Here is a 131887-nt window from a genome sequence, read left to right on the forward strand (position 1 = left end):
AGTTTGAGTAGCAACAAAAATTATGGAACAAACGCCGGTGTAGACAAAAATCCTGCCGTTAAATGCATCGCTAACCTTGTTACCCATTCGTATCACATAGTGTCGCTCAGTAGTATTACTACTTCGTCAGAGATCTGACAGGCTTGCGGGAAGTACAAATTCCAAGGTTTAGCGCCACAAGTAGCAGAGAGATAACATCCTGTTTGTCCGCGGCTTCAGTTATCACCGAAGAATGTGGCCGCCGATTGCACATCTCGGTAGAGCTCTCTCAAGATCACGGCTAGGATTTCGAGTATCTGCAGCGTCACTTCCGTTTGACGACATAAATAGCTGACTTACGCTGAGGTAGCGCCTCCTAACATCGCGTCGGACCTCATTTTGTCTCGCGTAGTGCAGCGATTCTAGGTGGCATGGACTCCACAAGTAGCTGGAAGTCCACCGCAGAAATGTTGAGCCACGCTGTCTCTGTAGCCGTCCACATTTGCGAAAGTGGTGCTAGAACAGAATTTTTTGCAAGAACAGACCTCTGTATTATGTTCCATAAATCTTCGATTGGTTTCATTTCGGGCGATTTGGGTGGCCAAATCATTCACGCGAACTGTCCAGAATGTTCAGCAAACCAATCGCAAAAAATGTTGGTCTGATGACATGGTGTATTGCCATCAATATAATTTCCATCTTAGTTCCAGTTAACAAAACGAGTTAACAGGAAACTGTAGTCAATTTTTCCCCCATTATACCTATTCGTGTTTTTACTTATTGAGCTTCTGAAGCGGTAAAGTTTTGTTTTTATATACAAAGTCAATCATTTTACCTGCGTTCGAGTGTTCTATGAAACGACTGTACAATGAAATGCTAGGCGTAATGACGTAAAAAAAATTGTACTTTTTATTTATTTATTTATAGTTACTTGTCTGCAGATTTGGTACGGATCGAAATCGCACCACGCAGTAGCGCAGCATGCCACTATAATCTAAAAGAAACTGGCAAAGCCCATTGAGAAAGTGAAGTACCGTATGGTAATTCCTAGTGTTTGTTGAAAAGATAGTCCTCATCCCTCCAAAGATTCCCCCTTAAGGTCACGGAGAATTTCCGTAACACTCTAATATTGAGCAACCGAGCAGTAACAAATCTAGGAGTGCAGCGCTCAGTTGTTTTGACGTATCTGTGTTCTGTATAAGCCTCCCTGACGGAGACTCTAAACGCCCGGCCAGCTTTGAAGATACTGCTGGATAATCTAGGAACGCACATCCATCTCTTACTTAATTTCTTGTTTCCTCAAGTGTTCACGCCTCCCCGCCCCCCCCCCCTTTTTTTGTGAAATACTGCCACACTCATCTGGAGCTTAATTAGAAGACTGACAAACTCAAAGTAATTGTCCACGAGGTCTGGCAGTTTACAGACGAGGCACTGGACTGTAGACTACATTTACTTTTGCCATGTAAGAAATAACTTCACGGTGTTACATATACGGTATAATTAATAAAATGGGTATATTTCCTTAATGTCTTTTTATTCTCTTGTACTAAAATTTACCTTGATGATCAGCATCGTATTTTCCGTTTGTGTGGCGTTATTTTCTTGTCAATAACCATAGAATGATGAAAGATGTGCTTGTATAGTGAAAGGTGCAGAGCACAAACTTGTAAGTCGCTGAGGTGAACCTGACATGGATCGAATACGAGCGCTGGATTAAATATTGTATGCCAGATATATCGGCAAGTTTGAGTGTGGCTTTTAGCAGGTTTTCCACGCTCGTTTTGGCAAATGCTGGACTGCCCCCCACTTTCGGCATCAGGAAATGCGATACGCAAACTATTAAAGTACTATCACGAGCAGGACAAAGTTTATACGATTAATACAAAGGTTTTGCCCACGAATTTCGTCCCTAAGGCCATCTTGACGACTGTGGCTACAAGAAGGACACCTGGTCACAAAAAAATCATGAAACCAGCGGGTCGAGAAGGAAGACATAGTTACTACAAAAGAGGCTTATGGCTGCTGAGAAGTTTAATGTCAGCTGGTTGATAAATTTAACCCCAGGATTTTATTTTTGTGAGTGCCACTCTCATGTTTTTGAAGAATGTACTGTGATTTGTTCATCTTTCCTACGTTACTGCCAGAGACCAGCAATGAATGCATTTGTTTCTATCATAAAGTTTATTTTAGTCAAAGTCTCACATAAAATATAGCAGTGAATAAATCAGTTAAGGCTTGTCTCTGATTTTCACTAGTTAGTCTGTTTGTCCCCTAGCAGACTAGGCGTATAGCAGCTGAGGTCATTAGGTTATCAAGGTAGTCTGGTACAGCCTTTCTCCAAGAATAATTCCATGAGCTAATCAGGACGACTGATAATGCGGAACTGATTACGCAGTGAAATATTTTAAGCGACTCTTACCTGTAATAAAATTTATTAACTTGTTGCATCTTCAAGTGATTTCATTTCAGAGTATCTGAATTTGACTGATTGGGATACCATTAAAACAGTTAATGGAATGGCTGTTTTATTTTCATTTATACTCGTTCATCATTTGATAGCAACGTCCGCTCGCAACAACTCCTAGTTTACCACTGCACGTTATGAACGAACTATATTTAGAGAATTCCACCTTTTATTCGACTGGTGTGTGAATGTTTGGAAATGTAGCGTTTCGTTTGAGCAAAACTAACCACCCACTGCGATGGAAGGGTTCACTTAAGACTTCGTGTTCACTGTTCCAAAACAATAATATGTCAAATATTTTGTCATGTAATGGGATGAAAGCAAGCATGCTCACTGCCACCAGCTATTCAACATACGTGGAGAAAAATTTGTAGGTAAGGTCATAGAGAATATAAGAGGCACTGAAATTGGAAGAGAAAGGATAATGACTAAAATACGCGAATGATGAAGGAGTTCTGGCGGAACTACAGAAGATATGAATAGTATTCCAAGAAGGAGCGAGACGTCTGGAATGAACACAAATATAGGGAATACCAATATGATGAGGATAAGCATAAGGAAGCTCCAGTTACCTTATTCTGAGACGGAAGAAATGTAGAACAATTGAAATTCTTTCTGTAACCGGGGATTTTCATGACATGTATGGGAAAGAGGGAATTTGAAAATATGAAGTAGTTACTATCATGTACTGTAGAAGAACTTCAATAGAGTTGAGGAAAATATTGCTGAATGTTGTGTCTGGAGCGCATAGTAACACAGCAGTGAATCAAGCGTAGCTAAAAAGAAAGAAGAAAGATATTTAGCAAGTTTCGAAATTCGGCTATGGAGAAGAAGGCTTAAGGTGAAGTGGACTGACAGCCTTAAGAACGAAGGAGCACTGAAGAAAATACGGGAAGAAATAAGGCTATCGGAAGCTATCAGAAAGAGGACCAAATCTTGGCTGAGACATATTCTGCATACGAATTGTCTGCAACAAAGAATTATGGACGGTAAAGTGGAAAGAATGAGAGGAAAAGATAGGAAGAGGGTTTGAATGATCGATGACATTAGAACAAACTAACAGATGAACGAAAATGCTCACAATTGGACACGATAGAGAGCTTCCAGTTTGAACCGGTCATAAAGAACAAGAAGGGCAGAAGTAGACTGCACAGTTAGCCAGAGCCTGGCTATTACGGATGGACTCCAAGCTACATGCAGCTGAGACCATATACACTCTATCTGATAAAAAGTATCAGAACATCTTACTGGTGCGTAATAAACCACTAGGTGTTACGAGAGGGGAACACGCAACTATAAAAGAAGACAGGAAGCATTATGTTGTCAACAGAGAAACAGCAACATCAGGATGCGTCAGTCAGTGCAGCTCAGTTACTTCGATTGTGGGCTAGTCATTGGATATCAGCTGAGCAACAAACCCGTCCGGGACATTTCAGCACTTCTAAAGCTGCCCAAGTCGAGTGTTAGTGATATAATTGTGAAGTGGAAACGTGAGGGAACAACAACAGCTAAATCAAGACCAGACAGACTTCATGTACTAATTAATTAGAGACGTCGAGCATTTCTGTGGAGAACCTCCACATTCCTCATCTTATAGTACACGAAATTTTCAACATTCCTTGCCGCAGTGGATACACCGGTTACCGTGAGATCACCGAAGTTAGGCGCTGTTGGGCGTGGCCGGCGCTTGGATGGGTGACCATCCAGCCGCCATGCGCTTTTGCCATTTTTCGGGGTGCACTCAGCCTCGTGATGCCAATTGAGGAGCTACTCGACCCAATAGTAGCGGCTTCGGTCAAGAATACCATCATAACGACCGGGAGAGCGGTGTGCTACCCCATGACCCTCCTATCCGCATCCTCCACTGAGGATGACACGGCGGTGGGATGGTCCCGGTAGACCACTCGTGGCCTGAAGACGGAGTGCTTTCTTTCCTGTAGCACCACATCTCAATCGATAATGGTTTGGTTTAAATAAGCTATTTTAAACCATACATGGGGCTGGTTGACGTTTAAATTAAAACCCGTATGATTGTACTAAGCCATTTCTCTCTGTTAGTCTATTTTTTACAAGGTAGCGTAAGTTAATGTTGTGCCTAGACAAGACAGTCTAGACACAATGAGAGGAAGCCGAAAGGCACGCGCTTAAACTCACGCAGGCTGGCGTGAGGTCTGAAACAGGATACGTAATGAATGCTATAAAGAAAAGTACGTAGCTTCTGGAATACTTAACTTTAATCCACATTTGTAGAACATCGCTCTTGATGATACATTAATAGAATCTCAATATCAATTGAATACGGCGCCTTGCTAGGTCGTAACAAATGTAGCTGAAGGCTATGCTAACTATCGTCTCGGCAAATGAGAGCGTATTTGTCAGTAATCCATCTCAGGCAACGTCGGCTGCAAAACTGGCGCGAGTGCCAGGACGTCTCTCTAGACCTGCCGTGTGGTGGCGCTCGGTCTGCAATTACTGACTGTGGCGACACGCGGGTCCGGCGTATACTAATGGACCGCGGCCGATTTAAAGGCTACCACCTAGCAAGTGTGGTGTCTGGCGGTGACACCACATTCCTCCCCCGCAAATCGGCGCACAGTTGTGGCATAAGGCTTCCGCCCGCCGTGAGAAGGACCCCATGTTGACGTATGCGCCGAGGTGGGGAGCCTAACAACAGGCGAGGCTGTGCCACCCGCACCCTGCCATTCGGACCGCGGGGAGCTAGGAAACGCCTGAAAACCTACTCCAGGGTGCACACCAACATGCGGTGTATGCGCCCGTAGAGAGACAGGAGGGGCCGAAGGGTCGACCTCCATCGGGCCGGGGCACCCGCCGGGCGAAGACGACATATGGTCCGGAGCGGGCAAGAGTTCCAGGTCGGAGGACAACTGGTCATGGGAAGCGATCGGCGGCACGTGACCCAGGGAGGCGCCCGGCGGTTGCAGCGACGCGTCCACTGCGGGCGTCGCCGTCGGGAGAACAGGCGGCGGCGGCGGCGGCGGCGGCGGCGCGTCGCCATGGGGCAAAATGGAAGGCAGCGTCGGTAACACCTGGGGATGAGGCGAGCCAGTAGATGGGTCCCCAGGGCGCTGACCGGACGGCACCGTCGCTGAAAGCAGACGGGGAGCGGCAGAACCCGGGCGACGACAGAGGCGCAGCTGATTCAGATGCCGACCTACCTCACCAGAGGCCCCCAAAACCAGATACATAGCGCGGCCGAGGCAGCGAAGAATGCGCCCTGCGAGCCAACGCCGTGAACCTCGATAGTGGCGATTGTATACAACGTCGCCTGGAGCAAAAGCAGGTGGCTGCCACTGCACAGGAACCTGATGGGCGGATGCAGCAAAGACATCAAGGTTCGATGAGGACGACCGTGGAGCAACTCAGCCGGCGAGCGACCATCTCGGGGCTGAGAGCGATACGAAGATAAAAAGAGCAATAACGCGTCCTCCCGAGAATGCGACTCTTTTAACTTCAACATCTGTGACTTGAAAGTCCGGACCAATCGTTCAGCGGCACCGTTTGACTGAGGCGAAAACAGCGCGGATGTCAGATGTTGAATACCATTGGCCTTGCAGAATGACTGAAATTCTGCGGACATGAATTTTGGGCCATTGTCGGAAACAATAGTCTGCGGAAGACCTTCAATGCAAATGCTTGGATGGTGGCAGATGACGTCGTGGAAGACATCCTGACAACAAAAGGAAAATTACTGAAGGAATCTACAACAACCAACCATCGAGCATTCCAAAATGGACCAGAAAAATCTATGTGCAAGCGTTGCCAAGGGGAAGTGGCTGTCGGCCATGCAAAGAATTTCCGCGGTGGTGCGGATTGTTGTTCGGCACACGCCATGCAAGAAGAGCACATATTCGTAATCGCAGCATCGATTCGAACCAAGTACAGTGCTGACGAGCAAGTTGTTTCGTGCGCACTATACCCCAATGTCCTTGGTGGAGAAGCCGTAAGACAGAGAACTGTAACGAACGTGGGACCACTACCCTGGACTGATCATTATCAGAACGCAACAGCAAAGCACCACGTCCAACAAAAAGTCTGTCCTTGTGAGCAAAAAATCGGCGTACCAGCGGATCCTCGATCCGTGACTTTGACAAGGGCCATTGCGTAGCAACAAAACGCAAAACGGTAGCAAGGACAGGGTCAGCAGCTGTGGCTGTAGCTACACGACGAAAAGCAATCGGAAACGATTCGACCACGTCATCCGTTTCCGAATCAATGAACATGCAAGCAAGTTCGGAAGAATCGAATGCTCGATACTCAGCAACAGGCAAACGGGACAACGCATCGGCGTTTCCGTGCTTAGCAGTGGACCGATACAAGATATCGTAGCGGTACTGCGAGAGGAATATAGACCAGCGAATGAATTTCTGCGCTGTACGTGGAGCTACAGGCTTGTTCGGATGAAAAAGCGATGTCAAAGGTTTGTGGTCTGTGATGATGGTAAAGTGACGACCATACAAGAAATCGTGAAACTTAGTAACACCAAATACGAGAGCCACGGCTTCTTTCTCTATCTGTGAATAATTTCTTTGCGCAGACGAGAGCAATTTGGACGCAAAGGCAATAGGGCGATCATGCGATCCATCTTTGTGCGCAAGCACAGCCCCGATCCCGAAATCCGATGCATCTACCATCAACAAAAGGGGTTTCTGGGGATGAATTGGCGTAAGGCAAGTATTTGAAAGCAACGCCGATTTCAACCGGCGAAAGGCGCGTTCGCATTCCGTCGTCCAGACGAACGGAACACCGTTACGGCGTAAGCGATGAAGCGGTGCTGAAATGGAAGAGGCATGTGGGATATATTTGTGGTAATAATTAATTTTTCCCAGCACACTCTGTAGCTGCTTCAAATTCTGCGGCGAAGGCAAGTCTTGTATGGCACGGAGGTGATCGGGACTGGGATGTATGCCTTGGGGATTGATTACATGTCCCATATAGGGTAATTCACGAGCAAAAAACACACATTTGTCCTTCCGCAAGCGAAGACCATTTTGTCGCAAGACCTGAAATAATGTTCGGAGATTGGCTAAACGTTCTTCTTCTGTCTTTCCAGAGATCACAATATCGTCCAGATAGTTTGCGGCAGTAGGGAGCGAGGCACAAACAGTTTGCAGATATTGCTGAAACAATGCAGGGGCGGATGCACACCCGAATGGAAGTCTTTTGAATCGGTACAAACCAAGATGCGTGTTAACCACCAAGACGCGCTGGGATTCGTCGTCCACTGGTATTTGCAAGTACGCATCTGCTAGGTCCAACTTCGAAAAATATTTACCCGGGCACAGTTTGTCAAAAAGATCTTCCGGGCGGGGTAAAGGAAAAGTTGCAATCACTAGTCGTGGATTCACTGTAGCTTTGAAGTCCACACAAAGTCTCAATTTTCCGGAAGGATTTGGCAAAATTACTAAGGGTGATGCCCAGAGAGAAGCCTGCACACGTTCAATCACACCTTGCGATTCCAAATCGTGTAATGTTCTTGCGACTTCATCACGCAATGCGTGGGGAACATTGCGCGCTCTGAAAAATGTCGGTTGCGCGTTTACTTTCAGTTCCAAATGTGCTTTATAGTTCGTAGCGCAACCAAGGCCCGGTGCAAAAATGTCTGCAAATTCTTCACATAGACTAGAAACACTGGCTGAAGGCACAGTCTGGTTCACTGATAGGATCTTATTTAGACAAGTTAAACAACTGAAATAAATCTAAACCAAACAAGTTCACTGCAGAAGAAGAACGAAGAACGTAAAATAACACAAGTTTTGTTTGTCCCTTGTATGTTGCAAGAAGGCTGCACTGTCCTAACACAGGGATATTCTGACCTGAATAACTATTTAACATTTTTAACAGTTGTGTGTAGGTGTCTTTATTGATCAATGAAACCGCAGCTCCGGTATCGAGCTGGAATGGGATCACGTTGCCATGAATGTCCAAATCTACAAAAAGTTTATTGTCCTGCTGACGACAAGAGCGACTGTCTCGTGCAACGTGAACAGACACTGGTACAGAATCACTTGCTAATTGACGTGATTTCCGGCGGCGTCGACGCACACTTTTTGTGGGATGCACACAGTCACTTTTAGAGAGAGTGGCACTGGGCGGAGTGGAATTAACTACATGAACGTCCATGGGCGAAGGTTCACGAGCCTGAGTATTCTTTGTTCGATTCCGATTCCGGCGTGAAGCAAAGGGCCTGGAATGGTTGTTAGTGTCCGATCTGAGCTTTTTCTGGCAAACACTCTGAACATGTCCTATTTTATTACAGAAAAAGCAAATAGTGTGGCGTGACGGGCAATTTTCACGCGAATGTCTAGTAGCACACCGCGGGCATGATTTCACTGCATGTTGTGGCTGCGATAGCGGTGGAGCGGCGGCTGCCGCATCGTTTTGCATTGCACGTTGACCCTGGACGAGCTGTCCAAGGGCATCCAATAAGGCCTGCGTCTGCTGATTCTGCAAGCGATAAAATTCGGACAGTACATCTGGAGATCGTGGAGGAGACCGTTTGTATCCGAGTCGCCAAATATGTTGTGTCTAGAAAAGACAGCCTAGACACAATGAGAGGAAGCCGAAAGGAACGCGCTTAAACTCACGCAGGCTGGCGTGAGGTCTGAAACAGGATACGTAATGAATGCTATAAAGAAAAGTACGTAGCTTCTGGAATACTTAACTTTAATCCACATTTTTAGAACATCGCTCTTGATGATACATTAATAGAATCTCAATATCAATTGAATACGGCGCCTTGCTAGGTCGTAGCAAATGTAGCTGAAGGCTATGCTAACTATCGTCTCGGCAAATGAGAGCGTATTTGTCAGTAATCCATCTCAGGCAACGTCGGCTGTACAACTGGGGCGAGTGCCAGGACGTCTCTCTAGACCTGCCGTGTGGTGGCGCTCGGTCTGCAATTACTGACAGTGGCGACACGCGGGTCCGGCGTATACTAATGGACCGCGGCCGATTTAAAGGCTACCACCTAGCAAGTGTGGTGTCTGGCGGTGACACCACAGTTATGTCAGATTTTCATATATGTGTAATTCAGTATGCAAATAGCATTAAGCATTAATAAAAGATATGTGAAGACAGAACATGGCTCATGGAATAATGGATACAGTTAACCTGAGTGCTTTCTTTGGATTGTATACTGCAGTATAATGTGGTCGGTCCAAGAAACAAGTGATAGCTACGAAAATGAAAATAGATGCACGTGTAACGCTCGTCGTCAAGACTTGGTTATTAGACAACAAAATCTGTTGCAAAGACAAAGGCGACGGATCAGTTGAGACGCCGTCGTCATGGTAGGAACATAATTCCCCGTACTCTTCAGTTTAATAATGCATTCATGAACACTTTTTCGGTTGCAAGATGTTACGAAATTTACGGTCATAAATTGTCCTCATATCCATGTCTCCGAAACTGCTGGGACGCAATCAGTTTCCGAAGAAAGGTTCCGTTGGTCACCAACCAAGAACTAGCGGCATCCACATAAACGAAGTTAGTGGGATAGATCTGGTATGCTGACAAGGTTTTTTCGACTACGCTGTAGAAGTATCACTCGAAAACCCTTACACATCCTCCATACATTCCCTTGAAAAAAGACATTCGTGGCCCTTCCATGAAGGCACTGATCGTGTATGATATCACACCAAAGCACAGTGGCAATGTGCATAAATATTCCCTGATACATGATTGTATGTGCTTTTCTTTGACTCTTGATTTAGGCACTCTGCCAGGCACGTTATAGTGTAATCACTTAGATGTAGATGCAGTTTTAGTGTTCTATGCGCCATGTGTTAGAGAAAATAACGTATTCGTAAGTACCAGTATTAATGGAGCATATGCGATAGTCAATGGTTAATTGTTAATAGATGACCATCTACCTGGTAACCACCGACGTAGCACTACGTGAATAGAACCGCGCCGGCTGCATAGCAACAAACACAGGCTAGTACATTCCGCGCCAGCCGCGTCGCGCTTATTTTCACGTTGGACGTGATAGAGACACTAGTAACCGTAGAATAGAGCTATTATTTTTAAACATAATCATGCATAGCCAAGTAACCACAAATAAGCCCGCCCTGCTAGTCGTGCTGTCTAACGCACTGCTTTCCGGGCGCTAAGGCGTGCGAGTTCGCAGCACGAATCCGCCCGGCGGATTAGTCGAGGTCCGTTGTGCCGGGCAGTGTGTGGATGGTTTTTAAGGCGGTTTTCCATCTGCCCCGGCGAGTGCGGGCTGGTTCCTTTCATTCCGCCTCAGTTACACTATGTCGCAAACACTTTCTCCTCGTAATTATTCTACCACGTAAACGTTGGGGTTACTCTCGTCTGGTGTGAGATGTTCTCGGGGGGTGGGGGTGGGTTAGGGGGGGGGGGGCGGCGGGCAGTCCACCCCTACCATTCTGGCAACATAACCCAGTGGTATGGTTTACACAATTGTAAAGCCAGTTCGTGTTAGCACAAGAATCGTCCGACGAAACGAAATACAGCTATGTCGTCGCAGCACTAAATGCAGATTTAGCTGCAGAAGCGCAAGACATCCTGGCCGCACAGCCGAACGCCGAGCGATATGCATCTATCAAAAAGTCTTTAGTGACTCGCACATCCTAATCCGAGACGAAGCGATTGGAAAGACTTTTACGAACGGAGTAACTCGGTGATCGCACCCTATTGTAGCTTCTACGACATCTAAGGACGTTGGCGAGATGTACTGCGAAACATCTGGTTGTCTCACCTGGCTTCCGGTACGCATAAAATTTCAACGATTTATCCGGTGAAATGAACATTCTAGCACAGATAACAGACATAGCTGTGCAAACGTACCCATCCGTTAATGTGTCAACATTCGTTTCACAACAAGATAACGCAACCACAGTGACTCTCTCCGCCCTACAGTCGCAATTAGCTGAGCTGTGTACAAATCACTTCATTGCGAATGACGCACACTCGTCGACAGCAATATCGTCGATCATCGCGAAGCCGCAGACGATCACCTACTAAGCTGAAAATCTGCTGGTATCATAAGAAGTTCGCCAACGTGAAAGCGCATGCATGACACAGAGTACCTGTCACCAAAAGCTGCTTCTGGCAATAGCATACGCTGCCTTTGCGTCATGGACCGTGACACCGAAATACACTATTTAGTAGATTCAGAGCGGAACTATCAGTGTACCCGTCAATCCGACTACCTCGCCGCAGCTGTGATGATTACTATTTATTCGCCGCCAGCGACTCCAAGATCAGGACATATGGGCGCGTGACCCTATTACGCAATTTCGGGCTACGTCACCGACTGCAGCGTCAGTTCACGGTGGTAGACGTGCCACAGCCCATTCTAGGAGTTGATTTCTTATCTTTTTACAGCCTGGTCCCCGATCTACGACATCAGCCCCGGATAAATTCTACCACTAACCTCGATAGCCGAGGAAAGGCGTGTTGTACCATCCCGATGACAGAGCGCATGATTTTGGGCGATACTCCGTAACTGTTGTGGAAGTTTCCCGAGGTCATAAAACAATCACACTCTCTGACAACAGTGAAGCAAACCACATTACGTCGTATTCCTACCACACCTGGACCGCCAATCTACGCATGTCTTAGAAAAATGAAAAGTTGCGAAGAAGAAATTCTGTGGCATTCTGACACAAGCTATCTGTCGAGACTCCAGTAGCAGTTCAGGAGCTCCGTAGTGCCAAAGAAGAATAATGGATGGCGCCCATGAGGCGATTACGACCTACTCCACACGAAGACCATACGTGCTCAGTATCCAGTGCCACACATAGAAAACGCTCCATTCAACATAAACGGTAAGAAAATATTCTTTACTATTGACTTAGAGGGAGTGGACTACCAAATTCCTGTCGCACCAGCAAACATACACAAGACGGTTGTAACAACACCCTTCAGTCTTTTTGAATTTGCGAGAGTGCCTTTCGGACTCTGTGATGCAAGGCAGACGTTTAAACGCTTTATGGACGAAAGAGATATGGGTTTCTGTTATGTCATCATAAACTACATTTTTGTGATGTTGGCGTCAGAAGCGGAGTATCTACAACATTTAACCAAGATATTTGATCGTTTGCGCGTGCAAGGCCCATTAATTAACCCTGCAAAATGCACCTTCGGGGCAACAAAGCTCCAGTTTCTCGGATATACAATCGATGCCCATGGCATACGACCTCCTAAAGATAAGGTGTAAGCCATAGTCAAGTACTCACACCCCGTTACAGTTAGGGAGCTATGTCGTTTTCTTGGAATTATTAATTTTTATCATCGATTCATACACAGTCATGCGCTCATAACAGCCCCACTGAACTACTTTTGAAGGGCCTGCTGAAGCCAAGTAACAGGGTGCAGTTGACAAGCGAAACAGTCGCTTTCAAAAAATGGTTCAAATGGCTCTAAGCACTGAGGTCATCAGTCCCCTAGACTTCGAACTACTTAAACCTGACTAACCTAAGGACATCACACACATCCATGCCCGAGGCAGGATTCGAACCTGCGACCGTAGCGGTCGCGCGGTTCCAAACTGAAGCGCCTAGAATCGCTCGTCCACACCGGCCGGCGAAGTCGCTTTCCAAGCTGTAAAAACAATAGCAGAGGCTTCACAATTAGCTCACTCATTATCACAGGGTCAACTTGCGCTCATGGTGAATGCTTCAGCTAACGCTATAATCGCCATAAGTTTCGTATTTTATTCATAACAGATTCTCAAAACACCCTGTGAAACAATAAGCTAAAATTACGGTTTGTTACCTGAAGTACCAAACAGTCAATGCGTCTCACAAAATGCAATGTCTAACGTATCAAAATACATACGACTCAATCAGAGTAAATATTACTCCACACAGCAAAATTCATGACGTTATCCAAAGCAGTACATCGTATTAATCAACATATTTTTCCACCATACGTCGGATTATATTTATTTACTTGTTAACTCTGCACCATGGTCTCTTCGGAAGAAACATATAGGAGGGAGCAATATACTGCTTGACTCCTCGGTGAAGGTATGTTCTCGAAACTTCAACAAAAGCCTCTACCGAGTTACTGAGCGCCTCTCTTGCAGATTCTTCCACTGGAGTTTATCTATCATCTCCGTAACACTTTCGAGATTACTAAATGATCCTGTAACGAAGTGCGCTGCTCTCCGTTGGATCTTCTCTCTCTCAACCGTATCTGGTACGGATCCCACACCGGTGAGCAGTATTCAAGCAGTGGGCGAACAAGTGTACTGTATCCTATTTCCTTTGTTTCCGGACTGCATTTCCTTAGGATTATTCCAATGAATCTCACTCTGGCATCAGCTTTACCGACGATTAATTTTATATGGTCATTCCATTTTAAATCACTCCTGATGCCTACTCCCAGATAATTTATGGAATTAACTGCTTCCAGTTGCTAACGTGCTATATTGTAGCTAAATGGTAAAGGATCTTTCTTTCTATGTGTTCGCAGCACATTACACTTGTCTACATTGAGGTTCAATTGCCAGTCCCTCCCTGCACCATACGTCAATTCGTTGCAGATCTTCCTACATTTCAGTACAATTTTCCATTGTTACAACCTCTCGATATACTACAGCATCATTCGCAAAAAGCCTCAGTAAACTTCCGATGTTATCCACAAGGTCATTTATATATATTGCGAATAGCAACGGTCCTACGACACTCCCCTGTGGCACACCTGAAATCACCGGAAGACTTCTTTCCATTGAGAATGACATGCTGCTTTCTGTTATCTAGGACCTCTTCAATCCAATCACACAATTGGTCTGACAGTCCATACGCTCTTACTTTGTTCGTTAAACGACTGTGGGGAACTGTATCAAACGCCTTGCGGAAGCCAAGAAACACGGCATCTACCTGGGAACCCGTGTCTAAGGCCATCTGAGTCTCGTGGACGAATAGCACGACCTGGGTTTCACATGGTCGTCTGTTTAGAAACCCATGCTGATTCCTACAGAGTAGCTTTCTAGTCTCCAGAAAAGGCATTACAGTCTAACATAATACGTGTTCCAAAATTCTACAACTGATCGACGTTAGAGATATAGGCCTATAGTTCTGCACAGCTGTTCGACGTCTCTTCCTGAAAACGGTGATGACCTGTGCCCTTTTCCAATCTTTTGGAACGCTAGGCTCTTCTAGAGACCTACGGTACACCGCTGCAAGAAGGGGGGCTAGTTCCTTCGTACTCTGTGTAAAATCGAACTGGTATGCCATCAGGTCCATCGGCCTTTCCTCTTTTGGGCGATTTTAATTGTTTTTCTGTCATCTATTTCGATATTTACCATTTTGTCATCTGTGCGACAATCTAGAAAAGGAATTACAGTGCAGTCTTCCTCTGTGAAACAGCTCTGGAAGAAGACATTTAGTATTTCGGCCTTTAGTCTGTCATCCTCTGTTTCAGTATCATGTTGGTTACAGAGTGTCTGGACATTTTGTTTTGATCCACCTCCCGCTTTGACATAAAACCAGAATTTCTTAGGATTTTCTGCCAAGTCAGTACATAGAACTTTACTTTCGAATTCATTGAACGCCTCTCGCGTAGCCCTCCTCATACTACATTTCGCTTCGCGTAATTTTTGTTTGTCTGCAAGGCTTTGGCTATGTTTATGTTTGCTATGAAGTTCCCTTTGCTTCCGTAGCAGTTTTCTAACACGGTTGTTGTACCATCGTGGCTCTTTTCCATCTCTTACGATCTTGCTTGGCAAGTACTCATCTAACGCATATTGTACGATGGTTTTGAATTTTGTCCACTGATCCTTAACACTATCTGTACTAGAGACAAAACTTTTGTTTTGAGCCGTCAGGTACTCTGAAATCTGCTTTCTGTCACTTCTGCTAAACAGAAAAATTTTCCTACCTTTTTTAATATTTCTATTTACGGCTGAAATCACCGATGCTGTAACCGCTTTATGATCGTTGATTCCCTGTTCTCCCTTAACTGTTTCAAATAGTTCGGGTCTGTTTGTCACCAGAAGGTCTAATATGTTATCGCCACGAGTCGAGGTAGTTTTCAGATAACGCACTTAAAAAAATTTTCACTGGGTTCTTTATCCCTACCAACCGTTATAAACGTTTGAGTCTGCCAGTCTATATCTGGTAAATTAAAATCTCCACCCAAAACTATAACATGGTGGGGAAATCTACTAAAAATATTTTCCAAATTTTCCTTCAGGTGTTCTGCCACAACAGCTACTGAGCCAGGAGGCCTATAGAGACATCCAATGTTTCAGCCTGCTTTAACCGTGACCTTCAGCCAAATTATCTCACGTTTCGGATCTCCTTCGATACTACTGCACTTTTTATCGCTATAAACACCTTCCCCTTCAGTATCCAGCCTCTTTCTGCAGTATACATTCCAGTCTGAGTTTAGAATTTCATTAATGTCTTCAGCCATTTTTCCGTCCCTAGTACTATTTGGGCATTGTGACCGTTTATTAATGGGAGCAGTTGTGGGACCTTTCTATAGATGCTCCTGCAGTTTACTGTTACCACATTAAAATTGTCATTCCCTGCTGCGTTTTGCCTGTTGCTACCTTGTCGCGTCTCAGGAGGCATTTTGTCGGACCTAGGGACGGAATTCTCTAACCTACAAAAACTCACATGTGCACTCCACACGTACTCCGCTACCCTTGTAGCCGCTTCCTGCGTGTAGTGCACACCTGACCTATTCAAGGGGACCCTACATTTCTCCACCCGATAGCGGAGGTGGAGAAATTAGCACCCCAGATCTCTGCAGAATCGTCTGAGCCTCTGGTTTAAGCCTTCCACTCGGCTCCAAACCAGAGGACCGCGATCGGTTCTGGAAACGCCACTACAAATAGTTAGCTCAGATTCCACCCCGCGAGCGAGGCTTTTCACCTTCACAAACTCCGCCAACCGCCTGTAGGAACTGAGGATGACCTCTGAACCCAGACGGCAGGAGTCATTGGTGCCGACATAAGCAACAATTTGCTGTCGGGTGCACCCAGCGCTCTCTATAGCCGCCGGCAGGGCCCCCTCCACATCTCGGATGAGACCCCCCGGCAAGCGTGAACACTGGCCTTCTTCCCCGACCTTTCTGCTATTTCCCTAAGGGGCTCCATTACCCGCCTAACACTGCAGCTCCTAATCACTAATAAACACTGTCGGTCACAACTTTTATGCTCCGGCCATACTTCACCTTGTGTGTCACAGTGTGTATATTTTTGTGTATGCTACTTTTTTAAGCTTTTGTCTGCCTGCTCGGACCTTGCTGAAGGAGCGGCCACATGTCCACTCACAGGCAGAGCACGCGATGCCACACGGCCAGCCCCCACATTGATCCTCCGCCTAGTGCGACGCGTACGCCGTTGAACCCGCCACTCCTCTTGGTACCCGCGAAGATGACAACAGGGACCGTGGGTGAAGCTGTAACACCTGGGGTGTAGCATGCGACGCACCAGACTCCCCACTGCCGCTACACTCCGAGGCAGCAGCCTGAAGACGGCTGATCATGGCCATAAACACGTCCAGCTTTTCGGGAACAGTGGCTACCTCCTCCTGCGTCTGTACACAGCAGTCACACATCCTATTCATCCTAAGAAATCAACGATTTACTGTAGAGAGTTAAGTACTCAACTTTTAGCTAGACTGCTAATTCACTAAGGGCGGCTGATAGCTGAGTAAACTGTGGTTACTAGACACTTCTTGTTGGAAACAATGAAAATAAGCACTAACTGTCTCCGAACTGTATTCAAAACAAACACGAAATCTGTGGACCACTATTACTAGTACTCGAAAATTAAAGCTTACTAAAAGCAAAAACACACGAAAAAAGAAGTGACAAGTAAGAAAAACATAGTTAATACTTAAGTTTACGTAGCTTGCTGCACAGGAGACGTGAAGCAGACGGCAGCTACGACGACACTATCCGATATCCGATTAGTAGCGCTGGTAGTTAATGTAATTTACTTGTAAATACTGTATCACAGACACGAGTGAACCAAAAAAAAAACCTGAAACCATCCTCCTACTCAGAATTAAATTTAATTTACGTCTGCTAATTAGAGTCGAGAGCAACAACCAGTTACCCCAGCAAATCATACATATACAGTGGAAGAGTTACAATCCCTCAAAATTGCTTCCCATCCAGGAACCTTTACTATAAAATAACCCAACCACAAATCAGAAACATAGTTAAAAGAATGGCAATAGGGGCTGATAATTTGGGGTGCGACTGGTTGGGTGGAGGAAGGTGGGATTTTCTACTGTTCTTTCTTGAATACATCCCAAGGAGCCTATCCTCCAGGATGTTCACACATAGAATCGTATAATGCCAACCTCAGTTCCTTCAAAGACCTGCAGCTTAAGACCGCCAGGAGTGTGGTCAGGGGAGAAAAGAGAAACAAGGAGAAAGGGAGGTTACGTCTGTCAATCATCAGATAAAGGAACGATGAGGGAAGGAGCAGGCAATGGCCGATATGAGGTAATCGTGGAGGAGCACCTACCAGACAGAAGAAAATAGACAGATGAAGGGGGGAGAGGAGGGGAGGAACTTGAGGCATGGGGAGGGGGAGGGTATGGAAGCGAGGATGGGAGAGGAAAAGGTGAATCAGGAACAAACGTGTTGTTGTTGTTCTTTGTTGTCTTCAGCCCCAACACTGGTTTAATGCAGCTCTCCATGCAACTCCGTTCCGTGTGAGTCTCTCCATTTGTGAATAACTACAGCAAGGCCGCAATAGTCAAAAGAATGGCAATGATTACTGTATTCATCTCTTAGTCTTCCTCTACGACTTTTACCCACACATTTCCCTCTAATGCTAAACTGGTGATCCCTTGATGTCTCATAATATGTTCTATCAACTGATCCCTTCTTTTGGTCAAGTTGTGCCACAGATTTCCTGTCTTCCCTATTCTGTTCACTAATTCCTCATTAGTTACGTGATCTACCCATCTAATCTTCAACATTCTTTGGTAGCACCACATTCCATAAGCTTCTATTTTCTTTTTTAATAAACAATTTATCGTCCATATTTTACTTCCATACACATCCACACTCCGGACTAACACTTTTAGAAAAAACTTCCTAACACTTAAATCTATATTAGATGTTAACAAAGGCTTTTCTTGCCGTTGCCAGTCTACATCTTATATCCTCATTACTTCAGCTATCACCAGTTCTTTTGCTACCCAAATAGCAACGCTCATACCACTTTAAGTGCCTCGTCTCCTAATCTAATTCCCTTAGATCTTGATCCAGTTTGACTGGATTCCATTATCCTTGTTTTGCTTTCTTTGGTGTTCATCTCATATAAGGGTTTAAGGTACAAACATATGACGTAGCATTAGAAATTGTTCTGAAACAGGACAAAAAATCGTTTGTAACGAAACTCGACCTGTTCATTCAGAATCTTATCCGGTTCTTTCATATTACTTTTGAAAATCTCCAATTCCCTCATCCAGGTGCATACCCTTCGTCGCATGATGGAAAATCTTCAAAATGGCTCTGAGCACTATGGGACTCAACTGCTGTGGTCATAAGTCCCCTAGAACTTAGAACTACTTAAACCTAACTAACCTAAAGCCGCCACACACATCCATGCCCGAGGCAGGATTCGGACCTGTGACCGTAGCGGTCGCGCGGTTCCAGACTGGAGCGCCCAGAACCGCTCGGCCACTCCGGCCGGCGGAAAATCTTCATAGATGTATGTATACTACGGACTCGGTGGCCCTTTTCCCTCAAATGCTGCCCGAACGTGGTTCTATTATCGGGATCCACACTCTCTTTGAAGCGTTTAACAAAAGTAGTGCCTTTCTGTCCTATGTAAAAAGACTTACACGAACCACAGTTTATCTTATACACACCTGAAGACGCATATCTTCCACTCCCATCGTCTCCATTCCGTTGTTCCAGCCTATGCCTAAGTTTATATCTAACCTGCCCACTCGATCGAAAATCTACCCTGAATCTCTTTGGGAACACACAAGCCAGCCTAACTGAAACAGGCCCCCTTTATTGCAATATTAGAGACTTTTTGTGCATCTTTTCTGGATCAGCTGCTGCATTTCTAACACATTATGGCGGGGGGGGGGGGGATGGATGTGCCGTATCTTCGAGATATCCGTAGTGTTAACTTTCAAAAAGATAACACAAGACCGCATGTTACCCTTCCTGTCCTGAACTACGTCGAAAAACAGTATGTTTTACTGTAGTCCACTGAAGCCATTGTACTTGTGCGAAAGATAAGCTCTTTCACTCTGCAGATATTCCCTTCTTGCCAATAAAAATTTCTTATTATAAGTTCACGCACTGTTGTGCGCAACAAAGTTTGACATATAAGTGTTGAAGACAGATCAGGTTCTTTTAAAAGACGGCTTGTGCGAATATTCTGTGTTACAAGGTCGCTAACATCAATCTCTATTCCCAAGGTAAGTGAACAACTTATCCAATGTGCTGTGTAATACGGGAATGCTAATGTTATGCAATCGCTGCAGACACTGTGTTCTGTCTGCTCGTTCTTCATTTTACAGTTCTAATCCTTGGGTGACAGAAGAAATATTGAATTTAATTGACGAAAGGAGGAAACATAAAAATGCAGTAAATGAAGCAGGCAAAAAGGAATACAAACGTCTCTAAAATGAGATCGACAGGAAGTGCAAAATGGCTAAGCAGGGATAGCTAGAGGACAAATGTAAGGATGTAGAGGCTTATCTCACTAGGGGTAAGATAGATACTGACTACAGGAAAATTAAAGAGACATTTGAAGAAAAGAGAACCACTTGTATGAATATCAAGAGCTCAGATGGAAACCCAGTTCTAAGTAAAGAAGGGAAAGCAGAAAGGTTGAAGGAGTATATAGAGTGTCTATACAGGGGCGACGTTGCTTGAGGACAATATTATGGAAATGGAAGAAGAGGTAGATGAAGATTAAATGGGAGATATGATACTGCGTGAAGAGTTTGACAGAGCACTGAAAGACCTGAGTCGAAACAAGGCCCCGGGAGTAGACAACATTTCATTAGAACTACTGACGGCCTTGGGAGAGCCAGGCCTAACAAAACTCTACCATTTGGTGAGCAAGATGTATGAGACAGGTGAAATTCCTTCAGACTTCAAGAAGAATATAATAATTCCAATCCCAAAGAAAGCAGGTGTTGACAGATGTGAAAATTACCGAACTATCAGTTTAATAAGTCACAGCTGCAAAATACTAACGCGAATTCTTTACAGACGAATGGAAAAGCTGGTAGAAGCCGACCTCGGGGAAGATCAGTTTGGATTCCGTAGAAATATTGGAACATGTGAGGCAATACTGACCTTACGACTTATCTTAGAAAAAAGGTTAAGGAAAGGCAAACCTACGTTTCTAGCATTTGTAGACAGATTTTTTGATTTGATCCATTATAAATGGTTTCTGAAAGCCTGCGACTGTAGATACAATAGGTTTGTTTATAAATAAATAAATCTTCTGCTACCAGTCACGATTTTTCTTTATTTTACTATTCGCACGACGCGTTTCGAGAAATAATTCTCATTTTCAAGTGCGTTTTTTTTATTTTTTGATGTGTGTTAAGCCATTTCTTTTGATGTTGTCAGTGTGTGTGAGTCTGCTTCATTTTGTTGACTTTTACTGTAATACATAAGAAACGCAATTTTTAGTTGGGTATCAATTCTTTCTGTGAGGTTAGTGGCTAAAGTTTGAGAACAATTTGTACTTACGGTTTTCTAATGGTCCATTTGTGTAGAGTCTCACACACACTTAACATCACACACAACTTGTACACTTTACACATCGAAAATATCTTATATTTAAGGGACATAAAATGGATTTGCTTAAAGAACTGGAGATATATTCACATTACAGAAAATATGAAGATAAAATATTAAATGAAAAACTTGAAAGTGAATCAGTGAATTTCTTCAGATGTTTCGATAATATACTTAAATAAAAATAGTAAAACATATAAATAAACACAATTGTAAAATCAAACTGTTAAGATAAATAACCTCTGTACAAAAGCATATCATAATCTGCGGAAGACCTATAATGTTATCTCTGTGAACTACCTGTAAGAAGATCTCTGTAACTGTTTTGTTTATATAAGATATTTTCGATGTGTAAAGTGTACAAGTTGTGTGTGATGTTAAGTGTGTGTGAGACTCTACACAAATGGACCATTAGAAAACTGTAAGTACAAATTGTTCTCAAACTTTAGCCACTAACCTCACAGAAAGAATTGATACCCAACTAAAAATCGCGTTTCTTATGTATTACAGTAAAAGTCAACAAAATGAAGCAGACTCACACACACTGACAACATCAAAAGAAATGGCTTAACACACATTAAAAAAACGCACTTGAAAATGAGAATTATTTCTCGAAACGCGTCGTGCGAATAGTAAAACAAAGAAAAATCGTGACTGGTAGCAGAAGATTTATTTATTTATAAACAAACCTATTGTAGACTTAGAGAAAGCTTTTGACAATGTTGACTGGAATACTCTCTTTCAAATTCTAAAGGTGGCAGGGGTAAAATACAGGGAGCGAAAGGCTATTTACAATTTGTACAGAAACCAGATGACAGTTATAAGAGTCGGGGGGCATGAAAGGGAAGCAGTGGTTGGGAAGGGAGTGAGACAGGGGTGTAGCCTCTCCCAATGTTATTCAACCCGTATATTGAGCAAGCAGTAAAGGAAACAAAAGAAAAATTCAGAGTAGGTATTAAAATCCATGGAGAAGAAATTAAAAACTTTGAGGTTCGCCGATGACATCGTAATTCTGTCAGAGACAGCAAAGGACTTGGAAGAGCATTTGACGGAATGGACAGTGTCTTGAAAGGAGAGTATAAGGTGAACTTCAACAAAAGCAAAACGAGGATAATGGAATGTAATCGAATTAAGTTACGTGATGCTGAGGGAATTAGAATAGGAAATGAGACACTTAAAGTAGTAAAGGAGTTTTGCTATTTGGGGAGCAAAATAACTCATGATGGTCGAAGTAGAGAAGATATAAAATGTAGACTGGCAATGGCAAGGAAAGCCTTTCTGAACAAGAGAAATTTGTTAACATCGAGTATAGATTTAAATGTCAGGAAGTCGTTTCTGAAAGTATTTGTATGGGGTGTAGCCATGTATGGAAGTGAAACAGGGAAGATAAATATCTTAGACAAGAAGAGAATAGAAGCTTTCGAAATGTGGTGCTACAGAAGAATGCTGAAGATTTGATGGGTAGATCACATAACTAATGAGGAGGTATTGAATAGAATTGGGGAGAAGAGGAGTTTGTGGCACAACTTGACGAGAAGAAGGGACCGGTTGGTAGGACATGTTCTGAGGCATCAAGGGATCACAAATTTAGCATTGGAGGGCAGCGTGGAGGGTAAAAATCGTAGAGGGAGACCAAGAGATGAATACACTAAGCAGATTCAGAAGAATGTAGGTTGCAGTAGGTACTGGGAGATGAAGAAACTTGCACAGGGTAGGGTAGCATGGAGAGCTGCATCAAACCAGTCTCAAGACTGAAGACCTCAATAACAACAAATGGGGGAGGGTAATGCATGGTCACAATCTGGCGACCTATCTTCTCTCATGCTTCTAACGTCCACCCCCACCCTTGTAAGACGAGTAATTTCTTTTATGGCTCTACTGTACTTTGATGTCTTACAAGCATTTAATATTTGTTCTTAGCACACGTTATTTTTTAACAATGCATATTAATTTTATAATCTTACAACACTATTTTTAATACTTTGCGATTTTTCCATACTCTGCTACGTAGAAACTATAACAGAGAAGAGATTATAGGACCTTTTTTGTAGAAAATTTAATGTACTTTAATTTTCTATGGTAATCATTTTCGCAAGAAACTGCGGTTTTGACATAGTACAGAAAAACTTAAAAAAGTTACCTTCAACATTATTTTTAATATATTATTCATTACACACCCTCTAATAACAGTCCAAAAATTTGCGAATACATAAATTTTTCCACCTAATTTTTATTCTTTGACTGGCCTGTATTTCAGATATTTGACTTTAATTAGAAGAAGAGCAGCGATATAACAATCTTGTCGTTTACAAGGAAGCATCAAGTTTTCTGATGTTACGAAACATAATCACTTACTGGAATAGGAAATTATATACATTACAAGTGATAATTTGTCTTTGTAGCACAATATTGGAGTCTAAGCATCTGAGAATATACATTGTGGAGAAAAATTCGCTGATGCGGAATTCACAGCGCGATTCCTCACCTACTAACAATACAAAAATGACTGTCAAAAAATTTCGTCCTACGCATATTTCCGGCTGTGAATGGACGTTAACGATTGGCAATCTGGCAACACTGTAATCACATGTACGATAACTACCTGTGTCAGTATACAGAAGCAGTACTGTGCAGTTAGTGCTGTCTACAGAGTTTTGGATAAACATGCAGGAAGTCGAGGCGTAATTGTTTTTATTTGCCAGTTTCATTCTGTCATGTAATACTGTAGTATACATCGTTACTTAAGTCACATGTATTTAACGTAGATGATATATGTTTCGAAATTGTTTACAAAGCACGTTGCTAGCCATACTGGCGACGTGAAGTTCAAATGGCTCTGAGCACTATGGGACTTAACTTCTGAGGTCATCAGTCACGACGTAAAGCCATAACGAAATGTAATGGACCTGAACATGGAAAGAATAATAATTGCTACTAATCGATGAGACCACTGGACGAGAGTACACAGTAAACAGGTTTGTAGCCTAATAGATACAGTGGTATGAAGCATTTCGCATCCACTGTTTACAGTGAGTACGTAAAATTTGCATTCTCATATTGTACTACCCCTAGCTACACATTTTATGCAACTCACAACGCCTTCTAATACCACGCAGGAAATTCTCATATTTTCTAGAGCGCTACATGCGAACTATTAGTCATACAAAATAAAGAACAGATCTTTTTGAAGGAAATATAATGTAGTTAAATTTTGTACTGGTATACGATTTCGCTAAAGGTCGTGGTTTTAGAGCTATTCAAGAAAAACATATAAAAGTGATCTTAAACGCACTACCATCCCGTTTTTCTTCAATAACTAAGAAACTGTGATTTCCCAGGAAAACGTATCCCAGTATAATATTTCACAACATTAAATTTCCTACGAAAATTTCCTGTCCATTTTTCTGTAGGATTGATAGTTTGCCCGTGCTGAGTGAGAAAATGTGAAAATCGTGTGTAGTTTTTAAATACGTTGCAGTTTGAATAAACTCCATTGGTAGAAGCAGCTGAATCACATGTTGTAAATGTAAATAATAGATAAATTGTTTGCCTAGCTTGGAAGTAAAATCTGGTATTATTGATCCTATATAAGTGAATATCCGTACAGACAACCATGTAAAAGAACATGGAATAGCTTCAATATCTGTAAGTCAGGTGACGTTTCACACAAGACTGAACTTAAATAAAAGAAAATTTTGTACTGACAAGGAAAGAAATGTTGGCAAGAAGAATAGGGCTTATTTTTCGTAACAGTGCAGTGGCTTCCGTGGGGAACTAATACACCGTGTGGGCCGGCCGGAGTGGCCGAGCGGTTCTAGGCGCTACAGTCAAAAACAGTGCGACTGCTACGGTCGCAGGTTCGAATCCTGCCTCGAGCATGAATGTGTGTGATGTCCTTAGGTTAGTTAGCTTTAAGTAGTTCTAGGGGACTGATGACCTCAGAAGTTAAGTCCCATAGTACTCATAGCCATTTCAGCCATTTCAGCCATTTAAAACACTGTGTTTACCGACATAGGTCAAGACAGGAAGGGTAGAACGCGTTTCTGTTTTATCTAGTTGAAAGATAACGCCAAGGAGATCTCTAAGATAGTGCACACCCTAATGTGCCAGAAATGAAACAGCTGTTCCATATTACAGGCTTTGTGAACCAGTGGAGAGACTGCTGTGTGCCCAGTGGCAGCCTATGCCTTCACGACAGCTAGTTGACCTGAATGATGGTAAACGCAGCCTCCTACTGTTCGTTGTCCCTGAATCGACACGTATTACATGTATCGTGATGCTGCACATGGAACCAGCACTCGTCTCAAAACGTTTGTTGCCACTCTAGTGCACTCGTTGGGCAGACCACTTTCAACACGTTTCTCTGTTCTAGCGCAGGAATATTCATTCCCGTGTTGATGATATTGGGCTGTCCCTTTAGATACATGTCTTGCTTAGAACTAGCCCATTTCCTACTTCTTTCTAAATCTTTCAGCTACCCAGGCTCGACTCAGCACTGGACATCACAGCTACACTTCCTCACTTCATCTCATACTTTACAAACACAGAAGTTCTCCTGCATACCTTGCGCGACTAAAACTCTCGGTAGAAAAGATATTGCGCAGAAATAGCTCAGTCAGAGGTTAGGCTAATATTTCCAGAACGAATTTTTCACTCTGACAGACAGGAAGCTGCAGAGGTGTATTAAAAGTCCTACTTGGAAAGCTGTGTCTGCAAGACACTTGCCCGCGGAACGAAGAGATCCCAGGTTCAGGTCCCACTCCGGGACACAGTTTTAATGTGCGAAGAAGTTCCAGGTCAATGCACATTGCGTAGCAGATCTAAAAACTCATTCTCAAAGTAGCTCGTTACTTTCTTTTAAAGTTAATAAAGGGGAACTTGAATATTAATTTGAATTGTTGTTTCTCACCTTCCATAAGTAGTTCACGGTTTAAAACCGACCTTCAAATGAAACACTGTTCAATATATTTATAATAGCTTTTAATTTTGTAAATTTTATGTATGTTCTTCTTCCTATGCCCTGTAGTTTAATCTTAATTTTCTTCATTTTATAATTTGTTGTATGGCCCATTGCTGGAAGATGTGTGCTGTTTTGAAACATTACGCCAAATTATGTGCTGGATCTAAAATTGAACCCAGAACCTCTGGCTCCGGTTTCAAGTCCCACGTTGACTAGCCTGGAAGGACTAGTGCGGACAGAAGCCCCAAAACAAAACAAAAAATTAAGCTCCTTCTTTGTTGTAAGTCCTGCATTACATTGATACATCTTTTTGTCTCACATATGTACTTAATTTAAAGTAGAAATATATTTCGACAATGTTACCTTTACCTGTTTGTCTCACACCATTCTTGTAAACCTCAATTTACAGTATCCAATTCGTCTTGAACATCTTTGCTGTTTGCAGTTCCTTTTTTATTGTCGGGTGAGCGGTGGGCGGTGGGGGTGGGGGTGGTGGTGGGGGGGGGGGGGGGAGAGTCATTACTCCTGACTGTTTTTATGCGGCTGGCAACGAATTCAGCTCCTGTGCCAACCTCTTCATCTCAGAGTATCACTTGCAACCTGTCCTCAATTATTAGCTGGATGTATTCCAGTTTTTGTCTTCCTCTACAATTCTTGCCTCTACAGATTCTTCTAGTACCATGGAAGTCACTCCCTGATGTCTTAACAGACGTCCTATCATCCTGTCCCTTCTCCTTGTCAGTGTTTTCTACATACTTCTTTCCCCTCCGATTCTTCGCAGAGCCTTCTCATTCCTTACCTATCAGTTCATCTAATTTTCAACATTCATCTGTAGCACCACATCTCAAATGCTTCGATTCTCTTCTGTTCCGCTTTTCCCACAGTCCATGTTTCGCTACCATACAATGCTGTACTCCAGACGTACACTCTCAGAAATTCCTTCCTCAAATTAAAGCCATTGTTTAACACTAGTAGACCTTTCTTGGTCAGGAATGCCCTCTTTGCCAGTGCTAGTCTGTTTTTGATGTCCTCATTGCTCGTCCATCATTTGTTATTTTTTTGCCTAGGTATCAGCATTCCTTAACTTCATCTACTTCGTGACCGCCAATCCTTATGTTAAGTTTCTCTCTGTCCTCATATCTGCTACTTCTCATTACTTTCGACTTTCTTCGATTTACTCTCAGTCCACATTCTGTACTCGTTACATTATACATTTCATTCAGCAGATCATGTAATCCGTCTTCACCTTCACTGGGAGTAACAATGTCATCAGCGAATAGTATCATTCCAACCTTGAACCTTTTATTTCCATCATTCCTTCTTCGATGTACAGATTGAATAGTAGGGGCGAAAGACTACATCCCTTCTTAATTCGAGCACTTCGTTCTTGGCCGTGCACTCTTAGTCATTACGAAAGCGTTCTTAAATGCGATCTGTGTGGCTAGGGACTGGAGACTGCCCAGAGGCGAAGGTAAATAATTCATTTAATAAATAAAATAATTTAACAGCAATAGCGCCTGTTACTGCAATATCTACATACTTTATTCTGATAAAATATAGTTGTGATATTAACATACTGTTGTTTGCTTTTTTCAAATAGAAACCCAAATGTAGAATTCGTAAATGACCTTTGCCATTAGTGTAGCGCGGCAGATTACAGCTTGAACCGATAAAATTATTAGATACACAGTTGTGGATCAAACAGGTTAAAAATAGAAAATTTAAGGCGCTTTTGACGAAATTCCAATCATATCACACACAAATGCAAATAGACATTAAAAATACGTAGCTATCAAACAAGTAATAACCGTTACAACTAAGTTAAAAACTGGATAGGATTGATTGTCGAGGATATAAGGAACAAGTTAACCAGAGAGTGCCTTCCACGAAAAGAAATTTCCAAGATACGAAATTTAGTATTATTCAGTTTAATTTCCATTAACAGATATTGAATGTAACAAATACTATGCATTAAAGGAACTTTGCAGAAAATACTTATGGTAGTTACAGCGTACAACGTAATTAACAATATCAAATTTTCTGTTGTTGAACTCCAGTTTTAATAATTTACTTGCAACTTTATTTTATCCACTTGGGTGAAGTATCTGTGCTAATAGACTAGGAACTCTTCAACGTAATTAGTCGAGTTAACGTCAGTCAAAAGTAATATTTCTACTGACTGTTAGTACACTGGTGATTGTCAATAAGTGTCATAGAAGCATGCTATTCGTACTGTAATAACACGCATTACAGAGAGTATTTTCAATGAAGTTATCAACTGGTTTGTGATAGCTCATGTAGTAAACTAATTCACCTAGTTTAATTTCGTATAGTAGTACGTTCTGACTCAATTAATTTCGTTTCAGTGATGATGTTTACTTTGATTGCATCTCTTGTTCAAAGCCGTCGGAACCAGAGGTAGTAGCATTATTCAGCCCTATATAGTTCATGTTCCACTTTCACCACAGCGAGCCTGAGTATACACAGTATGATAATGTTATTGCACTCCTATAGCCTTGTTCAAATGTCCTTGTAATTTTTTTAGTTTACGTTAGACTAAACGTTCACACTCGATTAACATTATCGAGTACTTATTATTTGATGACTATTCGACATCACGCACATTTTTAGTCTAGCGTCTATGTTGCATCAGTTGTTCTGGCTCTCAGGTGAAACAGTTGTGTACGCGTCTGTGTCATTGCAGATGTCGAGCACAGTGAATTACAATGGATAAACGAAGATAGCTCCGTCGATGAAGGACCGAAGCTGTACGCCGCTCATTAATGTTCAGTTCTTCCTTTCAGACGTTTAGGCACTAATCTTCGAGTAGACCACCTCACTTGCCGATTAGCATTCTTAGTGTAACACATAACAACAAAAGACGTTGAGATGCAATCACATTGCACAGATCACACTGACTTTGTGAGCCAATCACACCACGCCACGTCATAGTAGCCGTGTTGGAGGACTCAGGTCTGCTGCTTTTAAAACTTAAAATGTCTTCAAGAAAATTCAATTTCAAGAGGTTCTTGAGATTGTAGTAACTGGATGTCACTTATTCACAGCGAGGTATTCTCGCCTTGCGACGATATCCTTGAGGGTGAGAGTCTGAAAAAAAAATAGAAAATCAGCCATTAGTTGTACGCCTGTCACGTTAAAAGTAGGAAAGTGGAACTAAAGCAGTAAAAAATGAATTCTTGACTTTATAGTAAATACATGTCTACATAATCACTGCTTCTAGCCTTGTCACTATAAGGAAACGCATACTTTATGTCAACCTCAATCCAGAACTCTGCACCACCTATCACATGTGTATCAGATGTGGGAAGAACTTCCCCAAGATGATATTCGAAGGATGTCTACCTCCACGCCGTAAAGAATACCAAAGTGTATTCGTGCCTGTGTGGCTACACCTCATACTATGATTACGATGGACATTAGTTTCGAATGTATTGAAAGTTTAATTAATTGATACCAGTCTTATAATGAACATCTCCAACCAGTTTGATTAATAGCGGACTAATGCTCAGTGATAAAATACCCTCCCCTACCCTCCCGTTTATGTGTAAGAAATGTACTTCCAGATTATGGTGCTTCGTTTGGCTAGGAATCGTTTCAGCTGAAGCTACCTTTATTTTGCAAACGTCTCGTTTGTGGTTTTCCATTCCGCATTGACGAATCGCTGCACAGCTAGCACATTTGACACGTGATACTTGACGGTGCGTGATATCCACTAGAATAGTTCGGATCTGCTAACGTTCCTTTACAAGACCGAACCAATGTTCCTTTTGTCATTTACTGAGAAGATTCAAATATGGATAATGCAAGAGTAAGTCTAACAATGAAGAAGAGAACAACAACGTCAGTTACCCACTACTATCAACACAGTGAAAGCACAATCTTAGCCAAGACATACACGAAGCCAACACACGTCACAACACTACAAGTTTATATGCAAACTATCTCTGCATATCGTGAAGAGATTGAAAGAGTATATGATGTGTTGAAACAAATTACTCATATAATTACGGGAGACAAAAATTTAATTGTGATCAGAGACTGGAATTTGATTGCAGAAAAAAATAGAGAAGGAAAATGAGTGGGGGGGAAACGGAAAGTGAAAAAGTAATCTACTGGAAGCCACCTAGCAGCATTTTGCATAGAACATAGTTTAATCATTGACAACATTTTGTTTAAAAATCTTGATAGATGGTTGTACACGTGGAAGAGAACGGAAGGTTTTACCTTGACTATACATTTGAAAGACACTGACTTCAAACAAATATATTAAACTTCAGATCGTTTCCAAGGATTGAGGTCGACACTGACCAAGCTTTATTAGTTATGAACTGCAGACTGAAACTGAATAGATTTGCAGGAAGGCAAGAAACTAAGGAGAAGGGGCCTGGATAAATTTAAAGAACCAGAGGTTGTTGGGCGATTCAAAGGGAATATCAGATGGAGATTGACGGAAACGGGAAACAAATACAACCGACTGCAAATGAGTAGCTTTGTGAGATAAAATACTGAATACAGCAGAGAATCAGTTCCAGTTCCAGTAGAAGTCGTTAGATATCGCGAAACATTAAACTTAATTGAAAGAAGTAGAAATTATAAAGAAGTGGCAGACGAATCTGCCGAATGGGGATCCATTTTTTTTCTTTTAATTGACAGACATGTAAAATGTGGAACCAGGAATGGTTACTGATAAATGCAGTGAATGGATAGGAAAAAGATGTATGCCACACTAGGAAACTTAGACCATGGGACAGAAAAGAAGCACTTGTGTAAGTGTTAAGAGATCACATGACAATCCATTATTGAGCAAAGATGGAAAGGCTGAGAGATAGAAGGTATATATACTGGGTGTGTTCCCTACGGGACGTCAGTGAATTTTCTCTGGTGTTTTGGCAGGCATGAGCAATTTTGAACTGTATTGTGTAACTGGAGTCAGCCGAAACAGTTAGTGTTCATCAAGTCTCTCCTGCGACGCGCAGTGTCGACGGAAAGCGTCGGTTTGCTTCCCGTTACAAACAAAATTATTTTTAAAGCCGAATTTTACCTGTCCATTCGATATATCTGGACCAGATTGGTCTATCGATATATTCATTTTATCGATATGTATTGACAGGAATGGCAAATTACGAAGAATAATCAGTACTCCAGTAACGACACCGCTGCCCTGGTCCGCGCTGACTTCTACCGCCAAGCATGCAGCTCTGTCGTGTCACTGCTGGAGTGCTGGTCATTCACGTGTTCCACTGTCCCTGCTAATTCATACCGACAAAACGAATATCGCGCGACACTAATTTTGGACCACGCTATCGAATAGATCCGTAAAGTTCCGCTGTGAAAGTCATTTTGTTTGTAACCGGAAACAAACCGACGCCTTCTGTCAACAACGAGCGTCCTATGAAATACGTGATGAGCAGTATTACTTTGGGCCGACTGCGCCTACACATTTCACAAATTGCATTTTAAATATATATGCCTCAGCACCAGAGAAAATGCGCCTGATGACTCTTAGAGGAGATACCCAGTAGTAGGGCTATACGTACGAAGCGAACTTGAAAATACTGTAATATTACAGAAAAGGGAGATGAAGTAGGTGAAGAAGAGATGGGAGGTACAATACGAAGACGAGAACCTGACAGAACACTGAGCGAGCTAATCGTAAACAAGGCGCCTGGAGTAGACGACATTCCCTCAGAAGTATTGAGAAACTTGAGAGAAACACAGTGGTAAAACTATTATACCGGGTGTCCAAGATATGTGCGACAGGCGAAAGACACTCAGATTTCAAGAAGATGTAATAATTGTAATTACAAAAGGACTGGTGCTGAGAAGTGTGGGTGTTATCGAACTATCACTTTAGTGAGGCCTACTCCCGAAATGTTGACTCGAATTATTCACAAAAGAATGGAATAACTGCTAGAGGCCAACCTCACGAAAGATTAGTTTATGTTCCGAAGTTGTGTGGGAATACAATACAGTTCGTTCGACTTGTCTTGGAAAATAGACAGAAGAAAGGCAAAACTACGACCACACCATTTATAGATTTAGAGAAAGCCCATTGCATTGTTACTGACCTGTTCTCTTTGGAATTCCGAATGAAGCAGACATTACATACAGAGTGCTAAAGATTATTTGACATTTGTACTGAAACCTGGCTACTGTTATAACAGTAGAAGGACATGAAAGGGAAGCAGTGGCTGAGCAGGGTGTGAGGCAGGTTTGTTGTCTCTCTCTGATGTTTTTCAGTCTGTAAAGTTCAGGAAGATACAATAAACTTTGAGGTTTGCTGATGACATTGTAATTCTGCCCGAGACAGTAAAAGGAAAGGAAGGTGAGCGAAACGAATACAATCTTGAAAAGAGGTTATGAAATGAATATCAACAAGAATAAAACACGAGTAAAATAACACAATCAAATAAATCACACCATGCTAAAGAAATTAAATTAAGAAATAATGCATTAAAACTGTTGTAAGTGTTTCACCATTCAGGCGGGAATATAACAGTTAACAGCTGAAGTATAGAGGATATAAAATGCCGACAGGCAATACTAAGAAAAGCATTTCTGAGAAAGACGACTTTGTTAACGCCTAACTTAAGTTTAATTGTTAGGGGGTCACTTGCGAAAGTTTTAATCTGGGGAGTAGCTTGTGCGGAAGTGAAATGTGGACGATTAGAGGTTCGATATAGAACAGACTAGAAACATTTGAAAAGTGGTGCCAGAGAAGAGTGCTGAAGATTACCTGGCTACATTCAAGTAAGTAATGAGGAGGTACTGAAAGCCTTTGGGGTAAAAGAAATTTATGGAAAACATTGATTAAGTGATGGAATCTGTTGATAGGACACATCCTGAGTCATCAAATAATAGTGAATTTAGCACTGGAGGCAAGCGTGGAGGGTAAGAAATGTAGTGGAAAAGTTAGGCATGAATATTGTGAGCATATTTTGTAATTATTCGGAGATGAAATAACTTTTACAAGATAGACTATCATAGAGACCTGCATCAAACCAGTCTTCAAGTTGAAGATACGCAACATCAATAACAACTACAACATTAAGTTATAATGGACATTGGATTTTCCGCAAGTCCAGAAGGAATTTAAGTAGCGCTGGTGACAAACTGTGCCACAGTTACTCTCCTTATTCATCTGGATACTTCAATATCGCTCTAATGGAATACTGAGGTCTTCAGTGATTTCCAGTGTATGCTGTGAGAATTCTCTGGCTACAGGACAGGATAGTGGATAAATATGGCTACCGCAGGCATTAATGTTCGACGGTGCCGACGGGGGAAAAGCTTTACGAGGTTGTGTCATTTCTCTTTCGCGGTCTCATACATTAGTAAAGTGCACGGGAAGTTCGCCTCCTAGATTTCAGTAAAATTCGGTCATTGAGTACTTGGTCTGCTGAATATGCAGCTTCAGCTACAGATCGATGACAACTGCTATGATAATGAGCTTACTGATGTTTATATAGAGGACAGAATCTATTTCGACAACCACAAGAAAAGAAATGAGGACGTGATTGACCCACGAATTGACTTTAGAAAGCGAAATGACTGTGACTCACTTTATCACCCAACTTGTGAATAGCAACGTTCACTTAACTTCTTTATCAGAAAACACGTACCTGTAGTGAAAGCTTACGTGCCGGACAACAGAGTATGTTTCATATTACGATACGAAGCGTGAGTAATTCTCCGTATCATTATCTCAGCAAATGAAACACGTGAGCTCTACTTCGAACCGAGAACGAACTGATAGCAGATAAAATATCAGAATAATGACTCATATGGGGAAATGAAAAACAAATGAATAATATTTTAGGGATGAAGTGAACAATTCTGAGAAATAGAGAAATAAGAAGATTATTAGAAGCAAACGATATCAAAGATTCGGAAATAATAGGGAAAAATTTTAAGAACAAAACACTAAATTTAAAAGATTTTGTAAGTACAAAAAAGTAACAAATCATGGAAAACATGGACGGAAGGAAGGGGAAAACAACTCGGGGAGAAGATGAAGGAGTGTGGGAAAAATAGTAAATATTTAAAAGAGAAGAGGAATTGAACTTGTTACGTGGCCCTTACACTGCACTTTTTAAACTTTTTAATAATTTTTCTTGTTTTATTCTCTAGTTGGATTCCATCCCATTTAACAATCAACTAAGTTAAATTTCGGTGCAGTAGGATAAAGGGAAAGAGTGGGCCTTACAAATCCTTAAAAAACAATTCATTTTCTTCGTAAAATATTACTTCTGCATAAAGTTTCGTATATTACTTAATGCAGACAAGTTGGTTACTTCAAGTTTTCTTAACTGAAGGCTTTCTCGTTTCAGAGATTACATTGGTCGGATAACTTAAAGTCAATGAGGCAAGGAGAGGAAGAGAATGGGTGGAGCGAGGTGAGCGGGTCAGAGGGCAGACAGCAGTCCTTATATTTGTGTATTCTGTGCCCCATCTGACGCCAAAGCATCATATTTGGATTACTGGAAAATGAGGCACGACAGTCAGATGCAAATATTTAAAGGTTTGATGAATGAATCTATCAAATTTCAAAAATTACCTATAATTGGAATGAACAGTTTGTTTCTAATCAAATATGACGGTTGAGTGCTTAGTTCCTTAAGACACGCACTTCGCATTAGAGTGAAAATGAAGACAATTAGTTGCCAAATTGAAAGTGGTAAACTATGGTAAATTATTTGAAAATAAATAAAAATGTAAGAAGAGAGAGATAAGCAAAAGCAGTATCTGATTCAGTTAGTAACCAAACACATAGCGTCCCCGAGAATAAAAAGTGATTTTATCAATGGAAAAGAATTTTTAAAATGAAATTTCATTTGCTCAACGTATTTTCCTCACTGGTGCAGCACTCGGTAGCTTAATATTTTACATTCCCGACGTTAATACAGCAATATTTATAATTAGGTTGAAGATAATAAAGTGACTGGTTAATCAGCTACATCTGTACAATATTTTTTGTGTTTAAAAGTAAATCAAGATTTTATGCCCTTTTTTCATTTTTCTCCGAGCATAAGGACCGAGGACACACCTTCCCCGGATCCGAAATTGCACACAGTTCGTTTTTTCTGTGCAATGAAACCGAACTGGAGGGGAGTACTAACAAATAATCGGTCATGAAAAATAAGAGACGATGTGAGGATGAAGAAATTAAATAGTAAGCAAGATACTTAACATTTTCAACAACAGGGTAAAACTCAAAACCAGGATGCTGCGATTACGAATATGTGCTCCTCTTGCATGGCGTGTGCCGAACAACAATCCGCACCACCGCGGAAATTCTTTGCATGGCCAACAGCCACTTCCCCTTGGCAACGCTTACACATCGATTTTGCTGGTCCATTCTGGAATGCTCGATGGTTGGTTCTGGTCGATTCATTCAGTAATTTTCCTTTTGTTGTCCGGATGTCTTCCACGACGTCATCTGCCACCATCCAAGCGTTATCTGCTATCTTTTGCATTGAAGGTCTTCCACAGACTATTGTTTCCGACAATGGCCCACAATTCATGTCCGCAGAATTTCAGTCATTCTGCAAGGCCAATGGTATTCAACATCTGACGTCCGCGCCGTTCTCGCCACAGTCAAACGGTGCCGCTGAACCATTGGTCCGGACTTTCAAGTCACAGATGTTGAAGAGTCGCAGTCTCGGGAGGACGCGTTATTGCTCTTTTTGTCCTCGTATCGCTCTCAGCCCCGAGATGGTCGCTCGCCGGCTGAGTTGCTCCACGGTCGTCCTCATCGAACCTTGATGTCTTTGCTACATCCGCCGCATCAGGTTCCTGTGCACGGCAGACACCTGCTTTTGCTCCAGGCGACGTTCTCTACTACCGCAACTATCGAGGTTCACAGCGTTGGCTCGCAGGGCGCATTCTTCGCTGCCTCGGCCGCGCGATGTATTTGGTTTTGGGGGCCTCTGGTGAGGTGCGTCGGCATCTCAATCAGCTGCTCCTCTGTCGGCGCACGGGTTCTGCCGCTCCCCGTCTGCTTTCAGCGACGGTGCCGTCCGGTCAGCGCCCTGGGGACCCATCTACTGGCTCGCCTCAGCCCCAGGTGTTACCGACGCTGCCTTCCATTTTGCCTCATGGCGACGCGCCGCCGCCGCCCCCGCCGCCTGTTCTCCCGCCGGCGACGCCCGCAGTGGACGCTTCGCTGCAACCGCCGGGCGGCTCCCTTGGTCACGCGCCGCCGATCGCTTCCCGTGACCCGTTGTCCTCCGCCATGGAACTCTTGCCAGCTGCGGACCATATGTCGTCTTCGCCCGTCGGGTGCCCCGACCCAATGGAGGTCGACCCATCGGCCCCTCCTGTCTCTCTACGGGCGCATACACCGCATGTTGGCGTGCACCCTGGAGTAGGTTTTCAGGAGTTTCCTAGCTCCCCTCGGACCGAATGGCAGGGTGCGGGTGGCACAGCCTCGCCTGTTGTTAGGCTCCCCACCTCGTCACATACGTCAACATGGGGTCCTCCCCACGGCGGGCGGAAGCCTTATAACACCACCGTACGCCGATTTTCGGGGGAAGAATGTGGTGTCACCGCCAGACACCACACTTGCTAGGTAGTAGCCTTTAAATCGGCCGCGGTCCGTTAGTATACGTCGGACCCGGGTGTCGCCACTATTTGTGATTGCAGACCGAGCGCCGCCACACGGCAGGTCTAGAGAGACTTCCTAGCACTCGCCCCAGTTGTACAGCCGACTTTGCTAGCGATGGTTCACTGACAAATACGCTCTCATTTGCCGAGACGATAGTTAGCATAGCTTTCAGCTACGTCATTTGTTACGACCTAGCAAGGCGCCATTACCAGTTACTATTGATTGTAATACATGTACCGTCAAGAGCGATGTTCACCAATTATGGATTAAAGTTAAGTATTCCAGAAGCAACGTACCTTTTTTGCTAGTCTCAAGACCTTGTCCTGTTCCAGACCTCACGCCAGCCTGCGTGAGCTTAAACGCGTGCCTTTCGGCTTCCTGTCATATTGGATTGGCTGCCTTGCCAGTCCACAACACAGGAAAAATCACCTTTCTAAAATTTACCGAGGAAACACTAAAGATCAGTCAGTCGCTGTGTAAGAGACAAGCAGGTCTGCAAAAGCAACATGAGTTTTACGATTTCAGTTTTGTAGTCTTTGCTGTGGTCTTCAAATACCCCGCTAGTCTGTCCTGTGCAAGTCCCTTCTTCGCTGCATAGCTACTGCAACATAGAACCACATGAATGTGCTAATTCTAGTCAAACTTTGATCTCCCTTTACAATTTCGATCATCCATATTTCCCTTCATTATCAAAGTAACTAACGCTTGATGCCTCACGATGTCTTCTGTTAAGCTATCCCTTATTCTGATTAAGTTTGCTTCTAATTTATTGTCTCCATGATTCAATTCAGCATTTCTTCATCGGTTATCGGAAGTACACATATAACTTTCAGTATTTTTCAGTAACAGCCCAGTTCAAAAGCTTCAGCTCCCTTCTGGAATGCATAGTTTCCATCTTCCACTTCCGTATAGGGCTACGCTGTGGACAATTTTTTTTTTTTTTTTTGTCATCAGTCTACTGACTGGTTGGATGCGGCCCTCCACGAATTCCTTTCCTGTGCTAACCTCTTCATCTCAGAGTAGCGCTTGCAACCTACATCCTCAATTATTTGCTTGACGTATTCCACTCTCTGTCTTCCTCTACAGTTTTTGCCCTCTACAGCTCCCTCTAGTACCATGGAAGTCATCCCCTCATGTCTTAGCAGATAACCTACCATCCTGTCCCTTCTCCTTATCAGTGTTTTCCACATATTCCTTTCCTCTCCGATTCTGCGTAGAACCTCCTCATTCCTTACCTTATCAGCCCACCTAATTTTCAACATTCGTCTATAGCACCACATCTCAAATGCTTCGATTCTCTTCTGTTCCGGTTTTCCCACAGTCCATGTTTCACTACCATACAATGCTGTACTCCAGACGTACATCCTCAGAAATTTCTTCCTCAAATTAAGGCCAGTATTTTATATTAATAGACTTCTCTTGGCCAGAAATGCCTTTTTTGCCATAGCGAGTCCGCTTTTGATGTCCTCCTTGCTCTGTCCGTCATAGGTTATTTTACTGCCTAGGTAGCAGAATTCCTTAACTTCACTGACTTCGTGACCATCAATCCTGATGTTAAGTTTCTCACTGTTCTCATTTCTACTATTTCTCATTACCTTCGTCTTTCTCCGATTTACTCTCAAACCATACTGTGTACTCATTAGACTGTTCATTCCGTTCAGCAGATCATTTAATTCTTCTTCACTTTCACTCAGGATAGCAATGTCATCATTGAATCGTATCATTGATATCCTTTCACCTTGTATTTTAATTCCACTCTTTTATTTCCATCATTGCTTCCTCGATGTACAGATTGAAGAGTGGGGCGAAAGGCTACAGCCTTGTCTTACACCCTTCTTAATACGAGCACTTCGTTCTTGATCGTCCACTCTTATTATTCCCTCTTGGTTGTTGTACATATTGTATATGACACGTCTCTCCCAGCTTACCCCTACTTTTTTCAGAATCTCGAACAGCTTGCACCATTTTATATTGTCGAACGCTTTTTCCAGGTCGCGTATGAAAGTGTCTTGATTTTTCTTTAGCCTTGCTTCCATTATTAGCCGTAACGTCAGAATTGCCCCTCTCGTCCCTTTACTTTTCCTAAAGCCAAACTGATCGTCACCTAGTGCATTCTCAATTTTCTTTTCCATTCTTCTGTATATTATTATTGTAAGTAGCTTCGATGCATGAGCTGTTAAGCTGATTGTGCGATAATTCTCGCACTTGTCAGCTCTTGCCGTCTTCGGAATTGTGTGGATGATGCTTTTCCGAAAGTCAGATGGTATGTCGCCAGACTCATATATTCTACACACCAACGTGAATAGTCGTTTTGTTGCCATTTCCCCCAGTGATTTTAGAAATTCTGATGGAATGTTATCTATCCTTTCTGCTTTATTTGACCGTAAGTCCTCCAAAGTTCTTTTAAATTCCGATTCTAATACTGGATCCCCTATCTCTTCTAAATCGACTCCTTTTTCTTCTTCTATCACATCAGACAAATCTTCACCCTCATGGAGGCTTATTCTTTCCACCTATCTGCTCTCTCCTCTGCATTTAACAGTGGAATTCCCGTTGCACTCTTAATGTTACCACCGTTGCTTTTAATGTCACCAAAGGTTGTTTTGGCTTTCCTGTATGCTGAGATTGTCCTTCCGACAATCATATCTTTTTCGATATCTTCACATTTTTCCTGCAGCCATTTCGTCTTAGCTTCCCTGCACTTCCTATTTATTTCATTCCTCAGCGACTTGTGTTTCTGTATTCCTGATTTTCCCGGAACATGTTTGTACTTCCTCCTTTCATCAATCAACTGAAGTATTTCTTCTGTTACCCATGGTTTCTTCGCAGCTACCTTCTTTGTACCTATGTTTTCCATCCCAACTTCTGTGATGGCCCTTTTTAGAGATGTCCATTCCTCTTCAAATGTACTGCCTACTGCGCTATTCCTTATTGCTGAATCTATAGCGTTAGAGAACTTCAAACTTATCTCGTCATTCCTTAGTACTTCCGTATCCCACTTCTTTGCGTATTGATTCTTCCTGACTAATGTCTTGAACTTCAGCCTACTCTTCATCACTATTATATTGTGATCTGAGTCTATATCTGCTCCTGGATACGCCTTACAATCCAGTATCTGATTTCGGAATCGCTGTCTGACCATGATGTAATCTAATTGAAATCTTCCCGTATCTCCCGGCCTTTTCCAAGTATACCTCCCCCTCTTGTGATTCTTGAACAGGGTATTCGCTATTACTAGCTGAAACACAGAACTCAATTAGTCTTTCTCCTCTTTCATTCCTTGTCCCAAGCCCATATTCTCCTGTAACCTTTTCTTCTACTCCTTCCCCTACAACTGCATTCCAGTCGCCCATGACTATTAGATTTTCGTTCCCCTTTACATACTGCATTACCCTTTCAATATCCTCATACACTTTCTCTATCTCTTCATCTTCAGCTTGCGATGTCTGCATGTATACCTGAACAATCGTTGTCGGTGTTGTTCTGCTGTCGATTCTGATTATAACAACCCGGTCACTGAACTGTTCACAGTAACACACCCTCTGCCCTACCTTCCTATTCATAACGAATCCTACACCTGTTATACCATTTTCTGCTGCTGTTGATATTACCCGATACTCATCTGACCAGAAATCCTTGTCTTCTTTCCACTTCACTTCACTAACCCCTACTATATCTAGATTGAGCCTTTGCATTTCCCTTTTCAGATTTTCTAGTCTCCCTACCACGTTCAAGCTTCTGACATTCCACGCCCCGACTCGTAGAACGTTATCCTTCTGTTGATTATTAAATCTTTTTCTCATGGTAACCTCCCCCTTGGCAGTCCCCTCCCAGAGATCCGAATGGGGGACTATTCCGGAATCTTTTGCCAATGGAGAGATCATCATGACACTTCTTCAATTACAGGCCACATGTCCTGTGGATACACGTTACGTGTCTTTAATGCAGTGGCTTACATTGCCTTCTGCATCCTCATGTCGTTGATCATTGCTGATTCTTCCGCCTTTAGGGGCAATTTCCCACCCCTAGGACAAGAGAGTGCCCTGAACCTCTATCCGCTCCTCCGCCCTCTTTGACAAGGCCGTTGGCAGAATGAGGCTGACTTCTTATGCCGAAAGTCTTCGGCCGCCAATGCTGATTATTTATCAAAATTTAGGCAGTGGCGGGGATCGAACCCGGGACCGAAGACGTTTTTGATTATGAATCAAAGACGCTACCCCTAGACTATTAAGTCAAAATATTCAGTAATAAACATTGTAACACATAAATTTGTATTCTTGGTGACAATTTTCCTTTTTTCAGAAACGATTTTATTTCTTTTCCTAATCTGATTTCTATAATTTGTTTACTGCTGCGGTCGTCTGGTATTTTGCTGTGCAGATAGAAGAACTGGTGAACTATTTCCCTTTCGTTATCTCATTTCCTCATTCCCACTGTGTGCCTAATTTAATTCAGTTACACTCCATTACTGTTACTTTTTAAGCTTGTTGATGTACATCTTAGAAACAATTTTCAAGAAACTGTTTTTTTTTTCTGTTTACCTACCAAGCCCTTGCATTATCTGGAAATTACAATGTCAACAGCAAACCTAAATATTTTCGTCTGTAAGCAGTGAGTCTAAGACAGTTCGCTCTCGGCCAAGTAACAAGCCAAGGTTTTATAAGAGTTATATATTTTTGACTCCGAAGATTTCAACATGTAATATTCGCTGAAGATGATCATATGATTGAAACCAGTTTCGAGAAATTAATTAGAAGATACAGCAGCTTTTGGAGGAATATAATAACATTTCTTTTAAAAAAATAGTTTTTAATTCTTTTCCCTGCAAATGGCTTGCCTTTCTAAATTTTTTCTTGATTTCCTTCACACTTTGTTGAACATACAGGTCGAACATGGGAGACAGGCTAGTCCCTATCCCACTCCTACTGCAAGTCCATTCCATGTCCTTCATCTCTCATGCCTGCAATCTGGTTTCCGTACAAGTTGTAGACAGCTTTCGTCTCAATGTATTTTATGAGTGATAGCTTTAGTATTTCAATGAGTATAGTCCCTTTAATTTTGTCAACAGTTTTTCTAAATCTACAAATGTAACAAATGGTCATCTTTCTCCAAACCATCTTTCCAGATACATCATACGGTCAGTATTGCCTCTCCTGCACCTACATTTCTCCTGATGCACCTCCATTTCAACTGATCTCCCCGGGATCGGCTTCTATCAGTCGTCCCAATCTATACTCCATATGGCAACTTATTAAATTTTAGTGAAATACGACAGGCGTATTTCAAATACTTGGAGAAATACATGATACACACTGTGCTGTCTTACAAAACATCTGTTCAATACTGGTTTCGATCATGGTCCACGATCAAAACAGGTACTGAATAAATAGACAGCACAGTGTGTACCATGCATTTCTCCAAGTGCATCGCTGCTGTTGACAGTTGCCTGAAAAAAATAAATGGACACACAAATGAAGAATCAATGTGAGTATATGTTGTTTTACTAATTGCATTTTAGGTGGAAGAGTGCCAGAGCTGTAACCGGTCCCCTGTGTTATTCAATGGCGTAAATATTGAACAAGCGGTAAAATAAAGCAAGGAGAAATTTGGCAAAAACAAGTTAATGTTCAGGGAGAAGTAACGACACTTTAAGGTTATTTGATGGCATTGTGCTTGTGGCAAAGACGGGACAGGACTTGGAAGAACATTTGCTTGGAATTGATTATGTCTTGAGAATATGTTGCTATTGCTGCTATAGTCTTCAGTTGCGGCTGTCCAGAACTGCATCCTACATCAATTTGAACCTTCTTACTTTTATAATGTGATGCCGTCCCAGGACTGTTTAGCCGCTGCAGTTTATTCCATTACTAAGTTGACAGTGTTTCAAGAATTGTCTTACCAACTTATCCTTTCATTTACTCAAGTTTTGCCAAAAATTAATTTTTCCCCACTCATTAGTTGTCCGATCCACCTATATAATCCTCAACACTCACTCATAGCACCACATCTCAGAAGCTGCTATTCTGTTGTTGTCTGACCTCTTTATATTACAGTATGAATAATTAAAAAATTAAAACAAGTTGACGTAATGTAGATGAAATAAATCAGACGATGCTGATTAGGAAAGTAGACATTAACAGTCGTTATTTGCGCGAATAAAATAAATGTAGATGGGTGACGTGGAGAGGATATAAAATGCAGACAAAGTATCAAGAAAACAGCGTTTCTGGGAAAGAGAAATATGAGAGATCTAACAAAAAAATGGCTCTGAGCACTATGGGACTCAACATCTATGGTCATCAGTACCCTAGAACTTAGAACTACTTAAATCTAACTAACCTAAGGATATCACACAACACCCAGTCATCACAGGAGATCTAACATGTATTTCAGACTTAGGGTGTAGTTTCAGATACCATGGATGAGAAACAGTATAGATCTGAGGAGAATAGATCTCTTGAAATGTGTTGCTACAGAAGAATATGAAGTTAGGTGGGTAGATCAAGTAAATAATGAAGAGATACTGAATCGATTTATGCAAAAAAAATTTTTTTTTGGTGCAACTTGACGAAAAGGATAGTTCTGTTGGGAGAACACATCCTGATACTTCATGGAAAGCTCATCTCAGTAACTGAGTAAAGTGTGGAGTGCAGGAATTGTAGAGGGAAATCAAGAGTCGTGTACAGTAAGTTCAAGCGGATGTAGGCTGCAGCAGTAATCTAGGGAAGAAGAGACCAGCACAGGAAATACGAGTGTGGTGAGGTTCATCACACTCCGGACGGGAGACCACAAGAAGGACTACGGTGTTTTACTGGATGCTCGAGGAAGCTTACGCACCAGGACGAGCTTCTCGGGGCTGAAGCACTTCTCTATTCTCATCTGCAAGCCGTCCTCGTAGTCCTGGACGTGGCAGTGCGTCGTAGGGCCCAGTGCCGTGATGACGCTGCGGATCTTGACACCGTTGTACGCCACCTGGTCGAAGGGCTCGCCCAGCCGGTACGAGAAGGACTCCTTCCAGTCGCCCGTCTGCGAGGTCTGCGTGAAGCGGTCGCCCTCCACCGTCAGCATGAACGTCGAGTCCAGCGTCACCGCGTTCCGGATCACCTCCAGGTTGTGGATGCCTGCAACAGCCGGACCACTCAAACTCACAACCACAGCAGACTGTCAGATTACACGGCGTAGCGCAGGTACTAGGTAGGCGGAATACGTAAAACTGACTTGGAAAGTGTTTCATGCGCCCTACCCTAGGGAACCCCTCTTACATCATTAGTGTCACAGGCAAGTTGCCTGCCTTAAGATGCCAGTTGAGGGCCAGATAGATAAAGTAACGTAACATATTAAGTACTCGGTGGAAATGATGGAAAGTGCAAGAGTATGTAGCCAGAAATCTCCCAGTCCTACACAAACAGTTGGACATCACATGATGTGTGATTAGCGTGAGTATAGCGCCATATGGACCAGGTCCCACAATACGAGGTGACTGCATGAACGGAAAAGATAGTATGTGTCAATCAGCGAACTGTTACGGAGCATTGTCGTGATGTTTTTCATTATAAAATGGCGCATAGACAACATTTGTATGAAACTCCCGGATCGAGACTCAAACACGGGTACTTTGCCTTTCGCGGGCAAGTGCTCTACCAACTGAGCTACCCAAGCACGACTCACGCCCCGTCCTCACAGCTTTAATTCCGCCAGTACTTCGTCTCCCACCTTCCAAACGTCACAGAAGCTCTCCTGCGAACCTAGCACAACTAGCACTCCTGGAAGAAAGGTTACTGCGGAGACACGGCTTAGCTACAACCTGGGGGATGTTTCTAGAATGAAATTTTCACTCTACAGCGGAGTGAGCGTTGATATGAAACTTCCTGGCAGATTAAAACTGTGTGCCGGACCGAGACTTGAACTCGGGACCTAGGGCGTGAGTTGTGCTTGGGTAGCTCAGTTGGTAAAGCACTTGCCCGCGAAAGGCAAAGGTCCCGAGTTCGAGTCTCGTTCCGGATACAGTTTTAATCTGCCAGTAAGTTTCATGTCAGCGGATACTCCGCTGTAGAGTGAAAATGTCACTCTAGAAACATTTCTGTGATTTGTTACAGGGAAGAAGAACGAAATGGGACGGTTGCAAGTCAGGTGTTTGTTGTTGCTCACAGCATTGTTTCACGTGCGTGAGGTGAGGGGGAGGGGGGTGACATCCGAACCACAGACATTGCTGCCGGAAGGAGAGGAAGTGGTCGGCCACAGTCATCTACACCAGCATATGGCCGCTACTTGTTGCAACAGGCAAGAAGACACCGACTTCCAACAGTGGGAGCAATTGGAACCATTTTAACATAACTGCAAGGCACACAGTCTCACGCTGTGCACGGTTGCGACTCGCACATCGGAGACACCGTCTGCCATAGTACTAAGAGCATAGGTGCTGCACCGACGAGGAGTGCGGTGGGGTGCTCTTCGCGTGTGAGAGCGTACTCAGTCTGAATGGTATTTCTGAAAGTACCTTCATATTTCGAGATATGGGAAGAAATAATTCATCCAGGAACATTGTCGAGCTTCACAAGGACATACTGACTTCCAAATCTTTGAACATGATAATTCACCTGTCAACGTTATTGTGACACACCACTCCTTCCCAAAGTGCGCCTTTTTAGGGCTAAATTCAGTACTGACCTCATTTTTGTGGATGACATTGCGTTACGATCGAATAGTGCAGATGGAGGAATTCTTCGAACGAGAGGATATTCGGCGAATGGCCTGGCATTCGAGTTCCCCCAACTTAAATGTCATGTGTGATAAAGTGAGGGGAAGTCTTACAGCACTCTCACATGCAACAAAGATCATCCATCAGTTGTCAATCCAGCATGGGAGCTCACTGCAAAACATGCACTGCTCTTCGTGGTGAGCACACACCCTCTCAAGAACCGTGTCCCACCGTTTGTAACGCCTATGGGATGATCATAAATCGCGGCGACTTCACTTTGATTACAGTCTATGAAAAGAGTATCACTTCTGTTCCTTTCATTACTTGTTTCTTTCATTTGCCTTCTCTACTGCACTCTCACAGTTCCTCTTCCACTAGCTGCGCTTTACCGAAAGTTTCCTCTCCTCAGCGCTGCCGTTGTATCGCTGGCAAGAGACGGCTACAAGGTGCTAACAGCCGCGACAGTCAAGAATTACAGACAAAACGATAGCAATGGCATGGATAAGAGTCAAAAATTTAAGATCTCAAATTGCAATTAACATTGAGACAAAAGGAAATTAAGTTGTTTTAACTATTTTGGAAACCAAACTAGTTATGTACAACATTAGGGGGTAGATAAAAAGCTATCAAATTTGCTCTGTAAGTTTCATAATGTAAGCTGAACTTTACAAAATAAGATAAGGATGAATTAATCTTACATTTTATAAAACTATGGCAGTTCCTGTACTATACTGCAGTTAAATATGGTCACTTGCGCAACGACATAGAAGTAAGATTCAAGCCAATGACTTTATATTCCTAGGAACTGGGGAATAATGTGCAATAACATAAAATAAAAAAATAGAGGTCTTAGGAATCAAGTAAAGCTTGAACCAATAACTGGTATAATGAATGAACAAAGGTAAATTGAAGGTCAGTATAGAAGGACCAGAGTGGTCTTCGTTACAACATGCCATGACCTATGTACCATATGGAATAAAATGTCTTGGAAGACCCACGATGACTGACAAGATGTTAAGCCTACTTTTCCGAAATGAACATGATACTGATGATTCTCGATCTAGAAAAACATTTCGCAACTGAAACTGGTCGAAGGTGTATGAAATCCTTCTGAAAGTGCGTGTACGCTGTAGGGAAAAGAGAAGGTAAAGAATATTTCGCATGTGTGTTCCCATATTCTTATGGGAATTCCATTTTCATTCTCTGTTTCCTGCATATAGATGTCTGTATGAGACTCGGCCCGCTATAGAACTTCGTCTCTTTTCAGCCGAATATCAGGCGAACTAGTGTGGGGCCGTAGTCTCCAGGTGGAAATAAACTGAAGGGAATTAGCAGTTCCTTCATTCGCACCACAAACAGAAGTTGAAAAAGTTTTTAGGTTGCTATTTGTATAACTTAGTCTATTAGATTTTTAGAATACTCATTGTTTAACAACTTATTTTTAAACAATTTATCAATTTAAAGAGTGAATTATCTTGTTCCATTAGTATCGTTTGTTTACATTTGATGCTATCTAAATTCTTTACTATAGTCCACAACGTCGCTCCTCGGCATGAACTGGGAGACTGAATTTGTAATAAGAATTACATACCCAATTTACCACATTAGGCGTCCAATTACGAAAAGTGCTTTCTCAAAAGATGGTTAACTAATATAACAAAACCCTCCTCCAAATTTTGTGTTTCGAAGAGGCTGACCGTTGATTCTTAGATTTTATCATGTTACTGCCCCAAAACAACATTGATACCTATTTCAGCCTCTTCGAGATTGAATTTTATTTAATTATTAAATGACAATAATAATAATAATAATAATAATAATAATAATAATAATAATAATAATAAGAATAGGCCTCCGGTATGTTCTGCCAGTCGTAAAAGGCGACGAAAAGAACAAACCACTAATAGGGCTAACCCCGCTTTTAGTGTGATTAGTTGGTTCAGGACAGAACTAAAGAAGCCTCGGACAAGCGCCGTCATGGTCGGGGACGACGCTTGAACCCTATGCCCGCCCACAATGGTAACGACACTGCTAGCCAACTGGAAAATGATTTAAATCCAAATAGAGGTGTTTTGCAGGATATGCTTCCTGCAACCACCCTAGAAGGAAAACAAAGACAGAGGATGAGATGGTCAGATGAAGTTAATCGACACCTCATGTTCTGTTATTACCAAGCAACAAACCTAGGAACCAACACAACTGGATACAGATCACAAGTATACACAACATTTATTACCAGATACCCAGAATTAAAATTTTTAACAGAACAACGACTAGCTGATCAGATCCGTGTAATAATCAAAAATAACAGGATACCCCAGTCAGAATTAGAAAACATCAAACAAGAAGTACAACAAATACTGGAACAAAATAATGTGCAATCAGAAGAAGAAGAAAATACAGTAATGGACTCAAACATCCCAGAGCAAACAAACAAAGAACAACACGCACCAATTAAACAATCAGAGGAAAACGAAATCTTAAGACAGCCACCAGAACAAGCACAAATAGAACACGAAGTGACACAGATGCTAGATATAGAAGAAAAATTTCAGCTAACATATATAGAATACAAAGACACAAATACAGACATTAGACCATTCTTGCATAGACCACCAAATAACCCACAAGTCGAAACAACAATAAAAACTATCAACACAATCATACACAACAAAATAAATGAAAACACAACTATGGAAGAGTTACAACTACTGGTTTATATAGGAGCACTCACTACACTAAATATACACACTAGACAGAGATCAGAACCAACCAACACACAGAAGAAACCCACAAAACCAGCATGGCAACACAGGCTACAGATCAGAATAGAAAAACTGAGAAAAGACATCGGACAGCTAACACAATTTATAAGAAATGAAATCTCGGAAAAAAAACGAAAAAGGTTAGGTAAAATCTCACAACAAGAAGCGACAGAGCAATTAGACGAAAAGAAGCAGAAATTACAAGCATTAGCCAAACGACTCAGAAGATACAAAAAAAGTGAAAATAGAAGGAAACAAAACCAAACATTCAACACAAACCAAAAGAAATTTTACCAGACAATAGATAACACACACATTAAAATAAACAATCCACCAAACATAACAGACATGGAACACTTCTGGAGCAACATATGGTCAAACCTGGTACAACATAACAGGCATGCACGGTGGATACAAGCAGAAACAGACACATACAAGATGATACCACAAATGCCTGAAGTGATAATTTTGCAACATGAAGTCACCCAAGCAATTAATTCTACTCACAATTGGAAAGCCCCTGGAAATGATAAAATAGCAAATTTCTGGTTAAAGAAGTTCACCTCAACACATTCACATCTAACTAAATTATCTAACAGTTACATTGCAGACCCATACACATTCCCTGACACACTTACACATGGAATAACTTATCTGAAACCTAAAGATCAAGCAGACACAGCGAACCCAGCTAAATATCGCCCCATAACATGCCTATCAACAATATACAAAATATTAACTTCAATCATTAAACAGAAATTAATTACACATACAACACAGAACAAAATTATAAATGAAGAGCAAAAAGGCTGTTGCAAAGGAGCACGAGGATGTAAAGAGCAACTGATAATAGATGCAGAGGTGACATATCAAGCTAAAACTAAACAAAGGTCGCTACACTACGCATACATTGATTACCAAAAAGCTTTTGATAGTGTACCCCACTCATGGTTACTACAAATATTGGAAATATACAAAATAGATCCTAAATTGATACAGTTCCTAAACATAGTAATGAAAAATTGGAAAACCACACTTAATATCCAAACAAATTCAAATAATATCACATCACAGCCAATACAGATTAAGTGTGGAATATACCAAGGAGACTCATTAAGTCCTTTCTGGTTCTGCCTTGCTCTGAACCCACTATCCAACATGCTAAATAATACAAATTATGGATACAATATTACTGGAACATACCCACACAAAATCACACATTTGCTATACATGGATGATCTAAAACTACTGGCAGCAACAAATCAACAACTCAACCAATTACTAAAGATAACAGAAGTATTCAGCAATGATATAAGTATGGCTTTTGGAACAGACAAATGTAAGAAAAATAGCATAGTCAAGGGAAAACACACTAAACAAGAAGATTACATATTGGATAACCACAGCGACTGCATAGAAGCGATGGAAAAAACGGATGCCTATAAATATCTAGGATACAGACAAAAAATAGGAATAGATAATACAAATATTAAAGAAGAACTAAAAGAAAAATATAGACAAAGACTAACAAAAATACTGAAAACAGAATTGACAGCAAGAAACAAGACAAAAGCTATAAATCCTTATGCCATACCAATATTGACCTACTCATTTGGAGTAGTGAAATGGAGTAACACAGACCTAGAAGCACTCAATACACTTACACGATCACAATGCCACAAATATAGAATACATCACATACATTCAGCAACAGAAAGATTCACATTAAGCAGAAAGGAAGGAGGAAGGGGATTTATCGATATAAAAAACCTACATTATGGACAGGTAGACAATTTAAGAAAATTCTTTATAGAACGAGCAGAAACTAGCAAAATACACAAAGCAATCACTCATATAAATACATCGGCTACACCACTACAATTTCATAACCACCTCTACAACCCTTTAGACCACATAACATCAACAGATACGAAGAAAGTAAATTGGAAAAAGAAAACACTTCATGGCAAGCACCCGTATCATCTAACACAGCCACACATCGATCAAGACGCATCCAACACATGGCTAAGAAAAGGCAATATATACAGTGAGACAGAAGGATTCATGATTGCAATACAGGATCAAACAATAAACACCAGGTATTACAGCAAGCATATTATTAAAGATCCCAATACCACAACAGATAAATGCAGACTTTGTAAACAACAAATAGAAACAGTAGATCACATCACAAGCGGATGTACGATACTAGCAAATACAGAATACCCCAGAAGACATGACAATGTCGCAAAAATAATACATCAACAGCTTGCCTTACAACATAAACTTTTAAAACAACAAGTTCCTACATACAAGTATGCACCACAAAATGTACTGGAGAATGATGAATACAAATTATACTGGAACAGAACCATTATAACAGATAAAACAACGCCACATAACAAACCTGACATCATACTCACCAATAAAAAGAAGAAATTAACACAACTAATCGAAATATCCATACCCAATACAACAAATATACAAAAGAAAACAGGAGAAAAAATTGAAAAATACATCCAACTGGCTGAGGAAGTCAAAGACATGTGGCATCAGGATAAAGTTGACATCATACCAATTATAGTATCAACTACAGGAGTCATACCACACAATATCCACCAGTACATCAATGCAATACAGCTACATCCAAACATATATATATGCAACTACAGAAATCCGTTATTATTGATACATGTTCAATTACCCGAAAGTTCCTAAATGCAATATAACACATACCGTACAGTTAATAGGAAGTGACGCTTGATCAAGGTCCGCGTCACTTTCCATTCTCAACCAGACTTAACGTCTGAGAAAGTAAAGAAATAATAATAATAATCTATACTACTACACATAGTCAAATCGTTCTTTAATATTGCTAGCAAAACCCTTGAAAAGTTATTGACCGATTTTCTAAATGTATTTGGTATATAAATACATATACATTGCATAAAGGGGAAAGGTTGTTATCAAAATTCTCGAAAAGTTCTTGACTGATATACTTCAAATTTTTACATGATACTCCAGTGAACGTTCATACATACATATGCTACACATTTTTTCGAAACTATTAAACGTTGTTACTTCAAATACCGAAACCTTCTTGCCTTATTTAGTTCAGATTTTTACACAAGCATCATTGCGAATGACGCGATACGTAACATAGATTATTTATCAAACAGTCGCCACCCTATTCCACCCTATTCTATTACACAGGAATTATTCTTGATGAGGAGCAACAAAAGGTGATGTATGGAATCACAGTAAAAGTTGTGGAAGTTGAATTTAGTTATCACACAATGCTCAAATAATAAATGGAGTCCAATACTATCATTTTAGAATCTCGTGAAAGCATAGGACACTGTTCTCTTCACTGAGCAAACACAGTTTCCATAGTCACTGACACTTACACGTTATAAGTTGCTTGGTTTGATCATTTTCTCTCCATTATATCAGATGGTATCGTATATAGGAGTTTTTCTGAATTTAAAAAGAGTGGTTCAAATGGTTCAAATGGCTCTGAGCACTATGGGACTTAACATCTGTGGTCATCAGTCCCCTAGAACTACTTAAACCTAACTAACCTAAGGACATCACACACATTCATACCCGAGGCAGGATTCGAACCTGCGACTCTAGCGGTCACGCGGTTCCAGACTGAAGCTCCTAGAACCGCACGGCCACATCGGCCGGCTTAAAAAGAGTGTTTTAGCTAAGAAGGAAATGAATCGAAGGTCTGTTATTGGTATGGAATTCTTGCTCTGGTGTCCATGTATATTCACTTTTGTGAATATAGATCGTTTCAAATATAGATCGTTTCAAATGCTATAAAATGTAAACTGTCGACATAATAACGATTTAATGCCATGCAACTGTGTCTGTAATAGGCTTCGAACAGAACTGTAAGTTTTAAACGAAAAATCCGAAGTTGAAAAGCTAATTTTTGGCATGCTCCTATTAGTGTGTAGTGGAATTCCTCCTAATGGTTCCGGTCCTTTCGATGTATCCCGTTACTCATTTCTATACAAGATCTCATATCTTTAGTTTTCGTACCTATCCTACTGTTTACATCAACTTTGTGTCAGTTACCTGTGTTTTATAAATAGCCGAAAGTTTACTTTACGTATTTTATTGATATGGCCGTTTCGGCCAAAATAGGCTATCTTCAGTCACTGCCCGTAGTCAAAACAGAGTTCAATTCGGTTTTGACGACATACATCAGGTGTTGTTAGTGGGAAATATCACATTCTGAGTTCAACTAGATTTTGTCGACGCACAACAATTGATATTAATGACAAATTTCCCACCATACGTACTTTAGATCTGAAGATGGCCCAGTTAGGTTAGAACCAGAGTCGATAATGGGGAAAAACGCGATACTCCTCCACCACTAACTGAATTGTAGAGATGAAAATAGGGTCCGCAGCTCGTGGTCGTGCGGTAGCGTTCTCGCTTCCCACGCCCGGATTCCCGGGGTCGATTCCCGACGGGGTCGGGGATTTTCTCTGCCTCGTGATGACTGGGTGTTGTGTGCTGTCCTTAGGTTAGTTAGGTTCTAGGGGACTGATGACCATAACTGTTGTCCCATAGTGCTCAGAGCCATTTGAACCATTTTTAGATGAAAATTTCTTCCGAAGGAAAGATATGCTGAGTGGATCGTTGCTGTACTATTATACGCCAAGGACTCAGCTTCAGAGGTGGGTAAGGACAATAATGTAGAGTAATCCTGGTCTGTGTCTTGGCATTAGCACAACTATAACGAATGACAATATAAAAAAAGGAAACAGTAACAGATAGAGGTGAGATTAAAAACAGTATTGTGCCTCATTCTTTTCCATTCTCAGAACAACGAACAGTCGATGACTTTTGTAAAATGGGCATGTTTTGGCCACAAGAATAAGGATAGCACTATATGTGAATAGTCCACTACAGTTCGTTTGGTGTGCGTGTGTGTGTGTGTGTGTGTGTGTGTGTGTGTGTGTGTGTGTGTGTGTGTGCGAGTCAGATTCAGCAGTTCACAACAGGACGCACGTATCTGCCTCTGAGCACTCTTACAGTAACTGATAAGGGGATATCAAAGTCCCAGGAAGTGTATCAGCACTTTCAGATTGCGATACCGATATGATAAGGGTCTCATAGTCGACAAGTGACACGGCACAGTTTAAAGCCACGCCTTTACGTCACATTTCCGTAAATGATAGTGCAGTCTTGCTTACAATACGAAACTGTAATGCCTGTGTTGTCGAAAACTACGATGCAATGTTCCTTCGGACATCCATGCATGTCCAAAGGAACATTACTTTCGACTTCTTCGTAACACATGCACTGCAATTCCATATTTATCGGCCGATATCGGACCTGCTACTTAAAATGTCCCTCCTGTATGAGGGTAACATTAATGGGGTTTACGAGTACAGGTAATGAACGACGACGTAAGTACGTTTGGGTCTGACCGTAGTCGTGATCGGACAACAGCTCGTGTAAATCTACGAATCCGTGTTCGAATGCCGGTCTGGTGCAAATTTTCATTGTCGTTATTCCATCATATAGCTGGAGGTGCTTCATATTCGCAACTGCCAATACATTTCATGTCTTGCTCACAATAGTTTACTATAGTCTTGAGCAACAATATCACTTGACATGAGTTCCTTATTCTACGCTAATTGAGCTAATACAAACCTCTACACCGAGCGAGGTGGCGCAGTGGTTAGCACACTGGACTCGCATTCGGGAGGACGACGGTTCAATCCCGTCTCCGGCCATCCTGATTTAGGTTTTCCGTGATTTCCCTAAATCGTTTCAGGCAAATGCCGGGATGGTTCCTTTGAAAGGGCACGGCCGATTTCCTTCCCAATCCTTCCCTAACCCGAGCTTGCGCTCCGTCTCTAATGACCTCGTTGTCGACGGGACGTTAACCACTAACCACCACCACCACAAACCTCTACGCAGGTCATTATTTTCATCAAGGCAGCGGCAACAGGAACCGTTACGAAATTGTCACGAATGAAAAACAGCCCATAGTTGCACTAAATTATGTTTATTGTAAACAGTATAACAGAGGTAGTGGCGGAGGACGTACTGTGCCATATGTAATTTTACTCATGTTCTAAACAGGATTATGTCTGTTGAAGGTATTTTATTGGTCTTGATGCAGCCGCTGGGCTAAGACCTTTTTCATTTATTAGTGTGTATGACTTCTGAAGAAGGATACATTATTATAGCAGAAACCATGCTAAAGGTTTAAAATAAACATAATTTAGTGCAACTGTGGGCTGTTTTTCATTTGTGAATCTACGAAGGTCACCTTCCTCTGCAAACAGCGTCTTCGACCTGTAATCTAACCATCCAGGGTCCCTGATTCGATCCCCATTGCTGATTAAATTTTGAAAAGAAGAAAAAGTATCATAAGCAATGGCGACCCAGGAATTTCAGTATAGGTAGTTGTCAAAGAGCGGTCTCTATCCCTTGGGGTGGGAGACTGCCCCTAACTGCAGAAGGATTAGCAATGATCAACGGTATAAAGATGCAGAAACCAATAGAAATCTCTGCTTTAGGGACTCATGAACCGTATCCACAGGATATCTGTCCTGTAAATAAAACAGTGTCATCATGAGCTCTGCATTGATGAAAGATTCAGGATTATTATCCGATTCGGATCTCCTGGAATAAGAAAGCTAAGCAGTGGAAAAAGAAACGGTTATAGGAAGGACTGATGCAGCTTACGGAGACGTACAATGAAATTAAAAGGAAATGCGTCAACACTAAGAGTGCAAAGGGAATTTCACTATTAAATGCAGAAGAGAGAGTGGATAGTTGAAATGAGTACACTGAAAGCTTCTACACGTCGATAGGAACTGATGACGTGATAAAAGGAGATATGAGAATCGTTAGTGGAGCACAAGAGGAGCCATTGTTTGAGTCACAATTCAACAGAGCTTGCGGAGATCTACGACTATGACGGAATGCGCAGATAACATTCCTTCGGAATTTCTAAAATCATTGGGAGGAGCGGCATCCAAATGACTATTGAAGTAGCTTTGTGGAATCTATGAGTCCGGTGACTAATAGAATTTCAAAAATATGTTACACCGTGCACACAATCCCGAACATAGCAAGTGCAGGTAAGTACGAGAAATATCACACAATCATCTTAACATCTGAAGCATCCAAGTTGCAGACAAGAATTAGGTACAGAAGAACGAGAAAGAAAATGAGGGTATGGTCTGTTAGGTGACAGTCAATTTGTATGAAAAACGACAGAGGTACCAGAGAGCCACTTCGGGTATTGCCCATGATAATGAAAGAATTACTTAAGAACTGTCGAGACACATTCTTAGAATTTGCCAATCTACAAAAAACGTTAGACAATATAAGGTGGTGCAAGATTTTCGATATTCTCATGAAAATAGGTGTAACCTGTAGGGAAAGGCTAAGATGAAGGGTGAACAATAAGACTGGAAGACCAAGGACGAAGTACTCGGACTTGAAAGAGTATGAGACAGGGATGTAATGTTTCCCCTCCACTGCTCAGACTATAAATCGAAGAGACAATTAAGCAAACTTAAAAAACGAGTTTTGAAGTGAGCATAAAATTCAGCTTGAAAGAACATCGATGATAAGATTCGCTGGTAACATTACTATCTTCATTGAAAGGGAACAAGATAAGTCGGACATACTGAATGCAACGAACATTCCAATGAGCACACGCTGTGGATTGACAGTGGAGTAGGAACAATGACATTAACGTCCAAGTTGGTGACCACTAAGTAAACGAAATTACGAAACTATGCTCCCTACTGAGCAAAAGATACGTAATGAACGAAACATGGAGAACATTAGATAACACAGTGGCAAAGGAAAAGAGGAAATTTCTGGCCCAAAGAAGTGTACTAGTATCTAAAATTGTCGTTAATTTGAGGAAGAAATATATTACAATGTATATCTGGAGCCCAGGATTGTATGGGGAGAATTATGGATTAGGTGAAGAGGTGAACCGAAACGTTTATGGTGTAGTACTATAGAACAATGCTAAAATTCTGTCGACTGATAAAATAAGAAATGCGAATATTCTCCACGGTTTCGCAGAGGAGAGGACCGTATAGAAAACACTGGCAGAAAGAAGGGTTACATTGCTACGACATGTATAAAGACCTCGGGGAATAAATGCCATGGTACTAGAGGAAGATGTAGATGGTAAAATACTTAAGTATAGTTGGACTACATCCAACAGGTAACTGAAGTTGTAGAGTGAAAGTGCTGCTCTGACACGAAGAGGTGGGTACAAAAGAGGAAGTAGTGGTGGGTTCCAATAAATCAGTCAGACAACTGATGGACCAAGTTCTTTACCTTGGGTGGAAATCTTGTCTGATAATATTCGGTGATTACACAGGAGTAATAGCAAGAAGTGAATAAGAATACACTGAGGTTACGGAAGTCGTGGGACACATCATTATATGGTGTCAGATCTCCTTTTGTCTGGCGTAGTGAATCAACTCAACAAGTCGTTGCAAGACCCCTGCTGAAATTATTAGCAACGCTGCCTCTGAAACCGTCCATGATGGCGAAAGTATTGCTACCGCAGGAGTTTGTGAACGAACTGACCTCTCGATTAGGCTCCCTAACTGACCTAGAGGGGATCAGATCAATAGCTCGAACTGCCCACAATGTTCTTCAAACCTATCACGAACAATTGTGGCCCGGTGACATGGCTCATTGTCACCCATAAATATTCCACTGACGTTCTGGACCACGAAGTCCATGAATGGCTGAAAATGGCCTCCTAGTAGTCATGCGTCCAGACTACACAGTCCATCTCATGTTAACACAGCTCTCACGGTTATGGAGCCACCACTAACCTGCACAGTATCTTATTGACAACTTGGGTCGATGGGTTTATGCGCTCTTTGCCACACGCTAAACCAACATCAGCTCTTACCAACTGCAATCGAGAGTCAGCTGACCAGACCACTGTTTTCCGGTCGTCTAGGGTTCCAACCCATATGGTCACGATGGATGTCGCACTGTTAGCAAAGGCACTCGCGTCTGTCCTCTGCTGACGCTATATTTCACCACTCTATTCTAACATCTACGTTCGTCGTCCGTTCAACACTGATTTTTGGGTTGTTTCAAGCAGTGTTGCTTGTCTGTTAGCACTGACAATTCTGTGCAAACGCCGCTGCTCTCGGTCAAGTGAAGGCTATCGACCGCTGCGCTGTCGGTGATAAGACGTAATGCCTGAAATTTGGTACTCTCGGCATACTCTTGACACTTTGGATTTCGGAATATTGAATTCCCTCTCATTTCTGAAATGGAATGTCCCATACATCTAGCTCTAACCACCATTCCGCTTTCAAAGTCTGTTAATTCCCGTCGTGCGCCATTAATGACGTCATAAATCACGTGTACAAACGACAGCACTGCCAATGGACTGCGCTTTTATATGTTGTGTACGCGATACTACTGTCTTCTGTATATGTGCATATCGCCATCTCGTGACTTTTTTCGCCTCAGTGTAGATTGGCTGTTAAAAGAAATTGAACGGGGGCCAGCTGACTGATGTCGTATGTATAAAAACACTGAGAAAACAGACAGTGATTTGTTATGTACTTGAACACTCTACACGGCTAACTGCTACTCTCAAAGAAGAGAGAGACGAAATTGTGTTAGCCTGGCAGAGGATTAGATAAAGAAGGAAGGTGCAAGAATGTAGAGATTTCAGACAGCAGGAGAGCTTTTCGTTTAGAATGAAACAGCTATCAACGTCCCAAAATACAAGCTTTGAGACCATATAAATATTCATAGATTGTTGTATTTTGAATACAATAAGGATGCGAAAGATAAACTATGGGAAAGGCAGACAAGACGCGATTGTAAGTTATTAAAATACGGTGTTACAGTAAACTGCTGACGACCAGTTAAAATGGTGAAGTGTAGAATCAAGAATTGCTGCAACAAGTCAACGAGCCATAATATGCAATGAAGGGCAGACAGAATGGTTAGGCAGAGATAAACATAAAAGTTGTTGCTGGAAGCTTTAACTGAAAGGATGATGTGAGTCAAGAATCGTAGGAGTAGACCTAAATATAAGTATATTAAGTGTATGAAGCAAATAATAATTGCCTTTTGATGCAGAAGTGATGCTGAAATGAAGATGATAGCTGGAGAGAGACAGGACTGGTAAACTACATCATATCAGCCTTATGTTTCATTACCGGAACATTAACAGCTATTTTGTGAGTGTTAAAAAATTGAAGCGCTTATCTCGAAACGCTACTACTCTGTAAGGAATAGAAGTTTTCATGTAACAGAAATTTTAATTGTCTACTTAATGTTCGTTCCAAAAAGCTATTTTTGGGGCAAGAATTTATGATCTAAATACGAACATAAAGGACAGAGAATCCTGAGTCTTTGTAAGTAGATTCACGAGTTAAGTCACTTTACAGCGCAATCAATAAATTTTCTATATACTGTCGTTTTCTATATAGTGTCTGTTTATTGTAAAAAAAAAAGAAACAAATACTACTTACACCTCAAGTAGTGTTTAAATTTCCGTGCTTAGGAAAAAATATTTACATTGGGCTGAAAATATCGAAGTAAATACTATTATTTAATACATCTTTGGAAAAAAATCACTTTTTGTCGTTGCGATAATAACTGGCTTTGTGCAATTTTGTCATATGATGATATGGTTGGAGAAAGTGGCTGTTATTTGAAGACAAATATTGATGGTGTTGGGACAGCAACTGGCATTTTAATTGTAAGTTACACTTCATAGTTTCTTAGGCACAAACTCAGAATTTTTTTGGCTTTTTTGTTTACCGGCTACTATATGTCATCATCAGCACAAGTGATGGCTAAATGGAGCCACTACCTGTTAAAAACATAAAGCACGTTCTGAGATTGTGTCCAAAGAAGTGTTAAATGTGCTGTTTCCAGAAACGTTTATGACTCTGGAGGATGGAGGAATATCGTGGATGTTTATCCCCCGCCCTCCTCAGAAATACAACACACAAACACTGAAACACAGCAAAAAGTGATTACAGTGTGAGAAAAGGAGTGTTTACGACCCCAGAAACGAGTGATACATCGTCAGTGAGGGGAAAAAATCGTAGGTTGCAGCGAGTAAATACTTGATAATGAGATAGAACTTACAGGAACGATCACCTTCAGTTATCAGCTGGGGGACGGTGTCTGATGTATCACGCTGTCAGCTAGATAATCCTCAGACATTCTGTCGGATGACACGTTGAGCCTCATTCAATATTCCACCAGAAAGCTTAACAGCTGGGCAACCATTCAAATGTTTCATCTTCCCTGGTTTGGGTGTGAGCGGGAGATTTCGCTTCTAATATACAAGGAGTGCCTGCTTCACGTAAGTGTGTGCACGTAAGTGCGTGCACTAAATCGTGCAGTCATTGTCCTATTATTCACCACATCATTGAGAGAAACGTGGTGGGATGCCGTGTCTTGCAAGAATGTTGTATGCTCTCAAAAACCAGCACCTTTTTTTGTCCCTTTCTGGATAAACATGTCCAAGACGTTCCTTCACGTATGACAGTTTTGGGCCTTCCATATCTTAGAATGTGGTATGTGTTCCTTGATCTTGTCTGTTCTTTTTGGTTCATGTCTACTTGGTTCATGATGGCGAGTGAAGCAAAGAAGAAAATCTTTAATATGGCTTTAGTCACTTTGTCTGGGCACGGCCGTAGGGATGCGACGGTGGTTCTGGTCGGTCTATACGCAGTGGTGGGAAATTGTGTGAAGTTGCATGGCTGTTAATAGTCCTAATTTTTATCTCCCAGCCTAAATACAAGTCAGGCTCCAACTCAAAAAAACAATATCGATATCGACACAGCACAGTCACCCAACCGTACAACTGTGAGAGTCAAGTCGGCGCTTTCGGGACGTGGAGGTGCGTTAGCCTCTGTGAGAGTGGAATGCCAGCCATACTGGATGGGCCTTTAGGTGGTTTTACACATCCCACTAGATGACTATTGCTCTTGTACCCACGTTCTGCCTGAGATACATGGCTGCACAAATATTTAGAAATCTTTCGCAAAGTTGCACATTGAATTTACTCTAGACATATACAAATGGAGTGCAATGATTCTCCCCCCCACCCCCCCCCCCCACCCCCTCCTACCATCCATGGGGAGTGAATAGGAGACTAATGACCTTAGTTGTTTACTCTCCTTAAACACAACCACCAACTGCAGCAGCAACAGCAAGAGATCACAACCGTTGACGTACACCACCGCCTGCGATAACAGGCGCACAGCGTCCACGGGGCTCATCAAAGGCACATCGGAACATCAGGCTGCTACTGACATCGCCTGAACTGAGTGTCGAAACCTGCCATTCCTCATGGACTCGGATGCGTATCCGATTACTATTTCTAAGATCGTTGCTATTGTCATGACCAACTGTCATTGGACACTTTGACAGTCTGCTTAAATTGTCTTGCTCTATTTTTGGGCCCTGGTGGCGCAGGCAATGTACAACACTTGTAAGTTTTCGTCAGTGTCAGCGTCGAATAACTCAGTAATTTGTAACATACCCTTTTATTTATCCGCTCGTTCGGGATCTGAATAGCAGCCCAAAATTAGATAATTAATTCATGTGACCGTGTACCTAATGGGCTGGCAATCGGATTGGACTGCTCAGGGGATGTTACATTCCGTATTGTCCTTCGCAAATACTGTAATAAGTACTGTTTGGTGGTAAGAAGGACACAACACAGTTTCACAAACAAGATCTATATTCTTAGCAAAAGCACAAAATATGGAGACAGCCACTGCCTTCGTCAATACACTGTAAATGACGGCTAATCTCAGCACAGGTTTCTCTAGTTACTCTTAATCGTCACACGCAACATCCAATCACTGTAATCCAAGTAATGCCGGCGCGGTAGACGCGGAAGTTCAATAGCGGCACTTAATATCACTGAAATCACTCTGTAATTAAGCTTTCTCACTTTCCCGTATAATACTAACACAAAGGGGTTAAACCGCGGCGATGGCCACTCCCTTTGTCGATAATTTACATTAATTCAACTGCTGGCTTCTGCACAGCTCTGCCCGCCTCGCGGGAACCTACCACACCCTTACTTCAGCACATCTCAACTCTAACTAACTGCTCTCCGCCCAGTTCTTCCCGCCTCGCGGGAATCTACCCAAGCAGTACTCGGCACTCCGGTGAACCCCCTTTCGCGCTCGCAACCTGACACACACTAATCGATAGTTACCCTGTCAACCTGTGTGAGTGCAAACTTAATAGTAAGGGCCTGCGGACCCCTTACATCCCCGCCCTCAAAAACTTCTTTTGAACCGCAGGTGAAAAAGAATCGGCAAGGGATTTAAAAACATAGTTACATTGAACAAAACATGCAATACAAATAATTAATGAATTTACAATTTGTCAAAATAATCCTGGACTCCGGTAGTGGGCTGCCTCCACAACAATTTCTACAAAAGGTTATTACATCACATAAATGGCATTGTCCAAATTTACAATTTTTCATTTCAACCAGCAATAGTCCTCTCTAATCCAATATCAAAATGAAAACACACAACATATACACTCAAAAATTATTATCTAAATACAGAATATATGAACACTACACTACCATTTAGCTATTACAGTTTTTATATTCATTCTGAGATAGTCTTTGACATGAAATATGCAACTCTAACTGTAATACATCACAAAATCCAATGTAAATAAAAACTTCCCTCTTTCAAAAGTCCATTTTACAGCTAAATGTCCTAACCATGTCTTAGCAGGTTTACTCGGGTCTTTTTAGCCCTCACTCTTGGCCGGACCTCACCTGGAGTGTCCTTCGGTTTTTCGATTCCTCCGCCTCTTCCTCGGAAATCAGACGAATGATTAATATGAATCCTTGGGTCATTATATCCTTCTCTGTTTCGATCATTAGCTTGCTTGTATTTCTGTGATCTAATAGACTCCAATTGGTCCAGTATCTTCATTAAGGCCTCTCTACCTTTAATTAGGCTCCTGGATACGGTTCCTTGCCTTTTCTGATTCAATCTTCTTTTTATCGCAGATACCATGACGTTATCACTCAGGGGTTGTTCCAAGGTCTCGTTCAATTCCCACAAGTGTTCGGCAAACTCTCTCAACGTTCCCCTCCATGTACTAAGTGATTTGCGATGGAGTAGGTCTTCAATTGCTGCACATTGATCACTTGTGGACCAGTATTTCTTCAAGAATTCCTCTTCAAACTGGTCATAACTAGTAGTTCCTTCCTTCTTCCGGACCCCCCAAGTGAATGCCTCACCTTCCATTCTATCTATTGCAAATTGAATCTTGTCTGAGTCCTTAAGATGTGCTGGGAAAACTCCTTTTAGCCATTTCATAAATATCATTGGGTGCAACCCTCCTTTCGGTCTAAATTTCTGCCCTGTATTACTTTGGATGCACCGATTATCCCTGCTCATTAGTGTAACGACCTTACCTTCCCCAACGGCTAAGGCGGCATTGCTAATTCGTCTATCAATTTCTTCTGTTTTGCTTTCCAATTGCTGCACTCCCTGGTGTAACTGCTTGACCTCCATTTCAACCCTCTTGTTATCCTCTTCTCGTTGCACGGCTATAGCATTTCTCAGATTGACAGCTAGTTGGTTTTACCTATCTCCTATCCCCTTAACCGCCTCGTTGCATTGTTTTTGCATCTGCATCACCTCGGCGATTCGATGATTGCAATTTGTTTCCACTTCGTTGATTCTTTCTCCCAACTCGACTTTCGTTTCTTCAATATCGTCTTCTATCTTTTTTGTTAATTTTCCTTCCACCTTCTCCACATCTCCCTGGACTTGGTCTATACTCTTCTGCAGCTTATTCTCTCTCTCGTTGATATCCATCTTCCACTGTTCTTGTAGCTCCTGTATTTCCTTTTTCAGATTACATTCCATCTTCATCTGTGATGTTTTGATCTCTTGTGCTATAGTCTCTTGCAAATCTTCCTTTAATGATTTGCGAAATATTTCTTCCCTTTCTCTTGTTTCTTGTGAATTCTTTTCTAACGATGCGTTAGTTTCTTGTAAACGCTTTTCTAACGATTCTCTTGTTTCTTGTGAACTCTTCTTTATCAAGTCTACCAACATTGACCACCTATCAGCGTCCTCTGAAACTGGCCTGGCTCTCGTCGCTTGTCCCGGTGTTTCAGGGTAGTTAGTTGAATGTGCTGATGGGCTTCCTAATGACAGTCCACAATCACTGATTCCTGAATCATCTCTGTCTTCCTGTCCTATCCCTTTCCTTTCAACTACTGCCTCACAGACCTGCTTATCTTCAGAAGACATTTTTGGTTTATATTTAATGCCCAGGCAAGTATTACAAAAAAATAACCTCCAATAACCCAAAACACTCCTAATTATCATGAAACTAATCAAACAGTACCTGCAATTCTTTCAGTTAACTCCCAAAATGATACTACATACATGAGTACCGAACATCACAACTCTCAAAAACCTAATAACTTCCAATAACAATTTCCACATATACAATTTATGTAAAAATGTTTCAAACAAGATAATCATAACACTCACAAAATCTATAAATGCAAATTCATCAAAACAATTATCATTTATCCAGTGCAGTGTGCATAAATAAGCATGCTAGACTTCCGAGTATGTTTCGCAACTTTTCTGAATTTACTGCCATTGAGCACTTTTCCTAATGTAAATACCAGTTAAAAACTGTTTATTTATCGCAAATACTGCACACTGCAATTTACTGTTATGTTAACCCGTCGTCTTCACTCACCAACCGACGTTACCGTGAGTCGCGATGTTTTGACGTTTGAGATGGGCGTGGCTGTGCCGCCGCTGGAGCTCGCGTGAAGTTGAAGATCAGCTGCAAGGCGACGTAGTTCCCCGTCGGCCGCTCCGTGGCGCTGTAGTCGGCGTAGTTCGTAGTTCGGCCGCTAGATGCCGGAACTGCGCTCGTTGTCTCGAAGTTGCGTCGCTCCGTGGCGCTGTAGGCGGGCGTAGTTTGTAGTTCGGCCGCTAGATGTCGGGACTGCGCTCGGTATCTCGGAGTCGCGTCGCTCGCCATGGTGTCGTCTGAAATCACCTCGCAGACCGAAGCTCTTTGGTGCAACTGCTACGTGGCTCTGCGTGACGTCACTCACTAATTGCGTCGCCACAATACCTTGTCGTCAGCATAACAGTTTTCGGGTCCACACTAAACCGTCCGATTTTCACCGTTCAAAAAATAATTTCCGTCAACATGTTATCACTAAACACCTTTCTAACAACTTTTGTGACGAAATCTTGGCTCGTCTCACTATTTTACTGTTCACACGTGTCTCCCTTTAGTGTCCACTTTTCACAGTTTTTCGCGCGGATTTTCGCATTTGCACTTTACAACACAGTTTATTGATGCTATTGTTCTATTTAATATAGCAAGAAAAACAGTTTAGTCACAATCGTAAGATATTATTACTTCGTATTGTTCAAAAAATGCACTGTTCCTTGTCGCGATTTTAACGTTCATGCACTGTCCCGATTCCACATCGAAAAATTAGTACGACTCGTCCGAAAATTGCACTTGTCCTTTCACGGTAAGCCAAGGGTGTAACATACCCTTTATTTATCCGCTCGTTCGGGATCTGAATAGCAGCCCAAAATTAGATAATTGATTAATGTGACCGTGTACCTAATGGGCTGGCAATCGGATTGGACTGCTCAGGGGATGTTACATTCCGTATTGTCCTTCGCAAATACTGTAATAAGTACTGTTTGTTGGTAAGAAGGACACAACACAGTTTCACAAACAAGATCTATATTCTTAGCAAAAGCACAAAATAAGGAGACAGCCACTGCCTTCGTCAATACACTGTTAATGACGGCTAATCTCAGCACAGGTTTCTTTAGTTATTCTTAATCGTCACACGCAACATCCAATCACTGTAATCCAAGTAATGCCGACGCGGTAGACGCGGAAGTTCAATAGCGGCACTTAATATCACTGAAATCACTCTGTAATTAAACTTTCTCACTTTCCCGTATAATATTAACACAAAGGGGTTAAACCGCGGCGATGGCCACTCCCTTTGTCGATAATTTGCATTAATACAACTGCTGGCTTCTGCACAGCTCTGCCCGCCTCGCGGGAACCTACCACACCCTGACTTCAGCACATCTCAACTCTAACTCTCCGCACAACTTTTCCCGCCTCGCGGGAATCTACCCGAGCAGCACTCGGCACTCCGGTGAATCCCCTCTAGCTCTCGCGCCCTGTACACACTACTCGATAGTTGCCCTGTCGACCTGTGGTGCAAAATATTTTTGTTTTAATAAAAATCGACAGGGACCAAAACTGGATAGAGAAGTTTTCATTGGTCTGAAATGAGATGTCAAAGCCGAATAGTGCTTAATGAATGAATTTAATTGCCTTCGTGTGAGAAGAGTATATTCGGCACGTTCTTGAAACACAGTTTAGGTTATTTTTGAAGAAAGCGGCCGACTAAGCCGTATCATCAGGTAAAAAGACAGATGCGTTAAGACGTTTGGGAATTTCGAGGAGATAAAAATTTTCAATGAACGTAATACATAGCCACCTTTCGTAGGAGAATAAAATTTCTCATGCTGAAATCAGATTCGTTGACTTACAAAAACAGTGACGTACCCATAAGACATGGTCCGACACCATATAACATCACGCACATACACACTGTCGGCACATATGTAAGTAGTTAGAGTTGGAATTCTCTGTCACTGGTAGAATGGGATGACCACCAGAGTGCATTAGTGTTGTCCATGTTTAGCGTTGTTACCAGGCGTGGTAGAGGTGAGAACAACGCCAGATGTTGACTATTCGTTGTAAATGATAAGCAAATAACGTGTACTAGTTTGGAACAGTGATTCCAGCATCTGACCGAGATTGAAAAGGGTCTCACTGTGTGACTCGACAGTGTTGCACTGCCCAGGAAGCTGAGAGCGGCCACACCCGGTGTCAAGTTCAAGCAGGCGACGTCTGATCAGTGCAGGGAAGGTTCACCGTATTGTGCATCAAGCGTATCGTAACCGCTTCACACCTGAGCCTATCATCCGCGAACAAGTACTTGAGTCCCTGCAACATTCTTTGTCCCCGCAACAATGATTGGAGCCTCGCTGCAGCTGAATTAGGTAATTACCATCTCATGTGTGGACTGCGTTTAACGCCACAACACAAACGGCTCCGTATGGGAAGAATGGACTGCTCGTGAAAGCTGTGGAATTGTGTTCAGCGATGAATCCCAGTCCTGCATTACCCCATATGAACATAGCGATTATGGCGGCGATCTGGTACAATGTTTTGGAAAGGCACAGCGGTGTTACTCCTGGAATCATGGTGTGTGGAGCCATAGAGTATGACTTCAGTTCACGGCTAGTAATGATTGAGGGAATTCTGACGGTACAACGGTACGTCACGGACGCCCTGCCTCCTCACGTGTTACTTCTCATCCGACAGTATCATGGTGCTATTTTTAAAGAGAACTTTGCTAGCTGACACGTGACACGTCTCTATCTGTCTGCATAATGCTGAGGTACTCCCATGGCCAGCAACACCCTCAGGCCTGTGCTATATAGAACATGTGAACTGGGACCTGAACCCCGTCCCAGGATATCAAGGACAAGTTACAACAGTTGTGGGCCAGCTTCTTCAGTAGAGGATTCAAGTAATTTATGACATCCTTCCCAACACGATCTGTGCATCCATTGAGGTCATAGAGGGTGAAACGCCATACTGATAAGTGGACTGGTACTGTCAAGTTCTTTGTAAATTTGACGCGATTTTGTAATCAATGAAATAGCGTAACATACGCTCTCAGCCAATGAAGTTTCATTTCGTTTCCTGCTCCTCTTCTAAGCTCTTAGAATTATTTTTTTTTTTTACCAGACTGTTTAATTTGCACGCGAATATTCCTTTTCAAATTTTTCACATGTGCATCGGTTCAGTCAATAAACATTAAAAATATTTGGTTATACGAACGACCTTCGGAAACTACCTGTGGCCCTAAAGGGCATCCGTAATCAGATATCAGTAAAGGCATGTGCAAGGGGCTCTAGTCGCAAGGTATGATGTTGTTATGTTTCCTTACAGTGTGCGTGTGTGTTCGTTGATTGCATTGCGACTTGCTTGTCAGTTAGTGCACGACAGTCCATGCAGTTGGTCGTGAGTGGACTGTGGGATTTACCAATGAAGAAAAGCCGACACGTTCATGGTGTGTGACGAGTCTAGGAAGAATGCAAAAAATGGCTCTGATCACTATGGGACTCAACTTCTAAGGTCATCAGTCCCCTAGAACTTAGAACTACTTAACCCTAACTAATCTAAGGACGTCACACACATCCATGCCCGAGGCAGGATTCGAACCTGCGACCGTAGCGGTCGCGCGGTTCCAGACTGTAGCGCCTAGAACCGCTCGGCCACCCCACCCGACTAGGAAGAATGCAGTTCGTTCCTGTACTGTATGCGGCAATACATCCCAACAGACGTCATCCATCTGGGTAATTATTTGTCAGGCTCTTGAACCAGTTACATGAAAGTAAGAGGAGGAAACAAGTGACGAGAGAAAAACTAATATTCTTGCTGCAGACGATCCGCACCTTATCGCACGAGGAAGAGGCATGTCATGCAAGTGTCCCAATCATTATCCATCCACATTGGTTCTACCCCTATTACATGTCTCTCCATCATGAGCTCCGTGGAGACGATTATCACAATCGTGCTAACTTCCGTACATGGGCATTAAGACAAGATACTTTAGACGCATCACGTCTCTTGTTTACTAATGAAGCAACATTTATCAATCATGGACGTGTAAACATGCATTTTTTACTATTCCCGCTGGCTTCAGCAGGTGGAACGTCAGCGTCGATGGAGCGTAAGCGTGTGGTGGTGGACAGAGAACCATTAGCACATAGGTCAGTTTTTAGTAATACGACTCCTTATTACCAATCGATTCTGTGCAAAATGCGCACAAATGTTACTTTTTATTTCTGCAATATTTAAGGTGCTACTTTTAGGTGATTCACCCTGTATAAGGGGCAGTCAAATGGAAACGAGACGGGAAAAAATAAATAAACTGTTTATTATTCAACAGCAATCGCCGTAACTGTCAGTACATTTATCTCACTGAGACCCTCATGGAAAAATGTTTTCGGTAGTCCACGGAACTACGATTATACCCAGTTGTGTATCTCTCATCCGAAGCAGACGGACAGCCACGCATTTCTTTCTTCAGGGTCCAAAAATTTTGAAATCGCTGGAAGGTATGGAGAACGTTTAGGGATTTCCAGCGAAACAGCTTTGGCAACATGTGAGCGGGCATTCTCCTGCAAACAGAATGATACCGTCCGTCAACATTCCTGGGAGTTTGGACTTGATAGTTTCCTTCCATTGACTGCATAGTGTCCACGAACTGCTATCCGTTAATTGTTGAGCAGTTTTTCAGAAAGTCAATGACCAGCGGGCTGTCGCAGTCAAAAGAGAAAGGGCATCATGACTTTTCGGACCTGGCATGACTGTTGTTTCGACTACACCGCAGAAGCTTCGTTGGAAAGTCCTTACATATACTACATACAGTGCCGTTCTCAGCCCATGTGATTTCCGTATTTTTGGAGTCCTGAATGAAGACATTCGTGGATGTCGACTCACTTCGGACGAAAAAGTGCACACCCGGGGACAATCACGATTCTATAGGTAACAGTAAACATTTTTCCATCCAGACACTGGCTGTTAATAGACAGTTTCCTTGCCTTTTTTCCATCTGTCTCGGTTTCATTTGACTGCCCCATGTATTTAGATGGACAATACGTCAAATTCGCTCATAGACACATCTTCGAGTATCTCCCCGCGCTAAAGCTGGAGTCAGCAAGTCGTTTCTCAAGTCATGACTCTCTTTCGTCGGTTCGTCCCTCAAATTATTCGTGCATTTTTCGATCAACGAGCATCATTTAAATGAAGGAGCTCAATGAAACATTTGAGATTTCATTTTAGATACGAATTACACTGAAGAGCCAAAGAAACTGGTACACCTGCCTAATATTGTGTAGGGCCCCCGCGAGCACGCAGAAGTGCCGTAACACGACGTGACATGGACTGAACTAATGTCTGAACCAGCGCTGGAGGGAACTGACACCATGAATCCTGTAAGACTGTCCGTAAATCCGTAAGAGTACGTGGGGATGGAGTTCTCTTCTGAACAGCACGTTGCAGATATGCTCAATAATGCTCATGTTTCGCAGTTTGGTGGCCAGAGGAAGTGTTTAAACTCAGAGGAGTGTTCTTGGAGTCACTAGCAATTCTGGACGCGTGGGGGTGTCACATTGCTCTGCTTGAATTGCCCAAGTCTGTCTGAGTGCACAATGGACATGAATGGATGCGGGTGATCAGACAGGATGCTTACAAAGAGTCATGTGTCAGAGTCGTATCTAGACGTACTAGTGGTCTCATATCACTCCCACTGCACACGCCCCACACCATTACAGAGCCTCCATCATCTTGCTGACATGTAGGGTCCGTGGACTCAAGAGGTTGTCTCCAAACCAGTACACGTCCATCCGTTCGATACAATTCGAAACGAGACCCGTCCAACCAGGCAATATGTTTCCAGTCATCAACAGTCCAATGTCAGTGTCGACGGGTCCAGGCGAGGGGTAAAGCTTTGTGTTATTCAGTCGTCAAGGGTACGCGAGTGGGCCTTCAGCTCCAAAAGCGCATATCGATGATGTTTCGTTGAATGGTTTGCATGCTGACACTTGATCACGCAGCATTGACATCTGCAGCTTTTGCGGAAGGGTTGCACTTTTGTCACGTTGAACGGTTCTCTTCAGTCGTCGATGGTCCCTTTCTTGTAGGATCTTTCTCCGGCCGCAGAGATGGTGGAGATTTGATGTTTTATCGGATTCATGATATTCGCGGTACACTCATTAAATGGTCGTACGGGAAAAATTCCCACTTCATCGCTACCTCAGAGATGCTGTGTCCCAACGCTCGTGCGCCGCCTATAACACCACTTCTGAAAGTGTTCACTTAAATCTTGTTAACTTGCCATTGTAACAGCAGTGACCAATCTAACAACTACACCAGACACTTGTTGTCTCATATATACGTTGCCGATTGCAACGTCGTATTCTACCTTTTTATATACCTCTGAATACTGTGACGGTACAAACCCCCGTTACTAGATGAATATTTTTAGTATGCAAGGATTGCTTTGTGGAGAGCTAGCGCGCTACATGGTGCGCGATTCGCGCAGACGTGTCGCGCGCCCGCGCGAGATTTACAACGGTCTGTGGGATGGTCTCCGCCGCTGGGCGGCCACGTGGCCCGCAGCTTGGTTTCTGGCACATTATGCGAAAACTATGTAACTTACGGTGAAGAGCTATTGTGGTCAGCAATATGCACCTCCTGAAAGATCGATCTTTATTTCAAGTCACGAGACGCAAAAGTTATAGTAACCTCAAAATAGGTTAAGATCAGGGATACTGAAAGATTAATAAAAAATAGTAAAGAACAACTTAGAGGGATGAGCGAGCACTCATTAAAAACGTTTCGTCATAGCGGATCGAGTGCCGCTGTCATACGTTAAGATTCATAAATAATTAAGCCCGTAAAGAACAATAAACAAAGTTTGAGGGAAAATTGTTTATAAAATTCAATAGAAATTTCATGACGTAAAGAACGGCACTATATAATATTTTGGGTGGCATCATACGTATTTTAAACTAGTTAAGTTATACTATATACTTAACTTGCAATAGTTTTCATTATTTGCAAATTATTATTAAGATTTATCTCGCATAATTAATTAATTATTATAGATATGGAGATTTTGAGAAGCGCAATGTGTAGATCGCTATAGATTACGTCTAAAAACGTTTCTATATGCAGTCCTATGTTAAAACTTTGCAGCAGAGATGTCAACAAACAAATTTGCGCTAAGTTGCGAAATTTTGCAAAAAACTAAAACTTGATTTACGGACGATAGAATAATCCTATAAATTAATGTAACATAGTAAATAGTATGTACTTTTTAGAGCGGTTCCGATGGTGTACTTCTATCGAGGGATGAATGTATCAAAATTTGTGACCTTAACTGGTAAGACTGCATAACCAGGGGGCAGACATCCGAACCTATATAAGCGAGCGGCCATCTTGGCCAGAGGTCAGTCGTTGGTGAGTCGTCTTGGAGGGTGGATGGCGAGCGAGCCCCACTTGAGGGTGGCCAATGTGGTCGTTTGAGAACTTTTTCTAGCGCCGATTTATTTCTACAAAGAGTATTGTTTAATAGTGCAAGTGTGCAAGCACATATTTGGTGAACTGGAAGTGATACGATTATTTGTGTGAGTGCGAATTACGAGGTATACATCGGCGTAAGTGAACAAGTGGCGATCTGTGATTTCGCGCCAAAACTGCTAGAACAAAGAGGACAGTGGGACTTGTGGTTCTGTTCGAATTAATAGAGTAATTTTCGTTTATAGCAGCCTACATTACTGCTACTGGGGGCTCGGACTCAAATTATTATTAAAGTAAAACTGTAAACCGTCTCACCAGTGCTAATTTCATTGTGTGAAAGAAAAGGACAACGCCAATAAATAGTGATTGAACTGTGTCGTGAAAAACTGATTTTGCTATAATAATTGCTTAATTTTTGTTCCCTAGTATAAACTGTACTCACGAATATTAATTGAAAAACTATAACTAATGAGCGGGTGTGGAATAGTGTACTAACGCACCAAGTGTAGAAATCATCCCCTGAGACTTACGTGAGAGCCAAATTTGCAATAACAATTTTCAACCAACATTTGTATATGCACATTCGTGAGAACGCTTCAACCGCAGTTCTTTATTTACCGCACCGTCGCAATACGCATGCCTGTATCTGTTTCTTTGGCGCCCCAGTGTACTTAATTTTATGTTAATCCAGCTTCTTGTTGGTAAGCTTTAGAAAAGTATCAATAACTCCATACATATTGGTTTGCATAAAAAAATGATATAAAACTTTTCGATTCCTTTGAGGTTTATCTCTGCATCGTTTGATTTTTTGTACATTTTGAAAAGTCTTACTGTCACAAGTGCTTCTCCCCCCTCCCCCAGGACGGAATTCGTGCAACCCACCTGCTGCTTCTTATGTCGTTACATGTAAATGTGTGAGACCGTTTCAGAGTGTTTGCTCAGCTCGCAAATGAGACGGAACACGGGTACACCCTCATTCTTTCATGTCCATTGTGCATTCCGACGGAGTTGGGCTATTCCACCACGACAATGTGACAGCCCACATGTCCAGAATTGCTAGAGAGTGACTCCAGGAACACGCCTCTGAGTTTAAACACTTCTGCTGACCACTAAACTCACCAACATGAACATTATCGAGGTGGGCGCGATGGCCGAGCGGTTCTAGGCACCAAGTCCGAAACCGCGCGACTCCTACGGTCGCACATTCGAATTCTGCCTCTGGCATGGATGTGTGTGATGTCCTTAGGTTAGTTACGTTTAAGTGGTTCTAAGTTCTATGGAACTGATGATCTCAGATGTTAAGTCCCATAGTGCTCAGAGTCATTTGAGACATTTGAACATTATTGAGCATATCTGCAACGTGCTCTTCGGAAGAGAACTCCACCCCCTCTTACGGATTTACGACAAGCCCACTCTTGTACCCTTGAAGACTGCGCGACACAAAGCTTTACGCCTCGTCTCGGCCTGTCGACACCGACATTGGACTGTTGATGTCTGGAAGTATACTACCTGGTTGTAAGAGTCTCGTTTCAAATTGTATCGAACGGATGGACCTGTACTGGTATGGAGGAAACCTCGTGAGTCCACCGACCCTGCATGTCAGCAACCTGGTGGAGGCTCTGTAATGGGGCGTGTGCAGTTGAAGTGATATGGGACCCCTGATGATACGACACTGACAGTGACTCGTACGTAAGCCTCCCGTCTGATCCCCTGCATCCATTCATGTCCTTTGTGCGTTCCGACGGACTTGAGCAATTCCAGCAGGACAATATGGTGTCATTATTAAGTCATAAACTAACCTTGTTGGTTTTTATCGTCCATTCCTCCCCACCGCCGCAACCCCCCCCCCCCCCAATCAGAAAATTTAATTTTACTCTTCTGGCGATTGGGACAATAAATATTTACCGAATATTTTTGAAGGAAGAAGGATGTTTGTAACCACGAAACCGTCTTAGGAACCAATGATTTAATGGTGAACTGTTATGTCTTTACGTTCTATCAAGATATGCATAGACCGTAGAAACTTTGTAGGAACAACAGTTAATAAGAAGTTAAGCCAATGATTCAGTAATTGATAGCATAGCATGATATCCAGCATTCACAAACAGATTTTCTGAAACTTATTGCCGTCCCTCTCAAGACACTTGAAGTCTCATACGTTGGTCAGTATTGTTCTGCTTCCGCTATCCTGTCTGGCCTCTGCGGTATTTCAGATGATCATAGTCCATTTCATCAGTGACTCTAAGCACTACAGATTCGAAAGTTCAATAACATAGCAACTGCAATTTACCATTCATAAAATCACTCAGTTCAATGCAAATTTATGAGTGTTTTACGCAGAACCTTCAAAATCTTTAATGTTCGGAAGGTACCTGAGAAAACGGGACATTCGCAGTTAAAAACGCACCAAATTGAGCAAAATGTGTTACAATTATTAAGTTAACTTATTTTTATTGTTGCATGAAGTTAATTAAAACTAGCTGCTCCATATTGTGAGCTACCTCCCTCATCTGCGTTAACGTTTAACAGTTGTCTTCATCTTTTTCTATCTTGTTTGATTAAATTTTTTGCTGCAACCTCAATTTTCTGCTACCAAGTGCGCATTGTGATGTCCTTCCACAGTACGCTTCCTCAAAAACACACCTACCTTCTTAACAACTCTGTATAATACTAGAGGCGTTATTTGTGGTAATTACAACATCACAGGTCTCTGATTTCCTTATCCAAACAAGTACTCATTTTGGTAAGAAATGACAATATATAAATTTTTACACTTTTCATTTCCTTGCCGATACACCTTCAATGTTACTGCACCACCACAACGGAAACAGTTTACTGCTTCAATCAAAATACATGCCAAAATGCTTAGTTCCATAATTGTGCTGGCTTTCACGTCATTTTCTACACTGAGTTCCTCGTAAACGCTGCAGTGTACTATTTTTTTCTCATGCTATAGGGAACGGGAGGAGTGGCGGTAGTGTGCTAGGGGTGGATGTGGAGCTCCGATTACGCTTGTTTTGTTTCAGCCATCACTCACACTCTCTTGTATTGTACACTGACAGCCGTGCTTAATTCCAAAAATACATCTGCGGTACAACTTTTACACATTTGTTTTCACGTTTCTTAACATTTAGTTTTCGGGCGGAGGGGGGATGTCTGCTTTATATACTAATCCATAACTCTAAACCGAAGGTACTTTATGGAAAACACCGCGTAAATCAAACAAAGCTCTTCGAGAACAAATCACTACTTAGAGCAAGCTGGCCATAACAAAATAACGAACATCACAGGCTTCCAGAGTAAACAGTTTAGAAAACGTGAGCAGTCAAGTGTAATTCTCGAGGAGGCAAACTGACTATTCGGGTGTAAAGACGAGAAGATAAGACCAACAAGAAACTGTTTCTTCCCAGAAATAATATATGAAACCGTTCAGGACTTCCGACTCTTTTTAATGAAAAAAGAAACATTCATCCCCGTTTTAAAATTATCTGCACTTGTTCCTCTATGAAATCGTAGTAGAAATAGTCATAAGTTAGATGTGGGTCAGTTTCCGAAGCAGAGGCAGAGGTCACTGCATGAAACATCCATGTTGCCCCCTGAACCGTCACCCGGCGAAGCAGTTGTGTCGGTGAGGGAGAGGAAAGGACTGCGCTGCCCCAGCTGTTACTCACCGTAGGCGTACAGAAGGTCCTCCATGTTTTCCTGGCTGTCAACATCCAGCTTGTACGTGATGCCAGAAATCTTCTCCATTGCGGCTTGCTGTGATATCAATTCGCGATTCTCGACTCTTTCATACCACGAAACTCGGCAGTTCAAAAATGGTTCAAATGGTTCTGAGCACTATGGGACTCAACTGCTGAGGTCATTAGTCCCCTAGAACTTAGAACTAGTTAAACCTAACTAACCTAAGGACATCACAAACATCCATGCCCGAGGCAGGATTCGAACCTGCGACCGTAGCGGTCTTGCGGTTCCAGACTGCAGCGCCTTTAACCGCACGGCCACTTCGGCCGGCTCGGCAGTTTTCGACTCAAATTCAAGTGAAACGACTTTTTTCTTTAATGTTACGGTACGTGTGGCCAAATGAACCGGCCACGAAACGTTCACTGCTGTAGATGGCCGGCCTTCACAATCTCGCGACTCCGGGCCTCGATTAGATAAGGGCGACGTTTAATGTGATAAAGCCGCTCTTGTAACAAGACCGCCAGAAAACACTGCGATTTTGCCACAGATGAGGGGATATCGCTCCTTGGAATCGGACTAGTTTCACCGATCATGAATTCCGGCGAAATCGATTCGCTTTGTGATAGCTTGCAAGTAGTCGCAAGGCGCAGTTCAGCGAGTATGTAAGAAATTTTACCTTTGGGAGCTTCCTTGGATGATTCTGCGCATCATATGCTTGATAGTAGGTGTACGATTGGAGTATTTGAGCATCTCCTGGAGAGTAAGATATTTTTTTTTTGTTTTTTTTTTCACATCTTCTACTCTATATGCTCGAGATGCAACGAGAGAGAGAGCTGTGTAAAGATACTCAAACACTCGGCAGGAGGAGTACGCCAACCATGAATCGTAATACGTCATGTGAAGAAAGATAACACACCAACAACAACTAGCGCCACCATACAAACGAAAATGACCACGCCAGAAGTTGTCCATTTGTCCGTAGTGAATGAAACCGACAACGGGCGAGCAAGTAGCGTTAACTTTCGCGTTCTTTGTTTTGGCCAAGGAGAGAGCATGATTCCAAGTCAAATTTAAGGGAAAGTCTCCGTCTCTGAAAAGATCATTTGCTCGTTTAATCTCAACTTTACTTAATGAAATTATCGCAATAGCTCGAAATGCACGCCAGAATCTCTATGCTGTCATATTTCATAACATGAATGGTAGCAACGAATTGTTCTAGAAAAAAATAAAAAAAAAGCACTCCGTCTTCAGGTCACGAGTGGCCTACCGGGGACCATCCGACCGCCGTGTCATCCTCAGTGGAGGATGCGGATAGGAGGGGCGTGGGGTCAGCACACTGCTCATCGTTATGATGGTATTCTTGACCGAAGCCGCTACTAGTCGGTCGAATAGATCCTCAGTTGGCATCACGAGGCTGAGTGCACCCCGAGAAATGGCAACAGGGCATGGCGGCTGAATGGTCACCCATCCAGGTGCCGGCCACGCCCAAGGGCGTTTAACTTCGGTGATCTCACGGGAACCGGTGTATGGACTGCGGCAAGGCCGTTGCCAACGAATTGTTCTGCAGTAGTAAATTTGTTTGCCTGTTGTAAGGTGTCTGACGCTTACCGTCTCTACACTGTACACCGGTCCGCGAAGGTCTTGATGGTCTGAACAATGAATGACATACCATAACTGTACGGATCACAGTAGACTCCTGTCTTACGCAAACCAAGATCATCGTTTACGGACGCGAAAATCGCTCTAATCTTAGATGTTGGCAGAGAAAATCTCTCTACGTCCTGTTCCCACAGAATGTGACTTCCTCTGATGGAAATGGCACTTGAGTGACGCAAAGAAGCCGTAGGTTTAGGTACCACCTCTCTATTTTCGTCATTACTCGATTCACGGTTTCTCGACAGTGAAATACGCTTTTTATCTCTCTTTCATTGTAACGAATCTGGCAAAAGGTGATACCGAGGTGGAATAACTCAGCAGAGAAACTTTCAGGGTCTGAGATGACTTAGGCTCTGTGAAGCCGGGTATGAAGTATACCCCTTCACGCAGGTCACAACCATGAGCCTGAAACTACTAACCAGAGTGAATTAGGTTCCTGCAAAAGGCTTGTCCCAGCGTACCTTCAACCTTGGTCAGGAGGAATGTTAGTATCACGTTCTGTTTAGAGTCTATAATTCAAGCGTGATGGTGGTCACCTTAAATTTTGCGAACCTCACCCCAGCATGAATGAGAAGTGTACTTGGAACAACAGTAGCATTATACAAGTTTAAGTTCCCAAAAGTGGAAACAAGAATGTTTCTTGTGGTTAAATTTTTGAAGCGGCTGAAATATACGAGGTTTTTCTTATGTACCCTCCCAGTTGTAGAAGATGACTACGTGAAAACCAGAATACATTCAGAAAATGGACATATCAATTGAAACAGCATCTCTCCAAAATTTTAACTCACTTTACGGGTGCCCATGCGGGCACCGTTTGTGATGCAGAAAACGCCAATACGTGAGGACAGACCATAGACATTACTGTAGCAGTCGCTTCTTGCGTAGCCACTGCGAAAGAATATTTCTTTGTAAATCTGTTCATTGGCATTTCTGGCTATAGATGTGAACTAATTCGATGCGGCAATATGTCTGCCCTCTAGTAGTGCTCTTTGCAACCACTCCATAGATTTTTATTAGTCACTTATCGAAATTTGGAGAGATGCTGTATCCAGTGACATGTGTCTGTTTACTATATGGCTTGTAGTTCTCATGCAGTCGTCTTCTAACCCCCAGAGGTATTCACCAACAGCGCTGTATAGAAAGACGTAAGGTGACTTCGGGGTTAAGTTCCAGACTAGAGATCCAAAGATCTGGAGATCGATGCTCGGTCAGTTTCCTGACTTTTATCAATCACTTATCAGCCATTTCATTTCCCGCAATGTTTGTAAATGTGAAAAACGCCGACTTGCTACTTGGTTCGGAGTCCATGTTAATCTGTAAGTCCCCCCTTTAACTGGCTGGGTAAGTAAGTAGAAAGGTCGGATGACGACGTGAGGATCACTGCTACTATCATGCATAGGAGAGAACTGTGGTTTTTAAACCCTACACCAATGGGGAAATTAAAAGCCACCGTATTTAGAAAGACAACACATACACTAGACAACTAGCTCCAACACACAACCAAAGATGACCAAGGTCAGACGTTATCGACAGTGAAAAATTAAGAAACAACAGGTCAGAAAATAACATGTTTTGAGTTAGATGGTAGCTTTCGACTAGAATACGCAACTGCACTCTGAACCTTTAACAGAGATTCATTTGAATTCGATTTCAGTTTCCTGGCACGAATTTTTAACCTGCTTTCTCCAAAACCCTAAACATAGTCAATAACCATGGTGACATACAATGATTTATATTTTGTACATAGTTATAAGTTAACAGCAACCGTTTGTAATAGTAATGTAAAAATAAAATGGAAAATAAGAATAATTTTAAAAAACATAAAATAAAAGAAATTAATCCACGTTCCAAGAGAATAACTTCCAGCTTACATTCTTCTGATTCTATGAGAAAACCGCTTTTGTCTCTTGCATTGTGATTACGAAGATTACAGTTCAGCTTATACTGACATCTGTTGTCAGCCACAAAAACCACTACGGAGTAAATGTATTGTGACTGACAAAAGCAAGCCGCCATTGGTGGCTCTCTGATGCAATCGAAACATGGCATGGTGGTAGAGGGGTGCCAACACTCCATAGTTTTCGAGAAAACGACGGTCAGACTTTCGACTCGACATCATGAGTTGACTCACACATAGTAAAATTAAGGGAGTTAGAACAGCGGCGAAGAGCGTAGTTTCGAAATCCTATTTTACGGTTTGTCTTTCTTTTGTCATAACGAAAGTATGTGACATCAATACATTTTGTGACATCAAAAAATACAATGGAATTATTGACAAAAGACATAACCATTTCAAATCTTATCATCAAAAAATTAATAACTGACAATCAAAAACATTTCAAGGTTTGCTTTGTATTTTATTTTTATGCTTAAAGAGAACCATTGCAAGGCATACATGTCACAGTTCTCATTTTTTGTGTAAGTATCTTTAGGAAAACAACATCGCGTTATAGGGATAATTCCATGGTAAATCACACATATCGAATCATTTTCTCGAAAACTGGACCATGCCGCTGATTACTGATCAAAATGTGTATTTTAATTTCAACTCTTCCACTTTTGATTTTCCTTTACTGTGCGATGAGACTAAGGCACTTCCGCCGGCCGTCGTGGCCGAGTGGTTCTAGGCGCTTCAGTCTGGAACCGCGCGACCGCTACGGTCGCAGGTTCGAATAATGCTTCGAGCATGGATGTGTTGATGTCCTTACGTTAGTTACGTTTAAGTAGTTCTAAGTCTATGGGACATGACCTCAGATATTAAGTCCCATAGCGCTTACGGCCATTTGAACTACTTCCGTATCTGGGAAAGTAATTGTTCATCTGTCAGTAAAAGTATACGTCGCAGGCTTTACGTAACGGCATACGCTTTGATGGCATTACTTTTAATGGACATATCTATATTCCGATTTAGTCGACAAACAGCTCTTCGTATAAGGAGGAATCGTTTTGCCCATCTCACGAGTAAATAATGTGCAGAACCGGGTCTATTTTTAGACAACGTTGCGAAGTATCTACGGAAGCTGATTATAGGTTTCTTTTGTCACTTTTCCAAATCAAAAAATGGTTCAAATGGCTCTGAGCACTATGGGACTCAACTGCTGTGGTCATTAGTCCCCTAGAACTTAGAACTACTTAAACCTAACTAACCTAAGGACATCACACACATCCATGCCCGAGGCAGGATTCGAACCTGCGACCGTAGCATCACTTTTCCAATGCTGCGGTTACTACGTGCACATTCTAATGTCTTTCCTTTATGTGGTTTACGTTGTGATGGACTCTAGGACCAAACAGGTAACCAGTTTTTTGGAGACAAACGAAATCTGTCGGTAGCAATTTTTTGGAAGGCGTTAATCCCTGCCAGTTATGTGATACAATCTATTTTTAAAAAGATTTGAAATCTTTGTTTTTTTTGCCATTAATTCCATGATGTATCACGATGTCACACAAATATTAATGTCACTTAGTTTTACGAACAGAAACATAAGATTGGTTTTGAACACGGGGTGCAAAATTTCGGATATCTGCTATTTAGCTACTGTACTACCATCGCACTGGAGTCAAAGCCGCGCGAGTAGCCTGATGAAGTAACTTCGAAACTTTGATCATCATTTTTTTGGAAGCTACTGCGCGTTGGCACCTAAGCCAAAATACGTGTCACTTTATTTTCATCCTTCTATAAACCAGCCAAGTGTCCACCGCATCAGTGAGATATGTATGGCGGGTTTCCCTGGTTAGTGTAAGAATTCCAAGAGACCTAAAATGTTTTCTGCGAGGCATTTGGTTATGTGTTTTACATAGTCTTCTTACAGCTTGCTACTGCTAATAAACACTCGGTTTACGCTAGGTGTACAGCGTACAAAGATAATTCCACAAGGCAACGAAGAGTGGGAATATGCAAAAAAATATATTTCTCTTCACTATAGGTGTCCATTATGATAAGTGCTTTTAAGAACAAAACGTGTTTAACTTAACTTCTTGATTAGTTCAGCTATTTCTTCATTATGTTTCAGCTTGTTGTCCCACTGGACCGCAAGGAATTTTATACATTGCGTTTCATTAAATGTTGGGCGATCAAAGTTCACTTCTTGATGTCTCATAGTTTACATACATGTCGCCGCGAACCAAACAAAATATATTCTGTAAACTAACGTCTGTTCTTTTTATACCTGTCTTGTCTGTCTGTCTGTCTGTCTGTCTCTCTCTCTCTCTCTCTCTCTCTATGTGTGTGTATGTGTGTGCGTGTATGTGTGTGTGTGTGTGTGTGTGTGTACACGTGTGTTATGAGTTGTTGTGTTATGTGTGTGTGCGTCTGCGTGTGCAGTGTGTTTGTGTGTGTGTGTGTGTGTGTGTGTGTGTGTGTGTGTGTAAGAGAGAGAGAAAGAGAGAGAGAGAGAGAGATCGGGAGAGTGTACGTGTATGATTTTGTGTTTGTGTAGGTGTGGGTGGGGCGTTCGTGGTTGTGTCAGTGGTTATTCAGGGCGAGTCGTAGAAAGTTAAATATGAATGTAATAGCTGTCAGACAGTGGTTGAATGATCTGGTGCTTAGCTGATGTAAGTTTTGGTTCAAATGTTTTGTGGAGGGGTTTATCGCTGAGTGAGTGGAAAAATGTAGGGGGGTATTTTTACGATAATAATGCACTGTTGGAGTGTTTATTATTTTAGCTGTTAATTAAACAGTGAGGTGGCTGTCACATATATTTGATCATTCAGCACGATTTTCTTTTCTGTTTCGGCTTTTTGTGTGTGATAATTTTCTTGCAGAGTTAGGAGATTTTTTTGTTGTTGATTCTGGTTGTTGTCATGTCTTCTGCTCTAGAGGTTGGTTTGTGATTGTGTTCTCTTAGGTGTTCTGTAAATGTGAAGTGGTTTGTCCCATACTTCCAGGCCCTCATATGGACATTGTGTCTGCCATCAAATGTATTGTCTATTTGTCCATATACTGCTTTTTCACTCGTATCACAAGTGTTACATTTCCATCACAGATTTTGTATTGTCACTGATATACACCTGTCCTTTGCCACTTTAGTGGTATATTTTTGGACAGAATTGCTTGTTGTGTATTTTGTTTTTACGCCCAGTCTTTCGAAAATCTTGGTGATTTTATCTGTGAGTTTGTGTCTGTGTATCATTGCGTACCATCTTCTGTGTTCTCTTATATTTTCCTGATTATTTTGTGTAGTTCTTATGGTACTGAGTATTTGTGATCGTGTTTGGTTCTGTTGTGTTTTTGCATGTGGTTTTCTGTTTTTATTTCTCTTTCAATTTCGTTGTTGTTCTTTTTGACATGTTACTATTGAAACCATTGTTTTTGGCTATCTGCATTATTATGTCAAGTTCTTTTTCGTAGTTTTCTTTGTTGAGTGACATTCTGTTCAGTCTATGTATCATGTGTCGGAGTGCTGCTTGCTTTATAGAGTGTGGGTCGTTCGAGGATTGGGGAATGATAATGTCAGTTGCTGTTGGTTTACAGTAAATTTCAATCAGATGTTTACTGTTTTTTATACTGTTCTCCTTCAATTGTGAATATCATATTTTTGTGTATCTTTTTGACAGCAGCATGTGGTTTTTTCAATTTTTATTTGTGGTTCTTTTGAAGAAGAGGATGTCATCCATATACTTGAAAGAATACAATTTTTTGCTACTATTTTTGCGAAAATGATGTTTTCAATGTGGTTTACAAAAATATTTGCTAAGGCTCCGGAGACTGGGGCTCCATTGGTAATCCACCTTCTTGTAAATAAAGTTCATTATTGAAATGGAAGTATTTTTGTTCTATTATGAGCTTTATTAATGTATTTCATTAATCTAGTAATCAGTTAACTATGTGTTTTCAAGTTTTTGTCTATGATGTGTATTGGTTCTGCTACTAGTACATTGGAATACATGCTTTATGAATGAAAAGAGAGAATTCTTCTTATGTATGGGATTTTTATACCTTATTTGTTGTATTAGCTGAGAAGTTTTTTTAATGGTTCTGTCTTCTTACAGAATGAAGTTTTCAGACTGTAATTGTATCCTACAAACCTGTAAGTGGAGCATTTTCTGAATTCTGGCGTCGTCTTCATAGGGATATTCGGTTTATGGATTTTTGGTTGGCTTCGGAGGACAGGTGAAGTGGGACTATTCTCTGTCACTTTTCTTTTATCCGTGTTATTCTGTAACATGTGAATAATCTTCAGAGAGTTTTTCACTTTTGTCTGTAATCAGTTGGTGGGGCATTATTTTACTCTTGTGAAGTTCTTTTGTGTGATGAATTCCTGTATTTTTTCAGTTTATTGTTCTTTATCTATAAGTACAACTGTGTTACCCTCGTCAGCTTTTGAAATGATGACATTTTCATATTGAAGTTTTTTTCCTATGTTTTCTGAGTGTTTCAGATTCTGTGTTTGTGTTGCTGTGTTTTCATGTTGGTTGTTATGTTATGTATTCCTTTTTTATCAGTTCTGTATTTAATCCAATGTTGACACTGTTGTTTCCTCTTATATCTAGATGAGGATTACATATAAAATCTAATTATAGAAGTAGAAAGCTTATGGAGAAGGGAAGATATGAGAGAAAACGGCAGTGTCAGCACTGGATTAACGAGAGAATTGGTAAGAAAAAACACTAGTTTACAGCATGTACTTCGTTAGGTTGGCAATATACATGTAAACAAACTGAACAGAAAGAGACCTGCAGTGAAACCACAGTAGTTACGACTTTAAATCACAGTTTTCGGTAAAATATCTACAACTAGTGCCAGTAGACTAATAATGCTCCACACAAATTAGCACAAAGAACATGAAAATTGTGAAGGAAAAAGTTAGTGACATGAAAATGGGCTTATGTGTCGTAAGCGTAGTCATAGTGCAACCTCCAGCATGGGACCAGGTGAGTGGAAACGCAGATGCCAGCCAAAATTCAAATAATTGTAAGTAACCACTGATTTATGTATAAAAATGTGAACTCTTTTATAATCTCCAAATATTGCATATCAAAAGAATATTGTATCATTTTAGATTTCATTGAAGATGCCGTAAAGAAAAAGGGGAAACGCTTCTGGAACAAATAAAATACAGTGGAATGAAAAAAGACGGCTTTTATTTACAAAAGATTTCTGATCGAGAAAACAAATACCAATTTTCGTGGTTCTGTCTTCAAAATTGACTTAATAGCGACATATTTCCAAAAACCGTTAGGGGTGGAATTCCGAAAAATCCATTCTTAGCGACGCCTACAATGTACGATCAAAACTCTGTCCAGATTTCAGGTTTTTATCCTCAGCGCTTTGATCTGGGTGATGATAGTCAAGACATTGCCTTTTATAACCATATATTGCGTGAATATGGAGTATCGTCTCAATTGTGCAACTGGATTCGACATTTCCTGTCGAGAAGATCACAGTTCGTAGTTATTGACAGAGAGTCATCGAATAAAACGTGATATTTGGCGTTCCCGAAGGAAGTGATACAGGCTGTTTGCTCTTCCTAATCTATATAAACCATTTAGGAGAAAAACCTTCTTAGATTGTTTTCAGATGGAGCTGTCATTTACTGTCTGGAAAGCCATCAGAAATTTAAAACCATTTGGAAAATTATATAGACAAAATATCTATATGGTTCGAAAAGTGGTAGATGACCCTAAATAATGAAAAGTGTGAGTGCATCCACATAGTAACAAAAGAAGTTGTTAAATTTCGGTTATGTGATAAACCATATAAACTTAAAGGCTGCAGATTCAACTAAATAAGTCGGAACTATTCGGATCGACGGAGAAAATTGGAGAAGTTCAAAGGAGGGCAGTCCGTTCTGTACTATGGCGAAACAGGGCAGAGAGTACCACGTATATGATAAGCGAACCGGGATGTCATTCATTAAAATAAAGGCGTTTATCGTTGTACTAAGGTATATTGCCATAATTTCAATCTGCAACGTTTTCCTCAAAATGAGGAAAAATTTTGTTAACACCCACCTACTTACAGAGAAATGATCATTGTAATAAAATAAGAGTAAAAAAACTTCCTAGCAGATTAAAACTGTGTGCCGGACCGATGCTCGAACTCGGGACCTCTGCCTTTCGCGGGCAAGTGCTCTACCGACTGAGCTACCCAAGCACGACTCACACCCCCTCCTCATAGCTTTAATTTCGCCATTACCTCGTCTCCTACCTTCCAAACTTCACAGAAGCTCTCCTGCGAACCTTGCAGAACTAGCACTCCTGGAAGAAAGGATATTGCGGAGACATGGCTTAGCCACAGCCTGGGGGATGTTTCTAGAATGAAATTTTCAATCTACAGCGGAATTAAAGCTGTGAGGACGGCGCGTGAGTCGTGCTTGGGTAGCTCAGTCGGTAGAGCATTTGCCCGCGAAAGGCAAAGGTCCCGAGTTCGAGTCTCGGTCCGGCACACAGTTTTAATCTGCCAGGAAGATTCATATCAGCGCACATTCCGCTGTAGAGTGAAAATTTCATTCTAAAATAAGAGTAATCAGCCCTCACATGAAAGATTTAAGTGTTTCTTTTTCCCACGATTTGTTATGGAGTGGAACGGTAGAGAAATAATGAGAAAGAGGTTTCTATAAGCGCTCTGCCAGGCACTTAAGTGTAAACAGCAGAGTAGTTACGTAGGTATAGATATAGATTTACAGCCATTTGACTGACGTTTATGGTTGAATATACGGTCTCATTCTGAGTCTCTACAATTACTGTCATTCAAACCATTTCTCTCTGTTCTCTAGTAATTTTAAAATAATAGTGCAGCTGCAAGAATAACTTCGGCGGACTGCTTTGCTGACCACCGTATGTTGCACGTGGATCAAGGGAAGTGAGAACGTATCGAACTTTAAAAGTCGGGGGCTTTCGGCATAACATAAGTGGTTGTAAGAGCCAATAGTCTAAATAGCACCAAGGCACGTAAGTTGTTTGATGATTGAACATTGACGTGATGTGAATTCCAGTTTCAAGAAGTCATAGTGGTTGCTAATAAACTACATCGTCCTGTCATATTAACGTGGCATTGCCCATGTTCGACGTCAACGTGCGATACGTTCATAGACGGCAAGTGGCAGCATTGCCGAGGCAACTGTGGTGAACTATGGGCTGCAGATGACAGGGGTGAACGACTGCTACGGACACGTGTACGGGCGGATACGCGTGTCACCGTTGAGCGACTGACTGTCCAGATGAACCAAAGGGCTGCCAACAGTCTCTCCTCAACGGCCGTTCAGCTAACCTTGTTGCGCATGGGCTTCAGCAGCTAGCGCCTGGTTCATCGACGACGAAGGCTGGAATTTGCACGCAAATACCGCATCTGGGCGTTCACTGAGTGGCAATAGGTGGTCTTTTCAAATGAATAGAGTCTTATGCTCCACCAGACAGATGTGCGTTGGCGTGTTCGGTGTGAATCGTCTAAAACCAAACTCCCTGAAAGCAGGAGGGAGTGTTATGGCGAGGGGAATGTTTTGGTGACATTTCCTGGGTGATCTCGTCATGATTGACTGCTTCCTTCAAACGTTTGCACCACACTGAGGCTTCTGGCTGTGGGTGTCACCTATTAAAGGGTAGACACAGATGGCGCTCTGTTAGTTATGACACTATCCTAATGTTGGCGAACGGCGTTGATACTATTATCTGTACCTCCACTACCCCTCAGGTGGCATATGCCGTCATTCGAATAAAATCGACGTCGTCTTTCCATATATACTAATCTTTTTTTTTTCCGCACTGTATAAGTTGCCGCTGATGGGTATGTACTTCCTACACTAATACGACAATAAATTAAGTAAAGGTGTAATAACATGACATATTTTCCATATCTGCAAGCTATAGGTAATCACAAACACAAGAATTTATCATTTAAGTTTGCTCAGCCTCTGTGATACTTTTTCGTTCTCAGAGATCTATATATACAGGGTGTTTGAAAAAGAACTCTGTAGTTTTAAGTATAAATTTAATAGGGAAATTAACGAAAAATTATATCAAAGAGTACATATCATGAAAGAGAATTCCTTCAAGTTTTGTTTAATGTAAATAGACTTCAGCGTGGACGCCATTTGTTGCCCTGCACACATCGAGAGGATATTCCACTTCTCGCCACGTATTCACAAACATTTCAAATGTAACTGTCCCAACCGCCACGACAATTCATTCTCATAAATGATTGATGTCTCTGATCACCAATTCTGTGTAGAAAGCCAACAGCAAACTCATGCCTTTCGATTTTATCAATAGGTTTTATTTCATGTAACAGCTACAATTTGTAGCCGTACAACTTAAGTTTTTTACGCACATCATACACAGTACATATAGGCACTCCTAATTGTAGACTACGTCTGGCAAATGATTTCTTCGGGCTCCTAACACACGAAACACGGATCTGTTCAACAATGTCTTCAGAAATTCTCGGTCTACCTGGTGATTTTACTTTTAAAACACTACCGTTTTCCTTGAAAGACTTTAGCCACTGACGGATAGTTTTTGCTGTAGGTGGTTCACCACCATACTGACGTCTAAAATTACACTGCACTGTTATAACTGAGTCAGTTTTCACAAGCCAAATAACACACTGCGCTTTCTGTTGCGGAGCACACATGGTTGCTCAGTTGCTCTGCCTTGCATTGCACGCACGCCAGGACTGAACTGAAAGAACAGGGGGCAAGAAGAGCACTGGTGCCGCCTCAAGGTCAAGCAGACCAGCCAACTACAGGGGAGCCAAATTTGGGGAGTTGCTGAATCAAACACCACAAACTAGAATAGTGTATGTCATCTTGTACAGATTCTAGGGCACATTAAAACTAGTTACAAATTCATGTATCGCCGATTTTGGAAACCCTTCTAAAAAATATCAAGTCTCCTCTATTATTAAACTTCCATTGTTCTCTTTTCCTACTGCTTCGTAGCATTTTACACGTGGTTATCAAAATAAAAATTGTGTGACGTGAATGTGTGGGTGTCTGTACAACATTAAATGCAAGTTCAACAACATAACAGACACAATTTTTTCTAGGGGGTGGTAATTCCGAGATCAGAAGAATATAATTTGGAAAGATAACAGTTCGGTTTATATCTATCCTCCCGACAATTTGACAATAAGCGCCTTAGGCGAAACTAAGAAGCATTATGTAGATTTCCAGTAAATGTTCGTAGACAGCAGAAGTGGCAGAGGATTCTCCGATATAACAGAAATACAAAACGTGGGGCCTCATATGAACGCCACACAGCTGTCAGTGGAGAGGAATCGGAAACACTGGAAGTTTATTCATGAAGTGAATTACACTGCAACACTTCGGCCTGCAGTTGTCAGCAATCGTAGTTTATGCAAAGGCGTGTCACTCACCCATTTCGTAGAGTAAGTCCTCCAGGTTCTCTTGAGTGTCAACGTCAAGTTTATATATTATTCCAGAGAACTGTTTCATCGATTCACGGTTGGAGACGGCGTCGCTGGAAGATTCTACGGCTGAACCAAGAGTCATGATGGACACGTGACCAATGGATGTTAACAAGTTGCGCGGAGCTGCACCTGAATATATAGCTGTGTAGCTGCCTTACTTCTCTGCAAAACAGGAAGTACGATTAGATAACTGTGTTATCAGATGGCTAAAACACAGTGCGCTGGAACCTGAAATTTGAGTGATATCAACGTGTAACGACGTACATCCTCCCGCGGTAAGAAGAGTACCTCAGGCATATTCTGTTCACGTTACTAACTGCGTATTGAAGGAAGCGCCTCGCGGATTAGCCGAGCGGTCTTAGGCGCTGCAGTCATAGACTGTGCGGCTGGTCCCGGCGGAGGCTCGAGTCCTCCCTCGGACATGGGTGTGTTTGTTCTTAGGATAATTTAGGTTAAGTAGTGTGTAAGCTTCGGGACTAATGACCTTAGCAGTTAAGTCCCATAAGATTTTACACACACACACATTTTTTGAAGGAAGCAGTTCACAGCCAAATATGTGTTTTAGGGACTAACGACGTAATTGAGCTCATACGAAGCTTTGGGCTTAATTACGCTCATCACTGCCTAGTCCGCCAGTCAACATCATGAATGTCTTAAAGCGAGCATCACACATATCACTCCCAGTATTACAAAGGAAGTGTTATGTAGTGTTACTAGCTTGGGAGACCACAAAAGTTGGTTCAGTCCCCTAAATGGAAAATACTTCAGACATTGACATGTTTCCTTCTCGATATGAGAACGTTACCTCCCATGTACAACATACAGGATGGGCACAAAAATATGGAAACACAAAAAAAGAACACATTACCGTGCGTAATACGATGCAGGGAAAGCGTTGACGTTCAAAACAGCTTCCATTCGATCGGAAAGGATAAATTCAGGTACCGCACAGTTTTCATGTGAATCTTATACCATTCTTCGAGCAAAATAATGGCAAATTCAGATGACGTTGATGGACGTGGATAGTAAAATGGTTCAAATGGCTCTGAATACTATGGAACTTAACATCTGAGGTCATCAGTCCCCTAGACTTAGAACTACTTAAACCTACCTAACCTAAGGACATCACACACATCCATGCCCGAGACAGGATTCGAACCTGTGACCGTAGCAGCAGATCGGTTCCGGACTGAAACGCCTAGAACCGCTCGGCCACAACGGCCGGCAAGTGGATAGTAATAAAGCACCCTTTTCTCCCAAGCAGGTCACAAAGGTTCAATAATGTTGACGTCTGATGACGGTGGTGGCTAGTGGATGTGCGACAGTCCTGCAGGACTCGAGCTGTGTGAACAGTGGTCCTGTAATCTTGGAGCGCAGCATCACCACTGCAGAACAAGCAATGCTCCATGGGATGGACCTGATTTGAGAAACTGGTCACATACTGAAACTTCCTGGCAGATTAAAACTGTGTGCTGGACCGAGACTCGAACTCGGGACCTTTGCCTTTCGCGGGCAAGTGCTCTACCAACTGAGCTACCCAAGCACGACTCACGCCCCATCCTCACAGCTTTACTTCTGCCAGTACCTCGTCTCCTACCTTCCAAACTTTACAGTAGCTCTCCTGCGAACCTTGTAGAACTAGCACTCCTGAAAGAAAGGATATTGCGGAGACATGGCTTTCATATCAGCGCACACTCCGCTGCAGAGTGAAAATATCATTCTGGAAACATCCCCCAGGCTTTGGCAGAGCCAAGTCTCCACAGTATCCTTTCTTTCAGGAGTGCTAGTTCTGCAAGGTTCGCAGGAGAGCTTCTGTAAAGTTTGGAAGGTAGGAGACGAGGTACTGGCAGAAGTAAAGCTGTGAGGACGGGGCGTGAGTCGTGCTTGTGTAGCTCAGTTGGTAGAGCACTTGCCCGCGGAAGGCAAAGGTCCCGAGTTCGAGTCTCGGTCCAGTATACAGTTTTAATCTGCCAGGAAGTTTCATATCAGCGCACACTCCGCTGCAGAGTGAAAATATCATTCTGGAAACATCCCCCAGGCTTTGGCAGAGCCAAGTCTCCACAGTATCCTTTCTTTCAGGAATGCTAGTTCTGCAAGGTTCGCAGGAGAGCTTCTGTAAAGTTTGGAAGGTAGGAGACGAGGTATTGGCAGAAGTAAAGCTGTGAGGACGGGGCGTGAGTCGTGCTTGTGTAGCACAGTTGGTAGAGCACTTGCCCGCGAAAGGCAAAGGTCCGGAGTTCGAGTCTCGGTCCGTCACACAGTTTTAATCTGCCAGGAAGTTTCATATCAGCGCACACTCCACTGCAGAGTGAAAATGTCATTCTGGTCACATACTACTTGGCAGTACTGCCTTGCAGATCAACTTTGGGGTCATGGAATACCGCAGTAAAGCTGTCAAAATCCTCACCGAGTCAGCACCTAGTTTCATTCTCGGGGCGTAACGCCCGCCAGTACTTGGAAACAGTGTGAAACAAGACTCATCTGACAAAATGATTTTCTTTCATTGTTCCATCCTCCAGTTTTATGGCTTCTGCACTGTGTCATTTCGGTTACAGGCATTTGCATCACTGGTGAGTATTGGAATTCCAGCTGCCTTTGTAATTCCCAGCATATGAAACCCTTTCCTGTTGTTTTGGTGCTGACTGGGTTCGCGAGTGTGACACTCAATTCTGCAGTGACTTTCACAGCTGTCCTCATCACATTTTTCATTAAAACCCTCTTCAGTGACCGTCTGTCGCTATCATTCAACGCACACTTTTGTCCGTGTTGTGACTTAGCGGACTTCTGCTTTCCTTGTACGCCGTATAAATCTTGAATACATTACGTCCTGAAAATCTTCGATACAATGCGTCCTGAGACCCCAAACTCTTCAGCTCCCTTTGTGACGGAAGCAAGCACCACACGAGCACCAACAATTTGCCCACTTTCGAAGCTCCGACATAATACGCTCACAACTACACAGAACACAATTCTGATCCCGATTGACACTTCTAACGTATTGGCGACATTGGACAGGTGCCGTTCGTAGATAAATACTATCCACATCGCTAACCAAACTTGCCACTATTTTGCACCAAGATGATTCAAGATTTCCATGAAAACTGTACAGGTATTTATCATTTCCGGAAGAGTAGAAGCTGTTTTGAATGTCAACGGTTTTCTTACACCACATTACGCCTGGTAATGTGTTCGGTTTTTGTGTTTCATTATTTTTGCGTCCATCCTGCATGTGGTACGCAGGAGGGAACATTGTCATATCGAGAAGGAAACATATCAGTGTCTGAAGTACTTTTCATTTAGGGGACTGAACCAACTTTCATGGTTTCCCAACACAACTCTTCTTTTGTGATACTGAGAGTGATATCTGTCATGCTCACTTTAAACCATTCATGATGTTGGCGGACTGTACTAGTTGAAGGTAATGTTTGTGATCAGCGTAATTAAGCCCAAAGTTTCGTATGAGCTCAATTACGTCGTTAGTCCCTAAAACACATATGTGGCTGTGAACTGCTTCCTTTAGTACGCAGTTAGTAATCGCGAACAGTATATGCCTGAGATATTTACAAGAGTTTTAATTAAGCTTTCACAAATGTTCAATATGCCGTCCATCGGACGCATGACATCCAGACGAGAGTGAAACTTCAGGAAGCCTGTCATGATTTGTTGCATTGCTTCCCGTTGCTTACGGCGTTGCAGGTAAGCCTAACTTGCTCTAGGGGAGGCAGACTATGTGTACCAGAAACGTCCACGAGAAAAGAATCACGTGTCATGATTTCAGGTGACCTTGGAGGCCAGCAGTGGAATGCCGTACACGTTGGGAGGTGGGGGCTGCAGATTCGCAACCCCGACCACGCCACACGGTTGGAATAGAAATGCACCGGCTGAAGTGAGAACAGAAAACGCCTTTTGATCCTGTGTTGTCACCGTCTCGGCCCGATGTACGTTGGGTGATGAACAAGCAAGTGAGCGAGCTCGCTAATGCTTGGAGTCCCCTGACAACAACCGCTTGAAAATGCAATTTACAACCGGCGCAAAGAAACTATTGGTTTCGGAGTGTAACTTACTATCCACTCGTACTTCGGTTTTAAACCAAAGTAGAAACGAAAAGATTAGGTCTAGTTAGAAAGACACAGGCTCCTCCCCCTCCCTCCCCTTGCCATTCTATTATTTAAATAACCGAACTCTCATACATAAAACATCCGTTTCACATATTTCAGTGTTGATCACGTCATATGCCTCAAGCTATGTGTCTCTCAATGATTTAATGTATCAGGTATATTCAATGGCATATACAACCAGAAAACGTGTTATTAGTGAAGAAGTAATACAGGGGAGGACGAGGAGATTAGTGTTTAACAACTCGTCGACAGCGAGGTCATTAGACGGAGCACACGTTCGAATTAGGGAAGGATGGGGAAGGAAATCGGCCGTGGCCTTTCAAGAACTCCATCCCTGCATTTGCCTGAAAGTATTTAGGGAAATCAGGGAAAACCTAAATCAAGATGACCGGATGCGGTCTGAACCGTCATTCTCCCGAACGCGAATCCAGTGTGCTATTCACTGCGCGATCCCGTTCGCCCGATGATGAAGTTTTGCTGTGTGAACAGCGAAAATGTAGCAAGCAATAAAGTTTCTCCCTTTCCTTATTTTTTGATTCGTGTCAGCGAGAAATTTCCAAAACATGGGAGATTATGTGTAAAGTTTCTTCAAAATGGCTAAGCCCTCTTATTCTCAGATACTGGGTGAACATAGTCTGAGTAATTTGTGCGCTGTGGGTTACGGTGCTTCAAGACACATGCACTGTTTCTAACTTTAAAACTGAGTTGGTGTGTTAAATTTTTAAACACAAGGCGACGACTCTTCATAAGTCGAATACTATAGCATTTTAAATTTTTAAATTCGTTCTATAATTCATGAGTTAATAAAAATAGTCAAGACCACAACAATCATTTATTTAAAAATGATGACATGTTTCGGGCTCTATGCTCCTCATCCTCAGATCTAACTCACTGTAAATCTATAAAGAGTTTGAGATTAAATAGGTATGTCATAAACTAGCATTGTGTGCGACAAAGAAAGATCAACAACATCGTATTTAGCCTGCCGGAGTGGCCCAGAAGGTTCTAGGCGCTACAGTCTGGAACCGCGCGGCCGCTACGGTCGCAGGTTCGAATCCTGCCTCGGGCATGGATGTGCGTGATGTTGTTAGGTTAGTTAGGTTTAAGTAGTTCTAAGTCTAGGGGACTGATGACCTCAGAAGTTAAGTCCCATAGTGCTCAGAGCCATCGCATTTACCCATGTGGCTGCAGCCGGAAGTGCACGGGACAGTTGCGTGAAATCACACTCGTTTACTACTGATGATGGGTTTTTATTATTGTTATTTCTTCAACACTCGTCCACACGGGCGGGTGAGGGATGGGCTGTCAGTAATACAGGCCAACTGATAGTAAAGAAAATTAAATTACACGAAAAAATTAACAAATGCTGGAGATATTTACATTGAATTTAAAGCTTTTTAAAGGTGAAAAGTAAAATGGAAGTTTTATAGATAAACTATAGATGACTTCTTGCACTTTTAATTAAAACAGTAATAATAACAGGTAAAACGAAACGCAATAAGGACACATTTAAAACATGTAGCTGAATCATTGATATGTGAAAGATGCACTTTCCTGTCGGTAGAAACTTGGAAGATCTGCTATGAAATAGGGAGTCAGTTGTTGAAAGGGAGAATGTTGGCCAGGGAGGAGGGCAGGAATGCAGTGATATAAGGATGGAGGACTGCCGTATAGCAGCAATGGGGTAGGAGTGGCTGGTGGGACAGAAGAGGAGGTGATGTAGAGAGGGGGAATTGGTAATAACTCATGGTTATTGGGGAAACGTGGGGGTGAGGGGGGGGGGAGAGAAGAAAGGCAGATGGGGCAAAAAGGTGGGCTGAAGGAAGGTGGATTGGGTGGAGTCGACTTATAGATATTAGGATGCGCAAATGTCAAGGCGGAGTTGGCAGAGTTCATGATTTGGGAGGGGACAATGGTTGAAGAAATGACTGAAGTTTCTTTGGGAGAGTATGTTGAGGGTGTGTAGTTGGTGGGATATGTTGATAAAGGCGCGGCGGAATATGAAGATTGGAAAGTAGAGGGGAAACGATAGCATTATTGAGCTGATGGCAGATCTGCCACGAGTTAAGTAAAGTGGAGAACGCGCATTCGTACCACGTGACGTCAGCCTTAGCCAATAGACAATGGTTAACGAAAGAAGTGTCCAAATGAGTGAATAAAGATATGGAAGAAAATATACACTCCTGGAAATGGAAAAAAGAACACATTGACACCGGTGTGTCAGACCCACCATACTTGCTCCGGACACTGCGAGAGGGCTGTACAAGCAATGATCACACGCACGGCACAGCGGACACACCAGGAACCGCGGTGTTGGCCGTCGAATGGCGCTAGCTGCGCAGCATTTGTGCACCGCCGCCGTCAGTGTCAGCCAGTTTGCCGTGGCATACGGAGCTCCATCGCAGTCTTTAACACTGGTAGCATGCCGCGACAGCGTGGACGTGAACCGTATGTGCAGTTGACGGACTTTGAGCGAGGGCGTATAGTGGGCATGCGGGAGGCCGGGTGGACGTACCGCCGAATTGCTCAACACGTGGGGCGTGAGGTCTCCACAGTACATCGATGTTGTCGCCAGTGGTCGGCGGAAGGTGCACGTGCCCGTCGACCTGGGACCGGACCGCAGCGACGCACGGATGCACGCCAAGACCGTAGGATCCTACGCAGTGCCGTAGGGGACCGCACCGCCACTTCCCAGCAAATTAGGGACACTGTTGCTCCTGGGGTATCGGCGAGGACCATTCGCAACCGTCTCCATGAAGCTGGGCTACGGTCCCGCACACCGTTAGGCCGTCTTCCGCTCACGCCCCAACATCGTGCAGCCCGCCTCCAGTGGTGTCGCGACAGGCGTGAATGGAGGGACGAATGGAGACGTGTCGTCTTCAGCGATGAGAGTCGCTTCTGCCTTGGTGTCAATGATGGTCGTATGCGTGTTTGGCGCCGTGCAGGTGAGCGCCACAATCAGGACTGCATACGACCGAGGCACACAGGGCCAACACCCGGCATCATGGTGTGGGGAGCGATCTCCTACACTGGCCGTAAACCACTGGTGATCGTCGAGGGGACACTGAATAGTACACGGTACATCCAAACCGTCATCGAACCCATCGTTCTACCATTCCTCGACCGGCAAGGGAACTTGCTGTTCCAACAGGACAATGCACGTCCGCATGTATCCCGTGCCACCCAACGTGCTCTAGAAGGTGTAAGTCAACTACCCTGGCCAGCAAGATCTCCGGATCTGTCCCCAAGTGAGTATGTTTGGGACTGGATGAAGCGTCGTCTCACGCGGTCTGCACGTCCAGCACGAACGCTGGTCCAACTGAGGCGCCAGGTGGAAATGGCATGGCAAGCCGTTCCACAGGACTACATCCAGCATCTCTACGATCGTCTCCATGGGAGAATAGCAGCCTGCATTGCTGCGAAAGGTGGATATACACTGTACTAGTGCCGACATTGTGCATGCTCTGTTGCCTGTGTCTATGTGCCTGTGGTTCTGTCAGTGTGATCATGTGATGTATCTGACCCCAGGAATGTGTCAATAAAGTTTCCCCTTCCTGGGACAATGAATTCACGGTGTTCTTGTTTCAATTTCCAGGAGTGTAGAACATGTGAACTGGGACCTGAACCCCGTCCCAGGATATCAAGGACAAATTACAACAGTTGTGGGCCAGCTTCTTCAGTAGAGGATTCAAGTAATTTATGACATCCTTCCCAACACGATCTGTGCATCCATTGAGGTCATAGAGGGTGAAACGCCATACTGATAAGTGGACTGGTACTGTCAAGTTCTTTGTAAATTTGACGCGATTTTGTAATCAATGAAATAGCGTAACATACGCTCTCAGCCAATGAAGTTTCATTTCGTTTCCTGCTCCTCTTCTAAGCTCTTAGAATTATTTTTTCTTTTTTTACCAGACTGTTTAATTTGCAGGCGAATATTCCTTTTCAAATTTTTCACATGTGCATCGGTTCAGTCAATAAACATTAAAAATATTTGGTTATAGGAACGACCTTCGGAAACTACCTGTGGCCCTAAAGGGCATCCGTAATCAGATATCAGTAAAGGCATGTGCAAGGGGCTCTAGTCGCAAGGTATGATGTTGTTATGTTTCCTTACAGTGTGCGTGTGTGTTCGTTGATTGCATTGCGACTTGCTTGTCAGTTAGTGCACGACAGTCCATGCAGTTGGTCGTGAGTGGACTGTGGGATTTACCAATGAAGAAAAGCCGACACGTTCATGGTGTGTGACGAGTCTAGGAAGAATGCAAAAAATGGCTCTGATCACTATGGGACTTAACTTCTAAGGTCATCAGTCCCCTAGAACTTAGAACTAATTAACCCTAACTAATCTAAGGACGTCACACACATCCATGCCCGAGGCAGGATTCGAACCTGCGACCGTAGCGGTCGCGCGGTTCCAGACTGTAGCGCCTAGAACCGCTCGGCCACACCAGCCGACTAGGAAGAATGCAGTTCGTTCCTGTACTGTATGCGGCAATACATCCCAACAGACGTCATCCATCTAGGTAATTATTTGTCAGGCTCTTTAACCAGTTACATGAAAGTAAGAGGAGGAAACAAGTGACGAGAGAAAAACTAATATTCTTGCTGCAGACGATCCGCACCTTATCGCACGAGGAAGAGGCATGTCATGCAAGTGTCCCAATCATTATCCATCCACATTGGTTCTACCCCTATTACATGTCTCTCCATCATGAGCTCCGTGGAGACGATTATCACAATCGTGCTAACTTCCGTACATGGGCATTAAGACAAGATACTTTAGACGCATCACGTCTCTTGTTTACTAATGAAGCAACATTTATCAATCATGGACGTGTAAACATGCATTTTTTACTATTCCCGCTGGCTTCAGCAGGTGGAACGTCAGCGTCGATGGAGCGTAAGCGTGTGGTGGTGGACAGAGAACCATTAGCACATAGGTCAGTTTTTCGTAATACGACTCCTTATTACCAATCGATTGTGTGCAAAATGCGCACAAATGTTACTTTTTATTTCTGCAATATTTAAGGTGCTACTTTTAGGTGATTCACCCTGTATAAGGGGCAGTCAAATGGAAACGAGACGGGAAAAAATAAATAAACTGTTTATTATTCAACAGCAATCGCCGTAACTGTCAGTACATTTATCTCACTGAGACCTTCATGGAAAAATGTTTTCGGTAGTCCACGGAACTACGATTATACCCAGTTGTGTATCTCTCATCCGAAGCAGACGGACAGCCGCGCATTTCTTTCTTCAGGGTCCAAAAATTTTGAAATCGCTGGAAGGTATGGAGAACGTTTAGGGATTTCCAGCGAAACAGCTTTGGCAACTTGTGAGCGGGCATTCTCCTGCAAACAGAATGATACCGTCCGTCAACATTCCTGGGAGTTTGGACTTGATAGTTTCCTTCCATTGACTGCATAGTGTCCACGAACTGCTATCCGTTAATTGTTGAGCAGTTTTTCAGAAAGTCAATGACCAGCGGGCCGTCGCAGTCAAAAGAGAAAGGACATCATGACTTTCTCGGACCTGGCATGTCTGTTGTTTCGACTACACCGCAGAAGCTTCGTTGTAAAGTCCTTACATATACTACATACAGTGCCGTTCTCACCCCATGTGATTTCCGTATTTTTGGAGTCCTGAATGAAGACATTCGTGGATGTCGACTCACTTCGGACGAAAAAGTGCACACCCGGGGACAATCACGATTCTATAGGTAACAGTAAACATTTTTCCATCCAGACACTGGCTGTTAATAGACAGTTTCCTTGCCTTTTTTCCATCTGTCTCGGTTTCATTTGACTGCCCCATGTATTTAGATGGACAACACGTCAAATTCGCTCATAGACACATCTTCGAGATCACCCCGCGCTAAAGCTGGAGTCAGCAAGTCGTTTCTCAAGTCATGACTCTCTTTCGTTGGGTCGTCCCTCAAATTATTCGTGCATTTTTCGATCAACGAGCATCATTTAAATGAAGGAGCTCAATGAAACATTTGAGATTTTATTTTAGATACGAATTACACTGAAGAGCCAAAGAAACTGGTACACCTGCCTAATATCGTGTAGGGCCCCCGCGAGCACGCAGAATTGCCGTAACACGACGTGACATGGACTGAACTAATGTCTGAAGCAGCGCTGGAGGGAACTGACACCATGAATCCTGCAAGACTGTCCGTAAATCCGTAAGAGTACGAGGGGATGGAGTTCTCTTCTGAACATTACGTTGCAGATATGCTCAATAATGCTCATGTTTCGCAGTTTGGTGGCCAGAGGAAGTGTTTAAACTCAGAGGAGTGTTCCTGGAGTCACTCTGTAGCAATTCTGGACGCGTGGGGTGTCACATTGCTCAGCTTGAATTGCCCAAGTCTGTCTGAGTGCACAATGGACATGAATGAATGCGGGTGATCAGACAGGATGCTTACAAAGAGTCATTTGTCAGAGTCGTATCTAGACGTACTAGTGGTCTCATATCACTCCCACTGCACACGCCCCACACCATTACAGAGCCTCCATCATCTTGCTGACATGTAGGGTCCGTGGACTCAAGAGGTTGTCTCCAAACCAGTACACGTCCATCCGTTCGATACAATTTGAAACGAGACCCGTCCAACCAGGCAATATGTTTCCAATCATCAACAGTCCAATGTCAGTGTCGACGGGTCCAGGCGAGGGGTAAAGCTTTGTGTTATTCAGTCGTCAAGGGTACGCGAGTGGGCCTTCAGCTCCAAAAGCGTATATCGATGATGTTTCGTTGAATGGTTTGCATGCTGACACTTGATCACGCAGCATTGACATCTGCAGCTTTTGCGGAAGGGTTGCACTTTTGTCACGTTGAACGGTTCTCTTCAGTCGTCGATGGTCCCTTTCTTGTAGGATCTTTCTCCGGCCGCAGAGATGGTGGAGATTTGATGTTTTATCGGATTCATGATATTCGCGGTACACTCATTAAATGGTCGTACGGGAAAAATTCCCACTTCATCGCTACCTCAGAGTTGCTGTGTCCCAACGCTCGTGCGCCGCCTATAACACCACTTGTGAAAGTGTTCACTTAAATCTTGTTAACTTGCCATTGTAACAGCAGTGACCAATCTAACAACTACACCAGACACTTGTTGTCTCATATATACGTTGCCGATTGCAACGTCGTATTCTACCTTTTTATATACCTCTGAATACTGTGACGGTACAAACCCCCGTTACTAGATGAATATTTTTAGTATGCAAGGACTGCTTTGTGGAGAGCTAGCGCGCTACATGGTGCGCGATTCGCGCAGACGTGTCGCGCGCCCGCGCGAGATTTACAATGGTCTGTGGGATGGTCTCCGCCGCTGGGCGGCCACGTGGCCCGCAGCTTGGTTTCTGGCACATTATGCGAAAACTATGTAACTTACGGTGAAGAGCTATTGTGGTCAGCAATATGCACCTTCTGAAAGATCGATGTTTATTTCAAGTCACGAGACGCAAAAGTTATAGTAACCTCAAAATAGGTTAAGATCAGGGATACTGAAAGATTAATAAAAAATAGTAAAGAACAACTTAGAGGGATGAGCGAGCACTCATTAAAAACGTTTCGTCATAGCGGATCGAGTGCCGCTGTCATACGTTAAGATTCATAAATAATTAAGCCCGTAAAGAACAATAAACAAAGTTTGAGGGAAAATTGTTTATAAAATTCAATAGAAAATTCATGACGTAAAGAACGGCACTATATAATATTTTGGGTGGCATCATACGTATTTTAAACAAGTTATACTATATACTTAACTTGCAATAGTTTACATTATTTGCAAATTATTATTAAGATTTATCTCCCATAATTAATTAATTATTATAGATATGGAGATTTTGAGAAGCGCAATGTGTAGATCGCTATAGATTACGTCTAAAAACGTTTCTATATGCAGTCCTATGTTAAAACTTTGCAGCAGAGATGTCAACAAACAAATTTGCGCTAAGTTGCGAAATTTTGCAAAAAACTAAAACTTGATTTACGGACGATAGAATAATCCTATAAATTAATGTAACATAGTAAATAGTATGTACTTTTTAGAGCGGTTCCGATGGTGTACTTCTGTCGAGGGATGAATGTATCAAAATTTGTGACCTTAACTGGTGAGACTGCATAACCAGGGGGCAGACATCCGAACCTATATAAGCGAGCGGCCATCTTGGCCAGAGGTCAGTCGTTGGTGAGTCGTCTTGGAGGGTGGATGGCGAGCGAGCCCCACTTGAGGGTGGCCAATGTGGTCGTTTGAGAACTTTTTCTAGCGCCGATTTATTTCTACAAAGAGTATTGTTTAATAGTGCAAGTGTGCAAGCACATATTTGGTGAACTGGAAGTGATACGATTATTTGTGTGAGTGCGAATTACGAGGTATACATCGGCGTAAGTGAACAAGTGGCGATCTGTGATTTCGCGCCAAAACTGCTAGAACAAAGAGGACAGTGGGACTTGTGGTTCTGTTCGAATTAATAGAGTAATTTTCGTTTATAGCAGCCTACATTACTGCTACTGGGGGCTCGGACTCAAATTATTATTAAAGTAAAACTGTAAACCGTCTCACCAGTGCTAATTTCATTGTGTGAAAGAAAAGGACAACGCCAATAAATAGTGATTGAACTGTGTCGTGAAAAACTGATTTTGCTATAATAATTGCTTAATTTTTGTTCCCTAGTATAAACTGTACTCACGAATATTAATTGAAAAACTATAACTAATGAGCGGGTGTGGAATAGTGTACTAACGCACCAAGTGTAGAAATCATCCCCTGAGACTTACGTGAGAGCCAAATTTGCTATAACAATTTTCAACCAACATTTGTATATGCACATTCGTGAGAACGCTTCAACCGCAGTTCTTTATTTACCGCACCGTCGCAATACGCATGCCTGTATCTGTTTCTTTGGCGCCCCAGTGTACTTAATTTTATGTTAATCCAGCTTCTTGTTGGTAAGCTTTAGAAAAGTATCAATAACTCCATACATATCGGTTTGCATAAAAAAATGATATAAAACTTTTCGATTCCTTTGAGGTTTATGTCTGCATCGTTTGATTTTTTGTACATTTTGAAAAGTCTTACTGTCACAAGTGCTTCTCCCCCCTCCCCCAGGACGGAATTCGTGCAACCCACCTGCTGCTTCTTATGTCGTTACATGTAAATGTGTGAGACCGTTTCAGAGTGTTTGCTCAGCTCGCAAATGAGGCGGAACACGGGTACACCCTCATTCTTTCATGTCCATTGTGCATTCCGACGGACTTGGGCTATTCCACCACGACAATGTGACAGCCCACATGTCCAGAATTGCTAGAGAGTGACTCCAGGAACACGCCTCTGAGTTTAAACACTTCTGCTGACCACTAAACTCACCAACATGAACATTATCGAGGTGGGCGCGATGGCCGAGCGGTTCTAGGCACCAAGTCCGAAACCGCGAGACCACTACGGTCGCAGGTTCGAATCCTGCCTCGGGCATGGATGTTTGTGATGTCCTTAGGTTAGTTAGGTTTCACTAGTTCTAAGTTCTAGGGGACTAATGACCTCAGCAGTTGAGTCCCATAGTGCTCAGAGCCATTTGAACCATTTTTGAACCAATGATTTAATGGTGAACTGTTATGTCTTTACGTTCTATCAAGATATGCATAGACCATAGAAACTTTGTAGGAACAACAGTTAATAAGAAGTTAAGCCAATGATTCAGTAATTGATAGCATAGCATGATATCCAGCACTCCCAAACAGATTTTCTGAAACTTATTGCCGTCCCTCTCAAGACACTTGAAGTCTCATACGTTGGTCAGTATTGTTCTGCTTCCGCTATCCTGTCTGGCCTCTGCGGTATTTCAGATGATCATAGTCCATTTCATCAGTGACTCTAAGCACTACAGTATCGAAAGTTCAATAACATAGCAACTGCAGTGACGTTATTCTGCCCATCTAAAATCATGGTTTTTTCATAAATACGAAAGGTTTTATAAGGTTTTCACTCGATGAGTACATTTATACTACAATTTACCATTCATAAAATCACTCAGTTCAATGCACATTTATGAGTGTTTTACGCAGAACCTTCAAAATCTTTAATGTTCGGAAGGTATCTGAGAAAACGGGACATTCGCAGTTAAAAACGCACCAAATTGAGCAAAAGTGTTACAATTATTAAGTTAACTTATTTTTATTGTTGCATGAAGTTAATTAAAACTAGCTGCTCCATATTGTGAGCTACCTCCCTCATCTGCGTTAACGTTTAACAGTTGTCTTCATCTTTTTCTATCTTGTTTGATTAAATTTTTTGCTGCAACCTCAATTTTCTGCTACCAAGTGCGCATTGTGATGTCCTTCCACAGTATGCTTCCTCAAAAACACACCTACCTTCTTAACAACTCTGTATAATACTAGAGGCGTTATTTGTGGTAATTACAACATCACAGGTCTCTGATTTCCTTATCCAAACAAGTACTCATTTTGGTAAGAAATGACAATATATAAATTTTTACACTTTTCATTTCCTTGCCGATACACCTTCAATGTTACTGCACCACCACAACGGAAACAGTTTACTGCTTCAATCAAAATACATGCCAAAATGCTTAGTTCCATAATTGTGCTGGCTTTCACGTCATTTTCTAACTGAGTTCCTCGTAAACGCTGCAGTGTACTATTTTTTTCTCATGCTATAGGGAACGGGAGGAGTGGCGGTAGTGTGCTAGGGTTGGATGTGGAGCTCCGATTACGCTTGTTTTGTTTCAGCCATCACTCACACTCTCTTGTATTGTACACTGACAGCCGTGCTTAATTCCAAAAATACATCTGCGGTACAACTTTTACACATTTGTTTTCACGTTTCTTAACATTTAGTTTTCGGGCGGAGGGGGGATGTCTGCTTTATATACTAATCCATAACTCTAAACCGAAGGTACTTTATGGAAAACACCGCGTAAATCAAACAAAGCTCTTCGAGAACAAATCACTACTTAGAGCAAGCTGGCCATAACAAAATAACGAACATCACAGGCTTCCAGAGTAAACAGTTTAGAAAACGTGAGCAGTCAAGTGTAATTCTCGAGGAGGCAAACTGACTATTCGGGTGTAAAGACGAGAAGATAAGACCAACAAGAAACTGTTTCTTCCCAGAAATAATATATGAAACCGTTCAGGACTTCCGACTCTTTTTAATGAAAAAAGAAACATTCATCCCCGTTTTAAAATTATCTGCACTTGTTCCTCTATGAAATCGTAGTAGAAATAGTCATAAGTTAGATGTGGGTCAGTTTCCGAAGCAGAGGCAGAGGTCACTGCATGAAACATCCATGTTGCCCCCTGAACCGTCACCCGGCGAAGCAGTTGTGTCGGTGAGGGAGAGGAAAGGACTGCGCTGCCCCAGCTGTTACTCACCGTAGGCGTACAGAAGGTCCTCCATGTTTTCCTGGCTGTCAACATCCAGCTTGTACGTGATGCCAGAAATCTTCTCCATTGCGGCTTGCTGTGATATCAATTCGCGATTCTCGACTCTTTCATACCACGAAACTCGGCAGTTTTCGACTGAAATTCAAGTGAAACGACTTTTTTCTTTAATTTTACGGTACGTGTGGCCAAATGAACCGGCCACGAAACGTTCACTGCTGTAGATGGCCGGCCTTCACAATCTCGCGACTCCGGGCCTCGATTAGATAAGGGCGACGTTTAATGTGATAAAGCCGCTCTTGTAACAAGACCGCCAGAAAACACTGCGATTTTGCCACAGATGAGGGGATATCGCTCCTTGGAATCGGACTAGTTTCACCGATCATGAATTCCGGCGAAATCGATTCACTTTGTGATAGCTTGCAAGTAGTCGCAAGGCGCAGTTCAGCGAGTATGTAAGAAATTTTACCTTTGGGAGCTTCCTTGGATGATTCTGCGCATCATATGCTTGATAGTAGGTGTACGATTGGAGTATTTGAGCATCTCCTGGAGAGTACGATATTTTTTTTTGTTTTTTTTTCACATCTTCTACTCTATATGCTCGAGATGCAACGAGAGAGAGAGCTGTGTAAAGATACTCAAACACTCGGCAGGAGGAGTACGCCAACCATGAATCGTAATACGTCATGTGAAGAAAGATAACACACCAACAACAACTAGCGCCACCATACAAACGAAAATGACCACGCCAGAAGTTGTCCATTTGTCCGTAGTGAATGAAACCGACAACGGGCGAGCAAGTAGCGTTAACTTTCGCGTTCTTTGTTTTGGCCAAGGAGAGAGCATGATTCCAAGTCAAATTTAAGGGAAAGTCTCCGTCTCTGAAAAGATCATTTGCTCGTTTAATCTCAACTTTACTTAATGAAATTATCGCAATAGCTCGAAATGCACGCCAGAATCTCTATGCTGTCATATTTCATAACATGAATGGTAGCAACGAATTGTTCTAGAAAAAAATAAAAAAAAAGCACTCCGTCTTCAGGTCACGAGTGGCCTACCGGGGACCATCCGACCGCCGTGTCATCCTCAGTGGAGGATGCGGATAGGAGGGGCGTGGGGTCAGCACACTGCTCATCGTTATGATGGTATTCTTGACCGAAGCCGCTACTAGTCGGTCGAATAGATCCTCAGTTGGCATCACGAGGCTGAGTGCACCCCGAGAAATGGCAACAGGGCATGGCGGCTGAATGGTCACCCATCCAGGTGCCGGCCACGCCCAAGGGCGTTTAACTTCGGTGATCTCACGGGAACCGGTGTATGGACTGCGGCAAGGCCGTTGCCAACGAATTGTTCTGCAGTAGTAAATTTGTTTGCCTGTTGTAAGGTGTCTGACGCTTACCGTCTCTACACTGTACACCGGTCCGCGAAGGTCTTGATGGTCTGAACAATGAATGACATACCATAACTGTACGGATCACAGTAGACTCCTGTCTTACGCAAACCAAGATCATCGTTTACGGACGCGAAAATCGCTCTAATCTTAGATGTTGGCAGAGAAAATCTCTCTACGTCCTGTTCCCACAGAATGTGACTTCCTCTGATGGAAATGGCACTTGAGTGACGCAAAGAAGCCGTAGGTTTAGGTACCACCTCTCTATTTTCGTCATTACTCGATTCACGGTTTCTCGACAGTGAAATACGCTTTTTATCTCTCTTTCATTGTAACGAATCTGGCAAAAGGTGATACCGAGGTGGAATAACTCAGCAGAGAAACTTTCAGGGTCTGAGATGACTTAGGCTCTGTGAAGCCGGGTATGAAGTATACCCCTTCACGCAGGTCACAACCATGAGCCTGAAACTACTAACCAGAGTGAATTAGGTTCCTGTAAAAGGCTTGTCCCAGCGTACCTTCAACCTTGGTCAGGAGGAATGTTAGTATCACGTTCTGTTTAGAGTCTATAATTCAAGCGTGATGGTGGTCACCTTAAATTTTGCGAACCTCACCCCAGCATGAATGAGAAGTGTGCTTGGAACAACAGTAGCATTATACAAGTTTAAGTTCCCAAAAGTGGAAACAAGAATGTTTCTTGTGGTTAAATTTTTGAAGCGGCTGAAATATACGAGGTTTTTCTTATGTACCCTCCCAGTTGTAGAAGATGACTACGTGAAAACCAGAATACATTCAGAAAATGGACATATCAATTGAAACAGCATCTCTCCAAAATTTTAACTCACTTTACGGGTGCCCATGCGGGCACCGTTTGTGATGCAGAAAACGCCAATACGTGAGGACAGACCATAGACATTACTGTAGCAGTCGCTTCTTGCGTAGCCACTGCGAAAGAATATTTCTTTGTAAATCTGTTCATTGGCATTTCTGGCTATAGATGTGAACTAATTCGATGCGGCAATATGTCTGCCCTCTAGTAGTGCTCTTTGCAACCACTCCATAGATTTTTATTAGTCACTTATCGAAACTTGGAGAGATGCTGTATCCAGTGACATGTGTCTGTTTACTATATGGCTTGTAGTTCTCATGCAGTCGTCTTCTAACCCCCAGAGGTATTCATCAACAACGCTGTATAGAAAGACGTAAGGTGACTTCGGGGTTAAGTTCCAGACTAGAAATCCAAAGATCTGGAGATCGATGCTCGGTCAGTTTCCTGACATTTATCAATCACTTATCAGCCATTTCATTTCCTGCAATGTTTGTAAATGTGAAAAACGCCGACTTGCTACTTGGTTCGGAGTCCATGTTAATCTGTAAGTCCCCCCTTTAACTGGCTGGGTAAGTAAGTAGAAAAGTCGGATGACGACGTGAGGATCACTGCTACTATCATGCCTAGGAGAGAACTGTGGTTTTTAAACCCTACACCAATGGGGAAATTAAAAGCCACCGTATTTAGAAAGACAACACATACACTAGACAACTAGCTCCAACACACAACCAACGATGACCAAGGTCAGACGTTATCGACAGTGAAAAATTAAGAAACAACAGGTCAGAAAATAACATGTTTTGAGTTAGATGGAAGCTTTCGACTAGAATACGCAACTGCACTCTGAACCCTTAACAGAGATTCATTTGAATTCGCAGTTTCCTGGCACGAATTTTTAACCTGCTGTCTCCAAAACCCTAAACATAGTCAATAACCATGGTGACATACAATGATTTGTATTTTGTACATAGTTATAAGTTAACAGCAACCGTTTGTAATAGTAATGTAAAAATAAAATGGAAAATAAGAATAATTTTAAAAAACATAAAAGAAATTAATCCACGTTCCAAGAGAATAACTTCCAGCTTACATTCTTCTGATTCTATGAGAAAACCGCTTTTGTCTCTTGCATTGTGATTACGAAGATTACAGTTCAGCTTGTACTGACATCTGTTGTCAGCCACAAAAACCACTACGGAGTAAATGTATTGTAACTGACAAAAGCAAGCCGCCATTGGTGGCTCTCTGATGCAATCGAAACATGGCATGGTGGTAGAGGGGTGCCAACACTCCATAGTTTTCGAGAAAACGACGGTCAAACTTTCGACTCGACATCATGAGTTGACTCACGCATAGTAAAATTAAGGGAGTTAGAACAGCGGCGAAGAGCGTAGTTTCGAAATCCTATTTTACGGTTTGTCTTTCTTTTGTCATAACGAAGGTATGTGACATCAATACGTTTTGTGACATCAAAAAATACAATGGAATTATTGACAAAAGACATAATCATTTCAAATCTTATTATCAAAAAATTAATAACTGAAAATCAAAAACATTTCAAGTTTTGCTTTGTATTTTATTTTTATGCTTAAAGAGAACCAGTGCAAGGCATACATGTCACAGTTCTCATTTTTTGTGTAAGTATCTTTAGGAATACAACATCGCGTTATAGGGATAATTCCATGGTAAATCAAACATATCGAATCATTTTTTCGAAAACTGGACCATGACGCTGATTACTGATCAAAATGTGTATTTTAATTTCAACTCTTCCACTTTTGATTTTCCTTTACTGTGCGATGAGACTAAGGCACTTCCGCCGGCCGTTGTGGCCGAGCGGTTCTAGGCGCTTCAGTCTGGAACCGCGCGACCACTACGGTCGCAGGTTCGAATCTTGCTTCGAGCATGGATGTGTTGATGTCCTTACGTTAGTTACGTTTAAGTAGTTCTAAGTCTAGGGGACATGACCTCAGATATTAAGTCCCATAGTGCTTACAGCCATTTGAACCACTTCCGTATCTGGGAAAGTAATTGTTCATCTGTCAGTAAAAGTATACGTCGCAGGCTTTACGTAACGGCATACGCTTTGATGGCATTACTTTTAATGGACATATCTATATTCCGATTAAGTCGACAAACAGCTCTTCGTATAAGGAGGAATCGTTTTGCCCATCTCACGAGTAAATAATGTGCAGAACCGGGTCCATTTTTAGACAACGTTGCAAAGTATCTACGGAATCTGATTATAGGTTTCTTTTGTCACTTTTCCAATGCTGCGGTTACTACATGCACGTTCTAATGTCTTTCCTTTACATGGTTTACATTGTGATGGACTCTAGGACCAAACAGGTAACCAGTTTTTTCGAGACAAACGAAATCTGTCGGTAGCAGTTTTTTGGAAGGCGTTAATCCCTGTCAGTTGTGTGATACAATCTATTTTTAAAAAGATTTGAAATCTTTGTTTTTTTTGCCATTAATTCCATGATGTATCACGATGTCACACAAATATTGATGTCACTTATTTTTACGAACAGAAACATAAGATTGGTTTTGAACACGGGTAGCAAAATTTCGGATATCTGCTATTTAGCTACTGTATTACCATCGCACTGGAGTCGAAGCCGCGCGAGTAGCCTGGCGAAGTCGCTTCGAAACTTTGATCATCATTTTTTTGGAAGCTACTGCGCGTTGGCACCTAAGCCAAAATACGTGTCACTTTATTTTCATCCTGCTATAAACCAGCCAAGTGTCCACCGCATCAGTGAGAGATGTATGGCGGGTTTCCCTCGTTAGTGTAAGAATTCCAAGAGACTTAAAATGTTTTCTGCGAGGTATTTGGTTATGTGTTTTACATAGTCTTCTTACAGCTTGCTACTGCTAATATACACTCTGTTTACACTAGGTGTACAACCTACAAAGATAATTCCACAAGGCAACGAAGAGTGAGAATATGCAAAAAAATATTTTTCTCTTCACTTTAGGTGTCCATTATGATAAGTGCTTTTAAGAACAAAACGTGTTTAACTTAACTTCTTGATTAGTTCAGCTATTTCTTCATTATGTTTCAGCTTGTTGTCCCACTGGACCGCAAGGAATTTTACACATTGCGTTTCATTAAATGTTTGGCCATCAAAGTTCACTTCTTGATGTCTCATAGTTTACATACATGTCGCCGCGAACCTAACAAAATACACTCCTGGAAATTGAAATAAGAACACCGTGAATTCATTGTCCCAGGAAGGGGAAACTTTATTGACACATTCCAGGGGTCAGATACATCACATGATCACACTGACAGAACCACAGGCACATAGACACAGGCAACAGAGCATGCACAATGTCGGCACTAGTACAGTGTATATCCACCTTTCGCAGCAATGCAGGCTGCTATTCTCCCATGGAGACGATCGTAGAGATGCTGGATGTAGTCCTGTGGAACGGCTTGCCATGCCATTTCCACCTGGCGCCTCAGTTGAACCAGCGTTCGTGCCGGACGTGCAGACCGCGTGACACAACGCTTCATCCAGTCCCAAACATGCTCACTTGGGGACAGATCCGGAGATCTTGCTGGCCAGGGCAGTTGACTTACACCTTCTAGAGCACGTTGGGTGGCACGGGATACATGCGGACGTGCATTGTCCTGTTGGAGCAGCAAGTTCCCTTGCCGGTGTAGGAATGGTAGAACGATGGGTTCGATGACGGTTTGGATGTACCGTGCACTATTCAGTGTCCCCTCGACGATCACCAGTGGTGTACGTCCAGTGTAGGAGATCGCTCCCCACACCATGATGCCGGGTGTTGGCCCTGTGTGCCTCGGTCGTATGCAGTCCTGATTGTGGCGCTCACCTGCACGGCGCCAAACACGCATACGACCATCATTGGCACCAAGGCAGAAGCGACTCTCATCGCTGAAGACGACACGTCTCCATTCGTCCCTCCATTCACGCCTGTAGCGACACCACTGGAGGCGGGCTGCACGATGTTGGGGCGTGAGCGGAAGACGGCCTAACGGTGTGCGGGACCGTAGCCCAACTTCATGGAGACGGTTGCGAATGGTCCTCGCCGATACCCCAGGAGCAACAGTGTCCCTAATTTGCTGAGAAGTGGCGGTGCGGTCCCCTACGGCACTGCGTAGGATCCTACGGTCTTGGCGTGCATCCGTGCGTCGCTGCGGTCCGGTCCCAGGTCGACGGGCACGTGCACCTTCCGCCGACCACTGGCGACAACATCGATGTACTGTGGAGACCTCACGCCCCACGTGTTGAGCAATTCGGCGGTACGTCCACCCGGCCTCCCGCATGCCCACTATACGCCCTCGCTCAAAGTCCGTCAACTGCACATACGGTTCACGTCCACGCTGTCGCGGCATGCTACCAGTGTTAAAGACTGCGATGGAGCTCCGTATGCCACGGCAAACTGGCTGACACTGACGGCGGCGGTGCACAAATGCTGCGCAGCTAGCGCCATTCGACGGCCAACACCGCGGTTCCTGGTGTGTCCGCTGTGCCGTGCGTGTGATCATTGCTTGTACAGCCCTCTCGCAGTGTCCGGAGCAAGTATGTGTTCTTTTTTCCATTTCCAGGAGTGTATATTCTGTAAACTAGCGTCTGTTCTTTTTATACCTCTCTGTGATCATTGCTTGTACAGCCCTCTCGCAGTGTCCGGAGCAAGTATGTGTTCTTTTTTCCATTTCCAGGAGTGTATATTCTGTAAACTAGCGTCTGTTCTTTTTATACCTCTCTGTCTCTCTCTCTATCTCTCTCTCTCTCTGTGTGTGTGTGTTTGTGTGTGTGTGTGTAGACGTGTGTTATGAGTTGTTGTGTTATGTGTGTGTGCGTCTGCGTGTGCAGTGTGTGTGTGTGTGTGTGTGTGTGTGTGTGTAAGAGAGAGAGAAAGAGAGAGAGAGAGAGAGACCGGGAGAGTGTACGTGTATGATTTTGTGTTTGTGTAGGTGTGGGTGGGGCGTTCGTGGTTGTGTCAGTGGTTATTCAGGGCGAGTCGTAGAAAGTTAAATATGAATGTAATAGCTGTCAGACAGTGGTTGAATGTTCTGGTGCTCAGTTGATGTAAGTTTTGGTTCAAATGTTTTGTGGAGGGGTTTATCGCTGAGTGAGTGGAAAAATGTAGGGGGGTATTTTTACGATAATAATGCACTGTTGGAGTGTTTATTATTTTAGCTGTTAATTAAACAGTAAGGTGGCTGTCACATATATTTGATCATTCAGCACGATTTTCTTTTCTGTTTCGGCTTTTTGTGTGCGATAATTTTCTTGCAGAGTTAGGAGATTTTTTTATTGTTGATTCTGGTTGTTGTCATGTCTTCTTCTCTAGAGGTTGGTTTGTGATTGTGTTCTCTTAGGTGTTCTGTAAATGTGAAGTGGTTTGTCCCATACTTCCAGGCCATCATATGGACTTTGTGTCTGCCATCAAATGTTGTTGTTGTTGTTGTGGTCTTCAGTCCTGAGACTGGTTTCATGCAGCTCTCCATGCTACTCTATCATGTGCAAGCTTCTTCATCTCCCAGTACCTACTGCAACCTACATCCTTCTGAATCTGCTTAGTGTATTCATCTCTTGGTCTCCCCCTACGATTTTTACCCTCCACGCTGCCCTCCAACACTAAATTGGTGATCCCTTGATGCCTCAGAACATGTCCTACCAACCGATCCCTTCTTCTGGTCAAGTTGTGCCACAAACTCCTCTTCTCCCCAATCCTATTCAGTACCTCCTCATTAGTTATGTGATCTACCCATCTAATCTTCAGCATTCTTCTGTAGCACCACATTTCGAAAGCTTCTATTCTCTTCTTGTCCAAACTATTTACCGTCCATATTTCACTTCCATACATGGCTACACTCCATACAAATACATTCAGAAATGACTTCCTGACACTTAAATCTATACTCGATGTTAACAAATTTCTCTTCTTCAGAAACGCTTTCCTTGCCATTGCCAGTCTACATTTTATATCCTCTCTACTTCGACCATCATCAGTTATTTTGCTCCCCAAATAGCAAAACTCCTTTACTACTTTAAGTGTCTCATTTCCTAATCTAATACCCTCAACATCACCCGACTTAATTCGACTACATTCCATTATCCTCGTTTTGCTTTTGTTGATGTTCATCTTATATCCTCCCTTCAAGACACCATCCATTCCGATCAACTGCTCTTCCAAGTCCTTTGCTGTCTCTGACAGTATTACAATGTCATCGGCGAACCTCAAAGTTTTTATTTCTTCTCCATGGATTTTAATACCTACTCCGAATTTTTCTTTTGTTTCCTTTACTGCTTGCTCAATATACAGATTGAATAACATCGGGGAGAGGCTACAACCCTGTCTTACTCCCTTCCCAACCACTGCTTCCCTTTCATGTCCCTCGACTCTTATAACTGCCATCTGCTTTCTGTACAAATTGTAAATAGCCTTTCGCTCCCTGTATTTTACCCCTGCCACCTTTAGAATTTGAAAGAAAGTATTCCAGTCAACGTTGTCAAAAGCTTTCTCTAAGTCTACAAATGCTAGAAACGTAGGTTTGCCTTTCCTTAATCTTTCTTCTAAGATAAGTCGTAAGGTCAGTATTGCCTCACGTGTTCCAGTGTTTCTACGGAATCCAAACTGATCTTCCCCGAGGTCGGCTTCTACTAGTTTTTCCATTCGTCTGTAAAGAATTCGTGTTAGTATTTTGCAGCGGCGGCTTATTAAACTGATTGTTCGGTAATTCTCACATCTGTCAACACCTGCTTTCTTTGGGATTGGAATTATTATATTCTTCTTGAAGTCTGAGGGTATTTCGCCTGTTTCATACATCTTGCTCACCAGATGGTAGAGTTTTGTCAGGACTGGCTCTCCCAAGGCCGTCAGTAGTCCCAATGGAATGTTGTCTACTCCGGGGGCCTTGTTTCGACTCAGGTCTTTCAGTGCTCTGTCAAACTCTTCACGCAGTATCGTATCTCCCATTTCATCTTCATCTACATCCTCGTCCATTTCCATAATATTGTCCTCAAGTACATCGCCCTTGTATAGACCCTCTATATACTCCCTCCACCTATCTGCTTTCCCTTCTTTGCTTAGAACTGGGTTTCCATCTGAGCTCTTGATGTTCATACAAGTGGTTCTCTTCTCTCCAAAGGTCTCTTTAATTTTCCTGTAGGCAGTATCTATCTTACCCCTAGTGAGATAAGCCTCTACATCCTTACATTTGTCCTCTATCCATCCCTGCTTAGCCATTTTGCGCTTCCTGTCGATCTCATTTTTGAGACGTTTGTATCTCTTTTTGCCTGCTTCATTTACTGCATTTTTATATTTTCTCCTTTCATCAATTAAATTCAATATTTCTTCTGTTACCCAAGGATTTCTACTAGCCCTCGTCTTTTTACCTACTTGATCCTCTGCTGCCTTCACTACTTCATCCCTCAAAGCTACCCATTCTTGTTCTACTGTATTTCTTTCCCCCATTCCTGTCAATTGTTCCCTTATGCTCTCCCTGAAACTCTGAACAACCTCTGGTTCTTTCAGTTTATCCAGGTCCCATCTCCTTAAATTCCCACCTTTTTGCAGTTTCTTCAGTTTTAATCTACAGGTCATAACCAATAGATTGTGGTCAGAGTCCACATCTGCCCCTGGAAATGTCTTACAATTTAAAACCTGGTTCCTAAATCTCTGTCTTACCATTATATAATCTATCTGATACCTTTTAGTATCTCCAGGGTTCTTCCATGTATACAACCTTCTATCATGATTCTTAAACCAAGTGTTAGCTTGCCATCAAATGTATTGTCTATTTGTCCATATACTGCTTTTTCACTCATATCACAAATGTTAAATTTCCATCACAGATTTTGTATTGTCACCGATATATACCTGCTTGCTGGTATATATCTATGTCCTTTGCCAGTTTAGTGGTATATTTTTGGACAGAATTGCTTGTTGTGTATTCTGTTTTTACGCCCAGTCTTTCGAAAATCTTTGTGATTTTGTCTGTGAGTTTGTGTCTGTGTATCATTGCGTACCATATTCTGTGTTCTCTTATATTTTCCTGATTATTTTGTGTAGTTGTTATGGTACTGAGTATTTGTGATTGTGTTTGGTTCTGTTGTGTTTTTGCCTGTGGTTTTCTGTTTTCATTTCTCCTTCAATTTCGTTGTTGTTCTTTGTGACATGTTACTATTGAAACCATTGTTTTTGGCTATCTGCATTATTGTGTCAAGTTCTTTTTCGTAGTTTTCTTTGTTGAGTGACATTCTGTTCAGTCTATGTATCATGTGCCGGAGTGCTGCTTGCTTTATTGAGGGTGGGTCGTTCGAGGATTGGGGAATAATGTCAGTTGCTGTTGGTTTACAGTAAATTTCAATCAGATGTTTACTGTTTTTTATACTGTTCTCCTTCAATTGTGAATTTCATATTTTTGTGTATCTTTTTGACAGCAGCTTGTGGTTTTTTCAATTTTTACAAAAGATTTCTGATCGAGAAAACAAATACCAATTTTCGTGGTTCTGTCTTCAAAATTGACTTAATAGCGACATATTTCCAAAAACCGTTAGGGGTGGAATTCCGAAAAATCCATTCTTAGCGACGCCTACAGTGTACGATCAAAACTCTGTCCAGATTTCAGGTTTTTATCCTCAGCGCTTTGATCTGGTTGATGATGAGTTAGACAAGACATTGCCTTTTATAAGCATAGATTGCGTGAATATGGAGTATCGTCTCAGTCGTGCAACTGGATTCGACATTTCCTGTCGATAAGATCACAGTTCGTAGTAATTGACAGAGAGTCATCGAATAAAACGTGATATTTGGCGTTCCCGAAGGAAGTGATACAGGCTGTTTGCTCTTCCTAATCTGTATAAACCATTTAGGAGAAAAACCTTCTTAGATTGTTTTCAGATGGAGCTGTCATTTACTGTCTGGAAAGCCATCAGAAGGTCAAAACCATTTGGAAAATTATATAGACAAAATATCTATATGGTTCGAAAAGTGGTAGATGACCCTAAATAATGAAAAGTGTGAGTGCATCCACATGAGTACCAAAAGGAATTCGTTAAATTTCGGTTATGTGATAAACCACATAAACTTAAAGGCTGCAGATTCAACTAAATAAGTCGGAACTATTCGGATCGACGGAGAAAATTGGAGAAGTTCAAAGGAGGGCAGTCCGTTCTGTACTATCGCGAAACAGGGCAGAGAGTGCCACGTATATGATAAGCGAACTGGGATGTCATTCATTAAAATAAAGGCGTTTATCGTTGTACTAAGGTATATTGCCATAATTTCAATCTCCAACGTTTTCTTCAAAATGCGGAAAAATTTTGTTAACACCGACCTACATACAGAGAAATGATCATTGTAATAAAATAAGAGTAAAATACTTCCTGGCAGATTAAAACTGCGCGCCGGACCGAGGCTCGAACTCGGGACTTCTGCCTTTCGCGGGCAAGTGCTCTACCAACTGAGGTACCCAAGCACGACTCACGCCCCATCCTCACAGCTTTATTTCCGCCAGTACCCCGTCTCCTACCTTCCAAACTTCACAGTAGCTCTGCTGCGAACCTTGCAGAACTAGCACTCCTGGAAGAAAGGATATTGCGGAGACATGACTGTCCAGATGAACCAAAGGGCTACCGACAGTCTCCTCAACGGCCGTTCAGCTAACCTTGTTGCGCATGGGCTTCAGCAGCTAGCGCCTGGTTCATCGACGTCGAAGGCTGGAATTTGCACGCAAATACCGCATCTGGGCGTTTACTGAGTGGCGATAGGTGGTCTTTTCAAATGAATAGAGTCTTATGCTCCATCAGACAGATGGGCGTTGGCGTGTTCGGTTTGAATCGTCTAAAACCAAACTCCCTGAAAGCAGGAGGGAGTGTTATGGCGAGGGGAATGTTTTGGTGATATTTCCTGGGTGATCTCGTCATGTTTGACTGCTTCCTTCAAACGTTTGAACCACACTGAGCCTTCTGGCTGTGGGTGTCACCTATTAAAGGGAAGACACAGATGGCGCTCCGTTAGTTATGACACTATACTATTGTTGGCGAACGGCGTTGAAACTATTATCTGTTCCTCCACCACCCCTCAGGTGGCATATGCCGTCATCCGAATAAAATCGACGTCGTCTTTCCAGATGTACTAATCTTTTTTTTTCGGCACTGTATAAGTTGCCGCTGATGGGTATGTACTTCCTACACTAATACAATGAATTAAGTAAAGGTGTAATAACATGACATATTTTCCATATCTGCAAGCTATAGGTAATCACAAACACAAGAATTTATCATTTAAGTTTCCTCAGCCTCTGTGATACTTTTTCGTTCTTAGAGATCTATATATACAGGCTGTTTGAAAAAGAACTCTGTAGTTTTAAGTATAAATTTAATAGGGAAATTAACGAAAAATTATATCAATGAGTACATATCATGAAAGAGAATTCCTTCAAGTTTTGTTTAATGTAAATAGACTTCAGCGTGGACGCCATTTGTTGCCCTGCATACATCGAGAGGATATTCCACTTCTCGCCACGTATTCACAAACATTTCAAATGTAACTGTCCCAACCGCCACGACAATTCATTCTCATAAATGATTGATGTCTCTGATCACCAATTCTGTGTAGAAAGTCAACAGCAAACTCATACCTTTCGATTTTATCAATAGGTTTTATTTCATGTAACAGCTACAATTTGTAGCCGTACAACTTAAGTTTTTTACGCACATCATACACAGTACATATAGGCACTCCTAATTGTAGACTACGTCTGGCAAATGATTTCTTCGGGCTCCTAACACACGAAACACGGATCTGTTCAACAATGTCTTCAGAAATTCTCGGTCTACCTGGTGATTTTACTTTTAAAACACTACCGTTTTCCTTGAAAGACTTTAGCCACTGACGGATAGTTTTTGCTGTAGGTGGTTCACCACCATTCTGACGTCTAAAATTACATTGCACTGTTATAACTGACTCAGTTTTCACAAGCCAAATAACACACTGCGCTTTCTGTTGCGGAGCACACATGGTTGCTCAGTTGCTCTGCATTGCATTGCACGCACGCCAGGACTGAACTGAAGGAACAGAGGGCAAGAAGAGCACTGGTGCCGCCTCAAGGTCAAGCAGACCAGCCAACTACAGGGGAGCCAAATTTGGCCAGTTGCTGAATCAAACACCACAAACTAGAATAGTGTATGTCATCTTGTACAGATTCTAGGGCACATTAAAACTAGGGATTTATTTTTCAGATACACTGTACTTTCGTTATCTGCTGTTAAGCCTATTTCTTAAGAACGCCAAACGCTGGAGAACAAATTCATGTATCGCCGATTTTGGAAACCCTTCTAAAAAATATCAAGTCTCCTCTATTATTAAACTTCCATTGTTCTCTTTTCCTACTGCTTCGTAGCATTTTACACGTGGTTATCAAAATAAAAATTGTGTGACGTGAATGTGTGGGTGTCTGTACAACATCAAATGCAAGTTCAACAACATAACAGACACAATTTTTTCTAGGGCGGTGGTAATTACGAGATCAGAAGAATATAATTTGGAAAGATAACAGTTCGGTTTATAACTATCTTCCCGACAACTTGACAATAAGCGCCTTAGGCGAAACTAAGAAGCATTATGTAGGTTTCCAGTAAATGTTCGTAGACAGCAGAAGTGGCAGAGGATTCTCCGATATAACAGAAATACAAAACGTGGGGCCTCATATGAACGCCACACAGCTGTCAGTGGAGAGGAATCGGAAACACTGGAAGTTTATTCATGAAGTGATTTACACTGCAGCACTTCGGCCTGCAGTTGTCAGCAATCGTAGTTTATGCAAAGGCGTGTCACTCACCCATTTCGTAGACTAAGTCCTCCACGTTCTCTTGAGTGTCAACGTCAAGTTTATATATTATTCCAGAGAACTGTTTCATCGATTCACGGTTGGAGACGGCGTCGCTGGAAGATTCTACCGCTGAACCAAGAGTCATGATGGACACGTGAACAATGGATGTTAACAAGTTGCGCGGAGCTGCACCTGAATATATAGCTGTGTAGCTGCCTTACTTCTCTGCAAAACAGGAAGTACGATTAGATAACTGTGTTATCAGATAGGTAAAACACAGTGCGCTGGAACCTGAAATTTGAGTGATATCAACGTGTAACGACGTACATCCTCCCTCAGGCATATACTGTTCACGTTACTAACTGCGTATTGAAGGAAGCGCCTCGCGGATTAGCCGAGCGGTCTTAGGCGCTGCAGTCATGGACTGTGCGGCTGGTCCCGGCGGAGGCTCGAGTCCTCCCTCGGGCATGGGTGTGTGTTTTTGTTCTTAGGATAATTTAGGTTAAGTAGTGTGTAAGCTTAGGGACTAATGACCTTAGGAGTTAAGTCCCATAAGATTTCACACACACACACATTTTTTGCAGGAAGCAGTTCACAGCCAAATATGTGTTTTAGGGACTAACGACGTAATTGAGCTCATACCAAACTTTGGCTTAATTACGCTCATCACTGCTTAGTCCGCCAGTCAACACCATGAATGTCTTAAAGCGAACATCACACATATCACTCCCAGTATTACAAAGGAAGTGTTATGTAGTGTTACTAGCTTGGGAGACCACGAAAGTTGGTTCAGTCCCCTAAATGGAAAATACTTCAGACATTGACATGTTTCCTTCTCGATATGAGAACGTTACCTCCCATGTACAACATACAGGATGGGCACAAAAATATGGAAACACAAAAAAAGAACTCATTACCGTGCGTAATACGATGCAGGGAAAGCGTTGACGTTCAAAACAGCTTCCATTCGATCGGAAAGGATAAATGCAGGTACCGCACAGTTTTCATGTGAATCTTATACCATTCTTCGAGCAAAATAATGGCAAATTCAGATGACGTTGATGGACGTGGATAGTAAAATGGTTCAAATGGCTCTGAATACTATGGAACTTAACATCTGAGGTCATCAGTCCCCTAGTCTTAGAACTACTTAAACCTAACTAACCTAAGGACATCACACACATCCATGCCCGAGACAGGATTCGAACCTGTGACCGTAGCAGCAGATCGGTTCCGGACTGAAACGCCTAGAACCGCTCAGCCACAACGGTCGGCAAGTGGATAGTAATAAAGCACCGTTTTCTCCCAAACAGGTCACAAAGGCTCAATGATGTTGACGTCTGATGACGGTGGTGGCCAGTGGATGTGCGACAGTCCTGCAGGACTCGAGCTGTGTGAACAGTGGTCCTGTAATCTTGGAGCACAGCATCACCACTGCAGAACAAGCAATGCTCCATGGGATGGACCTGTTTTGAGAAACTGGTCACATACTGAAACTTCCTGGCAGATTAAAACTGTGTGCTGGACCGAGACTCGAACTCGGGACCTTTGCCTTTCGCGGGCAAGTGCTCTACCAACTGAGCTACCCAAGCACGACTCACGCCCCAACCTCACAGCTTTACTTCTGCCAGTACCTCGTCTCCTACCTTCCAAACTTTACAGTAGCTCTCCTGCGAACTTTGCAGAACTAGCACTCCTGAATGAAAGGATATTGCGGAGACATGGCTTTCATATCAGCGCACACTCCGCTGCAGAGTGAAAATATCATTCTGGAAACATCCCCCAGGCTTTGGCAGAGCCAAGTCTCCATAATATCCTTTCTTTCAGGAGTGCTAGTTCTGCAAGGTTCGCAGGAGAGCTTCTGTAAAGTTTGGAAGGTAGGAGACGAGGTACTGGCAAAAGTAAAGATGTGAGGACGGGGCGTGAGTCGTGCTTGTGTAGCACAGTTGGTAGAGCACTGGCCCGCGAAAGGCAAAGGTCCAGAGTTCGAGTCTCGGTCCTGCATACAGTTTTAATCTGCCAGGAAGTTTCATATCAGCGCACACTCCGCTGCAGAGTGAAAGTGTCATTCTGGTCACATACTACTTGGCAGTACTGCCTTGCAGATCAACTTTGGGGTCATGGAATACCGCAGTAAAGCTGTCAAAATCCTCACCGAGTCAGCACCTAGTTTCATTCTCGGGACTTAACGCCCGCCAGTAGTTGGAAACAGTGTGAAACAAGACTCATCTGACAAAATGATTTTCTTTCATTGTTCCATCCTCCAGTTTTATGGCTTCTGCACTGTGTCATTTCGGTTACAGGCATTTGCATCAATGGTGAGTATTCCAGCTGCCTTTGTAATTCCCAGCATATGAAACCCTTTCCTGTTGTTTTGGTGCTGACTGGGTTCGCGAGTGTGACACTCAATTCTGCAGTGACTTTCACAGCTGTCCTCATCACATTTTTCATCAAAACCCTCTTCAGTGACCGTCTGTCGCTATCATTCAACGCACACTTTTGTCCGTGTTGTGACTTAGCGGACTTCCGCTTTCCTTGTACGCCGTATAAATCTTGAATACATTACGTCCTGAAAATCTTCGATACAATGCGTACTGAGACCCCAAACACTTCAGCTCCCTTTGTGACGGAAGCAAGCACCATACGAGCACCAACAATTTGCTCACGTTCGAAGCTCCGACATAATACGCTCACAACTACACAGAACACAATTCTGATCCCGATTGACACTTCCAACGTATTGGCGACATTGGACAGGTGCCGTTCGTAGATAAATACTGTCCACATCGTTAACCAAACTTGCCACTATTTTGCACCAAGATGATTCAAGATTTCCATGAAAACTGTACAGGACTTGTATTTATCCTTTCCGGAAGAGTAGAAGCTGTTTTGAATGTCAACGGTTTTCTTGCACCGCATTACGCCTGGTAATGTGTTCGGTTTTTGTGTTTCATTGTTTTTGCGTCCATCCTGCATGTGGTACGCAGGAGGGAACATTGTCATACCGAGAAGGAAACATATCAGTGTCTGAAGTACTTTTCATTTAGGGGACTGAACCATCTTTCATGGTTTCCCAACACAACTCTTCTTTTGTGATACTGAGAGTGATATCTGTCATGCTCACTTTAAACCATTCATGATGTTGGCGGACTGTACTAGTTGAAGGTAATGTTTGTGATCAGCGTAATTAAGCCCAAAGTTTCGTATGAGCTCAATTACGTCGTTAGTCCCTAAAACACATATGTGGCTGTGAACTGCTTCCTTTAGTATGCAGTTAGTAATCGCGAACAGTATATGCCTGAGATATTTACAAAGTTTTAATTAAGCTTTCACAAATGTTCAATATGCCGTCCATCGGACGCATGACATCCAGACGAGAGTGAAACTTCAGGAAGCCTGTCATGATTTGTTGCATTGCTTCCCGTTGCTTACGGCGTTGCAGGTAAGCCTAACTTGCTCTAGGGGAGGCAGACTATGTGTACCAGAAACGTCCACGAGAAAAGAATCACGTGTCATGATTTCAGGTGACCTTGGAGGCCAGCAGTGGAATGCCGTACACGTTGGGAGGTGGGGGCTGCAGATTCGCAACCCCGACCACGCCACACGGTTGGAATAGAAATGCACCGGCTGAAGTGAGAACAGAAAACGCCTTTTGATCCTGTGTTGTCACCGTCTCGGCCCGATGTACGTTGGGTGATGAACAAGCAAGTGAGCGAGCTCGCTAATGCTTGGAGTCCCCTGACAACAACCGCTTGAAAATGCAATTTACAACCGGCGCAAAGAAACTATTGGTTTCGGAGTGTGGCTTACTATCCACTCGTACTTCGGTTTTAAACAAAAGTAGAAACGAAAAGATTAGGTCTAGTTAGAAAGACACAGGCTCCTCCCCCTCCCTCCCCTTGCCATTCTATTATTTAAATAACCGAACTCTCATACATAAAACATCCGTTTCACATATTTCAGTGTTGATGACGTCATTGCCTCAAGCTATGTGTCTCTCAATGATACGGGTATATTCAATGGCATATACAACCAGAAAACGTGTTATTAGTGAAGAAGTAATACAGGGGAGGACGAGGAGATTAGTGTTTAACAACTCGTCGACAGCGAGGTCATTAGAGACGGAGCACACGTTCGGATTAGGGAAGGATGGGGAAGGAAATCGGCTGTGGCCTTTCAAGGACTCCATCCCTGCTTTTGCCTGAAAGTATTTAGGGAAATCAGGGAAAACCTAAATCAAGATGACCGGATGCGGTCTGAACCGTCATTCTCCCGAACGCGAATCCAGTGTGCTAATCACTGCACGATCCCGTTCGCCCGATGATGAAGTTCTGCTGTGTGAGCAGCGAAAATGTGGCAAGCAATAAAGTTTCTCCCTTTCCTTATTTTGTGATTCGTGTCAGCGAGAAATTTCCAAAACATGGGAGATTATGTGTAAAGTTTCTTCAAAATGGCTAAGCCCTCTTATTCTCAGATACTGGGTGAACATTGAGTAATTTGTGCGCTGTGGGTTACGGTGCTTCAAGACACATGCACAGTTTCTAACTTTAAAACTGAGTTGGTGTGTTAAATTTTTAAACACAAGGCGACGACTCTTCATAAGTCGAATGCTATAGCATTTTAAATTTTTAAATTCGTTCTATAATTCATGAGTTAATAAAAATAGTCAAGACCACAACAATCATTTATTTAAAAATAATGATATGTTTCGGGCTCTATACTCCTCATCCTCAGATCTAACTCACTGTAAATCTATAAAGAGTCTGAGATCAAATAGGTATGTCATAAACTAGCATTGTGTGCGACAAAGAAAGATCAACAACATCGCATTTAGCCTGCCGGAGTGGCCCAGCAGGTTCTAGGCGCTACAGTCTGGAACCGCGCGACCGCTACGGTCGCAGGTTCGAATCCTGCCTCGGGCATGGATGTGCGTGATGTCGTTAGGTTAGGTTTAAGTAGTTCTAAGTCTAGGTGACTGATGACCTCAGAAGTTAAGTCCCATAGTGCTCAGAGCCATCGCACTTACCCATGTGGCTGCAGCCGGAAGTGCACGGGACAGTTGCGTGAAATCACACTCGTTTACTACTGCTGATGGGTTTTTATTATTGTTATTTCTTCAACACTCGTCCACACGGGTGGGTGAGGGATGGGCTGTCAGTAATACAGGCCAACTGATAGCAAAAAAAATTAAATTACACGAAAAAATTAACAAATGCTGGAGATATTTACATTGAATTTAAGGGGCTCCGGAAAGGCTCAAAATCATGAGAAGTTCAATTTTTACTTTTTTGCGTTTTCTGAATCTTCAGACTATTACCTTTTAATAGATATATAATTTATTCAATTCCGAAGACTACAACTATTTTTAAATTTTTTTTTTGAAATGTGTTCTACATGGGCGTGACCCACTGTGGCGCTGTTAAACTGCTGTCAAATGGTGTTATTATTAACGTCCGTGTTCATCAGGTACATTTTAGTGATGTGAGATAAAGTATGTGTTGTGGCTAACCTGTGATTGTTCAATATATATCGCTGGTTTGATTGTCGATTGTTTCATGTTTATTTACTCTGTCGTTATCTCGAAAATATTCGTAATTAATTCTGTTTCTTGAGTCTCTGTTTTGTTGAAGTATAATAATGAGTAAAAGTAAAGTTATTAGAAATCCTCTGAAGGCTTTTAAGAAAAGGAGAAATGTTGGAAAGCCAAAGGTATGTGTTATTACTGTAAACAATAAAGACGATGAAAATCCCCAACATAGCTTGTGTCCCAAAGAAGAAGACAGTTGGTGTAAATATAACAAAGGACTGCTAACTGGTGAAGTGTACACTCATAAGCATAGTCTGCCTCATGCAATAATGGAGGTGATAAAACCTATTTTCAGAGACTTAGCAGCACCTGAACTGCTGAAAAAGTGTATTCACGGAAAAACTCAAAACCCCAATGAAAGTGTAAATAGTGTTATATGGTCGAGAATCCCCAAGACTGTATTTGTTGGAATAGAAACACTTCACTTTGGTGTGTATGATGCTGTTGCGACTTTCAATGATGGCAACATTGTAAGGTGCAAGGTATTTAGAAATATGGGAATGAAGATAGGTTCTAACATGGTACGAGCGATGCTTGCTTTAGACAAGGAACGCCTTCGGGCTGCAGACAGGGCTATAAAGAGTCTAGAAATACAAGCAAGAGTAAACAGGAGGAGGAACAAGAGGAAGCTGGAGGAGGAGTTTGCAGAGGATGAAGATAATCCATCCTATGGACCTGGAATGCACTAAAAAGTTAATCCAATCTTTGTCGCTCGATTCCCAAAACTTTTATTTTCTCATGCTAATTACATGTTTTCTAAGGATCTTCCAAACATATTTGTTTCAAACTTTCAGTAAATGTTACACAGTACCTTCTGCATAATTTAACACAGCCTTTTTCCAAAAAACTGTATATTTTTGAATATATAAATAAAAAATTGTAAAAAATGTTGTGAATTTTCATTACAATTGAAAAAAAATCATCTTTAATAACTGAACTAAAATTTTGTAAAATCCCTGCGTTAAGTTGTAGCCCATATTCCAATAAATAATCTGTAAAAAGTTCAACTTCCTACTTTGTGAGGAAAGATGTAATTTATAAGCGTTATTTTAACATTGCAAGTATAGGGCGTTCCGGAGCCCCTTAAAGCTTTCTAAAGGTGAAAAGTAAAATGGAAGTTTTATAGATAAACTATAGATGACTTCTTGCACTTTTAATTAAAACAGTAATAATAACAGGTAAAACGAAACGCAATAAGGGCACATTTAAAACATGTAGCTGAATCATTGATATGTGAAAGATGCTCTTTCCTGTCAGTAGAAGAAAGATCTGCTATGAAATAGGGAGTCAGTTGTTGAAAGGGAGAATGTTGGCCAGGGAGGAGGGCAGGAATGCAGTGATATAAGGATGGAGGACTGCCGTATAGCAGCAATGGGGTAGTAGTGGCTGGTGGGACAGAAGAGGAGGTGTTGTAGAGAGGGGGAATTGGTAATAACTCATGGTTATTGGGGAAACGAGGGGGTGGGGGGGGGGGAGAAGAAAGGCAGATGGGGCAAAAAGGTGGGCTGAAGGAAGGTGGATTGGGTGGAGTCGACTTATAGATATTAGGATGCGCAAATGTCAAGGCGGAGTTGGCGGAGTTCATGATTTGGGAGGGGACAATGGTTGAAGAAATGACTGAAGTTTCTTTGGGAGAGTATGTTGAGGGTGTGTAGTTGGTGGGATATGTTGATAAAGGCGCGGCGGAATATGAAGATTGGAAAGTAGAGGGGAAACTATAGCATGATTGAGCTGATGGCAGATCTGCCACGAGTTAAGTAAAGTGGAGAACGCGCATTCATACCACGTGACGTCAGCCTCAGCCAATAGACAATGGTTAACGAAAGAAGTGTCCAAATGAGTGAATAAAGATATGGAAGAAAACATAAATATTTTGTATAATGTTATACAAATAGTAGCTTACAAAAACTATATTGTAATAGTGTGATCTATAAACAATTCATATTAAAAGAGCCAGTGTGACAGGCTACATGGTAACCGGTCTCCGCCTCGTGGCGTTGGTTGGCAGTTTCAGGATCGCTGTTTCCACAGACATGTCGTCGTCGAGATGGCTGCTGGTAGCCCTAGATGTGCCTGGAGGACGCTGCCTGTTGTTATGACGATGGCGTATGGTTATCAATATGCTCTGGCAAGGATGATGCATCATCATTTTGAAATAAATGGTTATTGCCATCTTGAATATTTTATTACCTGATATTTTGTAATGGATCTCTGCCAAATCCGCGAACAATGTTATCGTTCAAGAATTATACGAAACAGTTAATATCAATCTTCACTTGTCCATGCAAGCAGTTAGACAAGGTACGGCAACTAGGCCTGGTCATTCCTTTATCTGTTCAGTGATATGGCGCTATTATTCAAATTAGTTCAAAGACTGACGACATTAAAAAAATTCGTATGGTTTTGCAGAAAATAAAATTTTTCAGATGTATCAGAGTTATTACAACTGGATACAGCAAGTATAATGAAACGTTTCCCTAGTATGAGAAAAATTCCGCCATATTCTACTAGAGCAGGTTGCTGATTTTGGTAGCAAGCTACTTTGATAAAGGTGTTTTGATCATTGTTATTTATTATTACTTTTGATGCCTAATTTACGAATTGAAGAAAAAGAAGAAAAGACACAGAAGACCAATAATTTTAATCATAGCACACGTGCATGTTTATCATCTACATTTTCTACCGAATTGTCGTCCTGCCTATCCAAATGCACATTTTCCCCATTAGTTCAATTGTGGCGAGAGGGGACAGGCTGAAATCTTTATAAAAGTGTATTAATATGGCCAACCAAACGTATGGAATTATATAATTGTTCGGGTGAGTTGTAAAGGGCTTGTCTAAAGGCTAGTAGTGGCAGACCATCCAAGATATCGATAACAGCTATTATTACGGAAAGTGGACCTAAACAATGATAGTCATTATGGTGGATGCGTAGAGCATGGGCATTTTGTTTGCTATTGTGATGGGCAGCGGCAAAACATTCAGTGTGTGACTTGGACAAAATGTAAAAAATATGTAAACGTAAATACTACTGTTTCTTTCCTGTATGGATCGGATATGGTAACAATAATTTAAGTATACTAATGAATGTCTTTAGCTCTGCGTTGATTTAAATTTGTGCAATGATCTTATTTCACAGAACACCATTTTTTACCTCACAACAATGATCTAGTTCGCATAACCGTTACGCCAATCCTTTGCAAATTGGCTCAGTGGCTCAAATCCACTTTCGGGCATCATTATGACTACCTGCATAATTGGTTGCTGGGACATGTTTGCAACGAAATATACCACCGATTATGTTGTCGGTAGATTTGTGGAGCCTTGTGGCAACGGATGCCTAGGGGGGCCGGATGCCTACGCACAAGTCACGTGATTCCCGCTGGCTTGTGTACGCGATGACGGCGCTCGATACATACCCAGATGGGAACCATCGGTTTCACATCAGGCGAATTTGGTGACCAAGAAATTTCACAATCCTGCTCCTCGAACCACTGCAGCACGATTCTGGCTTCGAGACACGGACAGTTATGTTGCTGAAAGATGACATCGTTGTCAGGGAAGGCATCAGGGGCGAAGGGATGCAGCTGGTCGGCAGCTGATCCGGTCTTCTTATACTACCACAGCGGAAGAATGCAAGCGCAGGAGAATGTCTATCATAGCATAATACTGTTCCCACCGGCCTACGTCTGTGGTGCGGTGCACGTTTCGAGCAGCGGATCGCATGGATGGCTGTGTTTGTGAAGATGACCGTTGCCATGGTGTAGCAAAAACGTGATTCAACCGACAAGCCGACATGTGTTACTGTTGTGAACATCTATGGAAAGAGCGGGGTGACACTGTACTAAGTGCTAAATAACTGGACGTCCACGATTCTTCACAGAACGTGACATGGGGTTCGGGGCTTGTTTGTGAAGTAGAATAGATAGTGATCTGTGGCATCTCTGCTGAAAGAGCAAATTGCTGGTAACGCGCGAGTGTTTCGGAGCCCACCATTCATCGTACACTGTCGAACATGGAGATACGAAACTGACCATCCATACTTCACATATTGACCCAACGGAGTCGTCAGTTACAATTGCAGTGAGCACGGGACCAGCTCTTCGAGTGAATTACATTTTTGCTACGCTAGGTCAATGTAGGTCTACATGAACGCCGTCATTGAGGTGAACGGCGGCTCTGAACGTCCAGCACGCCACGGACCCAGGCTGGCGGCAGCAGTATCATGTTATCGGAGACATTCTCTTGCAATTCATGAGACCCGCAATAGTAATCGGCGACACGCTGACAGCTGCGAATCACCAGCATCCCTTCATGCTTGATGTCTCCCCCTAAGGCGATATCGTTTTCCAGCAGTATAATTGTCCGTGTCTCGGAGCGAGAACCGTGCCACAGTGGTTTGAAGAGCTTCATAGTGAACTTATGTCTCGGCGGCCAAACTCGTTCAATTTTAAACCTATGGAACCCACCTAGGTCCCTATCTGGTGCCATTACTGCGTTCCAAATCAGCGGCCCATTATTTAAACGAATTACTTGACCAGTGAGTAGACATCTAATGCCGCGTATCTCCACAAACCTACCGACAAACTGGCGGATCCCTTATACGCTGAATCAGTTTTGTATTTTATTCCAAAGGCGGAAAAACAAGGGCTGGAGCAAGTGGTCACAATGTTTTGGCTCATCAGTTAGTTTGATAAGAATCATTTTGATTTGTAGGACACAACACGTTATGGTCAACATTCGCATTTTCATATTGATCTTCGTGAATGATTCCATGTTTCTCAAAATGTTTGTTTTCGACAAGATAGTGAGAAGAAATGTTGTGTTAATATATTGATGAGTGGAAAGTATATGACCATCTTCTTAATAGCAAGTTAATCGACCTTTGGAACGCTATACACCTGCTATTCGACAAGTCTTTGGTAGCTTTTCTGGAGGTACGTGGTGCACTAGATGTCTAACATAGTGAACGCAATTTTAGTAAATTACAGGCCGGTAATTTTTGGGCACTTAGCTGGTGGGTGATAGCGTCAAATATGTGTTCCATTGGGTTCATATTACGCAAATCTGGTGACCAAGACATCAACGTAAGTTATCTATCGAGCTGTGACACGATTCTGCACGAGTATTTGTTCCTGCTGGAAGGCTCTAGGAAGACAGAAAGCGAGAAAGGATGAGGCTGGTCCCCAATAATATTCACGTAGTCACCTCCGATTACTATCGTTGGTTCAGTGTAAGCCCAGGAGACTGTCCCTTATAGTATAACACTGCTAAGCTATCTAATCACAAGAAATATCATTCATCCGATTGACCAACACTTTTCGATTGATCTGATGTCGGATCTGCAAGATCAAGTATCCACTTCAATTAAAATTGAGGATGTAGCTGAGATCAACATGGGAACACGTAGTGGTCGTTTGCTGCCGTGGTCAACAATTTCCTCTGAAGGGTGTGCTGCGAAACCCATGCACGTGACCAGCATTATAGTCCACCGTCAGATCTGCCACAGATCGCCGCATATCCCGCGGCATCTAACGTCCAAGCTTCTCAACTCGTTCTGCCATGTGACGTGGACGCCCAACACTTCGTAGCGTACAAGTGTCTTCAACCAGATTATACACACGGTCACGACGGAAAGAAGGGAACATCTGACCAGCTTCACCGTTTCCGAGACGCTCGCTTACAGGCGCCGCTCCACACTAATCCCTCCATCGTCAGAGTAGAAAAAGCGGTTCAAATGGCTCTGAGCACTATGGGACTTAACTGCTGAGGTCATCAGTCCCCTAGAACTTAGAACTACTTAAACCTAACCAACCTAAGGACATCACACACATTCATACCCGAGGCAGTATTCGAACCTGCGACCGTAGCGGTCGCGCGGTTCCAGACTGTAGCGCCCAGAACCGCTCGGCCACCCTGGCCGGCTGTCAGAGTAGCATTGGAACTCTCCATTTTCGGCCCGTATTGTCGCTAGAGTGATTCTTCAGCCGCCTCTGCTCTTCTTTCTTACTTCTCATACCGCGTTATGTGTCCGCAGCGGAACCAGGTGGCATTTAATCTTGGGGTAGGTAGCGATCCTAATGTTTACGTACATCAGAGTAGATTATCAATTCTCCAAATGAAACGTCATAACAAGTATCTCATGACATGAGAGAATCGGTTTATAATATATATAAATAGTAACATATATTAGGAATATTTAATGGGGCATTGTGTCGATCAGATTCAATGAATGTTAAGAACCTCGGTCCGGCACACAATTTTAATCTGCCAGGAAGTTTCATATCATCGCACATTCCGTTGCAAACTTTAAATCTCATTCTGTCTACAGAGATACTCCGCATACCACCATACGGTGCGTGTGAAGCGACCCAGTACCACTACTAGCCATTTCCTTTCCTGTTCCATTCGCAAATAGAACGAGGGATAAAGGACTGTCTATATGCCTCCGCATGAGCCCTAATTTCTCCTTCGTGGTCCTTATGCCCAGTATATGTCGGCGGCAGTATAATCGTTCGACGACCAGTTTCAAATGCCGGTTCTCTAAATCTTCTCAATTGTGTTTCTCGCAAAGAACGTCGCCTTCCGTCCAGGGATTCCAATTTGAGTTCCCGAAGTACAGGGTGTTTCAAAAATGACCGGTATATTTGAAACGGCAATAAAAACTAAACGAGCAGCGATAGAAATACACCGTTTGTTGCAATATGCTTGGGACAACAGTACATTTTCAGGCGGACAAACTTTCGAAATTACAGTAGTTACAATTTTCAACAACAGATGGCGCTGCAAGTGATGTGAAAGATATAGACGACAACGCAGTCTGTGGGTGCGCCATTCTGTACGTCGTCTTTCTGCTGTAAGCGTGTGCTGTTCACAACGTGCAAGTGTGCTGTGGACAACATGGTTTATTCCTTAGAACAGACGATTTTTCTGGTGTTGGAATTCCACCGCCTAGAACACAGTGTTGTTGCAACAAGACGAAGTTTTCAACGGAGGTTTAATGTAACCAAAGGACCGAAAAGCGATACAATAAAGGATCTGTTTGCAAAATTTCAACGGACTGGGAACGTGACGGATGAACGTGCTGGAAAGGTAGGGCGACCGCGTACGGCAACCACAGAGGGCAACGCGCAGCTAGTGCAGCAGGTGATCCAACAGCGGCCTCGGGTTTCCGTTCGCCGTGTTGCAGCTGCGGTCCAAATGACGCCAACGTCCATGTATCGTCCCATGCGCCAGAGTTTACACCTCTATCCATACAAAATTCAAACGCGGCAACCCCTCAGCGCCGCTACCATTGCTGCACGAGAGACATTCGCTAACGATATAGTGCACAGGATTGATGACGGCGATATGTATGTGGGCAGCATTTGGTTTACTGACGAAGCTTATTTTTACCTGGACGGCTTCGTCAATAAACAGAACTGGCGCATATGGGGAACCGAAAAGCCCCATGTTGCAGTCCCATCGTCCCTGCATCCTCAAAAAGTACTGGTCTGGGCCGCCATTTCGTCCAAAGGAATCATTGGCCCATTTTTCAGATCCGATACGATTACTGCATCACGCTATCTGGACATTCTTCGTGAATTTGTGGCGGTACAAACTGCCTTAGACGACACTGCGAACACCTCGTGGTTTATGCAAGATGGTGCCCGGCCACATCGCACGGCCGACGTCTTTAATTTCTTAAATGAATATTTCGATGATCGTGTGATTGCTTTGGGCTATCCGAAAAATACAGGAGGCGGCGTGGATTGGCCTCCCTATTCGCCAGACATGAACCCCTGTGACTTCTTTCTGTGGGGACACTTGAAAGACCAGGTGTACCGCCAGAATCCAGAAACAATTGAACAGCTGAAGCAGTACATCTCATCTGCATGTGAAGCCATTCCGCCAGACCCGTTGTCAAAGGTTTCGGGTAATTTCATTCAGAGACTACGCCATATTATTGTTACGCATGGTGGATATGTGGAAAATATCGTACTATAGAGTTTCCCAGACCGCAGCGCCATCTGTTGTTGACAATTGTAACTACAGTAATTTCGAAAGTTTGTCTGCCTGAAAATGTACTGTTGTCCCAAGCATATTGCAACAAACGGTGTATTTCTATCGCTGCTCGTTTAGTTTGTATTGCCGTTTCAAATATACCGGTCATTTTTGAAACACCCTGTATCTCCGTAACACTTACGTGTTGTTCGAATCTACCGGTAACAAACCTAGCAGGTCGCCTCTGAATTGCTTCGATGTCGTCCTTCAGTCAGACCTGGTACGGATCTCAAACACTCGAGCGGTACTCGAGAATAGGTCGCACGAGGGTCCTATATGCGGTCTGCTTTAAAGGTCAACCACTCATTCCTAAAATTCTTCGAATACATCAAAGTCAACCATTCACCTTCCCTACCACAGTTCTCACATGTTCGTTCCATCTCATATCGTTTTGCAGCGTTACGCCCAGATATTGAAATCACTTCACTGTGTCAGGCAGGACACTAGTAATACTACGTCCTAACATTACAGGTTTGATCCTCCTACTCACCCTCAATAATTTAAATT

At 42.5% G+C, this 131887-nt stretch overlaps 1 protein-coding gene across 3 annotated transcripts; it reads right to left on the reverse strand.

Moving 5' to 3' along the window:
• Window positions 1-28338: 28338 nt before the first annotated feature.
• LOC126203471 (fatty acid-binding protein, muscle-like) lies at window positions 28339-117896 on the reverse strand. Of its 3 annotated transcripts, none has more exons than XM_049937787.1 (3): window positions 117760-117896; window positions 43609-43892; window positions 28339-29252 (listed from the first exon to the last, which is right to left on the reverse strand). In XM_049937787.1, the coding sequence occupies exons 1-3, from the start codon at window positions 117893-117895 to the stop codon at window positions 29196-29198; spliced, it is 477 nt and encodes a 158-aa protein (XP_049793744.1). In that variant the 5' UTR covers window position 117896; the 3' UTR covers window positions 28339-29195. The 3 variants fall into 3 exon arrangements, with proteins under 3 accessions (XP_049793744.1, XP_049793745.1, XP_049793746.1); XM_049937788.1 differs by lacking the exon at window positions 117760-117896 and adding an exon at window positions 103705-103940; XM_049937789.1 differs by lacking the exon at window positions 117760-117896 and adding an exon at window positions 75150-75565.
• Window positions 117897-131887: the final 13991 nt, after the last annotated feature.

Source organism: Schistocerca nitens, chromosome 9, assembly GCF_023898315.1.
Source record: "Schistocerca nitens isolate TAMUIC-IGC-003100 chromosome 9, iqSchNite1.1, whole genome shotgun sequence".
Lineage (NCBI taxonomy): Eukaryota > Metazoa > Arthropoda > Insecta > Orthoptera > Acrididae > Schistocerca > Schistocerca nitens.

Bases quoted from the DNA above. Each gene is read 5' to 3' on its own strand.
- LOC126203471 (XM_049937787.1), bottom strand. From the start codon at position 117,895: ATGACTCTTGGTTCAGCGGTAGAATCTTCCAGCGACGCCGTCTCCAAC. The intron at 43,893-117,759 runs GTGAGTGACACG...CGGCTGTTGCAG, and splicing joins GGACTTAGTCTACGAAATGG to GCATCCACAACCTGGAGGTG. The intron at 29,253-43,608 runs GTGCGTAAGCTT...TTTTTTTTTCAG, and splicing joins GCCCCGAGAAGCTCGTCCTG to ACTCTCACCCTCAAGGATAT.